Raw genomic sequence first — 120,858 nt, 5'->3', positions numbered from 1 at the left:
GATTCTCTATTGTCAAAGTTACTGGATGTGAAATCAAACTGGAGTTATTGTTTTACCACTCGCCACCATCCAGGTGATTTATTACAACTCTTACCTTGTGTGCTTCCAATTAATTTAGCATGACGTACACATGGACAAAATCTTCCAGCTGCCAGCACTGGAAGGCAGAAGGTGACAATGCATCATTTCAAACATTGTTACCTTTTTCGACTTGGATCCTGTTTTTACGTCACAATCGGTCTAAATGATAGGTTGGGAAAAAATTTGGTCCAGTGGATGATGAGCATTCCCCAGGACTACAAAACAGCTGCAACATTATTCGAAGTTCAGTTGTCTGTGTTAAACAGAACGTGTTTGATGGTTTGCGTTTGCATATTGACGAATCACATGTTAAAAATTGTGCACCACACTAAACACCTAACGTAAGCTTTCACAGGCCACCATTGGAGGAATGGACACACGGACGTTGCAGTTAATTGTCCCACAAAAGGACAAAAACAGTTCCATCAATACACTGCACTCTGCAGGGAACGCTGTTGATGGCCTTGTCACTCAAATAGGAGAAGAAATCCTACACCCAAACACATCGTCCTGCAAAGAAAAACAGCAAACACCTCGTTCTGCGGAGTAAAATTTCATTAGCTGAAGTCATTTTGTTGACCTGGCATCAGTACTCACAAAAGCATTCAGGATAACAGCCGAAACTCTGCTTTTAATTTGATACGGACAATTGCTCTTGGATTGCATTGCAGCAGTTCTGTGATTGCTGCTTAGAGAATGCCTGTTTTTCTTTTTTCCCCAGCTGTCATTGGGTGAGAGGCAGGGTACACCCTGGACAGGTCGCCAGTCCATCACAGGGACACAGAGACAAAAGAGACAAACAACCATGCACACACACACACACAAACTACTAGGGTTCATTTAGAATCCCCAATTGACCTAACATGCATGTTTTTAGACGGTGGAAGGAAGCCGAGTACCCAGAGAGAACATGCAAACTCCACAATAAAGGCCCCAGACGGGATTCGAACCAGGAACTCTCTTGCTGTGAGGTGATGCTGCTAACCACCACATCACTGTGCAGCCCCTCTTCACAAATCAAAGTTTAAAATATCTATCATAGCTATATTAATCTAAATGTTACTCTAAATTTTGAATGGAGACATGAGCAGAGTTAGAATTAATGCACTTAAATACTTTCAAAGGCTATTTGGGAGAGCTAAAGTTAGACCTAAGCAACCACCAAATGACACTAACAACCCACAGAAATCAATGAAACCTCTTGAATAAATGACACGTTTCTAAAGTAACAAATTGTATTTTGAGAGATAATTGAATATTGCATTTTAGCCTGCGTGGGTATAAATATTTTCTTAGGAATTTCCATCAGTATCCATGTAGAAAACAGAGGGAAGACACTGAAGTAAGTGAACACACATGCTTCACGTGAACAGAGATCAATCTGATTATATTTTTAGTCAGAAGATGTATGAGCTCCCTTCTTAATTCTCCTTTATGCTCATCTGTCACAGGGCTTGTCTTTCTACCAATTTATTAAAAAGAGATTCTCCTTAATTCTACCTCCTGGGACTAAAACTGCATGCTGCAGCTGTTAGCACAGCCAGATTTCCACAGTGCATTACTAAAGGTTAAGGAGGAAAAAATGCAGACAGGGCTCAGCCTACTGGAACCGCTCATTTAACACGCCTTACACCACCTAATATGCTTGAATAAACACAGAGTTTTGATCACGATGCTTCTGGTCAGGTTCAAAGTACTGTTAACTTGATCAGACTACAATAGTTAATTACAAGAAGACTAATTTCCATAGATGAACTCAATACAGCATATGGATATCTTATTGATATCTATAACATTTAAGATAAATGTAAAAAATGTTCATTTATCTGGCAACAAACAACAGTCTACCTGTAAAAGGCTAATGAGTCGAGACATTGTCTGCTTATTCATAAAATCTAAGAATGCAGGCTTTAGTTCATCACAGTTTGCTGACTTTCAGGCATATTCTTTGTGTGAATACGGCTTCAGGTTCTAAACAAAGATCCCCTTTCAACTTCAGGGGTGGTCCTTTGCAATCTATTACATGAGGTGTTCCCTGACTTACCACTCAGACCAGCCTGAAAGCAGAATCCAAGAAGTCAAGCCAGTTTTTCAGATTCTTTTTAACCACTTATTGGCCACATAATTAAGTTAGGAGTAAGTCATCATTTTAGTCCCGTCTGTCCACATTTTACATCTGTGATTTTACCCTTTGATCTCCCTCAGCTTTCAGGCATCTTTCCCAGATGCCTGACCTTTTGCTAACCTGTACCAAAGCAGCCATATGAGTTCATTTCTTAGAGGTCAACATGATACTGGAATCAAAACGATATCAAACAGTTTCTTTTTTACAGACTCACACAGACACAGATGTACTGTAAACTCACATACTAAGCAAAATCAAAGAGAAGTACATTAAAAAACAAGCTTTGGTTCATAGGGGATATTTGTCTATACTTTCATTACCCCCTACCCGAACCAGGGTTTGAATCCCATTCCCACTTATCTTACCTCTTTTATTTCTCCCCCTACCCGAACCAGGGTTTGTATCCCCACCCCGCTGTGACTGGTGTGCAGTTGGTGAGAGGCTGAGGTAGCTTGTGGCTGTAAAAAGATGGTTGTTGTGGTGTGAGGAGCAGATCTATATAGGGAGTATAGGGAATTACTCACTGAGTCTGGTCCTTTATTTATTTATTTATTTTTTCGTTAGCACAAGTTTCTTGTGTTTACCTTGAATAGGGATGGCTCAGGTAATCCTGAAACATCCCATAGTTAAGCTGCTATAGGCCTAGACTGCTGGGGGGCCTCATCTGTCACACCTTTCCTCACTTTACTCTCTTTATGTATATGTGATATTATTGTGGTCATTAACTCGTGTTTCCCTGTTCCAACAGATATCCTTTGAATGGTGTTACAGTGCCGCTGCCGCCGTGAATTATGAATTATGATTATTATTAATTAATTGAATTCCAATTGGCTTGAATTGGACTTACTATCTAAGTGCCTTGAGATGACATTTGTTGTATTTGGCGCTATATAAATAAAAATGAATTGAATTGAATTGAATTGTCCACCCTCATTAGGAGGCACACATATCTCATTAGAAACTGTTCTACCCTTTTTTTCTGCACTAGTAGATAGCTAAATGCTTGGTCCACATGGCGATCGAGAAGTTGCCAATGTGTCTGTGAAATCTTCTTCAGTTGTTATTGGAAGAGACCACCTGGTGAGACTGAGATATATAAATTTTAGTGTGCTCACTCTGGACCAGGAACAGTTCCATCTCAGGAGGAGGTCAAGTCTTCTGAGCACGAAGGCACATTATTGTATTATAATACTCTAGTCTTTGAGTACAATCCAGTTTCTCTTTGCTTCTTTCTCATCGCTTCATCTCTGACATCCTGAAACAGCAGCCAAAAAGGATTTGCTAAGTGCTGACTCAGCAAAGCAAGCGACAAGGCAGCCAGATTTTGACAGAAAAACTTCTCCACTCTCATGACTAAATCCAAGAGGAATAATATTATTGAATCAAAATCCAGTGGGCTTAATTGGCAAGACGTACAATACAGAAAGAGAGGAAGCAGCTTCAGATGAGCATGGAAAGAGAAAATGCAATGCGAAGAAATAACTTCCAAACAACTTTGAACAGGATATCTGGGTTATAAAGCTTTTAAGTTTTCAAAGAAGGCTCCTTGAGCATCATTGATTCATATACTTGTAAAATCCTCCATAAACTGCTGAAATTATTGTTCGCTTCATGAATACGAGGCTCATGGGTCTACAGTTTGTTTCCTTGTGTGAAACACATATGGCAGTGAGAGGAGCTTTTGAATTTAAAAAAAAAAAAAAAGAAGAAATAATTTCCATGTGGATTTGTCAAACCTGAATCAATCCAGCATGAACCCAAATGACCGCAGGCCTGCAGAGATTTATCACCCTCTGCTGCCTTAAGGATGTCCACGAGCCTTTAGACTCACTGGAACACAGACTGACTGTTACATAACTGCAAAGAATTTAACAGACAGTCACACCCTCTTACTAAAGCAATCTTTTCCTCTCTTTTCTTCAGAGCACAGCCTTTCTCAGAGAGATTCTCATAAATTTACTGTGCACACCTTTACTTTTGATGATGTGCTTCTGTCCGCCTGCTTGTTTTTTGCGGCAGCTGTAATGAATCAATCACCCAAAGGCCGAGGTATCAAAGTCCCGCCGCCTCAGACCCACTGACATGTCTAGCTTCTGGCACTCAGAGCCTGGTGGAGCACTCAAACTCAGGCACAGACCCAAACGGGTGCCCTGAATTTAGCTCCAACACCCTCTCTGCCAGGAACAATGGACAACGAACCCTGGAAAGTTTTACCTTCCTAATACGCTTTTCCAGTCCAAATAGCACAATGGTGGCTTGTGTGGAGCAAACAGCACAGGCAGTTCACATTAAGGAACAATATAGGGCAGCTTTGGAGGGCAGAGAGCCAAGAAAATTGATGACAAAGCTAAAACTATTGGGAACACAGAGATTTCACTGAAGAAGTTCACCTCCATTTAGGAGGGAGTCAGATGACAAGCATTCATAGCTCCAAGCAAAAAGAGGCTAACTTTGGCTTAGTTTTACGTTGTTATTTTGAATGTTCCTACGCATTTCTCTTAGCAACCAAGCAAATATGCTTCACATTTATGAAAAAAGTGTTTCAGGAGAAAAAGCAATATCTAGTGTACGTGTTGGGGGATGCGCCACCAACACGATGCCTGAGGAAGCAAATAAAGCCACATGCGAGTCTCATTGCACACTTGTGTGTACTCACGGAGAAACCAAATTACAAATTAAACGTGTGTGTGTTTGAAGATCACTCAACATAAACTGGGAGATGCGGAGGGACAAAGGAGGACAGATTTTCATAAGACAGGCATGTGCCCTATATTTTCCGCTCTTCCCTTCCAGAGGTTAAAGAAACTACATCCTGTGCGACCCAAATCTTTTTTTACGAGTTTCAGAAAAACGTTTTGGCACACCCCAGCTTTTAAAGAGCAAAACTAGGCCACATTCAGACAAGCCATCATCTTGTTAGTTTGGAGACTTATGTTTTGGTTTTTTTAAGGCTGGAAACTTCTCACATTATAAACTCCTAAAGTTTGTTTGCTTAAGTTTACAGCATCTGAAGTCATTCGTTTTACCTTAGTCGTAAATCTGTCATTTTAATAACAAATTCCAAAAAACCTCCGACTCAGATTTAGCTAACGTCTATGTAACATCGAAGTTGAGCTACGTCAACATGAAACTCTTCGGGGATGCATTTGTCATTTAAATTGAAATAGTTTTAGGGTTTACATTTCCTACTAAGCTACTTCACTCTCTGAGCCAATTTGAACTACGCACAGAACTCGCTGTAGTTTAGCCACCATATGCATTATTAGGATACCCTCAGAAAACCTGCTAAAATCCATCTTCCTTAACTAAGTGGTTAGTCCTAATCACTGAAAGAGAGAGGCATGAACCAGCTGGAGGCAGTTTGTGTGGATAGTCAACATGGCCTTCATATTATGTTAAATGTAATGTTTACTGAATATTTACAATAAACTACAAGATGTGTAGGAAGATTAATAACTGCAACTATTGACAGTCGTTTTCTCTTCACTTGATCAGTTGAATGCAGTTGAATGCTTAAGTATGAACCATAGCAAAAAATCTTAGGCAACACTGCCCTCTTTTGGCAATATGGTATAAAAGAAAGTAAAGCACTAAGTGAAGCTTTGGCATTTCATGTCCTCCAGACACAATTGCACACAGCTTGTCAATTTGAGTTGAATCACTGAACAAGAATGCATTCTCTCAGTGAGTGCTAGTTTTATTTTGATTGGATCGAGGCCAGATTCTTCGAGCTTTAGCAAATCTTTTTTCCTTTAACTGCTAATGGCCATCCGTTGGTACTGTAGGACATGAAAGCTAAGAATCACAGAGACAACTCTGATTTTTCAGCCATTAAAACCCATTAATAGTCGGAGTTAAATATCGATTATCTTGGGACAATGCAATGTTGTGAAGGGAAACCATGGGTCCCTGCGCTGAAGTAGAAGGTAGTTTAACCAAAAAAAAAAAAATAAATAAATCTCCTGCGACATGGCTGTAGCCTCCCAAAAGCAGGACGATGCACTCTGCCAGACTGCTACAGCTGCTTTGGAACGGCTTGATAAATTTGACCAAGTACCAAAGGCGTTGGCCTGGCCTCTGAAGTTCGCAGATCCAAATACGAACAGACATCCCCAGGATGTGCTGCCATGATCAACCCACAGGACCCAAACAAATGACCTGCTGCATATCTCTGAGTCGTATAACACATGACATCCCCAGAGGTTGTATGTTCGTGCCCCAATCTGTCGGAGAGCTTTCGTCAACACGTGGGAGGCCTGCAACATATTAGGAAGGTGCTTTGAGAGGGTGTGGCTGTTCAGTGTTTCACCCAGGCATGAGGTTTTATTGGAGAAGTTTTCTATTTTCTTTCTATAATACAGCTTTCCAACAGCAGCTTGGAGTTTCAGTTGCTAAGAGGAGCAAAACAACAGAAGATCAAGCTTAAACAATCATTTTATTATATTACATCAAAAACATGTACTGCAATGACAATATCTGATTCTAGTGTAATTTAATCAGACAGCTCACTGAATATACACTCCAACTATGGCACCCATAGATTGGGTGTGGATGAGGAAAAAAACAGCTTTGTTTTAAAGGTGGCCATTTCTTGTGCGCTTTGACTGAAGTCTGGTGGTTGGGAGCAGACCTGAGATTAAAAAGCATTTGCAAATAACTTCCATCTGCTTCAACCTGTGCAATTATGTCCTCCCCAAACAATATAATATGCATCACAAAGAGAAGTGTTTTTAACAACAGTTTAATCAGCTTTTTGTTTTTTTAAAAACACGACCATCTGAAGGTTTGAGCTTTAAATATTATTTAACCAAAAATTATTTGCAACCACCATTTGATCCAGGTCATGACAAAAGGTGCTATAGAGGATATTTGATAATCAGCTTCTACTTTTTGGCAGTCTGAAGACGCTCGCTCACATTCTCCCAGTTGACTACACTCCAGATAGCCTTAACATAGTCAGGCCGCACATTTTTGTACTGAAGATAGTAAGCATGCTCCCATACGTCAATGCCAAGAAGGGGGATGAGACCTTAGAGACAAAAACAAACAAACAAAAAAAAAAAAGCATAGTGAAGAAAATTATAAGGGACCAAAATAGGAGGGTCGGACTCCATCTTTACTTCAAAGCCGTTTTAAACTGACCTGTTGTACCCTGTAGAGGATCCTGGTTAGCACAAGCAGCAATGCGAAGTCTTCCATTCTCCTTGTCGTAACCCAGCCAACCCCAGCCTGAACCCTGCACTGCCACTGTGGCAGCAGACATCTTCTCCTTCATCTTCTGAAAGGAGCCAAAGTCCCGTTTAATGGCCTCCATTAGCTCCCCTACAAAATGTCAAACGGGAGGGTGTTACTTCAGTGCAATGGTAGCCATCAACAGCAATCAAATCAATCTCTGGTAAAAGAACTTGCACAATCTAGTGCACAAAGAGAAAAAAAAAATTCATCCAAATGTTCTTTAATTCATTGAGATCTACAGGCAAGGCCACCCACAGCAATCAAGTTGCACCATGTTGTCATTTGAGACAGTGGGTGGTTTTCTACCACTAGGTGACAGTAAGATCAAAACAATCCTGAGGTATGCAGCCCCTAAGATCCCAGCAGCTCTCCAAGTTATTGGATAAAAACCGTCAAGACATCAGGTCCAGGCCTCCTGACACAGCTTCTACCCTCTTGGTGCAGTTTAGGTAAATATCCACTAGTTTTAGCCTAGGTGTAACAAATGCATTCAGTGTAGAAAAAAATAAAACAAAAGATATTTTTAAACATCCAATCAACAGTCAAGCCTCGAGTGTTTCTGCCCCACCTTGTGGCTCGCCTCCACTGCTTGGAGAGAGGTTTGTCCAGAAGATGGTGTGGTTAATGTGGCCTCCCCCATTAAACTTCAGAGCAGGCTGGAGGGCAACCTGCGCAGTCACATCTCCTAAAACACAAGTCAGATGCACCCAGGCACATCACTGTTTGAGGAACATAAGGACTACAGAGAAACATTCAGAGCGAGAAAACATTTCTTTTCCAGTAAAAGATGCTAAATAAGTACAAAACTTAATGCAGGCAAATGTCAAGGATTACAGAGTTTGCATCAATAACTGCAAATAAAATGGCTGACTACGTCATTCAACTGAAAGTTTGTACCCTTTGCAAGTGCCTCCTGGTATTTCTCCTCTGTAACGTTAAGGTTGTTGACATATGTGGCATGATGCTTGCTGTGATGAAGCTGCATTATCTCTGCACTAACGTGGGGCTCCAGGGCACCATAGTCGTATGTCAGGTCAGGAAGCGTGTGCTTCTGCCGTGATGCAGCTACCTGATTTATGGCTTGGCTGAGGTTTGCTGCACACCTAAGAAGAGACAAACACAAAACCGTCAGGTATATAAAGCAGATGACATGCAACTGAATAAAAAACAACCCTTGGCAGTTAGATTTTAGCATAGCAGCCAGTGACAGGAGTTTTAAACTGAACTGCAGGAGATTGGAAGATGAAAATTTATCAGTTTAAGTTACAACAGGCTGAGTAGCTCTGAGCAAATGACCTGCTAACCTTAATTTCTGGTGCTCATCCAGGATTTTCGTAGCTGTTACACTGTGTGGACAGGCATTAGCTCAATGGGCTAGTAGTAATAGCTATGAATTGTTTAAAGAGTGCCCAAATTTTACAGTATTAAGTTGACAGCTTCATGCGCAGACCTGTAAAATAGGTCACATATGTCATAAAACAAATCGCCTCTTTTGCTGTGCCATAAGCTAACCCAACTGAGATGCTATACTAAGTTAGCATCCTGCCTTGCTAACTGTTAGCTCTAGATAAACAGCAGTTTCAAGTTCATGTCTGTCCGCTGTTTGGAGCAATCTGCTCTCCTCTGTCTTTGTGCACCTCTAAACAGATTATATCCTGGTGGAAATAAGCTGACATGCGTCTTACCTGCGTATTTGACCAACTCTGCAAAGCATGTTTCTGACAGTTCTTAGTGTGTGGACAGGACAAGGCAGACACGCTGGTTAGTAACTGCCCTTGAAATGTTCAATTTCAAGTTGACGGAGCAGTCGACTGTACCATTACCAGCTGATAGGGGTGTTCTCGAGGGGATGCAGGACTTAAATAAGCCTCAGCGGAGGTTAATCTAAATAATGACGACACCTGGAACCACTACTCATTAAAATTAACAATGGTAGATAAATGATACATGCTACAAAAACAGTATTATCATAATATGTGGAATTTTAACGTTTCACACTTTTTTTATTTTACCCTTCTTTAACATTTTTCTGTGCAACTTTTCCAGGGCCTTACTTAATATCATGTGAGCTGTGATGGGAGTTTGCATATTGTAGTTTTATATATTCTGTGCTCAAATTACGACATATTCACTTATTATGCTGTTAGATTAGAATTCCTAATCGAGCCAAATAAACTAAAAAGAAATACAACATTAGAAGCATGGAAATATGGAAGCAATTAGATTTGGAAAAAAATTGTACAAATAATCTTGATTTCTGAAAAACAAAAATAAAAAGATAATCATAAAAATAATAATTTCTACACTCCACAATAACAAAAGTTAAAAGCACGGAGTCACGTGGATTTTTCCTTCATGATGTCAGAGGCAACGCCAGAGATCGTCTATTATAATGCAAATTAGTCACTCTGGATAACCTACAAGTAATTTGTAACCACACACGAGGCTAAAAACTTGCAACTAGTGGTTTTCATAATGGATCAACCTCCCCGTTCCTTTCTGAGTCAATTAGTTTTATGTATTGCTATTGAAAGTATCAAAACAAGAAGCATATTTTTCTTCTGAGGGGTCCACAGACTGTGGAACACTTTAAAACAGGCCTGAAAACCTTTCTTTTTACCCAATGTTTTTAATGATCTCACTTTAAATGCTCTATCCTGTATTTATTTCGTTTTAGCATTTAAAGGACTCACTACTTTTATTTGTGTATTTTATTTGCATTTTACTGTCCCTGCTTTACAACCTAATATTTGTCTTTTATCCCACTGTGGCACTTTGAGATTTTATTGTAAATGTAAAGTGCGTTATAAATAAAATTTATTATTATTATCATTATTATTATTATTATGGCCCAAGAGGATGCCTTCCAAACTTCTGGTTTTATCCAACCAGCCCTGCAAAAGGAACTCTATCCCTTTTTATTCACCCATCCATCCATTAGTCCAATTAGTCCCATCTGTCACTTGCCGATTGGGCGTAAGGCAGGGTACACTCCAATTAACCTAACATGCTTGTTTTTGGACGATGGGAAGAAGCCAATGGACCCCTAGAGAACCCACCCTAACCCACTCATGCACAGAAAAACATGCTAACTCCACACAGAAGGGCCCAAGCTGGAAGAGTGCCAACCACCACGCCACGTTGCAGACTTCTTTATTTATTTATTTTTATTTTGTTGATTAGTTATATGTTTATTGATTCATTTACTTAGTTATTTACAGCCAGCTTTTTGAAAGCTAAGGGCCACAGCCAGTCAGTTTTGTTAGAAAATATATGTGCATAACACATTTATACTTGTTCTTTTTTTCTTTTATTGATAAATTCAATAACTGAAGCCTTGAGATGTATTAACGTGTGTTAACTACAATCGTTATTATTTTTCCTGAGTTGTAGCCGCACTTTAGGATCCGAAAATACACATGAAGTGAGAAGTCTTCCTTCACTTCCCGATCTCTGATATTACTCCGCAGCAACTCGAGTGCAGAGCAGCAGTAGTTCATCCAGAGCCATTTCTGCCCTCGGCAAGGAAGATGAGAGTGACTGCGCCGAAGCAAGACAGCAGCTTATAAATCCTCACTATATTTTAACCTATTTGTTATATTCCGTCTCACTAAGAATCTGTGAAGCTGAGAGGTTCTCGAAACATCGAAAGAAACGGGCCTGGTGAGTGTTTCGATGACATTAGGCCTGGTAACAGCGGCCAAGAGCCCGCTAGTTTCAGGAAAAGGAGCGCAAGGGAGGGAGTCATTTCCTTCACCGCCATTTTGTGATAACAAGGAGACGAAATAGAGCCAAGAATTACACGCTGTCTGGCCCAACATTAAAAAGATGTTTTAGCTTAACACTATAGGTCCATGAATTAAAGCCTTTGCGCGGGGATGCTAAATGTTATTAGCAGTAGTGAGTTAACCTTGGTTAGCTTCTTTGCCGTTCCTCGCTGTCCACCGCCGTAGGCTGCAACACCAACCAACATTAGGCTCCGCAGCTCTTAATAACAGCTTTTATCAACTTTGACACGGTGGGCCATTGACTCGGTTGACCCCTTAGTTTACGTTGTTGCCACACACCCTCAGCCTCATTTGTTTGTCGGTAACCATGTCATATTTAGCAGCTTATCAGTTAGTCATACATGGCATGCATTACTGCGTGCGGACAGCCAACGCGGTACAGATGAAAAGACGATGCAGCACACTGCACTAAGCTGCATTTACTGATGTTTTTCTGTCATGTATTTCCTTTTAGAGTTCACAATGACCAACGAGGAACCTCTGCCCAAGAAGGTCAGTGTCTGTTCCAGTAAAAGCTATTTATACGATCATTTCTTTAATTAGCTTCTTTACTGATAACGGGATTCTCCATCTAACCAGTACTTGGCTTTCTTTTCACACAGGTTCGCCTCAGTGAATCTGACATGAAGACCTTGACTAGAGAAGAGTTGTGCACAAGGTAAATAGCTCCTCACTTGCTGATTATTGCTGACATTGTGTGTTATCTGTTTAAGATGAGCTGCTACAACGTGTTCTGCTCTTCTCAGGTGGAAGCAGCATGAAGCATATGTCCAGATCCTGGAGGCAAAATATGCAGAGCTGTGTTGTAAGTACATTGAGTCGCATACATGTAGCATCGCAGATGCAAGTTAGCGCAATATTGAGCAGATTATTTCAGTACTTTCAGCTGCCTGTGACATATGATTTTCTTTTGACACATTTGTTTCTCTTCCATTCTTGGGCGTCTTAGCCAATGATGTTCCAGGACTGAAGGAGTCGGAGGAAAAGCTCAAGCAGCAGCAGCAGGAGTCTGCGCGCCGGGAGAACATCTTGGTCATGCGACTAGCCACAAAGGAGCAGGAAATGCAGGAGTGCACGGTGTGTATCTATTCCTCCTCATTTACTAATGCTTTTGAGATGATTTTTCGCAGTTTTTCTTTGTCCCAACCTGAGCGCTTGAAGTAGTCCTCTGCTTAGCTTTGTAATGCTTTAAACACGATCATTGTTGCTAAGGGAACCCTTTACAGGATGATGGAGCTATTTCCTCCATAGTTACAGACGCTCTTTAGTGAATAATTCTTTATGAAGGAATAATAACAGTTCATTTTTACAGTTAAATCTATACCGACTCGTGATGGGTTGATCTGTCTGGTAAACAGTTAAATGAGTGAATACATCTCCAGTGCAGGCAGCCTAATTGGTGTTATTTTATTCTATTGACGATCACAACTGGTAAATTTGCTTGTTGAAACACACAAACTTCAAATAAGCCTCGTATCATCAACTTAATACTATAAATTTGGCATGAAATCCAATAACGGCAAACATTTGTGTGTGAAATCAGTGTTCCTCTTGTTATCTGTTAGCAGACACTAAAATCGCTTTACCTTGTATTTATTTGGGGTAAAAAATGTAGGCTAAAGGTGAGTTGTGTGGAGGAAGGGCATCCTTTGCTCTGATCATACTGACAGCTCAGTGGATCAGACAGTAGCTTTATGGAAGTACACGCCGTTCTTAAAGAGCAGCAGACCTCCAAACATACGGCCAGGTGAAGGTCGGGGTGGTTTTAAACTTTTGATTTAAACTTTTAAACTGTAATTGGAACTTTAAAGAAACCAAACTGCCTTTTTAAAAGCAAAGACACATTTGGTGTCTTTTGGTCTCTTATGTAATGTTTTCTTATCAAGTCTACTCGCCTGAGGTCAGTATAACACTGGGTTTGGCGGGTGACTTTGATCTGTTTAGAAACTGCTTACGAGTGAGGTGTTTGTTGTGGTAATCGTCTCAAAATTAAGATTTAAGCACTGCTCAAAACTGACTTGAATAGTTTGAAATGACAATTAGAAATCACTTCAGCCTTTTATTTAGTAAATCACATTAGATGGTTTTAAATCCCTACTGTGTTGGAATATGATTACAGATTTTTAGAGAAAATTCTTGGCTATGGGGTCAAACTTTATGATTTGAACCCCCAAAATGCTTATTTTTTCCTGTCACTAACACTTATTTGGTTATATCCTACAGACCCAGATTCAGTACCTCAAGCAAGTCCAGCAGCCGAGCGTGGCCCAACTGCGGTCGTCCATGGTGGATCCAGCCATCAACTTGTTTTTCCTCAAAATGAAGGCTGAACTGGAACAGACTAAAGACAAACTGGAGCAGGCCCAAAATGAACTGAGTGCCTGGAAATTTACACCTGATAGGTAAAGACAATCAAAATAACTCCCCCCTCAAAAAAAGTCAAGACTTCCTCACGCCCCCCACCCTCACTCTCACTGCAGGCATGCAGGAACAATGGTGGGGGGGAAGGCTGACAAATGCTGTACTCACCACGAGACTCAGACTTTACAGAAAGCCAGTCACTGCAAAACAAAACTGCTTTTGTACTCTTGTACAGTGCCAGCTACATATCACATAACCTAAAGAGAAAAGACAGTATGGTCAGGTGACACTTGTGTTTCAGCTCTCCCCTCGTATCCCCTCACCGTCCAAGGGCCTGAAGGAGTCCGGACTGTTCTGAAGAGGTGGTCACTCACTTCCCGCCATGGATATGCCCTCCCCGCCCCCGCAGCTCAAACCAGACAGTTCACATATTAAATAGGGGGTTATGGGGAAGGTTGTGTCAGGCAGGGAGCATCCCGAGCCTAAAACCTCTATTGAACATTCTAAAGACAATTCCCATACTTGCTTTATCAAGACATTTAACTGTGGCTCACACCACACAAATACCTGGTAGTCTTCTTAAGAAATGTAAAGACTCTTTGGAAAGTCTAGACACATTAACATGAGGAAAGTTTCTAGGATTTTAAAAGTAAGACTTTTGGGGGAGGAGCCACTAGAAATGACATTTAAGACTGTGAGCGGAGCCAGATCCTCGGTCCACAAAAGGACAATGGTTCAGGCATGAGGGTCCATTCGCCTGTGTCGTTGAACATGGGCCTACACACGGTAGAGTGTATTTACATGTCTTATTCTGTGAATTGTTTCTTTATATTGGCATTTAATTTGATCTCTCTTGTTTCTCTGAAACACTTACTGCAGTGTGAACCAAGATGCACGATTGGCCTCCGTTATTCACTTTTGTGGAACTGTTTACACACATTAACCTTCACTTGATTTTGCTGATACTGAAACACACTGCCGTAGGTGTACTGATGCCTGTTATGAAGTTGTGAATGCAAATGTCCTTAACAAGTCATGTCATGAGTTGATGAGGGTGTATTTACTGTATTCTGTGTATTTCTGTGATTGACCAAACAATCTCTCCCGCAGCCTAAAAGCTTAAACACTAAGACTTTTCTTTCCCACCTGTGTGGCCCAGATATTTAGCTGCTGTTGAAACATATAATGAATCAGCCCTGGAGTTTGTTTTGTTTTTCCCAGATTTATACTCTCTCACGCCTTAGTGGCACAGGGAGATTTTTAGGGGGCAGTAAATTAAGGAGGGCTTAAAGAACATTTTATCCCAGCACTGAAGTAGTTATTGGTTAAAATAACTGGTATCACTGGAGAAATGCAGCAAAGGCTATTAACCTATTTATATAAAAGCATTATTTATTACATTTTAATGACAATGATTCAACACATTCTTGATCATCACTTTAAAGACTGTTTGTTTTGTTAGCTGCAGTTGCTGCCACAATGTGTATTATTTCAGTGTTCTCTAAACGGGTGCCTTCCAAAGGCATTTACAAACAAAACGGATGGCGGTTAAATATGGTTTTAATAATGATTATGTCACTCGTTTGCAATCTTGGCTTCTTGGTGAGGGCTTTTTGAAAGCATAGCCACACCAACTGGAAATGTTACATCACAAGTGGGCCTGACTGTTGCACTATCTGACATTTTGTAAAGTTGAGCAAGCAGCATCTTGAGCAGTTTGTACTATTAAAACACTTGCTCTCTATGTACTTAGTGAGGACTACAAAAAAAAAAAAACTCTGTGCCTGGCCCTCCAGTGCATATTTAGGTCTCTTGTGTTTTCATCAGAATATTTCTCTGCTCTGTGAAAGTTTTCTACACAACCAGTGATGTTATCGTTACACAGGTGTTTTAGATTGACATTTTGGTAGCAACAGAAATGCTTCTGTTATGTTTTTACAATGTTCCCTTTGTCTTCCATGTGTGACATGGTAAATTAAGTCGGAGCAAGATGGTGAATGCATTGCTTCTATAGAAATGTTTGTCAAGTGTTTCAGCCAGAATGAGGACAGCAGTTCTTATTTAAACTCGTAGTTTTAACATTTTAATCGTGTAAAGAAAAAAATATATATATTTCTGTACCTACGATCATTTACAGGAAATGATTTACATGTTTGTGGAGGACAGGTCTGTCGGAGTTCTGGTCACATTTGCCTTGAGCGGAAGCCGATCAGATTGAATGAAATTCAAATAGTCATTTGGTAACGACCAGGTGGAAGAGTTTCTGTTGGCCCCCTCCAGAAGGATGGGTAGTGGGTCGGGCAACAGGAACAGGTCAATAGCATCTCTCTGCCTGTTGCGTTTGTCTCTTGGTTCGCTGTGTGATGTGAGACTCGTTTCCTTTACAGCCAAACAGGGAAGAAACTGATGGCCAAATGTCGAATGCTGATTCAGGAAAACCAGGAGCTGGGACGGCAGCTGTCCCAGGGACGCATCGCCCAGCTGGAGGCTGAGCTGGCCCTGCAAAAGAAGTACAGTGAAGAGCTCAAGAGCAGTCAGGATGGTGAGAGCACGAGAAGCATCTACACCTGCATGCCAACGTTGTTCTTGTTAGATTCCTAGTTCATTTTTAACTCTTTCCTGTATTCTGGGATTCTCGCCCCCAGAGCTGAATGACTTCATCATCCAGCTTGACGAGGAGGTTGAGGGGATGCAGAGCACCATCCTTGTTTTGCAGCAGCAGTTGAAAGACTCCCGTCAGCAGCTCTCTCAGTCCCAAGGAGCCTTGGCTGGAGCGGGACCCAGCAGGACTTCACCGAGTGCTTCTCACTCGTCTGCTGAACCATCCACTCTGCCCGAGCAGGCCGGTGCTCCCTCTGAACCAATGGGTAAAGACTACGGGAGGGTCGCCAACGGTCCAAGCAACGGAAACTCGTCCCAAAGGAGCGAGACCACCACACCCAGCCTATACAGGGAGGTCAGCAGCACTGAGGAAGATTTTCCAATGTCCCCCATGGTCTCCAGTCCCGGTGAAGCTGAGACAAAACTCTCCAATCACTCAGAGGAGGCGCCAGGAAGTCAGACTGCTTCTGGGAGAGCTGGAGGACCTGCGGGTTTCGGGAGCCAGCTGAGTGCAGGGTATGAGAGCGTGGACTCTCCAACCGGCAGCGAGACATCATTAACTCAGCATTCGAATGACACAGACTCCACCACCGATCCCCACGAGGACAAGGCTGCCCTGGTGACCAAGGGCACCAGGACTGCAGGGTCACGGCATGCTCAGAACGGCCTGGACTCCAGCACGAGTGAAGGGGCAGTTTTGTAATGTACTTAGACATGTTCTGTTTTTTCCTTTTTCGTTTTTTTATATACAATTTACAAATGGCAACAAATGCATAGTCTGTAACACAGCACCGCTGTCCAAGAAGTTTTGTTTTCACTCTTGTCCCCTTGCCTATCGTGATGCCTTTGTCACATTTGTGTTGCTTAATGGGGACGTAACAGGAAAGGGTTAATGTTAGATTTGAATTGTGTGGATGTATGATTTAAAACTAGTACCTTTCACTTTGTTGCTTATTTGAGCACGTCTACGCTGTTTGTTTGAGCTCTTGACACTTAAATCGGACATCTGGTGTTGTAACTCATTGTCAAGTCAGTAAGATCACAGAATTATAGTTGCTTCACAATATTCGAGGAGGTCATTTTTTTTAGATGTTGGCCTGTGGGTTTTTCTTCTTTCTTTTTTTTTAAAAGTACAATTCTTATTTTTCATTGGCAAAAGAAAAATCTGTTTGAAATATTCTGCTGAAATGTGAATAGTTCATAATGCGACATTCATATTATTCTGACTCCAGCCCTTTTCATGTACTGACCAAATACCAATAAAGATTTTTAATACTATAGAACGAAATCCATTATTCCTGGTCATCAGCAACTTAATTTTTAAACTCACTTTGTTCAAGCATAATCTGCTGGCTGAGAAAAACAAAATAGTGCAAATGTGTCTTAGTTTCAATGATTAGAAAAGGAATATTTGCAAGTTAACCGTTTTAAATCTCAAGATAAAATATACCTTTGAATGTTGATGGGAATAGACTATAAATTGGACATTTGAGTACACAAAATAACAGGTAAATGTAAAGTATTAAATCTCAAGCAGCATAAATGCATTTTTTTGATCTTCCACATTGAAATAGTGTAGTAAAAAAAATTAAGATTTTGACAAATGAGAACTATACAATTTTACTAATAATATGTTAAAGAGGATTAGATCACGTTCTCCATGCATGTGTGTGTGTGTCCCCACCTTTATAATAAGATAAGATGTACGTCATCCTCCCAAACACAGGGTGGCGCTGATGCTCCCACCACGTACACTTGTATAAATACCATCCCAGCGTTCATACAGTGTCAACAGAGCAGTGTGTGACAGCCAGGAACAGCACCGTGAAGCCGGGACTTCATCTCCAACCTTCCGTCGATCAAGATGAACACCGAACCAGTTGTCATCGTTTCTGCCGCACGGACTCCAATTGGTAAATATGCCTGAGGTTCCCATAATTATCCACTGAAAGAGGTTTTTTTCACCTTACTACAGCAGTTTTGCAGCGTTGTAGCTTGCCGCTGCTGCTTTCAATTTGGCTGTGGAAGAAATTACATATCTCTGTAATGATACAAATGTGCACCATACACATGTTTATAGTAACACTGATACTTTTACTGATGAATTTGTCGTTTTTAATTAGGTTAAGTGGCCATGCCCTTCAGTTAAACATGCAGAATTCTCGCGGAGCTGTGATTGGTTCGCTCCTGTGTCCGGTGCACTCTCTGGCCACCGATTGGCTGATGGTTAATAGTGCCACGGAGCACGAGCCTGATTTGATTTGCTACAACATGTCCTGTATGACTGGATCCAGAGCCTTATAAAAAGCCTCTTTTTACACCGCTCTGACTGGATCTAATTGGCCGTGTTTCGTTTACGATTTTTATATGGGCCCTCGTTTTCTCCATTAAAAAAAGTCATGTAAGTAATTTGATAGCACAGTGACAAGTAAAAAAATTCGATGTTGATAGAAACATTACAACCACTAACATAATAAAACAGAGGAACATTGATCATAATGATTACCTAACACATTTCAGTTCAAAACAGGGTTAGAATAGTTAACATTTACACTCCGATGTTCTCACCCACATGTTTTGTGTGAGTTTTTTTAGAATATATATTTCTTATTTTTACAAACATCTAATCTGTTTAAAAGACTATTATCAAAAGTGAAAAAAACAGCAGATCTCTTTTGTTGTATCATTTATATACAATTTATAGAATTTAACAAATGCCTTTAGGCAGCATGATGTACGAAACATTTACACTTTAGTGTCAGTTCTTAGTTTGTCAGCACTAAAACCAACAGCAACATTGAACATTATTCTCTCTTTGAGTTCACTCTTGCAGGCTGTGTTGGCCTGAAAAAAGTGTGCACATCATGTAAAACTGGTAACGGTTTCAAATGGCCACAACTCCTCTGATTATACTGTAGTAACTTACCAATTATTACACAGGGTCCTTGAACGGTGCTCTGTCCACGGTGCCTCTGCATGACCTGAGTTCAGCAGTGATCAAGGACGTTCTGAAGCGGGCTGGGGTGAAGCCAGAGGAGGTCTCTGAGGTTATCATGGGGCATGTCCTAACAGCAGGTAAAAGGTTGCAAAATCTCCAAGAGGCTCTGTATTAATGTGACACAGTAACCGCTTAATCTGTACTCTCTTAAAGCGATACTCCGGAGTCAGGGCCGGCCCAAGCCTTTATGGGGCCTTAAGCAGAATTTCATTTGGGGCCCCCCTACCATCACCTCAGCTCCAGATGCCTCATTATTCCATAGGCTACACTGTTCTGTGTGTAACGGACCCACAATCATTAGCATTATTTGTAATCATCTTACACTATAGGCAAGGCAAGGCAAGGCAATTTTATTTATAGAGCACAATTCATACACAGGGCAATTCAAAGTGCTTTACAGCTACATAAAATCACAAGAAGGCAATAAAACCATTAAAAAGGAATAAAAAAAATAAAAGAAAGAAATTTAAAACCCATTAAAATAATCATTAAGTAATTAAAAAGTGAAGAGTGCAGATAAAATACTTTCAGGTGTCAAATGCACAGCTAAATAGAACTGTTTTCAGCCTGGATTTAAACATTGTCAGAGTTGAGGCCTGTCTCACATCTTCTGGAAGACTGTTCCAGATTTTAGGGGCATAAAACTGAAACGCAGCCTCACCTTGTTTAGTCCTGACTCTGGGCACCAGCAGGAGACCCCTCCCTGAGGTTCTCAGAGCCCGAGTCGGTTCATATGGCTCTAACATGTCAGAGATGTACTTTGGCGCTTGACCGTGAAGAGAGTTGTACACAAGCAGAGCTGTTTTAAAGTCTATTCTCTGAGCGACAGGAAGCCAGTGCAGAGACCTGAGCACTGGACTAATATGGTCGTATTTCCTGGTTCTAGTCAGGACTCGAGCAGCAGCGTTCTGGATGTACTGCAGCTGTCTTATAGCCCGTTTAGAGAGCCCAGTGAGCAGGCCGTTACAGTAGTCTAACCTGCTGGAGACAAACGCATGGATCAGTCTCTCTAAGTCTGGTTTAGACACTATTCCTTTGATTCTGGCAATGTTTTTTAGATGGTAAAAAGCTGCTGATGTTACAGATTTAATGTGGCTGTTAAAGTTCAGGTCTGAGTCCAATATTACCCCGAGATTTCTAACTTGATAGTTAGGTTTTAGAGAGAGAGTCTCAAGGTGACTGATAACACTTTCTCTTTGTTTCTGTGGGCCACAGACAATGATTTCAGTTTTGTCTGAGTTTAGCTGGAGGAAATTGTTTTGCATCCACACACTGATCTGTTCGATGCAGCGACACAGTGTATCTACAGGCCCGTGTTCTCCTGCCGTCAGTGACACGTAGATCTGAGTGTCATCTGCATAATTGTGGTAGGACACATTATAGCTGCGTATTAGCTGGCCTAGTGGAAGCATGTACAGATTGAACAATACGGGTCCCAGGATTGACCCCTGGGGAACCCCACAGGTCATAGCCATTTGGTCTGAGACACAGTTACCAATTTCAACAAAATATTTCCTGTCCTCCAGATAGGACTTGAACCAGTTTAAAGCACGACCAGAGATTCCCACCCAGTCTTCTAACCTCTGTAATAAGATCGCATGGTCAACTGTGTCAAAGGCAGCACTCAGGTCCAGCAGAACTAAGACTGTGACTCTACTTGCATCTGTGTTCAGGCGGATGTCATTTGTCACCTTGATCAGAGCTGTCTCAGTGCTGTGGTGGGGCCTAAAGCCTGATTGGAAAGTATCAAAAGCATTGTTAGACAGGAGAAAGTCACTAAGCTGTTGGTATACAACTTTTTCTAGGACTTTGCCTAAGAATGGCAGGTTTGATATGGGCCGGTAGTTGTTCAGTACTGTGGCATCAAGATTGCTCTTCTTTAGAAGGGGCTTAATGACAGCAGTTTTTAAGGCCTTTGGAAATGTTCCAGTCTGGAGTGAGATGTTGACTAGATGAGCAAGTTGTGGTAACAAACTGCTCAGCACAGACTTTAGGAATCTAGTGGGCAACTCATCAAGGCAGCACGTTGATGAACTCAGACTGCAGATGGTCTCTTCGACTGTTTTGTCAGTAACAGGTGTGAAATGTGTCAGCTCTAGGTGTCTAGCTGGCTGCAGAGTAGTTATTTGTGTTGTGGAAATTATTGCATTTTTAATGCCTTGAACTTTGTCATTAAAGAATATTGCAAACTCATTACACTTGGATGTAGAAATGAGTTCTAAAGGCAGTGAAACTGGAGGGTTTGTTAATCTGTTCACTGTAGCAAACAGGACACGAGAGTTGTTACTGCAGTTTTTGATGATTTCAGAAAAATAACTCTCCCTTGTTCTACGCAAAGTCTGGTTGAACACACATAGCTTTTCTTTGTAAGTCTCATAATGAACCTGGAGCTTTGACTTGCACCATTTCCGTTCGGCTCTCCGGCACTCCCTTTTCTGTGCCCTGACCGACTCTTCTTTCTTCCATGGCGCCCTTTGCCTACTTTTAACCATTCTAACCTTGACAGGAGCAATGGTATCCAAAACATTTAAGAGACTTGATGTGTAAGAGTTCAACAGATCATCAACATCAGAACACAGGGTGTTCTCAAACCTAATCATTTCCATAAACTGTGTCCCTGTTCTGTCATTTATGAGTCTTCCCCGAACAACTGCAGACCCAGTTGGTGTTTTGGGTAAAGTAGATAGGTCGAAGAAAACACAGAAATGATCAGATAAAGCAACATCAACGACATTCACGTTGGAAATAACAACACCCCTTGAAATGAGCACATCTAGAGTCTGCCCTCTGTTGTGGGTGGGCTCAGTCACATGCTGAGTTAGACCAAACATTTCAAGGACAGCAGTGAGCTCTTTAGCTTCCTTGTTATGCGCTACGTCCACATGCACATTCAAGTCCCCTGTTATGACTAAACAGTCAAAAGCAGTGCACACAATTGAAAGTAGTTCAGTAAAATCATCAATAAAACAATTCTGTGGTTGTTTATAAATGGTGATATAAAGTATGGAAGATTGTTTTATCTCCATTTTGAATGACACATACTCAAATGATGAAAAAAACCCAAATGACAACTTGTGGGTGGGTATATTGTCCCTGAACATGGCACAAACACCCCCACCCCTCTGGTTTTCTTGTGTTTCAGACACAAAATTGAAGTGAGGTGGACTAGACTCAATCAGGACTGCATTTGCTGTGTTTTTGTCGAGCCACGTCTCAGTTAAAAACATAAAATCAAGATTGTGAGAGGAAATAAAACTATTAATTAAGAATGATTTGTTACTTAAAGATCTGACATTGAGTACTGCGTGTTTGAGATTAGTTATAGTTGAACTGGATGCTGTGTTCTTGCAAGGGATATGGTTAAGATTTCTCTGATTGGACAGTCTGATTGTCCCTCTCTTCACTCCATCCTTGGACCTCTGGTTGAGATGGTGTTTACCAACACAGAGGCCCTTAGTGTCCTAGACAACAGCATTGACGCTGTTGGAAATGACAGCTGTGGGCACCGGTGGTGGGGGCCAAGCTGGGGGGGCTTTGGTCGATGGAGTAGGCTGGGGAGGGAGAGGAGCTCGATGCTTCTTTGAGGATAGAATTCTTGATCTTGCCATGTTTGGCGTGAGAGGAACCATTTTAATCCCCAATTTCACCAAGCTTTCAAGGTGATCAGGAAATCTCCTGGGTGACGGTGGAGAAGAGAACGATGGTGAAACATCTCTGGAGGGTGTAGATGCAGCAGGTGGGTCCCCGGCCTGTGGTGAGGCCCGTGGTGAAGGCGATGGTGGAGCTGCTGAATCCTGTGTTCGGGATGCTGGAGGTGCTGCTGTGGCTGAATCCTTTGCTGGGTCCTTGGGTGGCGAGGCAGGAGCTCTTCTCTGGCTCGTCTTCTCTCTCTGCGGCAGCACAGGTCCTGGTCCTGGTCCTGGTCCTGGTCCTGGCCCTGGCCCCTTCTGATGCCTCAGAGCATGGAGAAGATTATCCGTCAGTCGTCTCACTCCACCTCTGTTCAGGTGTGGGCCTTTTCTTTGAAAGAGATCATCTCTTTGCCAGAAAAGATTAAAGTTCTCGATGAAATGAGGTCCTCTGGACTCACAGACTTTGGACAGCCATGTGTTCAACTGAAGCAGCCGGCTGAATTTGTTGATCCTCCTGTCGATGTTTGGGAGAGGTCCACTTATGAATATTGGTATTGTCACTTTATCAAGACTCTCAAACAGTTTCTCAAAGTCTTTTTTTAAGATTTCAGACTGATTCTCTCTGATGTCCACTGCACCCACGTGCACAATCAGCTGTTTCACCCCTTGGTGTTTTGCCAGTACCTCTGGTAGTAATCTTGTGATGTCAGAGACAGTGGCACTTGGATAGCTGCATGTAACCATTCTGTTTATGTTTATATTAGATACGGCTCCGTCTCCAAGCACAAGAGTATCTTTGACCTTGACACTCGGCACAGTTTCTCTGTCCATCTGCTTCTTTGTACCGTCTCTCTGTCTGTTACACTCAGTCACATTTGGCTCTGACAGTGGTAAAAATCTGTTTGTTAACTTTATTCCGGGTGATGTTACATATTCTCTGTTGATACCAACAGTTTGACGATTCTTCGGCTTTGCACCAAGTCCATCATTCGTGCCTTTACAGAGTCTTGGAAAAGACACAGTATCATTTAGCTTTAAGTTGGAGGTAGCAGTTTTTTCACCCTTTCCTTTGGAAGTAAATGTGGACTTCTTACCACTGGATTCCATTGGGAGCGTTTCATGAAGTCCCATTTCAGTTTCTAAGGCAAAAATCCTTACTTGTAGCGCCCAAATTTCTTGTTGATATATCCGACAGCTTTCACAGGGCATGTTGAAAGGATTGTAGTCGCTGGCTCGTCAGATAAGATGTAAAAAGAATAAAAATGATTTTAAAAAGTCTTGGTTCACTTAAAAGAAAAAGAATAAAATTATATCCAAGACTTGTGGAAAGAAGTAAAATGATTTAAAAGCAAATAAAGCGATAAGCAGCAGGAGGAAGCAGAGACACGTCTGCACTCTTCAGAAGCAGGAAGCACACTTGGTGTCATTCTTGTTTTTAACCTTAAAGGGATAGCAAACTCATAAATATGGTTTAATTAACTTCCACATAAAGAGTGATGTATAAGTATGGCTCATTAATTTAACTATTTGAAAGTAACATCAGCAGGCTGGAGACTGCATTTATCGCAAACACGTTAAATAGTTTCATTTCTTTCAGATGTGCAATGGTGTGCAAAATGTTCAAAATACAAAATAGAATCAAATGACATTCACATTATCTTACAGAAAAATAAAGTTGTAATCACAATTAAATACTTAAATAATAAATACAATACTTAAATAATTTCGCCCAACGGTGGCAGCAGCCAACAGGAGGCATAAATTAACCTAGTATTAGTATTTTGTCCAAATTATTATTATTATTTTTTCTGGTGTAATACAATTTCATTTAAATTATTCAATGTTATTTTAATTTCATGTATATATTTACTTTTTTATCACAACGTCTCGGTGCTCTCTGGGGCCCCCTGGTGGCGTGGGGGCCCTAAGCGACCGCATAGTTGGCATATGCCTTGGGCCGGCTCTGTCCGGAGTAGATTCAACCTGGGGTCATTTGAACCGTGATATCCAGCCAAGTAGCCCACCCGCAGTTTTTTCGATATTGGCTGAACATCAGCTGAGTTACTGAGTTATCCCGAATAGCTTCGTACAAGGGTTAATGGATCCTGGCACTATCTCCAAAATTACCACACTAAAATCACATGCCATGACACCAAACTTCTACAGTAGTACAAATATGGTCTGTACTCACAAAACGATGCATTTGGAAGTTTGAAAATAGTCCAGGAGTTTATTATTATCAACACAAGCCTAATAGCTTTTCTGCTGCTAAAGCTGCGTCGACGTCACTTCTGGGAGCTGGGAGCTTCAAAGTAAGATGAGGGTTGATCTACTACTGTAGAGACAACAAAGCAAGGCTGCTCAATTTCTCCATTGATAAAATAATTTCACAACTCTACAACATAAAAATTCATAAAAAAAAACATGTAGAATATAGCATATACTTTGTTGTCTACAGTAGTAGATCAACCCTCATCTTACTTTGAAGCTCCCAGCTCCCAGAAGTGACGTCGACGCAGCTTTAGCAGCAGAAAAGCTATCAGGCTTGTGTTGATAATAATAAACTCCTGGACTATTTTCAAACTTCCAAATGCATCGTTTTGTGAGTACAGACCATATTTGTACTACTGTAGAAGTTTGGTGTCATGGCATGTGATTTTAGTGTGGTAATTTTGGAGATAGTGCCAGGATCCATTAACCCTTGTACGAAGCTATTCGGGATAACTCAGTAACTCAGCTGATGTTCAGCCAAGATCGAAAAAACTGCGGGTGGGCTACTTGGCTGGATATCACGGTTCAAATGACCCCAGGTTGAATCTACTCCGGAGTATCGCTTTAAAGCAATGCTATGTAACATCCATCCATCCATTATCTATACCGCTGAATCCGTCGGTCGGGTCGCGGGGGGGCTGGAGCCTATCCCAGCAGTCAATGGGCGAGAGGCAGGGTACACCCTGGACAGGCCGGCTATGTAACATTTCTACCTTAAAATAACAGCTTGAAAAAAAATTGTGCGGCTAGAATGTGTTTTAATATTACGATTGGCCTGTCTCCTATGCCCTTCGGGGGTCTGAGTTGGAAAAACTGTGCTATGTAACTTTGCTGGACCGGCCCGGGAGCTGAGCGGAAGTACTTCGACTTGCTTTCTGGCACACCTACCGCAAAAACAAATGGACTCCTCTCACGCTCCCAGGTATAAGGCTAAGCTAGCGCAACATTGTCAGTACGATAATCATGGAAGAGGCACCGAAGAAACAGAAGAAGACGTTGACTGATGAAGCAAGGAAGAGAAAGAGAGAGCCCGACAAAGCAAGAGACCGGACTAGAGTTGCTCTGGGAAAACACTGTAGGGGGAGCTCCATAATGGGCTTTTTGAGAAGTTGCATTGTATTGCTTTAAGACTATTTAATCTCCTGTAACCATATAGCTTCTTGCGTTACATTTTTTCCTTTTCTCTCTGTTAGGTCAAGGACAGAACCCGGCACGACAGGCCAGTGTAGGGGCGGGTATCCCCTACCCTGTCCCTGCGTGGAGCTGCCAGATGGTGTGTGGCTCTGGGCTTAAAGCTGTGTGTCTGGGAGCTCAGTCGATCCAGGTCGGGGAGTCTACTGTAGTAGTGGCAGGGGGCATGGAGAGCATGAGCAGGGTAGGTAGAGAAGCACTGAGTGACAACTTGAATTTGGGGAAGGATCAGATTGAAGTCTTAATAAGTTTCCTTTGTGTCTACTCAGGCTCCTCACATAGTGCAAATGAGAGCAGGAGTGAAGATGGGCGATGTCTCCCTGCAGGACTCCATGGTGACCGACGGCCTAACGGATGCCTTCCATGGCTACCACATGGGAATCACAGGTCTGAATCTGTAGGAGTTTGACAACGTAGGCCTTGTTGTGCGTTCCGGCGTATCAGCCATTATGTCTTTTTGTAATCAATACTTTATCAGCTGAGAACGTGGCGAAACAGTGGGGCATCAGTCGAGAGGAGCAGGACCAGTTTGCTGTCAAGTCTCAGAACAAAACAGAGGCCGCACAAAAAGCGGGATATTTCAATCAGGAGATTGTCCCCATCCTGGTGCCATCTAGAAAAGGTAAGGACCTCTTTATGGTAGTTTGCCACTCTGTCTGCAAATGATCTCACGTTTCTCTGTGCTGCAGGTCCAGTGGAGGTGAAGCTTGACGAGTTTCCTCGACACGGCAGCAATATGGACAGCATGTCCAAACTCAGACCTTGCTTCATCAAGAACAGCAGTGGCACCGTCACCGCTGGAAACGCATCAGGTTCAAGAGTTGCTTATGCTCCCTATAAAACATGTCATACACCGAGATGGTTTATTATCTATTATAGATTAGGGTTTTTATTTTCCGTGGTGTTTTACCTGCGCAGTCAATATCTTACCTTCAGTTTCCTGATGGGTGAGATGAAGCTAAAAGCTACTCAGAAGGTGGCCAATTCAATTCTTAAAAATTTCATTATGGTTTGAGCTAGAGCTATACTGTGGATTTTTATACCACGTCACCTTAGCATCAGACAGTTATTTTCCTTGTCACTACACTCTCTTAACTGCAGCACATCTGTTTAGCAACATGGTCCGCTGTCCATTCCAGTCCAGGTTGAAACGTTGATTCTTGATACGCTGGCCTGGTTGGTGTATTTGCTTATTTCCTATGAGATGCGGCTTAAAAATTCACAGAACTGTGTTCACTTCAACAGCTGTGTTGTTTAACATGGCAAAAATGTCCTCTTCTGGTGGAACCATTCTGAATAACTGGAGCTCACCCACCAGAAAACCATCTGATTTCCCCAATCTGAGAACGCTTTGACTGCAGTCTGCTGCAAGGGAGACACGGAGTACTTATAAATACACAACCCAACTTTAAAAAAAAAAAAAAAGTCCCTTTTGAGAAGTTTTTTAATTTTTTTTTACAGGTGTTAATGATGGAGCAGCAGCAACTGTCCTAATGAGCCAATCAGAGGCTGCGAGGCGAGGGCTCAAACCCATGGCAAAAATCGTATCGTCGGCTCAAGCTGGCCTTGACCCATCTGTCATGGGAACTGGGCCGATACCAGCTATCAGGAAAGCGGTGAGAAGTCAGCAGTGGTTAGATATGACATGTGAAAACACTTTTCTTTGTTTGTTTTATTTTAAAAATTGTTTTTCCAAGTGTCTTTTACTGTCATAGGTTGAGAAAGCAGGCTGGCAGCTGGACCAGGTGGATTTATTTGAGATCAACGAAGCGTTTGCTGCTCAGTCAGTTGCTGTGGTCAAAGAGCTCGGCCTAAATGAAGAGAAGGTAATTTAAGTCTCGAGTTTTGTCACAAGTCTTAGAAAGGCATCATGGCCGTCATACTGCCACTAACGTCAAAAAAAAAAAAAATCTAATTTCTTTTTTGTGTATACCATTTAGTAATAGTGTGTTTTGCATAAATAACTATAATAAAAAGCTTATATGTACAATTTTGTATTTTTCACCTTGAGAAAAATTCTCATGACATGCTGTTTCCTCAGGTGAATGTGAGCGGTGGTGCCATTTCTCTGGGCCATCCAATTGGCATGTCTGGCTGCAGGGTGCTGGTGACCTTGGTCCATGCTCTCCACAGGACCGGAGGACGCAAGGGAGTTGCGTCCCTCTGCATTGGAGGAGGGATGGGTATCGCCATGTGTGTGGAGAGGGCTTGAGACGAATACTTCATGCTACTCAACAGATTGCAATTGATCTAATCTTTTTTTCTCGACAAATAAGGGATAATGAAATCTAATGTTTACACGGAAAAGTAATATATGAAAGGGAAGATTTTCCTTGCTTATTCTCGTCTGTTCTTAATGCTTCAAAGTATTACGTTGTGATCTTACCCAGAGACAGCCATGCTCACTGTGAACTTCGTTTAAATTCCTCAGGTTTTAGCTGTAGAAGTGACTTGAAGCTAGATCTTAAATGTCTCAGTGCAAATGATCTAAATCTTCTGTATATTTGCAGCCTATTGAAAGGAGTAACTTAATTCTCATGCTGGTAATAGATGTGCTAAATTGGCACAATAATGCAGGCGGTAACTGTTGGCAAGACATTTAAAGACTGCTTCCTGTCATCAATTCCTCTGAAAAAGGTAAAACCCTAACAGACTACCTTTTCTTAGTGCACGTTTAAGGAATGTTTTGGAGGACACGCTACCGTCTTGCATCATTTTTAACGGTCATTTGATGATTGTTCTAAAAAAATAAGATTAAACTGAAACATTCCAGTCTTGTCTCATGGAATAAATGAAACTTCTGTAACAGAAGCTGTGCAGACATCCTTGGATCACCTGCAAGTGCCATAATAATTAATAAACTTGCCTTCTGTAATCTAGTGCTTCCTGAACACCATGTTCACATTGTTCCTGTTCCTGTAATCCAACAATCTGACATTTTATTAAAGCATTAGGAGCCACTGAGTCATAACTTTTTTTTTTTTAAACATGCAGATAACAATGACAGCGAGACGGTTTAACAAATCAGTCATTTGCACCCATTGGAGCTTTATTATGTGTCACATACAGTTTCTCTGGAACAGGGAGTGAGTGGGAGAACAGTAAACAGGCAAAGTGTACAGCCTACACTAGAGCAACAGCCATGAAGAGCTTGTCGTGTTATAAATACAGACATTGAACCTATTAGAACCAACCAGCCTTTCAACCCTCCAGAGAACCAGAAGACACAGCATCCCTGTACGATTGCCCGCCCTCTTTCGGTTCTGGGAACAGTTTGATCAGGTCGTCAATGCGGAGGATGGTGATCGCAGCCTCAGTGGCAAACTTCAGACTTTTTGTCTTAACCATGGTAGGCTCGTAAACACCAGCCTGACGGTTGTCTCTGGGTTTGCCATTCACCAAATCCAGACCAATCCTACAGGAGAAAAATGTTTTATCCAGCGTCAAACAATTTCCTGAGCAAAAGATTAACAAAACATACAGTATTTTACTTCCTCAACCCAAGTTGCCATGTACTTATGACTTGAGAAATATATAACTGGACCATTCAGGGTCGTGACTAATTCACGGTGAAACTCACCACTTGAGATTCTTGCGTTCAGGGTTGACCTGAGCCTCATTGTGGAAGGCCCGCAGCTTGGCCACCAGGTCAGTGGAGTCCTGTGCTGCATTCACAGCCAACGTCTTGGGGATGACGAGAAGAGACCGAGCAAACTCAGCAATGGCCAGCTGCTCCCTGGAACCCTGAGAAGTTACAAGGTGTTAAATACAAGAGTTTAATTTCAGAAGGGAAAGACCAACGAGTGAAACCCTGACATTCTCTCAGTTAAAACTCACCATGCTGGTAGCATAGTTCTCCAGGTAAATGGACAAAGCTGCCTCCACAGCACCTCCTCCAGGCACTATAGACTTTGACTCGAGTACCCTCTTGACTACACAGAGAGCATCATGCAGAGAGCGCTCCATCTCATCACACATGAAGTCGTTAGCTCCACGCAGAACGATGGAGGCTGATGTCCGAGCTTTGGTGCTGAGGGGATGAAAAGTTTGATGCTTTAGCAACAAACCAATAGTCTGACATCTGTTAACAACCACTTTAAATCCCATTTATTGTACTATATGAGCCTAAATATAAAATGGTTCAAATATGACCACTCTTCAACTCTTCAAAAACAAGGAAACGAAAGGCGGCACTGAAACTTGTCCTGTACAGAAAGTGGGATTAATTTTAAAGATAGTGAGCCTGAATCATAATTACAGACAGTAGCATCAGACAGGTCATGAAATTAACAACATATCTACAAACTCAGGTGTTAAAAAATAAATAAATAAACACTTAAGAAGCTGCACTTACTAGAATTTGCTGTGCTGACATAACTTTGACTGATTAGCACCGCTTTATATCAAAAGTAATAGCAGCAAGCAGAAAAATGACTTAAATAGTTGCAGTTCTTACTTCTTGACAAGGATGAGCTCGTCATCACAGATACGATCTTGCACAACCTCCTCTGCCTGGCCGAGCATAGTGGCCTCAAATGATTCCTCTCCTTCCAGATTGGTGAGAGAGGGGCAGATGGTGGCTGAAAAGGGACAAAAAGGACGTGTAAAATACTCTGAACTTACAAGCTTTACCGTGACATTGAAACATGTCCAAAGACGTCTAAACTCAAAAGCTTATAAGCACAAGCTGCAGCATATTTCCTTCTTACCCCCTGTTGCCTTGGCAATTCGTTTGAGATCCCTCTTCAGAACTCTTCTTACTGCCATGGCTCCAGCCTCCACAAAGTACTTCAGACACATGTCATCAATGCCACCAGTGGTCAGTATAACATTTGCTCCTGCTGCCAAAATCTTCTGGATCCTCTCTTTGGTGATGTCAGATTCCCTGAACCAAACAAACAAAATCTACATAATTTCACTTCTTCTCTCATATACAGCATCAGAAATTAAACCAAGCGATTCAAAGCAGTGCAACTGCAGCCACTAACAGGTTGGAGGCTCAGCTAAAGCAACAACCAGTATTATACAATCAGTCACCACATTACAAACTATACCTGCTGGTATGCTTACAAATTATAAACGTCTTCATATACTGCAAATACAAAAAGTGTGTCCAGCTCACAACAGTGATCATGCAGCACAGAGAAGCTGCTGCCTTCATATGTGGAGCTGCTTACGTTTTGTCCCACGCGTATCACTGTGTGAACTATTGGTTGAGAGCCACAGCAAATTTAAATGGGATGATTCCTCTATGTGTGCATGTGAGTGAGCAGGACAGAGAAATATCCCCTAACCCACCTTTGTCTGATCTGGTCAAGCTTCTCTGGGTCGTTAATGATGACTTGGACTCCCATCTTCATTTTGGTCTTCTGCAGGCTGAAGTCCAGGCAAGCAATCTTAGGATTTACGACACGTTTCACCATTCCTTTGGATCAAACAATGTATATTCATCACCGGAAAGACTCGCCGGGCAACAAAAAACAGACATCACATTATGAGACCGATAGGTTTTACAATTTATCTCAAGTGATTATTCTATTGTCTGGCCAGAAGAAATGCCACAGTTTACACAATACTGCGACTATGCTCCTTTCAAAGCCAGTTTACTGTCTCCCACGCGTATCACTGCATACACCATCAAACAAGACATAGCAGCAAATTTAAATGGGAGTTTCATCCGCAGCACCTGGATAATGTAGTAGTGAAAATCCAACACACCTTGTGAACCCACTGTGCAGTTTAATGCATATCCGTTGACCAAGAAACTCTCCTTCTGGCTGCGGCCGTGGGCTTTCAGCACGTTCACTGAACTAATGGGATATTTGGCCACTCCTCTGCCATCCACAAATTTCACAGCCATGGTTGCATCCACCACCATGTTAGCAAAGAATTCTGCATCACTGAAGACTTAGGGGTCAAGGCAGATAAATGCAAGAGAACGACTTTGGCGCAGACACAAAATGTAGTTACTACCAAGAAAAGCATGTCTGCGAAATCAGTCACATTTTCAGGATACACTCCAATGATTTTTGAAGACATGGAGGTCATGGCTGCATTGATTAGACACTCTCTGCCCAGCTCATCTGTCCCGATAGTCAGATTCTCATTAATGTAGCGCACTGCTTCTCTAAGAGAGGAAAAACAAAACATTAAGGACCATCAGAAAAATTAAAGATCATCATTATGATATTTCAATAACACATTCTCGTTGTTAGGCAAGTCTTACTTGCAAGCCAGACGATACCCACTGATGACTGACGTGGGGTGAATCTTCTGCTTTACCAGCTCATCTGCACTCTTCAGCAACTCTGCAGCAAGAATTACCTTAAAGATGGAAAGTATAAAAAACAATATGGGACCAATTTCATTTTCCAAACCACTATTCTAAGTTTTGACTTGTGTTCTGTATCATCATTTTATTAGGAGTGACAGAAATGAGACTGCTTCACCCCTTCAGACAATGATGAACAGTCACTCTTTCCTGTTAGCATAGCCACACATCCGTAATTAAAGGCAGATGCATGGTACTAAAACAGGATATTTATCAATTTATTTAGGCGGAGAAATGACCGAATACAGCCCCTCCCCCTAGTAGCTACAGACAGCAGCTACTCACCACAGATGTGGTCCCATCCCCGACCTCCTTGTCCTGCAGTTCAGCCAGTTCACACAGGACCTTGGCAGCTGGGTGCTCCACTTCCAGCAGCTTCAGGATGGTTGCTCCATCGTTGGTGATGGTCACGTCCTGCATAAACAATCCCGGAAAGACAGATGAGTACCAAGTTAATCCAACTGAAATGAGCAGTCTATATAAAGTAGGTAGGTATCAATATGGCGACAACAGTGTCATCAATTAAATGAATGACGTAATTTTGTCAGTTTGCCTAACATGCATCAATGCACTGCACCAATTACATCAACCCCGACAAAGCTTTCCAACAAGACATTGGGCATTAAATAATTGTTGTGCTGAATTCCATCTCATAACAATGCTTCCGTTTAGTCTTCTGTGATAAGTACAGCGGGCAATTTTCATAGTGGCACACTTCTGCCATAATATATATATATATATATATATATATATATATATATATATATATATATATATTTTAAATCAAAGTTGTTCTTAAAGTCACAAATTGTGTTAAACAATCAATGATAAGCAAATAATACCAAGATAATCACAACTATTTTTTTTAGCTCTTGAGTTAGTTAAGATTACGGGTAATAATTATCGTTAGATTAATTTTTTTTTTTTTTTTTAAAGAAGAAAATATTGACATATATCGTATATCAGTTAGCTTAGCCTTATTAGGTATAACTCCGTATGTGACACGGACCCCAATGTCGTCCACCAACATCTTGTCGAGGCCAAGGGGTCCGAGGGAGCTCTTAACGATGTTGGCGATGGATGAAGCGGCCATGACTGTAAAGACAAAAAAAAAAAAAAAGGCTATAATCGTATCTGTACAATATATAGCTTGTACATGATTGACATATCCCTGAAACAGCATCTCAGTGCATCTCACATGGACTCATTTTATTCAGCAGGGCGCAAAATCAGCTAGCCACACCTTCAGACCATGACAGTGTTTTTCTTCCCCATTACCCTAAAGCCCATCATTCATTGAAATGTAAGTGGAGGGGCCTGCATTGGTATTACATAGCAAAAATGTAAGCCTCTGTCATTTAATTTATCACTGCGCCTTGAAGATGCAGACAGCAGAGACTGAGCAAATTCTAAGTCTAAACTTAGTTAGCATTAGCACGCATCACACGTGTGTTACATGTAGACGCGCTATCCATGTTCATTTGGCTCGTAATAAATGCTCACAAACTTGAACTCACGCTCAAAGTTAAGCAACAAAAAGACTCACCATTTTGAGTGCGAACCGATTCGCCAGTTGTTCTCTGGCCGAGCACATTTAACGGACCGTCTAACATCGACATTTTGGACTACTGCACAACCAAGAAGAAAGGAAGCACCGCGGTGGCTTGTGGGTAAACCGGTACTAAGCAGAAGCTTCGAGAAGAAAAATTCAGTAAAAATTCAAGATTTCACAGTATGACAGCTTTCACTTATGTTGTAGATATCGAATCCAAATTTGCACCAAAGTTACACGTCAAAATAGTTACATTGTTAAATTAGAAAGGATGTTTTGCCTGGTTAATTTTCATAAACTTCATTTCCCAGCATTCCCAAATCCTACACCGCCCATAATTCTTCTTCTTTGTTCTTGATACAAACTTTGCATCTACTTTGTTCAGTATGCGCTTATTACGCCCTCTGTTGATGATACTTAAATTCGCAAAGTTCCTGAACCACAGTGCGAAGAGCGATTTCTACGATAAAGTCTCTGTCAGTTAGTCAATGTTTTGTTTTGCCCAATGTATGAGTGGTATTGCTCTATTTGATCATGCAGTAGTCAGTAGTCATCATCATTGCTCCTATTTGATCATGTTTTCATTTGTAACATGAAAATAATGCAGTGTTTTTTCAGAAGATTATTTTGTTTACTGAGATTTTGAAAGACAGTACGAGAGGCTGTTGTAAATTAAACTACCAGAACATAGGTAAGCTTCAGGCAGCAAAAGGTTTGGTTTAATTGTAATTTTAAAGGCGTATATTTTGATTGACAGTCATTCAAAAGTATTCAGATCAGTGATTTATCATTTAAAAACACATTTGTCTCTTTTACTTTATTCAAAAATCAAGTACAATGAAAACATTTTTGAAATATCTGAATTTCAAGTCGCCCATTTGGCTCTTAGCAATTTTGATGCTTACATTTAATAATTTTCCAATGTTTTATTTGATTCATTTGATCAATTCAACCTTTATGTAACCATGTAAGTCGGTTGAGAACCAATTCTCATTTGCAATGATAATCTGGCCAAAAGGCAGCAGCAAAAGGCAAATTATACAAACAGCAATCAGAACAAAAAAACCCACTTTCATAAAAGAGACTGAACAATACTTGAAACCTCATGCTTGTCTTTAAAAGCAAAAGAGTCTGCATGGTCTGCTCCTACTAATATCTGCTTTACAAATTTCCCAGTTTGGAACTGTTCTTTGTTGTTGTCTAGAAGTCCTTTAGTTTTGCTTCAGGGAATTTTCCGTTTCTCTTACTGCAAAAGGCTTCCGGTGTTGTCGGATTATTGGACTGTCATTCATGAAGTACCCTCTTGTGGTGTGTCCACAGATATTAAATGATGTTTTGATGAGGGGACTGTGTGAGCCCCAATGAAGCCCTCACCCCGCTCCTCTTGATGACAACTGATGGCGGCTGTCTGAAAAACCGAAGTCTGCATGGAAGTGCTAAAAACAGCAGTTCTTTGAATGGTCTCTTGAGGCTGTCTTCTTCTGCATCATTGCCCACTGACTGCTAAATTAAAAAAAAAATCTAATTCCCAAAAGTGAACATGTTTACATTCTCCTACAAAATGGTTTTGGTCTTCATAGCTAATATATCCCTCAATAAAACTGTAACATTTGATAGTATTGGCTGCTATGAATGACAGTTGAGTTACCTAGTAGATGTGTATGGTGGACACAGGATGCTGATGAGATCTGTGCTATGCATGTCACTTCTGGCTATAAAGTTCAAGATGCTGACAGCCAAATACTTTACACATGGCAGCATAAACTGGATATCTTCTAAAACTCTTTGGCAGAGAGAGCTATTTGCTTTACATCCAGCTGTTAATACAGCAGCAGCATAAGAGCCAGTGATACGAAACTGAACAAACTGATAAAGAAAGCTCGCTCGGTGCTGATGACTACTCTGGATCTGTTGAAGCGGATTATGGAAAGAAGAATATTGCACAAGTTGCTAGAATAATGGAAGAGGAAGTGTGTTTGTTTGCATGTTCTTCCCGTGTATGCGTGGGTTCTCTCCGGGTACGCCGGCTGACACTGTCCAAAAACATGCATGTCAGGTTAATTGGTGTCTCTAAAATTGTCCTTAGGAGTGAGTGTGTGTGGTTGTTTGTCCATCCATTTTCTATGGATGGATGGATGGAAGTGTGTTCAGTCAGAGGGTACCTCAGCTTCACTAGCCAAAACATACAAGTCAACCAAAAGAAATGGGAATGTCATTCCTGCCCACAGCAACAATACAGCACAAGGATTTTTTTTAAAGGACTAATGACTAGTATTTTGTCTTTATTTTTTATTATTATACTGAATCAATATAAAATCCCCTTTCAGGGAGTGATAAATTATCATTAAATTCAATAAAAATGAAAATAAAACACACTTTCATCTTTCCTTTATCAGCTCTGGTGTTTAATTGAAGCAAACATTTCTTGTACCGGATGTCCACATCCCTGATTTAAGGGCCGCTGTCCTGCAAGCTTTGGATGTTTCCCTTCTTCAACACACCCGATTCAAATCAATGCATCATTTGCGGGCTTGCACAGAAGTAACAATCTTTTGAAGAGATCCATTTCATCTGAATCAGGTGTGTTGAAGCAGGGAGACATCTAAAACCTGCAGGACAGCAGCCCTCGAGGACCGGATGTGGACATCCCTGGCTCAAGTGATCCTGTGCCAGCCTCCTCTTTCTCCAATCATAGCTTTGAGTTCACTCAATCTTCCTGAAGTGCTTTTGCAGTCGCACAAGGATTTTTAACTCTTTTTTTTCTTGCAATCCAATGGGCAGCTCTGCTGAAAAGGTTTCTTGGTCTTCAAACTCTGAAACTTTATCTAAATCCCCATAACTGTGTTTCTGTAAAAAAAAATCATGAACGAAGGAAACGGCAACGTAAAAACAGCTTTACAGTCTTTTCCTGCTGTGCGAACGTCATATTTATACTCAATTTGTTTAATCTTGTACACCTCTCATAGATCTGTTTAATGGCTTATTCACTTTACTATCAAAAGTAACATACTTTTGACCAGGATTCCCACCCCTTTTGCATGCGATTGCAGCTGATTATACTAATTTCTACTTGGGTGACATTTTCAGTGTTTCAGACTTTGGTATTCACAATAATCCGAAGTCTCAATATACAGCTTTTTACAAATCTAAAAGCACACTGATGAATACTCATCGACTGAAGCTCTGTAGTATGTCTGTAGAGTGAGATTTGAAATAATTGATGAGCACAAAAACAGAAAGGGGAGATGAATCTGAATTTATTACCTCCAATACATCATTTTGTTGAGCAATGACTACAAGCCAGTTAAAAAAATACAGTACACTTAACTTACAAGTCAAAGCATTATAAAGCATGTATGGCATATCTATGGCATACAAGAATAACTCTCCTAAAATGTACATCTTTACAACGTGTTTACAAATAGGATGCAAAAATGAAAGAAAAGTGCAAAAAAAGAGTCAACGAAGACTGACAAATGATCCCCACCAGTGAAACAAAACTGTACAAAAAAAAAAAAAAAAAAAAAAAAAAACATACTTCATATTCCTATCTTGGGTTTGATGCAATTCTCCAAATGTGAGCAGTCAACCACGGTGTGCTTTTTTTTCCACGTGTTTTTGTGAGTCATTATTTAAGCATTAAGCAGTACGCGTCAGAAAAACTAGCGTTTTTCGATAACATTCACAGTATTTGATTCCAATTTTTCCGTGAGTCCCCAAATCATTACACGGCCACCGTTTAATAAATACGTTTGACTTTCATTCACAACCAGTCTGTGGCTCGGAGTAATAGTGACAAGGCAGTAACGTGGAGTTGCTTCCAAATAAATAACTCACGTGCAGTGATTTTTTCTTCTTAAATAATCGAGTGTGTGGCAACCGATTCCTGATTTGCTTCGAGGGGAAGAAAACTAATGTGAACCCTAATAAAATGTTGGCTATGTCCATGTGACTCATTGTGTGAGTGAGGATGTGAAATCAGTAGTGTGATAGCGTCCGATGACGTAAACAAGTTAAAACATTTGAGTGAAGAAAAAGAAAAGTTCACCAAATACAGTACTGCAGTCTTTTAAGTAACTCTCCTAGATGCTCTGCGTTGTGGTCCCTCTTAAAAACAAATGTCGAAGTTAGCATCATTTAAAAAAAAAAAAAGAAAAACAAAACAAAAACACGTCATCTACTTGTTGAGATGAATGTTCTGCCCACAGACTACCGCATTCAAAATAAATAAGGACTCCTATCATGTCTTACAGATTTATCTAAAATATCAGCGTATTGTCTTTTTAAAGGACGACACCCTACCGGTGACAAAGGTGATGGAAGAGTGACGCATCAACTTCAACTAGACTTACAAGTCTATGCCTAGTTATATTTAACTTATAGGATCTCAGAATAGCCAAAATATTTTCTGTATTGTTGCAACATGTTTGTTAAAAGCTCCTAAAGGTAACAAAACAAGCCTGAGCAGCACATCTGAAGTTTGCAGATTTTGAGCTGGAGGTTTGTAAAGCTGCTTGTTCACAATGTGTAAGCGCGGTTAAAAACACAAGCCACGACTGTGGTTCGCTCCTCTATCCAGGTTAATATTTAACGAGAGATGAGCTACTACTGACACAGAGTTTAAAATCTGCTGAAGAGCAATTACCAAATGCGGGACGCTTATGCGCCCGTGTGAGGCGCTGAGCACAGGGAACACTGTAATTCAACCGGTGACAGATATCCTGAAGGCTCACACATATAGCAATTTTAGAATTAAAAAAAAACCTTGAATTTTAAAATCCTTTCAGTCACACTGAATACCAACTTTGCTTTGACAAAATCTCGCTAACTCTCCCATCAGTTCTCTGGAAGTGCTAAGGAAGCCCACATGCAGGTATTGATGTGGCATTTTGACCATTAACAGTAACGTCTAATGTTTTCTTCGAAGCCCCGTAACATCAAGTTTTGTCCCTACAAACATGACTACAAATATGGCTGCAATCAAAGAACTGCTTAGATAGATGTGTTATATTTGTATAATATTTATTTTCTGAGTTGTGATGTAGATTTAGGGCATTCAAGGCAAAGCAGCAGTGTCCCCGTTCTTGCTGTATGATAATGCGTTTGGCTTTTTGTTGTCGTGCAGCATCATGCAAAGCTGCTGGAGCTCAGACACTGAAACTTCTCCCTCAGAGACTGCACGATGTTGGGTTGGTTCTGTTGCGGCTCGCTCCACAGGTACTTTTCCAGATGCTCGCGGTCCAGAGGCCTCACCTGGTTGCAGGAGTGGACCGGGGTGCACGGAAGACTCTGAGACTGAACAAGGCCCCGATTCTGACCAGAAACCGCTGCCGTGCTGCCGCCTCCCTGCACCAACCTGTCCCGCTCCGTTTCGCTCTCATCCTCCGAGCGGATCTCTACGTAGTCGTCATCGTCTTCGCCATTGTCCTTAAAGTTTGCCAGATAGTTCTGCGTGGCAGTGAGAAAGCTCAGAGCAGAAGCCCGATTCAGGACCACCACCTGCTGCCCATCGTGTAACGTGAGGTCTGAGTGTCCCAGGGTCGACCACTCTGGGAGGCTGCTTTGCCGACCGGCACGGCCCAGACTGGGGCCGCGAAGTCTGTCTGTGGTTTGATCCACATTGGGTCCGTTACATTTAAGTCCAGACTGGTGATGTTTGTCGTGCTGCTGGCTGCCCAAAGAACTGCCTGACTGACAGTGACTGGGTGGGGAAGACTTTGATGAGGGCGAAGACGCATTAAAGGAAGGATGCCTCTTAATGGAACTGTACACGTGCTCTTCTTCCTCCTCACTCGGTGCCGATATGCACGAGCTCCACCTTTGTGACGTGGGAGCTGTTGGAGAGGAGGGGATGGTCTTAAGAGAAGGAATGGAGCAAGCGGTGGTAAGCTTGCGCTGAGGGTTGGAGGTGGTTTGAGAATTCATCCCCTCACAGGATGAGGACATGAAGTTCGCCAGCTCTCCATTGCTGTAGGTGGAGTGGAGCCAGTCCTCTTCCAGGGAGGTCTCGGGCATGGATGGAGAAGACGGCAGCCCTGGGTGGCTGTGATGTGGGGTAGAAGAAATCTGACCGGCAGGACCAGGAGAATCCTTAAACATCACCTGGTCGTAGAGATGGGAGTACTCGGCTATCCGTGCACCTGTGGAGGAAACGCAGAGGACGTAAGAAGGAATGTAAGTATGGCACGTTTGCATTTCTCAGGATCACTCAAAACCACCTGGAGGAAACCAAAAGGAATTTAAACAGACAACGAGAAAACAGAGATGAAAGTATTTCTCAAAACATAAAAGGAAAAAAAATTAAATTTTCTCCAGATTTTTCCGTAATTTTAAAACATGAGACAAGACAAAACAGCAAAACGGAGAACTCTATATTTCACCTTTGTTAGGGAAAGGATTTTCTAATTAGTTTGTGAAAAAAGTTTTGTTGCACTTTTCCATTTTTCCATTTTCTTGGGTTCTTGGATTTTTGTTCTTCTTATCATTTTATTATAGTATGTTTTACCGAACTTTGTGTTTTGCAGCAAAACACACCAGTTTTCTCAAAAAACAGTTGCATTTTCTGCTTTGGTGATGCATTTTATAATTCAAACTGTTTTCTAAGGTTTTTAAAAACAAATTTATTTCAACCCCATTGTTATACGTCTTTGTGTGTTGTGTTCACAAAACAACATCATGCAGCGTCTTGTGTGGCGTGCAAAAACTGAAGAGCAACTTTTCAAATGCGATGATTTGCTTTTGTCTTTATCATCTATGACAGTAAGTTTTTAGAATTTTAGTGCATGAAATAAATGTACTCAAAACAACACTTTTTTTGTAGTCAGTAAATCAAAGCATAAACATCAGTTTCAGCAGCAATGAAAATAGCTATTATGTCCAGCTACCCTCATTTTTTGAGAAGTTCCAGCCTGAATACTGACACAGATACTGACCTCATTATAGGCCACATGTGACCTAGCCTAGTTTCTTTGGTAATAAACTTATAAGAGATGTGTATTAATAGATACTGGGAAGAGACTTTGTCACATCTGCCATTAACAGGAGAGAAATGTGTTGTGTTACCTATGGCTGCACCTCCTTGTTTCTTCTCCTCTAAGATGGCAGCGAGGTCTTTCTGCTTTTTCTCAGTTCTGGACCGACTACACGGGTCTCCAGGGTCCATGCTCCTCATGCGCAGTAGCTGGTTGGCTTTCTTTATCTTCTGGCTATACTGTCGTGCCATCAGGAACACACGGTTCTTGCTTTTGTCCATCAGGTCGAGGGGAAAGTCCACAGACTCCCCCAGCAGCAGAGAGGAGGATGCCAGCGGTGAGTCTAGACCTGCTAGCTCCCCTGGAAACAAGCTATGGAGGTCCTTGATTGTGTTTTCTCTCGGAGAGGTGCTTCGCTGCGGAAGCTCAACAAGGTCATCGTCTTCTAGGCGGAAGCTGCCGCTGCTGAGACGAGCCAGTCTGTTGCGGATATTCTTCACTGTGCCTGGTTGAGGCTCTGGGGTGTCAGGGAGGGGGCGTGATGCGGGAGCAGGGCTGTGGTTGTCTTCTTCAGGGATGCCTTCGCTTTGAAGGTCAGGTAGGCTGATAACTGGGATGGTGAAAGATGGTGTGGAGGTGACAGGTGGATGTTTAGGCTGATGTGCTGAGGGACTCTTGGCTGGGGGGCTGGTTGCTTGAGGACCAACAACAGGAAGACTCTTTGTAGGGCTGTTTTTGACAGATGGAGCCTTCTTAGGCGACTCACTGGCGCTCACGGGGAATGCAGCAGGAAGTCGATCCGCTTTTTTCTCATTGTTCTTGATGTAGTTTTCTAAATCGTTCCAGATCTCATCTACCTTCTCAGACATCTTGTCTCCCTTCTGTGAGCGCTGGAAAGAGGTTTCCAAAGCAGAGTAAGAGGAATGACCTGGCTCAGAGGAACACGAGACAGAACGGGAGACCCCTGAACCTTCACCCTCTCTGATGTGGAGGCTCTCCTCTGAAACAAACCCTCCGAGACTTTGAGTCAGGTCTTGCTCCGAGCTCAGCAGACGCTCCCTCTCTTGTTTTGTTTTACTGCCTTTATTCACTTCCTTGGGCTCTGTCGATGGTGGCTCCCTAAAACAGATGGTGTCATAGATATTCTCCTCCACTATCTTGAGCTCACAAGTCCCGTTCGGCTTCACCTCCTGTGTGGAGGACCGGTTGCTCTCTGACGAACCGTCTGGCTCGATCAACGACTCTGTGACTTCTGGTGTACTTTGTGCTCTTGCTGCCTGTCCCTGGGAACCCTGTGCATTTGTGTGCGTCTCTTTCTGCGTCTGGCTTTCATTGAGGCCTTTTCTGATTAAGCCCATGTTCCTCAGGTCCTCATAGCTGATATTATCGTATACATTTTCAATATCATCTATTGTCAGCTGCTCTGCTGAAGAGGACCCAGATATGTCATTGCTGGATGATTCAGTGTGAATCACTTCCAAATTGCTGCGGTCGGCCTGGTCAGCTTCAGGGCTCTCTCGAGCCTCGGTAGCCTTCTCTCCTGCACTGCTTGCCCTCCGCAGGACTCTGCTACCGTCGGGTGGAGGCTCAACCTGCACTGTGGGGACCTGTTCAACATGCCAGCTGCAGGGCCGAGCTGTCCTGGGCGATGAAGTAGCGTCTGACCTCTCTGAGGGCACCTCTGGCTCTGGCGCACTTTGCTCTGTGGGAACAAACATCTGGTAGATGTCCTCATCCTCGTCGTCAGGCTGCATCGTCCTCTGACGGGTGGGGAACATGGCTCTGCGAGCCCGGTGGTCTGCCCAGATATTCTGCACAGAATGGTCACTTTCGGTGACTATTACAGAGGGAATGGGGGAGTCTGGAGGTTCCTCTGTCACGCGAGGTGTTCTGAGGAGTGGCGGATGATGACTTCCTTCCCTTACTAAGGTTTCTCTGGCTTTCTAAGTTAAAAGACAGCAGAAATGATTAATTTTGCATGTGGTTGAGACAGTCCAGATAGTTGACTACATTCCTGAATGACCAAAGTCCAGCTATGAATTAGTACCATACCTGCAGGTCTGAGGCACTCATGTTGAACGTTTTCCACTGTTCTATGCTGTCAACAGATGCTTGAGGGTTCAGCTTCTTTCTGCTGCTTTTGCCAGGAACTCGCAGCCTCTTTGCACTTCCCTAAATACAGTTTTTCAGATCAACGATATGTTCGAAGAACAAGTTGATCACAGAAATATATTCGCAATATTTCATGCTGTGTGCATTTTCAAAGGTATGATTCTAAGACCAGCATAAACTCACCAGACCACTGTCATCCTCATCATCAGCATCCCGCTGATGCGGCTCCTCCCCTTCCTCCCTGTCACTGTGGTCATAGTGATCTCCGGGATCCAGGGACTCCTGTGATTGGTTGATAAGGCTGCGGCTGCGGCCTATAGTGCCCAGAGCCAGCTGGGACACCGGAGAGAGCAGGCTAGCACCAAGACTCGTTCGCTGGGGAGGAGAAGAAGCAGCGAGTTTTGGGGTAAATAAAATGAGTGTTTGTGATTGTGCTGAAACTGTTCATCATCTTTGGGTACGACTCACTTTTTCACCGTCAGAGTTGGCAGCATTCTGCTTTGCAGTCTTCAGTAATTTGCTGAGGGGTTCTGGGAAATTGGAAAGGTACATTTGCAAATGAGCAGTGTAATAATAACATAGATGTTTTTTTTAACTCCTCCTCATCTAGTCTTAAATAAACACAAAGTTGAGCTGATGTTTGGCTCAGATTCAGTAAATTTCTCACCTTTTCTGCGTCCTCTGCGGGGACTGGGGCCTTCCCTGGTTTGAGGGGAGTCCTTCTTGTCACCGTCAGGACTGTAGTGAAACCCAGGATGATCTGGGAAAACAACAGAATTGCACAACATTATTAATAATTAAACATTGTTTAATCTGGCGACACATGGATAGAAGGAGGATCGAATAACAAAAAATAAATTGAACTAAATGAACTAAACTCATCAACTCCATATAAATGTAATACAAATTGGCACTTACGTATAGCATCCATCTCCAAAATGGCTTGTTTGGCCTGGAATTCAATAAAATAATTGTGAGTTTAGAAGGTGAGAATTTAGATCTAGATTAGAAAACATTTTGACACTAGGTGGCGCCACACTACAGTCTTGATAAGTTCAAGTTGAACTTTTAACAAGCAGCCAGTGGTGGAGAGCAACACAGTATATTAACTTACATCTACTGCACTGAAGAACAGTTTTGAGGCACCTGTACTGACTTTGAATATTCCCATTTATTATTCCACTCTACTACATTTCAGAGGGAGATATTGTAGTTTGTACACCACTGCATTTACTGACTTGCTGTCTACTCTGTGATTGTCAGCTGAGGACAGTAATCTTTAGTTTCTACTCGCACAAGGCTGAAGGCAAATGGGGAGTAAAAAAAGTGACAGTTGTGGCAGAATTACTGAACATGACTGGAAGAATTCAAAGACAGAAAAAGGAAGTATTTTAAGTGGAGTGACATTTCCAACACCTCCCACTGAAAGTCTGTGATGAGCTCCTCATACCTTGGCAGGAATTTTTGCAGGATGGTTTTCAAGTATGAGTCTTTTGAGGTGTAAGATCCACATGCGCTTGTCTTGCTGCGATTTGGCCTGGGGTTAGAGCACAAAACATCACAGAGAGGATTATGTCATACAGGCACTTTAAATGCAGCTCAGAGGATTGGGATAAATCCTTCAAATTATGGCCTCCCTACATCACACACATTAGATTTTCTTTTTCGGTGCATGCCCAAAACATGGTGGTTAGGTAACAACAATGACTGCCTTTAGCTTTTAAATGTTCAACATGTCTGAGCAGCTCAGAGAGATGAGCCTCAACTAGCTACAAAACAATGAGGCACCTGCAAATAATCATCACACTTTCTGACTCTTGCACAATGCAACTAGTAACAACAGAACATTTTCAAACATATAATTATGTTTAAAAAGTGTTTGACGTCATGCTGTGATGTGACTTTTTAAGCAGTGTTGCTATACCTGGACAGTGTGCTGGAGTTTGGGATTCTTGTAATGAAAGACACTGAAACTCAGCGGTTCTTTAGGAATAACCTCCACCAGCATCAGGTTGCAGCACTACAACAGACAAATAAGTTGCATTGAAAAACGCTGTAAGAACAGAAACATTTAAATACTCGGCATCTCTTTCGGGCATGTTGTGCTTCAATTAGCATGACTAACCAGGATGTGAGCCTTGTATGTGTAGGTTTCTTCTCGTTTTTTGGTAACTAGCAGGAGCTTGTCAAACAGGAAGAGGGTTCTTTCATTTTTGGCACGCTGCAGGCGAAACGTTCCTTCAAGAACCAACTCTCCGTAGCCGATCAGATCAGGGCCCTTCCAGTTGGTCAGCAGGCTCTGGATTTCCTGCAGTGAGCAGAGTTACAGAGTGAGGGGAGTTAGATAACCTTGTTTGTTTTGACACAAAACAGGAAAAACAATTATGCAATTGCTATGGAAATCTAGAGATTTCTAGTTTGCGTCAGAAAAACACCCTTTTGACCTGCTGCTGTACATCAAAATGAAATGGAACTAATCCATTCCTTCACAAAACAAACAAAAAAAAAATTCAGATGAAGCTGAATTTAAGAGAAATAGTGAGTGGAACAACTGAGAGTAATGACATGTGATTTCAACAATTTAAAACTGTTAAAACAGGAATGTAGATTTTTTTTTTTTAAAAAAGGGGGAGAAAACAGACTAGATATTACAATTAAAAAAATAAAGGCCAATTTTAAAAAGCACACTGGTAAGTACAGAAAAAATATATATAATCAAGGCAATAAAATAACAAAAAGTGAGATTTTCTTTTGTGTCAATACTTTGTCTCTAGACTATTAGAGTAAATGCTTCCACACATCCCTCCATTCGTCTGCCCATCCTGTCTCCCAGCAGATAAAAGAGGCAACCTTCCCTTTTATGTGTCTTCTTAATGCAAGGCCATCATTAGCCTGTGGAAAATCCAGTGACTTGCGTAATATGTGGGGAAGATTAGGGCCTTGGCTGATCCAAACGCAACAGAGTTCACATAACTACTCTGCAGAACAATAAAACAATTGGCTCCTCGAAAAGCTTGAAACTGCAGTGTCTGTTTTAGTTAATGAGAGACTTGGAAAGCGTGTGTGAGAGCGCTTGCTGTACCTGCAGCCTAACAGAATGCTCGTGTTTCCTCTTCATGTCGTTTATGTGCCAGGCCACTCGCTGCATGGTGTCTATGGCTTCCTGCACAACTTCATAGGTCTCTGTGTCCTTCTCCATGTGGTTGGCTATCTCCTGCACAGCAACACATGCAAACCACTTCTGTTATCATTTGCACAAAATCTAAACACACACACACACACACACAAGCATGCATACGAACATATTGTTTTTGTATTTTAAAAAAAAATATATACAGTATATATGTATGTTTGCTCTTACACTAATGCAAGAATATACAACATGGACATGCGCAGGAACATTCATACTGAGCGCCATATGTCCCGACATTTGGCTCCTCCAACAGAGCAGAGGATGAAGCTGAGTGTACTCTACATGTGTCTTTGCACCAATATAGATAAAATCATTACCATGCACTTACAAACGTGTGCCTGCACTTATACATTCCTGTGAGTGAAGGGCAATCTCTATGCATGTCAGCGTGAGTGTATTTGCAAGACGGCAGGCAGAGAGTCGTACGTGTAACAGGAGGTGGTACTTGAGGATTCGCTGCACTGGCTTGAGCAGGTAGGAGCCCAAGGGCAGGGAGTGCCTCAGAGATTCCTGGCGCTCGCGGAAAAACTTGGCCAACGCCTTGTTCCTCATGCATTCTGTGAGCACAGCCACTGACCTGTGGAGACAAAACCCAGCAAATAAGATGTTAGGGATGTGTCATAAATCATAATTTGACAGCAAAGAAATGGGAAAGTTGTTATGCATCCTCTGAGTTACAGTACTAAAAGGGCAAAAAATTCACCTCTAATGAAAAAAAAAACAAATTACATAGTAGGCACCAAGAGATTTCTCCACTCAATTTATACCAAAGTCTCCCTGATCTAGCATTTCTGAGATTGTAGCTGGGGTTCTGCAGATTCAAAGCAGGAATCCTCAGGATTAGTCCGGCAGGCCCATTTTACTCGTGACATGTTTTGTAACAAAAAAACACCTCTTCAGGTCTTGTTAACAAGGTTATAAACTTGATGTTCAGCAGATGATTTTGATATTTAAATGAAATGATACAGATAATAATATCTAAGTCATAATGTTGCAATTTTCACCTTGTGAAACTATGCAATGACTGCTCAGACTGTGGCTCCAGTATTGTGTTATATCATAAAACACCTTTCACAAACACAGAATTGAATCTAATTCATAGTGTTCCGCTGCTACTTGATTCCGTATTACAAACTTAGACAACAGAAAGTTTGTAAAACATATTATGACAACAAAGGTGTTGGTCATCAAGCCAAATATCAGACTCAGACGTCAGTGTCCAACTGCATGATAGACCGATTGATGCTGCATTTCTAGCTGAGCCAATGCTAAATAAATTTTGCAACACATTATAGTAAAACAGTAGCACTTTACAAGCTTGTATGAGGCAGATCTATTGCTCAGTGAAGCTCGTTTGCTGTCTGACCTACTGAAGAATAAAGAGCTTTTTCACCAGCTATGGAGGCTGCATGTGTATCTGCACAGTGGAAAAAGACAGAAAAAGACAGTTGTGAACTTGTTTCATTCTTCTACGTCTTGTGTGTGTGTCTGTGTGTGCACATGTGCATGTCTGGATCTCTAAATTCCAGTGTGGCTTCACACAGGCCTCACATTGTTCTGGAGGAAACCCGACCTCAGAGCTCAGTATGACCATGATGCATCTACAGCCTCTGTGAGTGTGCGTTTATTTGCAATCGTCTCCTTGTGTGTGTGTCGTGTGTGACCTCTGTGGGGGTCACCAGCTGTGGTGTGGATGTGGGAGAAGGCCTATCGCAAACAGCTGATGAGAGCCCCGGCACACCCACACAATCAGCATTCAATTAGTCATCATTAGGATGTAAAAATTGTGCTGCTTTTCTCATCGAACAATGAAGAGGAAAATAGTTGCCCAAGGAGAAGGTGTGTTAGGCAGGTGCAGGACATCTCAGCATGAAGAAAAGCCTCACGTTTCAGCTGGATTTAATCATGCACAATGTACACACGGACACAAAAAATACCCCCCGCATTATTCTACACAGGTGCCCCATGGCACCCCAGCACTCGCACAAAGCAGAATAAAACATTTACAGTGTTAGGCATGATAAGGTGACAACTTTAATACCCCATCTGTCAGCATGAAAGCTGGAGGGATAAAAGAATGGAGGAAAAAAAACTGGAACAAGAAGCATGAGGGGAGGAAGAGAGACCCTGAGGCACAACTGACGGTAGACATTTGGACTCCTGCTGAGGAGAGCTCCATAGAGCATGTCAGCTCGTCAGGAAGGGAAAAAAAGGTAATGCACAATGAAGCCATGTGAGACGCTGGGAAGACGGCAGGTTGAGGTGAGATCGGGTTGGGATAACAGTTGTACAGTAGGCTGCTGAACAGAATAATCAGTGATCCAGACATAAACACCCGCAGTGGCTTTCTTACCGTGGGTAGTTGGTGCAGTACTGGGTATAAATGTGGAACTCTTCGCTCTGCAAAAACACAACGAAAACCAATTAGTTAATGCAGTTACGCAACAGGAAACAGGACCACAATGACTGAAGAGTGATGTGGAGTTTGATTCATTGCATTGCTCTGAGCTACATGGTAAATATGTTCTACTGAAAATAAGGAAAATGTTAACACAGTTATTGAGCAAGTATGATCATTTTCTTCAGTTGCAGTTCATGGTAAGCATATTTGATTCAGTGTTAACCCAAATCTTGATTAAATTTAGTCATTTTTACCTGATGACACTAGTCAATATATTTGACTCTGCACCAAAGCAGTGGACCGACTGACAAAATGCTTTTGACAGTTAGATCTGGATATTTTGGACACTGACCCAATCGGTACCAAAACATATTAAAGTTACAATTGTATAATAAATACAGTCTTAAAGTGCAGACTCTCCAGCTTTATTTGGGGTACCGCCTTCCAAATTGGAAGATTGCTTCGGGAATTCCAGTTCTTTATTTCCCCTCTTCCCTCAGGGAGCAAATGTTTGTGAAATCATTAACATAACCATAAATATAATGATATTTTTGTCATGACACCTTTGCCTTCGCCAATATTTGCATTAAATTTGAAACCCGTGGACATCGCCACAAAGATGGCTTTCCTTCTTTGTGAGGCTGTCCAAATCTGTACAGCAGCTTCTGCATTTAGTCGTGTCTTCCATTGCGTGAAATGTGGCTCAATCGAGTCGAGATCGGGTGTTTGGATCAGCTATTAAAGAGTCTTCCAGATCTTTATCTTCAAAAATTCCTGTTTTGCTTGCACAGCGTGTTTTTGGATCGTCATTCATCTGTAACAAGTTACTGTTCATCGCTGTACACTTCAGAATCCATCTGGTTTCTTTTGTCTTCTGTCACATCACCCATAAATTTTCGTGACATGGCGCCATCGGACGCTGAGCAAGCCCTGGCTTGATGTCATCACACTGCCTTCAAAGTATCTTACTTAATATGTTTTATAATTCGTATCATGGGCCGTGCAAAACACTCTTCATTATCTATTTATCTTTTGACAGTGTCCAATCTGACCTTCATAATCTTAAGGCTTTTGAATGGTTTGCACCGAGTAAACTCTTCTCTTCAGGGTGAACATGCATAACAATATCCTTTGTTATGTTTGTCACCTGTTTCTTCATGTGCGTTCGTATCTGGCACTATGATGCCAGGTGTGTTATCTAACAGACATGATAAGAGAGAAGTAAAAGAGAATAAATCTTACTGGGTTCAGTGTCAGCCAACCTCTGCTGATGAACCCACACACGCTGAAAGCTCAACTTTGAACCTTGCTGTGGGCTGCATGAGTACACATGCCACATACCGTTGGAAATCTGAGATTCATGTGGTTCAATTGATGCCTTTTCTGACCGTTACCCATACAATCAGTGCCAACGACACGGCAGGTCTGAACAGCCTCTTTGACTAAATACTGTGGGTTCACAGCAACAGCTTGTAAATTAAAATGCCTGCTTAAATCAGAGTGTTCATCTGCCTAAATGATGAAGAAATAACAAATAAACTTCTATGTTTCATCAGTGGCAGCTTTCCATTTAGATTTTTGATGGGTTTTGGTTCTGTCTAATTAAACCAACAATTGGTAATGGCCCATTAAAATGTACTTAGACGTCCGTCTCACAGCAGCCACAGTGAACATGAGTTCTGCATTACTCTTTGTTATGATCTTGTCTGGTATGCAGTTTATTTGGAGGCTGATTCGAGAGGTCAGCTGCATTTCCTCACAACAACAATGTTTCTATGACAAAATCTAACACAGGTTTATGTTGAAATACACAACCAAGAGTCTACTAATAGATTTTTGTATCATTGGAGGTAGTTTGAAAACAGGGAACCACTGGAACAGTTAGGCTCTTAGGTTTTTAAACTTGCATGCCTTGTATCAAATTGGCCAAAACTTCTGATGCCATACTCTCCAAGATTTAGCTACATAATATTGTCTCATGTATCACTGGTTTTACTGTATCTGCAGTTACTGCTCATGTCAGCTTTGATGACTGACTGCTTATTTCATGTTTACTGTTCTATGCAGTCTGAGCCCACAGACAAGGCATCCACTCTCCACAGCTCTCTGATCCTAATTGAACCTCATCCCCACAGCTTATGATTAGCTGAGCTGTAGCCTTTAATTCTGCGTTTATCTCTACAGCCCTGAGCGCATGGATTAAACATCCCCTCATTCCTCATTGCCGCCCCTTTAACTGAGACATTTTCCCACCTTGCATACCTCTCTGAGCATTAAAGGCAGCATGACTTATCAAAAGGTGGAATTAACCTCTTTGGTCTCATCCTCATATCAGTCCAGATTTCTGCAACACATTTTTTTTAATCCTCTCTTCATTGTTCTTTCATGGATATTTTCCTCTAGTCATCCCTGCTCTCTCCCTTCAAGCTTTCCTCTCTGTGCTTTCTTGGAGGCCTCAAGATGAACCCCTTGCTGTTGCATAACGTGAGAGTCTAATTGAACTCTATTTGTGTTCATAAACGGTAGGGGGGGGGATTTGGGGTGGTGGGATGCAGGATGCAGACAGCTTTCAGGAAGCGACATCATAAACATGCAAGACAAATGACTGAGGTCTGTCCTAGTACATGCACAGTACACATACAAACATACAGAGCAAATGGACCTTCAGAAAAACCCAGAGTAAATGTACAGAATGCACGTATAGAATGTGTAAATGTTTGGTTTTATCAAATTAAATATAACGTACAATGTGCCCCAAATAAACCTCATACAAACAATGTATCTCACTGAAACATACTAACGAACACACAAGCACACAAATACACAGACTCTCATGAATTGTTAGCCTGAGGTGCTCCATGGGAACCTTCCTAAATTGAAGAGCAGAGCTCTCCTCCTCCTCCTCATCGTCTCCAGCAGTCTGCCGCCACAGACCAAGCCTAAACACTACCAGATGTGCCACCATCGATTTCTGATGACACACAGCCTTAATACACACTCCTAATATTCCTCTGCACCGAAAACACAAACACAAGACCACAAAGAACAAAACTGGATCTTTGGGATACAGATTTTGCAGAGCATGCATGTGTGTGCACACTCGCATGTCTACACACACTCTCTTTGAATCTGACCAGGAAACCAACAGACCTTGAAATAACTCACATCTATAATACACTGTCTTTTAGAAATATATACAAGTTGTGCTAAATCATATAATCATCATATCCAGATTCTGCGAGTTTTTAACTCTGAGCAGCTGCTATACATAAAAAATATCCTCCTCTAGGAGACCAAGATGGAAATTATATGGAAAAATCTCTACTCGTTGAAGCTATGGCCACTAATCACGACAGAGGGAAACAAAAAAAAAGTTCAAGCTGGATCAGAGCCATCAGTTTAATAACAAAGTAATAAAGCAACAGGCATTGCTGGTACACGATTTGTCGAGACTGGACCGGTCACGATGAGTCAGCAGGTAAGTACTAAATGTAGTAAATCATAAGGAGGAAAGAACAAAAAGTTTTAGCTCTTAGTGTAATTGCACTCTGTGCTTCAGTCAGCATGTAGCAACTCATAAAACACTTTAAAGGCTTATTCCAAGCACAGTGCAGTAAGGATATAGGCAAACAGAGGAGAACATGAGGATAAATAGCCAATTATCTCCGAGGCAGAGATTAACAACTAGACTTGTCTCTTCTTCAGACACTAGTGCTAGATTGTTATTATTGCCTGCTGAGACTAGAGGGGTATTAGAATTGAGTATGTGTGTGCACATTTCACAGCAGATTGAAAATGAGAGGTTTTGTGGTGGTCAGGTTCTTAGCAACCAGGACTCATGTTAAGTAAAACAAAGGTTAGCATCCTGTTACCAAGTGTCAGCCTATGAAATCAGAATCCACACACAAAAACTTCCTTTTCTATCTTAGTGTTAATGTCATTGAGAAACTGCACTGCCCTGCCTTATACCATCACCCTAACAGCTGGATTTCTAATCCCAACTTTAGTCTAAACCTAACTTTAAATCAATTCTAACCCTTGCTGTAAAACAATAAGTTTTGATCCTCAGAAATCCCCTCAACCATGTAGGTCCAACCATTTGTGCCCATAATACCTGCTGCATCTAGATGCTGGTGTGTCCCCAGAGCAAACCATTCACTGACAAACCTATAAGAGTCTTAAGACAGACATTTAAAATATCAGTTTCTAACGCGGAGGTAGCAAGATGATGTCCAGAAAATAAGTAGAATTTGAATATGATCAGTGAATGCATATTTTAGTCATTGACTGCATTTTTTTTTAAAAATGACCAAACCCTCCCAATCTGAAGAAAAGAAGCCAATGAGAAAGTAACTTGTACACATTAGCCAGCAGGAACCATATCCTGTGGTTGCAAAAAGAAATCTTATTGTGTAGAAGGCTTTAGGAAAAGGACAAATTCTCACTTGGTCTGTTTCCTCTATACAGTTTCCTAATGAGTTTATGGTGTTTGAAATTAATTTATTAAATGATGGTCCCCTCTCGAGTAAAAGAGACGATAGCATAGTGTATGACAGTTAAGACTGACAAGCTTCTGTCCTGCTTATGTGAAAAGGTTTCAAGATTCCAACTCAGATCCTCTGCTGGTTTTTACCATTTAGTTTCAGAATAACAAAATGGCGGCTGAGAAATTAAGATCAGATTTATTTGTCATGCACATATATATACATACACGAAATTTATCCTCCGCTTTTAACCCATCCAGGTTGGCACCTGTTGAACTCACACATGCACATGGTCACACTCATAGAGACAGATGCCATACACTGGAGCGGTGGGCGCCCAATCACAGTGCCCAGGGTGCCTTGCTCAAGGGCACCTCAGCCATGACAAGGAGGTGGACTGACACCCCTCCAGCTGTCAGTTTCACCAATCTTTTTGAGTGGCGAGAGTGCGAATCGAACCGCCAACCTTCCGGTTACTGGACGACCCACTCTAACCCACTCAGGACGGCCACTCCATGGCCAAATATTTCTATAATTTAAAGTACTTATTGGACTTTTTAGGGAACTAAAGCATTTAAAAAGGATTGTCAAAACAATATCTATGTCAGACACTCTCACACATTAAATGTATTTTATTTATTTATGCCAGAACTTTGGCTTTTCTGTTTGTTTCTGTTTTTTTAACATTGTGTTTTTCAATGTCAGGAATTCCCTTTTTTTTTTTTTATATTTTTTGGGGCTTTTTATGCCTTTAATGGACAGGACAGTTGGAGAGAGAGAGGAACAGGGGGCAGAGAGAGGGGGAAGACATGCAGCAAAGGGCCGTCCGGTGCGGGACTTGAACCGGGGCCAGCTGCAGCGAGGACTGTAGCCTCTGCACATGGGGCGCCTGCTTAACCCACTACGCCACCGACCACCCCAGGAATTCACTTTTAATATAAGATTTTCAGCCAACAAGAGCAAAAAGTGTCATGCTAGTGTTCCATAATCTGCAGAGGAAGATTACCGAGTTAAAAAGACAAAAACAGAAATACTTCAAATGGACATCTGCAGTAAGAGTAGAGTCACACAGGAGAGAGGTTATCATAAGACGGAATCTCAAGATGGGACCGCTGGATGAAAACCTTGGTGTTCCCTGTTAAAGTACCATGCTGTCGAAGTGAAAGAGTTCCTGTTTTAATGAATCTGTGACTGAAAACTTCCAATACTTATCACTCAGCAGTCAGGACAGACTAATACTGTAAATGGAGGGGTCTGCATCTGTTTGATGCGCTGTGACAAAGACTGGATTTAGGAAAACATGTACATTTAGCTAAAGCCATCAGCTTTTAAGAGTGTGGTGTTTTTCATATGGTGAGACTTTCTCTCAGCTGGCTTCGACCCAATCAGACCCCCGGCTTTAAATGATCTATAGTGCACTGCAGAGAACCAGCAAACAGCCCATGGTGAAAAGCAGGTTCAATAAACAGTGCAAAAACACAAAACATCACCAAAAACCCTTTTCCCCCCATGTGACCTCTTTCACTTTAATATTTCTTTTAACATTAATTAGCTGCTTACAAGATGTCAGTGCACTTGTTTGCTTATGAATCTCTGTTAATTATGCAACAGCAATGTGGGCTGCCATAAAACCAGTCTGTCTCAACAACAGCTGCTTTATTTAGGGAGTCTATGACGCTGACTGTGACCTTTTTTTTTGGACGTGGTAAGACAGTTGCTCTGTGGTTTCGGGTGTAATTGCAGTACGGGTAGGACGGGAATGTAAAGTGTTTAGGAGGAAGTGCTGGAATGCAACACATTATCATGAGACATGATCACACGCAATTATTTTGTGGGTATAGACGAACGAAGAGCGGGAGAGGAATCGCATCCGACACACAGACATAACTACCAGTGATACTTAAAGTTGCTGAGCACAGTTTTGCTTGATGAAGCACTACTATTATCTCTCTACTGGGAATGTGACGGTGCTTAAAATTTTTTGAGATTTGCTGCTCCTACCTTCATTTCTGTTGCACATGAAACTTACTTCATTCTCACTATCCAAATAAAAAAAAAAAAAAGCTACCATTCTCCAGAAACGTTCAGTGTCTTCTGAATTGAGGAGGCCATCTTTCTAATAGTATCACTTTTATCATTTTGTTTATCTCTTGTATGCCTTTGTGTCTGAGTGCATGAGTCCAAAGCAGCTGTATGGACAGGTTTCAACAAGCAGAAGAAGAAGGTGCATGAAGGAATTACTCAGAACCTTTGCTGAAACCAATATAACAATACAAAGGTACTCAATTAGCAAGTAAAACGTTATTAGAAATCCTACAGATCCTAACAGAATTAAGTACAGAAAGGGAGGGGGGGGGGGGGGGGGGTTAAGTGAAGGAAAGACAAAACCATCCTTACCTTGGACACAAAGCATTCTGCAATGGCCACAGGGTCTGCATTGCACTTCTCAAGATCATGAAGAAGGTTCCTGAAACAGAGGTTACAGAAATAAGTTATTTGATGTATGAAATATGCTCACATATTTGAAGGATTTTCACATACATGTGTAACTTCTTTCTGCCATTTCCTGGTTAGGTGAATATGACTTACTCTTCCAAACAATTGCTGTGCATTTCAGGACTAAGAGTCACCCTGAGCACAAAAATGAGGTCTTAAGTCACCTGCTGCTGCACAAAATTAGAAACTTCCATGAATTCAAACAGCCAGCTCCCATGTTTAGCTGTATGTGCAGGTTTGAATACACACTGTGGAAGTTATTGTTTCATGGCTGCAGCATGAGGTCATGGTGACCGCTTTAAACTGCTTTCATGCTTCCTTTTACCAGCCAGTTTGTCTGTGCGCAGCAGCTGAGAAATGAATAGGTTGGAGAAGAATGTCTGCAGACCACCACAGATGATGCTTAACTCACAAGCACACAGGTTTTAGCCGTGTTTGGGACGTGACAAACGCACACACCTGACTCCTGCAACAAAGCCTTAACCGGAAATAAACAGGTGGCTCAGCCCAGTTTCACTGTTAGCTGGACATTGTGGAGCCAGAGGGAGACGAGAGTCTGTCGGTGTAGTTTAGTGCAACAGAAACATTGTTCATTGCTGAATCACATTGTCAGCCAAAACCGGGTTTCTATTCATTTGTGCATCTGAAGGAAGTTTTAAAGCTGAGGGGTAAAAAGACTATAACTTTTACAGACTTGCGTAATGCCTGGGATGTGTTAATTATTGGTTATTTTTGATCGAGTCTAATATTAAAAGGGTTGCAGTGGAACACACAGAATCTCGTTCCAAATGCTATAATTCATTAAACTCGCTTTAGAGAGAATCCACATAATGAACAGCAGCATGCAGGATCTCTCTTACACTTGCTTGGTAATGTGTGAAACTGAACCAGTATTTATGGATTCGTGAGCAACATGACCAAGAACACTTTGGTAAAGTATTGTCTGAGTCACTGCATCCCACCTTTAGAAGCTTGAATATTCACCCCTCATTTCAAGTGGCATTCCTCTCCCATTCAGACATCTGCCTATTACACTCTTCAAGTTGTATTTTACTGAAGGAAATAAGAACCTAAACGCAACCTAAACGCAACCTAAACGCTGAAGAAAAGAGTCTGACACTATTTTGCAGGGGCAGCATTCCTGTATACTAGGTTTACCTTTGGAATAGTATAACAAAATACAGAATACTTTTTTCCCCCCCATACACCAGGATGTTAAGGCAGTCCAACCAGGACGTTCTTCTGAATCTGGCTATTCAAGCAGCAGTCCTTTAGCTAAACTAGGTAAATTGAAATTAAAATGCCTAACAAAGTAACAATCATAACTGACCAAAAATCCAGGAATCAACTGAGACATGTCGTTTCATGACAAAATACTCTTGTCTCATGTCAAGTCATAGGCAAGACAGATCTCACAGCTCTCACTTTTGTGAACCAATTTTGACTCGAGGTCGTCTCGGCTCTCCAGAGTGCACACCTGTGTGTGCGTGAGTGTGTATGCTGTACCTGTTGAAGTGGTAGATGTCCCGGATGTTTCCGAACAGCGAACCTTTATCCTCAGAGCTCAAGGCCAGTCGTGACTGGTTGCTGATACACTCCAAGTAATCCTGCAGAAACAAAGATGGAGGATGACCAAGTTAGAGGGGATATAAACAGAAAAGCTGACATCTTAAAAAAGCAACTGCCTTGACACACATATGAAAGGCCATTGCATTACACTCATTTTACCGTAGCAGCTTTCAAACTCTACACTTTACACCGTTTTGCACAGAAAGAATCTCTTTCAAAAGAGTTACAACAACCGAGAGTAGGATATTCTATCAAAAACTCCACCTGTTAAGCAAAAAGATTCTTGCGGCTCATCAACAAAGTGACGACTCGATGAGCCACATTTGTGATAAGTGTATAGTTCTGCCAATTCAAATGAGGTTAAATTCCCACTTTAATTAGTAGTGAAGGGGTAAATATTAATTTGTGGTTTAACCATTCATTTCTTGTAAACCTCTCAGCTTGTTCCTCCAAGCACACCAACTTATTGATGTAGAATTTGTCATCGTCAGATTAAAGTGTGAGAAAACCAACAGCCAAAACAAGCCTTGGACAGCGATTTAAATGCTCTATTAGCCCTTTTTAAAAACCGGATAGCCTGTTTTGTGTAAATATCTTGATGAGGAGATAACGCAAGCCATTGTGCTTGTAAAGTAATCCTTCAATAGTCAAACGGTTGCTGGGAAACACAGGTTTAACATGAGTCTGTGTTGCAAAGCGGGTACATGTCTGCTCAGGTGCTCAACTCTGTGGGTCTTATCACTGCCTCCATCGCTGCCGTTAGTGATGAGTGCTGATAGGACGGTGACTAAACACCAGCCTCGGGCCTCCCTCCGCCCTGCAGGAAGAAAGTGAGAGGTGGAGAGCCAGAGACAGGTGAACCAGCAGCTGGAGGAAACAGTAGGGGATTGTGTTTGTTTTTTTCTCTGCAAGTAGCATTTGGATTTGTTTTGCATTTTTCTTGTACGTTACTCTGCAAATGAGCAGAAAAAGGAGCTCAGCCGATTGACTCATTTAATAAAAGATTGCCAAATCCAAACATTTTATAGTTCAAGCATCTTCTATGTGGGTATGTGTTGCTGTTGAACACCTCTTCTTTCTTCTTTCAGTCATAACTGCAAGGCCAGAGAAGCTGGAGCTGCTAAATGTGAAATCCTATGTTTAAATGGTGTCCGCATAAGAGACTGTCCGTCACATGTGGAGGGGCTGCCTGTATAAATGGTGCATCTTCTCTGTCGCAAACACCTGTGTTTATGCCTTGCAGGAGCCACCTCATTCCTCACAGTACATTTACAGAATCGGAAGATCCTCCCCCAATAGCAGAGACAGAAAGAAATTTCTGGGTCAGTGAAGGAGAGAGGACACAAGGAAGAATAAGTCAGCATGAGGACAAGCACAAACGCCTCTAGATTTTGGACTGATGGCTGGTCAAAACAAAATACTTCATTCACTAAATCAGCAAACGGATCACTAATAAAAAATCCGTCCTCGTGTCTCACTACTGCTAGTCTAAGTCTTGTGATATTGGTAAAATGATGGTGTGTAGTCACAGTCTCTCTGCTCCCTTCAATTAAGTGTCTCCTGCTTGTCTGTTTCACTCAGATGAGTTAAGCTCTGATTGTATCGGTTCTCCCAACCTCAGTCTATCCCTGAAATACAATTACACAGTAAGAACACAAACACACTGCTGATTCAAATGTTGAGCCGTGCACACGTATGGGATATGTGTTCAGAAGGAGAAAGTGCTCCGATGGCAGGACAGACCACAGCCAACAACTGGGCCCTGAAGATGTTACAACAACAGGCTGCCCTCGACATGCACAAACACACCCAGTGATTATTTCATCACGTTCTTTATAGATACAAAGGACAGAGAAAGAGGTAGACTGCGCCTATTCGCTCTCTTCAGTCCAATGACTGTATTTCCAGTCTGCTGCTTCAGTTTCTGTTCCCGGAAACATTTTATTCATCCATTAACACTGTTTTTTAGAACAGCTAAGACCGACCAACAGCCTGTTAAACTGTGCTTTTTTAGATGTACTGAGGCGATGCTGACAAAAATGATTTGCTGCCAATCTTCAGCTGCAGAGCATGAGTTTCAGAGACTCAATATGAGACATCCCATCAATGTTGATTTTCATAGGAGCAGATCAATTCCTCCTATTTAATTTTCTTCTGTTAAATCCAGCAAGACAGGGGCTAAAGGCACAAAATGTTATAGAGTTCAAATGGCCCCAAATTTTGGTCCAGAGGTTTGAGGTACAAATAGAAACAATTTAAAACCTGCTTTCGGACAAGTTGGTGGTTATGTTGGGGGTTGGGTGGGGGAGTGGGGGGTGGAGGGACATCAGTGGGTCATGTTCAGAATTTGTTGACTATTGGCAGTAATATGTAAGTTGAGGCTTTATTAGCCACAGGGTCAGAGATCTGACCTGGTCTGACCTGTTCACTCACCACACAGCCTCAGGGAGCTCAACAATAGTGTTCAGATCAGCACACACGAAGGTTCACTCCCTCTTAAGCATCAGACATGTACAAACTTGAAACTTTCATGTGTTAACCATTAGCGTCCTCGAGCAATCTTTTCCCAAACACCAGACATAACCTTGCAGTAGGAAGCTATTACTCCAGACAATGCAGAGTGTAAACAACCACGTCTATGTGATTCAGTATTTCCACAGGCCAAGTGATGTTCCCAGATTATTTCCAAATTCCTGCTCAACTTCAAATAGCCCGGTCATGCGTTCCAGATCTAAGACTGGAAAAGAGGAGAAGAGAAGAGAAAGCAAGATCAGAGCCATCTCTTTAATGTTGTTTGTGGATGATGGATCGAGCTCATTACACACACACACTGGTTGAGTCAAGGAAGGCTGGTCATGCAGACGCAACAGCCCCACCCCCCAAAAACACGCAGAAACATACACCGGCCTAAAGAGCTCAGTGTATTGCAAGTTAAGAAAATACATTAACAAAATTGAAATAGCAAAAATAGCAAATTGACAAAAGTCAAGCAAACTGTCAGTGCAGTAGTTAGAAAAAAAGCCTAACAACAGTACTGCTGACAGATGAAACACAGGTGAGCCCAGGGGAGTCCGGGTAAATATTTGTGTTGAGGCTGTCACACCCTCTACTCTTGCAGGAACCAGCCTGGGCAGAGGGATTACTAAAGCAGGCGTTGGAGGACAGCTCATGTAGGACAGTGCTGCTACTAAATAGGTTGATGCCGTGCATTTGCTGTAGTTTTCTCTTCGCTATGGCCTAACTGTCAAGTTAAAAGCCCTATTCATAGATACAATCAGCGCAATCTATCTCTGACACACTGACTGAAACAGTCATTACAAGAGTGAAGAAAAACACAATGCATGTCTTTTCTAAAGTGCTGGTGAAGAATTTGCTGTCCTGCCATGTAAGTGTTGCCCTCCAGGGACTGGGTGGTCTGATCTACTAATGGCAATAGGTGGTCTGCAGAGCAGAGGCAGTAACGGGTTATTAAGAGCAGCTCCTAAGCTCTGTTCAATGTTTTCTTAGCCTACTTTGGACATTGTTATCTCAGAGCTAAATCCCTCTTCCTACTTTCCTCTATCCATCCCATTTCCTCACCTCTGTGTCCTGACGGAGGGAGGCCAAGGAGGAACATCAATCAGGAGTGGAAACCCAAAACCGCATAACAAAAACAATGCTTCTTCTTCTTCTTCATCACATATTCTAAAAATATTCATTTCCTTCTCTTTTCTACTGCTGTTCTTTAAATGGACGTTTTTTTAACCCAAATAACTACAAGAAAAGTACGGCTAAGAAGGAGGATGTAGGAAAATCAAGGCAAAGCTCCAACACCACATCCAAATACAATAATTCCCACTCAAACATTTGATCATTTCTCATTACTGCCGTATCAAATTAAACTGTGGGATGCATAGGTAGAACACAAAGCACGTGTTCATCTAATTATGGCACAACTGATTATAAATTTCACAGAGAAGAAGTGAAAGAAACTGAGAGAGGGGAGATAGAGAAGAGAGCAAGCTTTGATGCAAACCACTACACCCAGTCCCTCACAAAGCCACTCAAGCACTCACTGGAGGCAATGTATATCTTTGCAGTTCAAAGCCAACATCACACACAAGCGCATTTGCTTGAGTGTGTATGTATACAGCGAGTGTGTGTGTGCCTGTGCATGCAATACAAAAGGCACTGGTGTCGAGTAACTCGACCAAATCTCTCCTGCAAGCGCAGTTGACCTTATTGTATTAAAGGTTCCCAGCGGGTAAGAAGTAGTTCACGTCACATGTGAGAGGAAAAACCACACAAAACCCAAAGGATGTGTGTTATTTTGTGATTTAGAACGGTTTCCCCCCCTTAAAAGACCAAGGCCAGGCAGTCCATGGACAGACACACCTTTAATGACAATTTGAGGTCAGCTAGGAATTGTTTCACTCAAATGTTTTTTCTTTTTCCGTCTCTGTGAAAAATTGGATTTCTGAAAGGGGAAACTACATAGCCCAATTTCAGCTTCCGTCTCTCTTTACTGAATTAAACAGTGGCTCCCAGCCTGGGGTCATGAGATTATTAAGAGTGAAGGATTCTCTGAAAAAATGCATACATTTTTTGTTAAAAGGCAACGATCAGTGGTCATAGGAAACCAGTAACAAGCAGAGTTGCTCAGTACATACACTAAAGTGTTGTATTTAAGTTCAAACGTTCTTGTACTTCACTTTAATACCGCCTATTCCACTTCTATCTTCATCATTTACCATTTCAGGGGGAATAGTATACGTTTTACTGCACTAAATTTAACCCAACGTTTTGATAAGCTTGGTCTCTACCTTCTGTTGGTGACTTGGTGTCTTTAGTTGGCTGTGTGTCCCTGACATTTTGAAACCTTGAGCATGCTAGTGCTTATGAATGAGCTATAGGCATAAGTCTATGATGTTCGTCTCCAGTCAGCATTTTGTACGATCAATCAATGCTGTGGCATAAGGTTCTCTAGTGGTGCAGAACTATTGAGGGACTTTGCTGTAAGAATTGGAAAAGATGAGACACTCCTGAACCTGAACATTTCTTCTTTCATCTCTGTTCCGGTGGAGATATTTGCCCTTTTTTCCTTCACAGCGACATCTATGATTTAGGATAACACTGCACTGATTTAAGCACATACAGTACAGACCAAAAATTTGGACACACCTTCTCATTCAATGAGTTTTCTTTCTTTTCATGACTATTGACATTGTAGATTCACACTGATGGCATCAAAACTATGAATTAACACATGTGAAAATATGTACTTAACAAAAAAGTGTAAAACAACTGAAAATATGTCTTATATTCTAGTTTCTTCAAAGTAGCCACCTTTTGCTGTGATTACTGCTTTGCACACACTCTGCAGTAATGATGGCCACTCGTTTTTCTTTACTTAGCTGCTTTTTTCTTGCCATAATACAAATTCTAACAGTCTATTCAGTAGGACTATCAACTGTGTATCCACCTGACTTCTGCACAACACAACTGATGGTCCCAACCCCATTTATAAGGCAAGAAAACCCACTTATTAAACCTGACAGGGCACACCTGTAAAGTGAAAACCGTTTCAGGTGACTACCTCTTGAAGCTCATCAAGAGAATGCCAAGAGTGTGCGAAGCAGTAATCAAAGCAAAAGGTGGCTACTTTGAAGAACCTAGAATATAAGACATATTTTCAGTTGTTTCACACTTTTTTGTTAAGTATATAATTCCACATGTGTTAATTCATAGTTTTGATGCCTTCAGTGTGAATCTACAATCTTCATAGTCATGAAAATAAAGGAAACTCTTTGAATGAGAAGGTGTGTCCAAACTTTTGGTCTGTACTGTATACAAAACGTTTAGGCCTTGTGTTGACATCAAATACTTTTTTAGATCAAGATTCCCAATATCAATTCTAATGAGCTGAGAAAAAATACAACACATGCTTCACAACCAATCTGGATAAGGCCTTTTGATCCAATATTGCCATAATGTTTCAGTCAAAGGTGGATAAGACTAGTTTTTACTTTTGAATGTACATTTTTGTAGATGACCTCACAGTTGGAGCTCACAGGGCATGCATTTCAACTCCTCATACTGTATCTTGATGTTCCGCCAAAAGTGCAAATGTGTCTTTGAGGTCCTGCTGACACATCCGCTCCTGATTTCTTACACATGTTGTGCTCAGTCATGAAGTTATACAATATTTGGGATCTTTGTTCCTTACCTCTACGATGCTGCGCAGGTCCTGAACATAGGTTCTCTCTGTGTCCAGTATCTCCTGCACCACCCGGTCCACATATGTCTTGGGTCCTTGCACCTGGCTCGTCCTCTCTGGTCCTTCTGGTCCTTCTGGGCTCAGCTCAGGCTCCGAATGTTCTGTTGCGGTCTGTCTGCTGCCCTGTCTGCCTTCTCCGACATTTTTGTCATCTTCCTCTCCACATCCCAGCTGCCTGGCAGGAACCAGCTCCAACCGAATTGCCCCCGAGTCGCGGTCCGAGGTGACCGTGTTACAGTGAGGGGCAGTGACAAGAGTGGAGCGGCTGCCCAGTGAGCAGTGACTGTCCCGGGAGGAGGCGGAAGAGGAGGTGGAGCTGTAGCTGATCGGCCTTTCAGCGCTGTCGGGAGAGGAGTCCATGCTGATGGCAGAGCAGTAGCGTGAGGAGGCGTGGTGGAAGGCCGGGTTGCGGAGACAGCGTGCTGGGATGTCAATGGAGCTCAGGGCCGAGCCAGAGTCCGGAACTTCAGGGAGAGGGGGTAACACATCAGGCAGGTAGCTGTAATCGCCTAGAGAGAATAAAAGAGAGGAGGAGATTCTCATTAATTCATTTTATTTTAAAGCCTGCTGTGCTCATAAACATAAACACACTAAGTTCCGCATTTATAACCATGAAACCTTTAGCTTGGAAGACTGCAGTAGGCTCCGTGGAGTCCAGCAACAAAAAAAGTCCAAATGGCTGAAATTTGGCTGCATTGCATTTGGCAAAAACAGTGTGAAAAAATGTGGAGGGCCTGACATAACTTTGATTAAGTAAACTTAATGTTTACTTTGGAAGCACTGAGATGATAAGCAAAATTATTTTTAAAAAAAAAAAGATTTTTATTCATCAAGAGAACCTTGCACCTTGCAATTGTGCAATCTGGGCATACGTTACGAAACCTAGAATATTCTGCTCCCAAGTCTTGATGGATTGTGTAGCCTCCAGTTTCTCTTCCACCATCGTTATCTTAGCTTGTGCTATAAAAAGAACAGCATGAAATCCGGCAGAGATTGTGATGGGATTGTTGTCAAATCAGGTCAGTTTTGTCGAGACAAAATAAACAATGAAAATCTCACAGCGCTAACCTCATAAAACACCTTCTATTCCTAAATGCTTGAACAGAGACAAAAAAGAAAATCTTCATAAGTCAGGAGTCCGTCAGTCAGGACAGACAGACAGGCAACAAAGAGGTACCAGAAATCAGAAACAGACCACAACAGCAGTTACACAGTTATTATTGGGTAATATATATAACTTTATTATGTCAGCCAATAAGCTTCATGCAAGGTCTAAAATCAAATTACAAAACTCTCAAGATAATATCTTACAATTTATTGATGCAAAAAAAGTCCCATGCAGAGACTCTGACATTTGAAATAAAGTCCCACATTTTGCAGGCACCAAGCTTGAACACTAAAAAGACTCCCTGTATGTTACTGCAAACACTCACAATACCACTTTCATATTCTTACAGTGTCCGTCTGTTTAGCATCCCGATTCCTGGCATTCCTGCTGACCAAGGTCTGACTGACCAACCGCCATATGAGAGCAACTTGCTCTAACAGATTTGTCCTCAGTTCTACCCAGAGGGTTTTCCTCACAAAATGCATCGCTCCGTGCGAAAAAAAAAACTTTTTAAGTATACTTTATTTGTGTAAATGGTAAAAGTGTGTTTGTGTGTGTGGACGGTTCCACTTCAATGCAAATAGGCAGTTAAATGAAAAGAGATCAGTGCAAAGCTGAAAGCGCTCCACTCCGAGTTATGAATGAAAGCCCTATTTGCATGGACGACAGACAAGTTTGTGAGCACCAACAGTAGTCTCTTTGGCGTCCAGCCGGTGTCAAACTGCCTCACAACCTTGTCTCACGCAGAAATCCATTAAGATATGATTACCCGCCTTCAAGGTCCCTCAGTCAGGCCAGCCTAAATGAAACCACACATGCAGCGTATCAAACAGAAGCCTTCCAAGTTTCAATCAACATTTTCCAAGGTCTGCTTCACAGAGAGGCTTTGATCGGAACAGCAGAGAGCAAACAGACAGCGATGAAGCACGGGAAGAACAACAACAGACAGCCTCATACCAGCTCAGTGGGAGTTTGACACCAGTCTTTATCATCAAAGCTAGATGCACTGGTGAACCGGCAGCTTCCATGTTGTGGCAACACTGATATCCAGTAGCCAATAGAACACCGAGACTCTCTCGCTGTCAGCAGCAGCAACAGCTCGCTCCAAACCTGTCTCACTTCAAAGCCTCAGAGATCATAGGTTCAGGTTAGAAAAAACATGAAACGTGAAACTGAGAACAAGCTCAAAGAATCCAGGTACAAACCCACTCTATCCCCTTTCAAATTGGCACCTTGGAGATCTTTTTGCTGCGGCAACACCTCTTTTGAGAGCTGGCACTAGTTAAACTGGTCTGTGATAAGATGATCACAGGTTAGATTCTGGCGACTTCTACTGCACCAACACCACATTAAGAAACTGAGCCTTCACTTCAGTCCAGATTTTGTTGCTGCCCAAGACAAAAAGAACAAGCTGAAAGCACAACTTGTCTCAAATAATCTTCCACTCCATCATTGCCCACATCTCAGCTTTTTAAAAATGTGCTGCTCATATTAAATCAAAAAAGTTTACTGACCTGCAAATCATTACTTTTTGTTTTTGCTTTTTATTACTTTACACAGCACACCAAATTTTTCAGAATCAAGGATGTACCGTTTGAGGAGAGGCTCAAATGTTCACTAAATTGTTCTGTCTGCTGTTTGGTACTGAAAAAAAGAGAAGTACAAACTGTTTACAAGGTCTGTCAAGTTACACGATTATTTGATCAATTTCTTCTGTGAAATGAATCATTGGAGAAGCTTTATGTCCCAGAATCAGCTATAACACTGATGGCCATTTCAATCTGGTCACCCTCCACAATACAATGTTTGGAAACGGAGCCGATTCCCTATTGCATTGCTCTTCATAAGGAAATAAGTGTTTTGCAATCATGTCTAAAAAAAAACAGTGAAGGGAGAGTCTGGAGCACTGCATCACATCTTTCTCTAGTTTGGATTTTGCTTCACTGATGCCAAGAAAAGCAGGAAGTACATGAAGTTTCCAAAAACTGAAGTGGCATGAAACTTTATTTTCCTCAGACCAGTTTGGAACCGATTCATTGTGCGTGCACTGCCAGATCTGACCCACTTTTCAACAACTAAAGATCAGAAAGGATAAATAAAATAGCCAGCAAAAACAACACACACACACCAACAATCTTGGCTTTTGGATAAGCAACATGCTGCTTTCGAATACACAATGGACAAAAGGCTGTATACATTACACACTATGACATTAATAGGTAACTGACCATTTTCTTTGGCCTTTGACAAATCTTCCTTATCACAATAGTTAACAGTGTGTGCGCATATTTCACACAAAATGCATTATGTTTATCACTCAAAAGATAAGACTAACCAAGCTAATTACTTAATGGTCCTCACACCAGCTATTGCAGCTAGTTAGAGGAGGGCAGAATGTACACACATGCAACATACACACACACACACACACACACACACACGCACACACACACACACACATACAGGGAGAGCAAACAAAAAACCCAAACATCAGAGAGATTGCCCCATCTTGTGTTTGCCCAGCCCCTCCTTCCCACCTTCTAGCTTCATGTTTGGGGCACACCCTGTCCGTTTCCTGGGTGAACTGACTCTTTTCTCTCGCTTTCACACACACTAAATCAGACAGAAAGCAAAGATGACCAAGCTTTAGTTACCTCCTGTCCAGATTATGTTCAACTCGATCCTTGTAAATGATCTCTAATTATGGTCCTGAGCATGCTGGCTGGGACTGTTTCTCCTGTGTGCATGTGCATGTCTGCGTTTGTGTCTGCGCGTGCACACGAGGATTAGTATAGTGTGTGAGGCCTGCGTTTCCTGCCAGAGGAGCGAGAGAGTGAATATAGCAAGTGTCTGAGCAACCTGGTCTCAATCTCTGGCTTTCATTGAACTTGAACAGACAAAGAGCAGCGATTTATTATATTCAACATCAGGCCCAGCTGGACGGCAAACAGTCACAAGCAGGAGAAACAAGAGGGAAGACGGCGCAGAAAATAAATAAAACACAAAGCAAGTGTATTTACTTTGAATATTTCTAAAGGTTGAAATGGATTAACACATACAGTACCATGAAAAAAAAATATTGAGCCAACCCTCATTTCTTTATAAATTACCAAAAAAAAACAGGAAATAGGCGCAGTGATTTATGGAAACACATGCAAACATAAATGAAAGCACAATATATGAGGCAGAAACAGAGTTTGTACAATTCTGAAAGCCATTTTAAAAGTTAATATTTCATATGAGCACCTCTATTCTTCAACACCTGAACCGTCTTAAACAAGCTTTCTTATAGCTTTTTTTTAAAGCAGTTTTCAGGAATAGTTCTCCAGGCTTTTGAAGGACATTCCACATCTCTTCTTTGGATATTGGCTGCCATTTTGTTCCATTCTCAAGATGATCCCACACTGCTTCAGTAATTTTGAGGTCCGGGCTCTGGGGAGGATTCATCCCTCCATAAGACCTGTTGCCACTGATTTTTAGTCCACTTCTTGCGACTTGGCATTGCTCAGCCTTTTCTCCCCGTTTCCCTTCCTTAAAAATGGCTTCAGCCTCCCTTCCACAAAGACCATTTGTCATGAGGCCAACAGTAGATGAATCAGCTGAAGGGTCAGATGCATCTTTTAGGTTTAGTGTCTTGGTTGTATTTTTTTCACTTTCAGATCCTGTTCATTTTGCTGTAGATATCTTTTATGCCTGCTACTTCTTTTTAAAGACACACTTTAAAATAATTTACATATAATTGTACATTTATCAAAGTGTTTCATCTTTGGGAACTTTTACAGATGCAACTAAAGAAATGTGAACAAATAATGTGCCTTTGTGACAGGCTGCTAGTCATAAAGTGCCTAAAGATATTATTTTAAATGGCCTTTTTCATGGGTTCTCTGTTATATTTAGACAAAAAAAGTGATTCATCACTTGAGTTAGGTACCTTTTTTATGCTTGAATGATTCAAAGGTCAGCGTTAAGTGGTTTAAAAAAAACACTTTAAAGAAAACTTAAGAGAGGAGGGGTCGCTCAAGACTTTTGTAGAATGTGTATTTATTACAGGTATTTAGGGAAAAAAAACTAATCTTAAAGTACTGCCAAAGACAGCCTCATCACAATAAGCTGCAGTAATATGAAACAACATTTAGATACAAATTAACACAAAACAGAGTGAAATTGTTCAGATTGGTTGAGGTTGAACAAAAAAAGGCTTAAATAGCCAACCTCAGACCTTGGATATTTACTTTTGCGCCTTTACTTGCATCAGGTAATGCACCTGAAGAGATCGAGTTGCAGTTGTAACTGAAGATTTTTCTAACTCTACAGGGCAATACTATTAATCAAAACTCTAAAACATGCATATAATTTCAAAAATTTGTCTCCTCAGACCAAATAATCTTTTCCATACATCCGTTTTAATTTGACCAACCATGTAATCTACAGCTGCCACTACAACACCCACAGAGAAACAGTGCACTGACATGTAGCTGCTGCAACAGAAGCTCCGTGATCTCCCTCCACTGATGCAAGTCAGTCTGACAAGCCTCACTTCCAGCCCAGCCAGGTTTAATGACTCATGCTAAACTTAACTGGTGCACTTTGGTCACACAGTTTATGGTCACCTGAAGCACTCTTTGTTGTGGAGTGGTCAGCAAACAGCTGTAAGCACCGCTGTGTCTTCACAGCCTTGATGAGCCTCACAAGTAGCTCAAACAGCCCTGAGAGGGCTTTGTAACAGACATATGAACATCTCATGTAGCCGTTTAAACTATAAAACAAACTATCTCGTCAAAACATTACGTCATATGCAGATGTTTTACACAGAGCAATAGTAAAGCTATTTCCCAGTGCTTATTTTAACCCGAGTGGTTTCCCTAATTACTGGGTTTGAACAGGACAGCTTAACTGACAATTTGTACTATGGTGGTTCCAGCGACAAAGATTTTGCACAACATCCAGGGAGTATCCCTCAGTAATAAAACACAGTGATGGAATATCAAAGAGGTTATTTCATCCTGAATAGACAGGAACTTTTCAAACCAAGTGGAAAATACCCACTTGGTTTGGCTACATCTTCAGACTCAAGCAAGATATATTGAAGTTAAGACTTTTCAGAGAGAACATTCGTATGAAACTGTTCGACAAATGCAGATGCTCTCATGTAAGCCCTGCATAAAAAGTAGCTGTTCCTTTATGAGTAATTAGTGTGTACACTGCAAGCAAACCAAAAACAGCGTAAAAAAAAAGAACAACCGTAGAGGAACGACAATTTACTGACAATCTCAGCAAAGCCTTTCAGAGATGGAAAGAAAATTGTGATCACCTTCAAGCCAGATTCCAAACTTGCTGATCCTCTCTTGGACCAAAAAGCTGCATCAGTTTTTCTAGTGTTTAGCTACATAAAACGTAATGACCATGTATTGGATTCTAGACAAGCCCTTGGATCAAGCTCTTGACGCATTAAGGCTGGAAAGTCAATGCAAACCCCAGAATAGCGTGCTGGGTAAAGCCCAGAAAAGTGAAGAGAGCTGTGGGAGGAGGGCACTATGTTCAAAGTCTGACTTATGAAAATGTTCTAGATTTGCTTACTGTTGTTTTAGTGAAATTCTTCAAAGTCAAAGCGTGGTTCTGAAAATGGTTGCAGTCTGAACAATTTTTTTCAGAAAATGACTTGTATTAATGTAAAAATATATTCAAGGAAGCAGAGAACAGAGGTGTGAGAAGGAGGTTCTCATTTAGGTCTTTCCCTTATCAAACAAATGCCAATACATTTTTTAATTTTGCAAATCAAAATTTTTTTACAAGAACTACAGCTAGCCACTCCACAACCCTCAAAGCCACCACATTATTTACATGATACACTCATTTCATGGCAAAAGCCAAAAAGACATTAGTATGACAATTTACAGCTTGAAATCAGTGGGAATATGAACACATCTCTTTCCACCCTCATTCTATCTGGCTTCCTCTTCCTCACACACAATCCTTCATTATTACAAGTTACATAAAATTCCTCCAGTCATCTTGTTTCCGACCATTTACTTTTCTCCCTTCCTGTCATTCTTCTCTTCCCTCCTTGCATTTTAAACTGAAATTCAGAATCCGTTTGGCACGTAATGAGGCAACTTTGCCAACTTTGCTACATGAGCTCCACAGGACATTCCTATGGTCTCAGACCATGCCTCTCCCAGCATATACTTTTCTGTGTAAAAATACACATTTGCCAGCCTGTATACATCATACGGCTACACACCACCATAGCTCACTTTTACATTGAAAGCCTTTCATTTCCCATTTTGAGTATGTCCAACAGCTGTTCAGGATCATTTGTTTTTAGTAGGATACATAAAACCAGAGTTTTAAACCATTTGATTTGCATTAATTGTTGCGTAAAAAGCAAAATGCTCTGGACTCCTTTCCACAAATTTCTACAATATTGACTTTTGCCTAATAGAAAGTTAAATAAATAGGATGATTCACAAAGAAAATACTAATTTGCAGCAATAGTAATAGTCTCTGCTGCCTTGTTTGAGAAGCGAACAGATTTAATCTTAATCAAAACATGTTAAAGAAGCTTAAACATTCAACTGGAAAGAACTGAAATTTAGGGAGACAGCAATAGAGGCTTTCAACCAGAGAAGAGTAAGTGCACAAGGCAAGACTTGACCCCACACTTCACACAGCTCATATATCATTAAATCAGAATCGTTTGTATGTGTGTGTTCTTGTTTATACGGCAGCAGGCCTACCAGATGGCAACTGGATTCGAGGCCATGCAGCCCATGCTGCATGCTTGCTGCCAACTATACACCAAAGCGCTCTGCAAATGTAACTGAATCCAAGGGATGTTTTGATGTGAGAAACCAAGACAGAAGAGAGAGCATTCTGTGAGTCGCAACCCAGTTGTCTTTGTCTTCACTTTGGCAGAGTCTTTAAGCAAAGGGACATGAGTGACTGCGAGAGAGTGAGGAATGAGGAGGAGATGTCTCAGAGGAATGAAAGTAGGAAGAAAAGATGAGAAGCAAGGTCAAAGGTTAACCACCACCCACTCCCTTGATTTTTCCATTTCCCACTCACTACGTCTCATTTCGAATTCTACATTGTGTAATGCTTTACCCCTGAAGACTGCAGTCTCAAAGCAATCCATTCCAGTTCTTTGTGGACAAACTTTTTCCTGCAAACTGAGACAAAGAAAGAACACCATTTCTCTCACTCCGTTTCCAATCTTCCACCATATTCACATATGGTCAATCCCCATTACTGATAGAGATATAGGCTTGATCTCAACTGACGCTAAGGACCTTAAAGTGTCGCTCTGGATTTCACACTGAAGCCATACAAATGTAGGGAGCAGAAGCAGAAGAAGAGAGGGGGCAGAGGTTGGAGACAGACAGAGGCGAAGGGTAGGATTGGAACATGGGGCAGGCTTTCCACTGAACTTACCACTGCACCAACAAAGAGCTGCAAGGGGCCAAGGCATATGTTATAATCCAGACATTTCAAAGGATGGATGGAGTGAAACAAGAGGAGTAAGAAGAGAAAACAGGCGTTCCCCTCTGTAATGTGTTGAAATAGAGGAGGCTGCACTTGCTCAAACAATCTCCTAAAAGTATTTTAAATGTGTTAACACACCTCTTCGCTGGTAAAATGTGATGTTTAAACTTTATGTGTGACTTAACAGACTCCAGGCTTTCATGGCCCCACAATGCATTGCTAAAGTAAACACACACGCACACACACTCGCACACAGCTGGCGAGATAATTAACAATAAATGGTTTCTTTTAAATGATAAAGCAGAACCTCTTAAATGATTACCCAGCAACCAAACATTTCCACATTTTATTTCATGTGTACAGGTTAACACATCTCATCTACAGATTATGTTTACGAGAGTTAAAGCAGTCTGTGGTCGAGGGTCTTCCTTTGTTATTGACACTGTGGACATCGGTGAGGAATGCGCAGGGTACTTTTAGCTGACAGCGCCCGTGCGTAGCTGTGGGAAAAGCATCCAGCCACAAGCCGTCCCTATTTTCAGACACACACAGTTTCACACTCACCCTTGGGACACCCATGCGACCCTTGCTGAACACACCCTCGCCCTTCCTCTGAGTGTGACATGCTATTCCTCATTCTCTGACCTGACTGGATTCCAGCCCAGAGAGAGAGAGAGAAAAAGAAACTCACTGCAACTAACTCAGTCACTTTCTGCAAAAGACCACTGTCCCACATATCCTTTAGCTCCACAAACCCACATCTGTGTACTTTTATTTCCCTCAATGTCCTCTAAGCAGCCTACCCCACCTTCAGCCCACCAATCTGCTGGAGAGCTACAGTTCTTTGCACCTATGCGTTCAGGATAGGAAGCTGATGCCCTCGTTCCCAGAGGACTGGACAAGCAGGGTGGAAGGAGGAGGATGGAGGAGCCCATTGTGTCCTGCACCTCTAAACCAAAGAGTTTGCGCTAAAAAGTAATTATTCCCCCTCCTCTCTTCTCCGCTCTATCCCCATTTGAAGCCACCCCCTAGCTGCTGCCCTCAAGGCTCTAATTTGGGTCACAGGCTACAGAATGGCATCTCAACACTCAGTCAAACCAACAACCAGCACGAGGAAAGGGACATATGAGTTGAGAGATAGCAAGAGTTAGAAAACAATTAAAAAGTTGTCATGGACTGTGTACTTAAAAAAAAAATTGATATTGTAGATTTGATTATCCCTACACCTGCCGACAAAGCAAGAATTTATGCCCAATGGGAGAGTAAACAAAGAGCAGAGGCTGTGTGCAACATCTTCTCTGCGTCACAAGGAATTTAACTGCCAGAAAGCAAATTTACACCGGTCAACACAAGGGGTGAGAAAACAAGAAAGACGCTGTTCATACAACAGCTCTGCCCCAAGACGAACCCTGCAGAGACACTTCACACGGCACTGTCAGCTGAGGAAAAATATCACACACACCACACAAAAGAGGCAACAAGATAAATAACCAAACCATCACAGACTAGCATGCAGGTCTTGCGTTTCTCTCCGATGTTTGACAAGTGGCCACTTGAAAGGCAACATTTAGACCATTATGCATATTTTAATCAAACAGAAATCAAAAAGTCAAATATTATTTCAATGATTATGGTTTATACCCCTATGAAGAGATCTGCAGACATACATCCTAGACCTACCACATCAAGCGATCACTTCACCTGGAGGAAAACTTGGGTCTGTAATTTGGACTTGCCGGGAAATGCTGTTGAACATTTGAAAGAGAACTTAACTTAAAACAGCTCCTGCTTACCGGTAGGCATTGCGGCTTGGCCCTGCTTCAACAGAAATGTGAGCAAAAGAGTTTTTTTAAAGTGACAACAAGCAGGTTCGTCAAAGTGAAACAGGACTTCCAGAGAGGGTTACATTTCCAGAGTATTCCAAACTGTAGTCCTGGCAAAGCCTGGAAAAAAAAATCTTCAGATTTCCCAAATTCTCCCAGTCATTGTGAATCCTCTCTCCAGTGAGCTAATGTGCAGTCCGCTGCTCCACAACACACACAGAAGCGCACACTCTGAGGCTGTGTTTTCTACTGAACACACTCCTCTGGCTCTTTTCTTTTCCTCACTTCAATTTACTGAAGATCTCCTCCGTCTGCTTCTCTTTCTGAATGCTACTCTCCCTCCCTCTCAGCTACATCCACTGTGTGCATGTGTGTTTAGAAGTGTCCATGTGTGTGTTTGCACGAGTGTGTGTGTGTGTGTGTGTGTGTGTGTGTGTGTGTGTGTGTGTGTGTGTCAAAGTGAATGGCCTCTGCTCTCTCCCTGCTGGGTATTCCCCTCCCCCTGACTCCTCCTCCTGCTCTCCCACAGCAAATTACAAGGAGCCGGCAATTCCACATTAAGTGCCTCTACTCCTTTTTCTTCTCCTTATTTCTTATTTATTTCGTCTTTATCTTTCCCCAACTTTATTTCTCCCTCCTTTTTACTTTTCCACCTAAAAATCCAACTTCAGCTTGCCCCTTTTTTGCTTAACGCCTTTTGTGCGGGTGCGTCTCCTGCACGCTCAGCAGGCAGCTGAACTGCTGCTGTCCGCGCACAGCACCAGAGATCACACACACAGACGCACACTTTACGAGAAGCAGAGGGGGTTATGGCTGATCAATAGGCCGCGGGCCGACTCAGACAAAAGCTCCTCGTTTGCTGCGAGACATGCACCGCTCATTGTGACGCAGATTAAAGAAAGGCTGGACAGAGTGAGCACAAAACATGCCAGAAGTGGAAGAATGGGAGAAAAAGGGGTGCCACTTTTTTTCAACCAGAGAAAATGTGAAAATATGACAGTGGTTCCCAGACTTTTGGGGTCATGATATCTTACAGTGCAGCCATGCCAACATGCAATTTTCTATATATCGATGACAACCGAGTTTAAGTACAGGTTGTTTTCCAGTTTCACTTTTGTTTCCATTGACAAAACCTATCAAGTCCAGTTTTTCTTTTGTCTTTGTCCATTATCCATTAAAAAAAAAAAAAAGACCTCTGTTGACCATCGGGGTTCATTTGTGGTTAGTTTGACAATAAAATCTTCCGAGAAAGACTGCATAACAGATAAGAGGTTTTGGGTGCTTTGGATTTGCGCAGGATCTAAAGACAAACTGCTGTGGAAAGGCTTACTGTAGGATTTTTGTGGGAGCTTCATTCATCCAAAGAGATTAAAGCAAAGGTAAAAGCTTTTGCCATTTTGACTGATACCATTTGTCTCCTTAACTCGTCTCCGATGAGCTCTCCAATTTTCACTTTATTGCAATTTTCTATCATTAGAAAATCCTATCAATGTCGTCTTAAAACAAGCTGCCAAACAAGAACTCTCTCTGATTAAAAGACGGCTTAAATTTAGCAAAGTTATGAATCTGAAATATTTGTAAAGGGACTAAAGCTGGAATTATGAAAAGTGAAATGGGACTGGGTGTTACGTTACAATATTCCACCCTGCCACAGTTTTGGGCTGTGTAACTTTTAAATAGGAAAAAACTAACAAACCAGAATCCCCCAAATGAACTTATTTACCATCCTTGCAACATACACGTCAGTCTCAAGTAAACAGATGTTAGAACATTTAATACAGGAGTGTTAATTCTCACACACAGCATGTGAGATTCACACACTCTCACACCACATGTCCATATTCTCATTACGGAATTGCTGCTGTAAAACGGCAACAAAAAACAAACAAAATTCGCTCATTTTAAGAAGTCAAACTGTTAAATTAGCTAAATAAAACAACAAAAATCTCTCTAAACTCGGTAGTTTTTCTTCAAGTTATTCAACCAGTTTGTCTCCTGTTAACTGTACATTATTAAATCCAAATACTTTTATAATTGTTGGATAGATGCAATGCTTAGTTTACATCGTATCCATTGCTACCTTTCTGTTTTCTGCCCCTTTTTCCTTACATTGTGCTTGTGAATGTGTGTTTTTTTTTTTAACATTTCAAAGTGAAAGACAACTAAAAAATGATCTCAAATGCCAATTTCATCTTATGTCAACAGAAATCTAATCTGTTGGGTTTATTCGTATGCACCAGTTGCATATGTGCACATGACTGTGACCAATTAGCTCAAACGATCCACAATATGTGAGCAAAAGTTTGAGATATTTCTGGCAAAATAAACAACTTTGCTGAACTTTGAGGGATCATATTGTCTTGGTGGAGAAACACTGCTCTGAGGTGTACGGTCTGTGTTTGACTTCACAAAGCACTCATAATTCAGGACAAGCCATGTGTCAGGTCAGGTTAACACATGTGAGACAATGAACCTTCAGTCGCTCGCTGTAAAGCAAATGTGTCAACTATTTGTTGTCCTTTTTTTAAATAAAAAAAAGACAAGGACTGGTCCCAGCAGCAGGGGGTCCCGCTAACACCCCCCTTCTCTTAACCAAAGCAATAATAAAGACCCCCTGGACTACCCTCACTAACACACACAAACAGAGCAGACCCCAAGAAGCATGACCCCTCTCTCTAATGGTTTGAGGGTCCATTGACCCACGAAGCCCCTAAAGCTCCACTATGAATCCTTACTGTTTACCTGGCATTCCCCCCTCTGCCACCTTCCACCCCTAACGCACGCACACACACACACACACACACTTTTTAAGAGGCCTTCCTTAATGAGCACCTCCAGCTTAACAAACATAAAGAGTGAGCTTCTAAACTCCTCAGTTCAGCCAAGCAAAACCTGCTGATGACATAAACTTACAGCGGCAGGCCGCCTTATCTGATGCCCTCTGTGTGCTCCCACAGCCTCAACCCCACTCTCTGCATCAGACCACAAGAGAAACAATACTACACCTCTTTTACTGGCGTGACAGTATGAGCTGCAATACAGTTCAGTATGGCTGAGCATATTGAAGAAAAAAAAAGTCTAAGATTTATTGATGTTTTAGTTTAATCATTTCAGCCAGCAAAAGAAAACTTAGGACTGTAATAATTATTTCCATTACTGATTATTTGTAGTCTTAGAAAAATCTCAGTCATTAATATTTCAACATATTCGATTTACATTAATATCAAATCGATAAAACCACCAAATCTTTCACATTTGTGAATTTGTTAAATGTTTCTTCTTGTTAAATGAAATGAGATCATTTTAGACAGATTGTACATACTGATTAGTCACTTAGAAGGTGAAATCTTGATTCTCTTCCTTGTTTAAAGTCAGATGTGTCCAGTAAGCATGAGGCCACAGCCAGGAGAATCTTTAAAGCATCTTTAGCGTGCAAAAACAAGCTCCAAAGAAAGTTGGAATACTTCATTTCTAACCGAATCTTTAAAACTCCTGTCATGCATCCAAAGTAAGAACTATTGGTTTGAGATGGTGGAACATGGTGCAGTAGTGGTCACTATGACAACTGTGAGGCATTCGTCTCCATGTTCGAGTGGTGGTGAGGGAGCGAAAAAAAAGGCAGGAAAAGGAGGAAGAAAATGCGTATCGTCAATAAACCAAACTCCTTTCTTCGTAAGACTTGGGCAGCGCAAACACTGAAGGAGAGCACAGTTTTCAGACAACCTCTTCAATTTTCTGTGGTGTACACACACAACTGTTTGTTTTCCAACAGCATTGTAAACTCTGCACTTAAAAAAAACAAAAGCAGCAGAATTTTATTTTGTTATTTCAAATTACAAAATAATTTAGTGTGTGTCCGCGCGAGTGTAATCATATTAAAAACTATTCCCAAACAATTGGGCAATGTCCTGAAATGAGGGGCTCTGCAGGTCAAAAAAAGAGGTGGGGAACTAACTTAATGGATGATACTGCAGCAGGCAGTGTGTGCGAGTGCATGTTGGAGTGTGTGTGTGTGTGTGTGTGTGTGTGTGTGTGTGTGTGTGTGTGTGTGTGTGTGAAATCACGTTCGATCTCCAGCTCAAACAGCCTGACAGCTTATTCATTTTCTCAGCTGTCCACCGCTTAAAGTGAAAAGTGTTTCTGTGGTAACATGGAAGAGTGAAGTGAGAACATTGAGAGAAATGGACCCAAAGTGTGAGGGAGACTGTGACTAATTACAGCAGTTTGTGGGTGGAGGGCTCATTCATATACAGTTTCCACCTCCCTGTGTCACACTGTCTGTCTTTGTCATTGTTGAGCTGGATCATCTTCAGACACACACACAAACACACACACTCCTTCTTCATCCTAACACAGATACACTTAAGGCGTTTTTTTCTCACTGCCTGAGATCTTCATTAACCACTTAAAAGACACTTGTCCTTTTCTCCTCTTAAGCAGCCTCGAGGTTGAAAAATCATTCCTCACTCTCTGACAACAGGCCATCATTCTGTATCCAACAAAGTAAACAAAGGCACCGTCCACACCTTCTGAAACAACACACGGAGGCGCAATCTCCTCCGACGCTGCCAGGCAAGATCCTTTGTCAACGCTTTTCCAAAATGGTTGCAAATAACAGCATAGAAATGCTTTAGTTGTTTTAGGAGCCAAAGCTGCGACTAAGGTTTGGTTAGGCTACAAAAAGATTATGGCCTTTATCACGGCGGTTAAAGTATTAACCACATGAGAACAATAATCATGATTGAAAAAAGATAAATATTGACTCAAGGGTGGATATGAAGGAAATGAACAGTTGTATCTTGTGTGTCCAATGTCTTGTGCTCTTTATATAAACATGAAATGAATTCTTTCAGCAGTCCTCCTGCTGGAGGCCTGTTCTGCTTGAATGTACTGTAAATAAATGTTATTTTGAGGGACTTGCTCAAGATGCTGTTTGCTCATCTTTGCGAGACAGCCCCTCCATATCTTTATTTAATCAATAGAATGTTTGCACATGAGTCAAATTCAAACTTCCTCCCAATGCAATGGTAGCTACTCAAAATTTGATTACCCACATAAAGTTGGGAGCCAGTTTCGTGTTCAAAGTGACACAGGCCTAAATTCTGCTGATGTCATTTGCAGTTAGCACTGATGCTGTGATTGCAAAAAGCAGACATTTACGGCTCAGTGTTTTGGGATTTAAAGCACCTCATTGGGAGTTTTGGCCACTCCATCAACTTATGTCGAGTGGGGCAAAAGATTAATAGCATTGTTTTCAATATAATACAGTTTGGTCAAATACCACCCACTATAATGTCAATAACATGCATGAAGTAGGATTATTACCTTTCAGACGTCAAAACTGAAAACTGTTTAAGCCTCGTGAAAAAGGAGAAGGTGTTGGACTGGATTGTTCTGACTTAATAGGTGTTCCTTATTAAGTGCTCTATGTTTTCTTTTTCTTCCTGACCAAAGTAATGGGAGAATATGTAAGATTTTACAAGAAGAAGATCAAATTAACTCTCATCTGTAAGTATTAAGTTACAGCAAGCAGATGGTTAGTCTTAGTTAGTCTTAGTACAAACGCTTTTAAGAACTTGCCTCAGTGGTGTACTTTAAGACCCTTTGGGTCGATTGTCATCAAAGGACAACTTTAAAATTTCAAGTTAATATTTATCAGCTTGTGAAGCCAAATCAGTCTTATCGATCTCATCTTGCTGTTTTTCAGCTAAGGGGCAAACTAGTTGTGTATAGGTAAAACTTTTCTTTACTGGACCTTTGAAAAAATTCTTAATAGTCAACTCCATCTTCAGCTAGTGACTGCAACTGACATCCTGCATAACACAAGTTGTACAAAATTTGAAGCAAATCTGAAATATTGGTATAACTCAAAGGAACAGAAACATATCAAACAGTTAAATTTTTGGGAGATCATATGCCAGACAAGCCAGGCTTGATTAAAACTAATCAACATCCTGTAATAAATGGCTGAAACTACAAATATGTCATTTGGTATAAGGACAGTTCATAACGACAGCGATACACAACTTTTTAATTGAAAACAACCACAAGGAAGTTGGCATAATTACTGCTACTACATCAATTATTTCAGATCTAGAAAATGTTTCCTCATTGAAAGAAGAGCAAATAAAGACACCAACAGACCATCCACGCAAACAATTTAGCTTGTGTAGCTTATTCATAGGATTATTCACGGTGCGTTTACTTATTGTTCCATCTCTGAAAGTTATCCGGATGCTTGTGTGCCTCTATTTTCTTAGAATAGTAAGGCAAGTGTGTTCCTTTGGACTTTACTTTTGATATATTTGCTTCTGCGTCATCAGTCTGTGTTTTTGCAATTTATGCAAAGGAGCGAAAGAGAAAAAATTAGTTCCGAGGACAAAAATGGAAAACCAGCCCTTTTTTTTAGTCCTTTATCTCCCCCATTTCGGTTACAAAGATAAAAATTTAACTTCCTGAACATACACAAATCGCCAATACCAATTGGTTTGTTTATCCAATTGTCTATTGCAGACTAATAACCAAAGTGCATGCCTTTTTCCCAGTTTCCCAAATGAAAAAGTGCATCACACCACCTGATTGCAGAATGCTGGTGAATGTAGAATATAGTGCAGCACCTGTTGCAACTAAACCTGCCTGTCTTAGCCAACAGGAGGGTCTATGAAAAATGAGCAGATCTCTGGCTAATAAGAACTAACATCAATCCCTTTATTTTTGCAATTAGATTGCCATTTTCATAAAGTGGTCAAGTTTAATTTACAATCCTGATTAATTTGTTATACAGATTTTCACCCTTTCCTACTTTTCGCAGCTTCCACGTTTCTGGACGGTATTCCCTCTGGCTGCAGCAGTACACTTGCAGTGCCAGAACAAGTCCAGGAATTTCCAGCTCTTACAGGCCAAAAAAAAATCTGACTGAGGCACCAGTTAGAGCTTATGTAAGAGCAGGACTCTCTCAGAATTGGGGAGAGGATCAAGGAAAACAGGGAGCGTCTTCGCCATTCCAGCAGACTAAACAACAACAGCGACACAGAAATAACTGCAACTGCTGCATCGTCAACAACAACAACAACGTGATCAGCGACAGCCGCAGCTAATGACAGAGAAGGGTGGAACCGTGGCTAAAGCAGAACCCAGGAAAAAGAATTTACGATAGGAGATAGTTTGTCAACAGATGGTATCAACAGAGGCAGATAAATGACATGAAGTCAAACACCAGGATGAGAAAAAAAACTGGTGGAACACTGGAATATTATTTTCTGTAAATTAATATCATTTGGCTGTCGGGGGTAAACACTGATATTTCTTTATGCGTCGACGATGTCCACCTTCCTTCTTTAAACCAAAACTAATTTTTTTACAATTAGCTTATGTTCTTATTGTGTTCATGGCTGCAATATGTGTGTGTCAGTACCTATTGTGTGTTTAGTGTGTACAATAGCATGTGTGACGGATATATGGAGGAAGCTGTGTTTGGCCTCAGATTAAAATGCAGGACGGGGGTCCCATTTCAGGAAAAAAGACCAGACGGAGGGACTTTTCCCCCATTAGGGAAACATATGACGTATATTCAAATAATATATGCAGCACTAACAACAAGTTAAATAGGAACACTTGTGTTCTCAATCACTTATTTGCAAATCTGCTTTTGTATTAGCAAACACAGGATAGCAAACATTTCTAACACAATCAAATCTCTGTGTTGACGACTTACTGGTTGAAAAATGAAGTATGGTCCACCTTCATGCTAAAGACACAAATGTGTCTGTCCCACATCGTCTCTAAATCTGTGTGCCTCAGAAGATGGATGCTCCAGTTAGAACTCCTTAAACGAGGACACACCACAAAGGAGAACACACACGTACGTGTACTCAAACCAAACACTGCAGGTAAGAGGATGGTGATGACTTTACACTAAAATATGAATACATTTTAGGTATCACATGAAAGATATGTTTGATATTTTATCCTTTTCAACAAAAAACATCGGGAGTGAAAACAATGACTTTTCCGTTCTCTGAAATAATTAAAAAAAAAAACATATTCTAAGCGCTTCTAAACTGGGTTAAAGTTAAAGTTAGATCAAAAGATGTTACAAAACAAACATCACGTTGAGCATCCTCTCAGATAGACACAGGTGAAACTATTATTATTGTCACATCCACCATTCAACCCAAACAGTCACACAGTATGAAAGGTAGTGGTCAGAAACTACAGCAGCCTGCCATGCTGTCTAATTAGACAAGTAGGCAAAGGTGCCATTAGAGTCCTGCTAAATTGAAACTTTGGTTTGTGTAATTGGTGGCCAGACTGGGTTTGGTGGGACCAGCCTCTGCAATTGTGATTAAATAAAGACCTGGCTTTTTTAAAAGGAGAAAAAAAAAAAAAAGAGAGAGAAAAACTTGGAATGTCTGGGCATGTTCTGAGAGCAGATACACTGAGATACAATCACATTTAGAGTATTTCGCGTGTCCTGTGTCCTGTTACATTACAGTTTCACACAAAGACAACCTGTCACTCACCTCAGAGAGACCATTCCCACGATTAGCCTTTCCTCAACTGCTCGTATCCAAGTATCCTTTCACAGGTTAGATCCATGTCCAAGCATTTGAAAAGTTTCAGAAATGCTGAATGACTTTCAGAGGTAGTTACAGCCAGTGTCAAGGCAGTACGGTCCGCGTTCCTCACCTCTACAGTATGAGGTCAGTTCAGAGAAAAAGAGAGACACTAAGAGAAAGCAAGGGGGGAACAGATGGAAGCAAAACGCAACGAAACTGACTGCCCACTGGGAGGGGAGGGGGAGAGACCGGGAGCGAAGAGCTCGCACATCCAAGCAGCCCACTTCCTGACCAATTACTGCTGCAAGACTAGTCTCTCTCCCCCTTTCCAAACGGTCAGTCTTTCTTCACTCCCTCACTTTGCGGTGCGGGATCGTCACAAGAACTGGAGGGATGCCAGCACTGCAGGCGACAGAAGTGACACTGGAAAAAGCAAGAGGAGCCGTCACTGAAACTGTGATATCACGCCTACAGAATGAATGGAAGACGAGCAAACTGCGATCAAGAGTTGATGTGAAGTAACAGGGATCAGCATGAGAGTGTGGTGACCAAAAAAAAAAAAGAGACAAGCCGAGGGGAAGGAGAAAAGGAAAAAAGAGGGCAACACAAGGATGAGCTGTCTTGTCTAACCCTGAAAATACACCAACAAGTAGGTCACGTTGCATGCAGCAGCAGTTCAGAGCCTCTTTCTCTCCATCCAAGTTCTAGTTCAATAACAGAGTTTCTGGAGTGCAAGAGGTAGACTTTAGGAGAAAAGTCTAAGTTACCCCCAAAAAGAAACTAAAAAGAGATTTGTTGATGGCTTTGGAACTCAAAGTACAACCTGCTGTGAACCAATATGAGTACAAACAGCAAATGTCCAATCTCGTGGTGATTGTGTGTGTGTGTGTGAGTCATTTGGTCATTGTTCTGCATCCTAACTGAGCAGGATGGAGGAAAGTCCCTTCTCCAGGAGCCAGTGGCTGTTGTTCCTGCCTCCTGGTAGCAAGGCTTCCTGGGATTGATAAAGCAACTCTGAGCCTCGTCAGCACACACACTTTTTCACTCCCACGTTTTCTCCAGTCTGAGGATTTTCCAGGCAAAACAAAACTGCAGGTGATTCTGCAGCAATCGCAGATGGTGGCAAATACTGGCCTTTGATAAGCAGCCAACTAACACACTTAACTCTTATGACCTAAATCTTTTTTTTTTTTAAATATATGACTTATGAGCAATGACAATAGTGTGCAATGACTTTTCATAGAGAGGGTTTTAACAGCAGCTGCCTGTGACTTGGTAAAGTGACCCCACAAACAGCACTGATACGGGTCAGCAACTGGCTGTTATTATGCTAACCTAGGAAACCCATGAAACTGTGCCAAGCCTTTGTAACAGAACACCACACCTTGCACTTTAAAACATTCAGAGACAATGACAGATCACTGCATTGTGTCTGAGGAAAAACAAACCAACAACCTGCTGCCAAATGCTCGTTCTCATCCACTTGGATGACAAAATGGAGTTCGCCGGAGGAGTGAAGTAACACATAAAACCCAGAAAGGAAGATGTAAAACTAGTATTAGTGTTCTTTGTTGTGATTCTGATTTATGGATATGGGTAATTTGTTTCCCATTCAAAAGAATAATCATGAAAAGAAGACCTGAAATGTTAAGCAGATAATAGACAAATAAAAGAATTAGCAGAAAAATTAGATGATCACTTCATAATTTAGCTTTTACAGTACTTTGGGAGAAAAAGTCTCATCACATTTCAACATTTTCTGAAACTTTATGGTTCACTCTATGTCTAACAGAGCAAAAATGTGGAAGAACAATCAGCAATGAAAATCAAAACTACCCGAACTCTCACAAAATGCTTAGAAACAAAGTCTGCACTGATGTCATCGGCTAAATCTAACGGAGTCATTATTGAAAGGAAACCAGTCATATCCCCTATTTCAAATAAATAACAGGGTCTGTCCATGAAAAGCCAAAACGCCTAACAAAATAGCTTTCATTGTCATAGAAAATGTTAAATTATTTTTGACTCGTGGACACTCGGGATCGTTCACTTGTTGACAGGTTGTTTTCTACAACAGGGATATAAAAGATTGCAGAGAAAATACTGAAACAACAGGAAGGACCCGCACCTTCCCCTCCCATTTCCCGCCTCTTGTCAGTGGCTTGTTTACAAGTGAGAGTCAAACAGGATTTGACATTTGTTCTGCAGGTGAATCATACTCATGTGATGGCTTCGTCACTCCAGCGTCACCAAAAATGTTCTCAATATTCCCTCCTCAGAAGAAATGTTAATGAGTAAACCTATTGACTTGTTTGTTAGTCATCTTTGACATCATGATACCTTGTTGTGTATGTACCATTTAATAGCTCCTTCTTCAAAAGGAGGTACCCTCCCAGCACACGACGAACCGTCACTGACGCAACAGTACGTGACGACTACAAACAGTGGCCCCCACTATTACAAAGAAAATGGTGTAAAAATGTTGCCATGCCACATTTGCCATGTAAACATCAGCTCTTAATGTTAGCCTTAAAAAAGAAAAAGGAAATAAAACTAGCAAAACTAAACTAGTCCATTTTTAGACCAATAATGTGGTCCAGGTTTCATTGAACTTCTATACCAGGGGGAATGAAATAATTGGATGAATTACATGAAATATTCACAAAGGGAAATTATCAACTGAAAAGGATTGCATAACAGCTCACAAAAAGCTCAAAACTACTCAATATGACTACAAAGACTCACCACACGGGCAGACCAAAAAAAACAAAACACAAAGAGTCAAAACAAGCCCACAATGAGACAAAAAAAAGACAACCATGACGCTCAAAATGAACACAAAAGGAAATAAAATAAGTTCCACTAAGAGACTCAAAATGGCCACTTTGCATGAGTTAGAAACTGATTAATACTTTTGGACATACTTATTTGTTCAAGTGTTACTTTAATCTTAGAAACTAATATTTGGCTTAAGTGTACTTGGTGTGCGTGTGTGTATGAGATCAAATAAAATCAGAATTAGCACTCCATAAACACCTACAGATTGAGCTAAATGAAGGGGTTCATCTAATTCCAGCTATCTCTGTGGGGTGGCCTAAAGTCCATGATATTGGAAAACCCCTGGTATGAAGTATGTATAAGTGACTTATTTTACAAGTAATAACCACTTTGAATTAGCAGCTCTGAACGACAAACATAATCATATCAAAGCACTATTTCCAGGTGTGGTTTCATAACTTTTAAGAGATCCAAGCATAAACCTCTTAGGGACATCTTAGTGGGTGCGTGTGTTTGGAATTAAGATTAAAACAGAGAAGAGGCGGCACCTCAGCCGCTTTGTCTGAAGCAGGAGCCGACGCACATGATTGTTGGGACTAAGGTAAAGCAGCAGAGAATGAAAGCGTCTGCATTTGATGGGGAATTGTTGAAGTGTGTACGGGTGACACACTGCGTACAGCTGTGTGAGTGCATGCCTGCATGCGTACTTATGTGGGTTTGAGCAGGATAAAGAGCCAGGAGTGCGTGTTGGCAGGTTCCCTTTGACCTGTGGAGGATTTGTTTTCCCTCATATTCATTTTGGGCTAATACTCTGCCTTTCCCAGGCCAGTGTAAACCCAGGAAGCAGAGCCCTCCTCACCTCTCTTAGGGAACCTAAGATGTCATTCCACACAAAAGGAGCCATGAAAGCCGTCCAACTCAAGCAGGGGCCATTATTTACAGTACCAAAAGAAAATCGCTCTCCTCCCAAACACCAACTCCCCTCATAGCATCAGCAGTCTGTCTCATTCTAATGCTTCCCCATTTTGTTCCTTCCTTCATCTTCCTTTTAGACTTGTTTTCTCTGCCCTCACATCCCCTCCATCATGTCTCTCCTCTTTCAACCCCCCACGCCCCTAAAAATAATAAAGTAAACTGTAGGTTTTGTAACCAGTAAGCCAAAGATTAGGTGTAAGTCCCAAAGTCAGGCTTTGCCAATCTTCAATGAGCCATTGAAAACATGAAGAGAGATCTAGGCTGATTACATAAGTACCTCTAAGAGGAGAAACTCTAAACCTCCAAACTTAGTTAAAAACAAACATAAGCCTTTTACCACATCTCTGCATTTGTACTCTCGGGTACCTAAAAGTGAGTATGAAACTAAAAGATGGAGCCTATTAGAATAATCACAAACTTAAAAGTATCTGTTCTCTATGTATGCAGGTGTTGGACGCATCAGATTTGCTTCATTCTATACCAAAGCAAATATTAGATTCCCTGTATTTTGCACCACACTTTTTGATTTCTTGACAAAATGTATTAGTCACAAGAGAAACAGCTGATAACGTGAACTCAAGCCCTGATAAACTCCCATTGGGCTATCTTCACACAGTCTCCTTTAGTATCATCTACAAAGATATGTTCTGTTCATGAGTAAAAAGATAATAATGATATTCAGTTTGTATATTTGCATTGCTCCTGCTTGTTGATTGGATTCTGCTGTCTGAAGAGTAAACTGTGGTCACGTTGATGGCTTAGGGTTACTGCTGGTTGTGCCGACAGAAAGAAATATGAGGTCACGTGTTACTGTAATAATATCTAGACACCAATGCTACAAACATGCCACACAGTCCAACAAAATAACATCTTCAAAGGGCTGTGGAGCTAGAAGAAGTTCTTACCCTTACTGTAAGTACAGATGTTAGTGACATGTTAAACGAGACCCAGATGTGATCAAGAGGAAGATGGGCCCCATAAATGCTGCAGCACCCGCCGACCTCCTGACACAGCACTTTCTACACCCTGAGGAAATGAAGAGGAAGATAATGTGCAAAGCAGCTACGGTTTACAGCTTAAAATATGTTTGAGGTAAACAGATGTGAGGGCTTGAAACATTTCAACTCTGGTAAATGAGACAAATCTGGAGAACTTTATGATCTGTTTTTCTGCATTTAAACAGTAGAGAGGACACATTTGATGAGGAGGGACTGAACTAATTTGAGTGTGTTAGTGGTTTCCTAATATGTCAAAGAACCTAAGTGTCTGCAGAAAGTGAACACTTTATTTACCATGTTTCAGCTCTCAGAACTTCATCAGTCAAGCTGAGGTCAGTATTAATGATTGACAGTAGACCCCGTCACATGTTAGTTGAGCCTTATCATCATACAAACATTACTAAAAAATTAATTAAAAAAAATAACGAACACAGACCGGTGCAGCGCTGCTTGTGCTTAACCAACAAGCCAGCGTTGCAGAACTAGCTGAGTGATGACAGCATCGTTGGTTAGAGCAGCAAGTTCCATGATGCTGGCTTGCCCTAACACAGCCCCCTTCCCCCTTGTTACCACCTCCTTTGCAGCTCAAAGGTATATCAGCATTGGATCAACTTTGACCCCCCCACCCCCCACTGATAAACAATGATTAGACTAAGGCACAGTCCTAATTCGCTTCCATGGCCCTTCTATTTTATCCTATCCCTCAGTTTTTCATTCTTGCAGGTTGGGAAGGTGCTTTGTTTCTTTTAGGGATCAAGGAGTAGTGGTCAACTAGCCATACAATTCCCCCAAATTACCAGCAATCATCCAGCCATCCATTTTCTATACTCGCTTAATCCAACTCAGGGTTGCAGGGGGGCTGGAGCCTATCTCTGCTGTCACTGGGCGAGGGTCAGGGTACACCCTGGACAGGTCAGTGCATCACAGGGCCACACAAAGACAAACAAGACAAACAACCAAGCTGGAATACCCAGAGAGAACCCCCGCAAAAATTGGGGAGAACATGCAAACTCCACACAGAAAGGCCCCAGCTGGGATTAAGGCCAGGAACCCTCTTGTTACCAGCAATCATGAAAAGATAAAGGGAATATTGCATCTTCAAAAGAGAAGAGTGTTTGATTACAATAAATTCAATTAATAGAATTAAAAGGTGTAACTGATAACACCAGCAGCACGTCTAATAGGAGAACAGCAAGAGAAAAGTAGCTATTACACTGTAATACAGTATGTAGAATCGGGAAGACGTTATCCTGACGTCAAAATAAGCTGCTAAAACTGAGTTAAACAAGTGTTCACCATCTGCTGTAAGAGGTGAAGCTGATATGTTTGTGCTGCATTAAAAAGGGGAAACACAAGGATTCAAGCCCAAGCTGAAGAACACACATTTTCTTCGCTGTAACTCTACCTTTAATTATCTCCAACCCTCTGTTGTTATCTGCCTTTAGGTTCACTGCAGTGTTGGCCACCTGTATCGTGTTTCCGTAAAGTGTGCTGCTGATATAGGCCATCAGTGACTTCAATGACAACACGCAGCCACCCGAGCCCAGGCCAGAGCCCAAACCTGCAAAACAGACAAGTGCGCACGCACACACGTCCCCATGGAGCCGTAACAGAACTCAGGATCTAGGACACCAGAGATGGATGTAAAGAGAGAGATATGAGAAAATGAAAAAAAAAACAACTCTAAACTGAATTCATCTTAACAAGAAATAATTTGTACATCGTAATTTTCATAATTTACCAGCTTTTTTAAGTACTGATCGAACAGTAATACCCTGCACAACTGATTATTTTAAGTATTGATTAATCTTCTGTCTGTAATCAGTCTGAGTTCGCAGGTAGAGGATACTGTGCAAGCATAAAGCAAAGACTTTCCCCAAGAAGACTAGGGGTCGTGTTCAGCGCAGGACATTTAAATGTTCCTGTTTTCAGTAGTTTTATATTGTTGTCTTATTTGTTTTGATGAATTATTTTCCGAGTTACCATGGTGATGTGTCACACCAACGGTAACAACACCACTAACGTTTTTTTCTTGGTTCAGTTTAGCATCATATTTTGTAAAAGCAAGTAACCTTCTACATTTTACTGAGCCGTGATTCAGAGTATAAAACAAGAGACTCCTACTCATCACTGCATTCCATTATACAAAACCATCATATTCTTGCTCCCGTTTTCACACCATCAGGATATCATACCTGTCCATGCATAATGAATAGTTTCGCATGCCTTGGAAAAGATTTTTTAAGAACCAATCAGAGCAAAAAGGGCCCATCAGGAGGAAGGATTTAAAGAGATAGGAGGTAAAACAGGGCTTTTCCAAAAGAAGGTGACAAGAGGTGTGACAGTGATGTAAATCTCAATGACACAAGTCTCCTTTGTTATACTGCCAAAATATAAATTAATGAATTAATCAATTTAAAATTTTATTTAAAAAAAAAAAAAAAAAAAAAAATCAGTAAAGCCATAAATTGAGAAAGCTTGATTTTATGTAGCCTGATTAGTCAACCATAAACTCTCTGTACTGTTACGTAGAACGGCATGGTGGAAAAAAAAAAAAAAAGCTTACTAAAAAGGTACAGTAGTACTGACAAAGAGGCTCTGTGAGCAACAGCGGCAGAAAAGGTAGAATGTGAATGTGTATGAGAAGTGAGTTGAGCCACAGTATGACACCAGTCTATAAGTGGCCTGGATACAAGAGAGCCAAGGAGAGAGCTGGATGGAGGAGGGTCATATATTTTTAGCATTCATCCCCAAGCACACTTATCACCGAGATGTGATTTAGAGACGGACTTCTAACTGAGATTCCCAAGTCATTAAGAGCTGCATGTACAGTAGGGGTCTATGAGAGACCTTTGACGATAAACAGAGATGGAAATTCTAAAAACCTTAGAGTTCCAATATTCTACAAAAAAAAAAAAAAAAAAAAAAAGTGACGAGATCAAAGTGTAAAATACTGGAGTGCTGGGAATTTACAACGGTTTGATAGTTAAGCAAACACCGCCTGCAGAGCGTTCAATACAGTAACTTCCTGAAGTACAATTCATTCACATCAAACAGGATCACTCTCACATACATACATACATACATACATACATGCCCCCCCCCCCAAAAAAAAACACACACACACACACACACACACACACACCCTCATGAACTCCACTCAAGCAGACGTAAGAGGCTATTTATACTCCACTTCCTTTTATTTACCCAGTTCATTGTTCAGACCACATCTGCTGAGGGCCAAGGGCACAATGGCTGGTCCACATATGTAGCTGACCACACACCCTCATATGCATGCACGCACACGCACACACACACACACACACACACACACACACACACACACACACCACAAGCATGCAGTACACAGAGTGTTAGGTAGCAATCAGACATAAGGAAGCATTCAGAAATATCTTTTGTTCCGCATCTGACTGACAAAATCCTCAAACTGATGCCACCTGTTACACAGACTGACATTCTTCCACTCTCATTCATGCTTATACCCACCCCCCCAAACAAGCTCTCACTAACTCACTCACCCAAACATTTATTAATACACATACGCCTACACACAAACCGTAACAGATGCATGTGTGAGTTCAACTGGCACAGTTGGACATTCAGATAATGGTGGAGATGACAGCTCATTACAGTATCAGTCTGTTTCATGCCGGCTTTAATATAACAGGAAGTCAGAGGCTTTAAGAGCCCACTGGACAGCTCATAACCTTCATGGCCAAAAGGCAGTTGGCTCATAGAGGCTGCTTAAGATTCAAGCTGCAACCGCACACGCACGATCCTGAATAGACACAAAGAAAGTTTCTCAATGCTGTAGGGTTTAGTTGATGACTGATACAGAGGCTCCGAAACAAAATACATGGCTGTTTCACAGTTTTTATGTTTCAGACTCACCTTCAAATGAACTGAAATCATCCAGTTCCTTATCAGTCTACACACAACTCTCAATATTTCCAAAGCAATAACAATTTAAAATTTGATCTATTAAAAACAAAAGACCAAAATTTCCCAATGGTATAAATATCCGTGCCAATCAGTAAACACCAGTTAAAGAAAGAAAAAACTCTGGCAGCAATGCTTGTGAATTATCCAAATAGCTTGACATGTCTTTCCTCTCTAAGTTTCTTGCTTTCCGCTTGGCCAAAAAAACCAAATAAAATGAAAAATGAAAATTAAGCTCAATCAGTTTGGATGGGGAGTCCGTGCACGGCAATTTTCAAGTCTCTCCAGGCTTAACGTCCAGACTCGGGCTGAGTCTCTTCAGGACTTTTAACAGCATTTTCCCAAAGCTACTCTTGTGTTTTCTTGATGGGTTGCTTCAGGTCATTCGCAGCAAATTCCCAAAACTGTCACGAGACTTTTAATTAGGAGTATCTTCTGTCTGGCAGAACTACAGTAAAGACATTAGTGTTATCATGCTGCACTGAAGGTTTTCCTTTTGTAAGGTACTCCACTATGAATGAGAAGCAGATTACCTTTTTTCGAGTGAGGAGAACCATACAAAGCAACAGTGACTATTGTTTTGACCTTTTAGTGACCTTTTATTACCTGTATTACCAAATTTGTCCCTGATGTCCAAGTTTGGATGGTTTCAAACCATTTTACAATGATGGGGATCCCTGTGCTCTTTAGTGTCCGATCTGTTCCATGAAGACACAAGCCTCACAGATGTTTTATTATTTTACCCATTGTTAGCAAAAATGGTGAGACCTTGTACTGACAGGAGGGTGTCTTCTGGTTAACTCCAAAAGGCACCAGCGGATTTCAGTTGTAGATACACTGGAGGGAAAACTGATGGACGGCACCAGAGCTCTTCTGCAAGACTTAATGCAAAAAAATGACATTTCCATCTTTCAGTTTCAGTAAATGACAGAAAGTTCTGTGAAGAATCAGTTTAGTCCTACAACTTTGGGATGTTTGCTAAGCTGAGTGTGAAACATTAAACATTGAAACATTTTTATAGGCACAATACAGCAAGTCTTTGCAAATTGTTGATGAACTTAGATTCCTGTAATTCTAAAATCTTTGCAGACCGGTGAGACATTTCCTTTGGGGATCTGAGCAGTCCAAAATGACCTCTACAGGGTAAACAGCCCAGATCGTTATCTTCACAACTCAGCATGCCACAAGGGCAAAGTGATGGGACAGAGCGGGGGTACAGGAAATCAGTATGGTTTCATTTTCAAAGCACTGACCAACCATCCTACCACAGACATCTGTAAATGAGATACAGATACAAGGCAATACATAGTAAAAGCCCTTCAATCTGCAGTGCTTCACACCTTCTATGGCATTACTTAAAACAGACAGCAAATGTATCTTCACTTACCGGCTTTTTCTAAAATACTTTCCCAAAAGTAAGATACGTGAAATAATTACACAAAAAAGAAACAAAGTGTGAACATTTCATACAAGAAATAACATGTATATATATTAACGCCACCAAAATGTGCCACAAGCCATCTGACGTGACAGAACAACCCCAAAGCATAACCTCAATATATGCATGCACACAAATGCCCCCCGGGGCTCTCTCTATTGGACAACATTCATGCTGAGAGGCAGTTCTAAACACTCATCCTCTGTTTTCATGAGGGGGCTGTACTTGTTTGGCTGGCACTGCAGGAATAGAAGCTGCTCCTGATTTTATTCTCCAGCTACATATTTTCTTCTCTGTAAAGGAAAACAGTCGCCTGTCAACACTGAAAATAAATGTTGTTTATTTCCTGTCCTTGACTGTCGATTTTTTTCCGGCCCATTTGGAAGCAACATAAAATATGTTGGACTCCGGTGTCGATAGGACATGTGATATATGGTTATTTTTCGTTGCCAAGCAAAACCATAAATATGGCATCATCCCTCTCTTTCCGCCTATACAGCTGCAGGTGTTAGTGTTTGTCGTTTCCATCGGTGCCAGAAAAATCAGGGCAGGGTAATGAAAAGAGGAGAAAATATTGAGAAACACACACTTTATATTGTTGAAAAAATATCAGAGGACATTTTTTCCACTGTTGTTAAATGTACAGCACTAAAGCAGTGAGTACTTAAAAATATTAACAGGTGTTAATAGTGTTTGGAGTGCTGAGAGCCAAAACTAACAACTTGAAACCATCTTAAAGCTCATTTAGAAACCAAATGTCCGACAGCCTTCAGTAATCCTCTGCTTATCTGGGCGCCCTCATTGCTACATCCCAGCATTCAGCAAGCCGGACCCATGCCTCTCCAGATTTGGGGGGGTGTGGGGGGTTCCCTGCCAAATGCAGCACTACAATAAAACAAAGCCATCATGATGGGCCAGCGGGGTGGGGCGGGTGAGCATGCAGGGGTGCGGGGTGGGAGGGAGGGAAGGCGGAAAGTGAGAGGAACAGCTGCTGAGTGGGAAAGTTGGATGGAGGGGGAGCACGGGAGAAAAAGAAATCCTGCGTAAGGGTGTGGGGGGTGGCGCTTCGCTCTTTTCTCCGTCAGTGAAATAAATTACTTTTATGTTTGCAGCCCATTCAGGCTATCGGTGGCGTGAGCTCCCTCCCAAACGCCACTCTTGGCCCACCCTCTGGCCTCTTTAGATGTACACAAATTGACAAGCGCACAAAGACACGGCTAATAGCTACATTGTACACTACTCAATACTTGACCAGGGAGGAAAGTCCAGGATGGCCAAGTTACGGTGATCTGTGCATACACTGATTAACAGCATTAAGCCTGAAGTTCTTCTTTGCAGATTTACATCAGTCTGTGAAGAATTCTAATCACAGTCAACATGTTACTCTGTGGTTCAACTTGCTTCGTGTTGACACGTACGCTAAAGACGGGTATGGAGATGAAAACTAGAAGCTTCTTATTAAGAGCTGGAGGTGGACCTTTGGTACCATGAGGTGTACATGACAAACTTCTACAAGTCAGACTTAACTGTTTTACAATAAATAAAAAATGTGATTTCAGGAGCTTCTCACCAAAAGGTACCGAATTGGAATTTTGACCACTGGTTCCATGAAGCAATGTAGCCGTAACCAGACCCCCATTCTTGTTTGTTGCCTGCTATAAACAATGGTTGACAGCAATGCTCTGCAAATGGTGCAATGCTTCAGAACTGCCAGCTACAAAACATGTCTGGTATGATGAGAGAAATGCTGTAGAGAAGTCTTCAACGAATGGGTATGTTGGAATTTTTCCTTTCATGCCAGTGAAAGGAAAAACGAAAACATTTCTTTTTTTTAAAAATTGGCCATGTTTATTCTCTGGAGGTGGATGTGGCTAATCTCGTGTTTTGTCATTTGAGCTAAATATTTTCTCCATCACAACTGACTGGCAAAAGACATTTATGGACCAATGTAAATAAATAAATAACCCTCAAGTAAGAGTGTAAACATGACCGTGGACTGTTGTGCTTGTAATGGAATGTAAACACAATGAAAAAGATCTGAAAGCAGTTCAAGTGGCTTCATTTCACAATACAGGCATGTGGCAATGAGATGTTTAGATTTTCGATGCGTGCTTTTGGGAATGGGCTTGACAACTTGGCAACCAACTAAAATGAAAAATTGGAGCTTTCCAACATGTTGCTAACATCGTGAGAGGGTCTATTTGAACCCAACCGTGAGCTTTTTCTAAAACCAACCAGCTAGTTTTATTCCCTAAACATGACCAAATAGCATCCGAAAACAAAAGAAAACTGACACAGAGAACAAAAGTCTAGAAAATTAGCATTACCACACCGGAAAACTAATCTATACCTAAAAGTAATACAAAAAACAAAAAAACATAATGTTGGCAGATGTGGCATAAACCCCAGTTACCTGGCTGGAAGTCCAGTATTTTCCTTTTACTGCTACGTCTTCTTCTTCTGTTGCTTCTTAAGGACAGAATTTGACTATTATGTCTGGAAAGAGAAAGAAACGTGCCAGTCAGACAAAGGGGATCTATGCTAGTAATTTGAATGGGGACCAAAACATTTTTTTTTTTTTTTTTTGGTATTTCACAATTCTTATAGCTGTTACTAAGAAAATAATAGGTTTGTGCTGTGGATATACATAACCGTTCCACAGTTTAATGTCGTGTTGTAAGCTTGGTGCTCCCTTGCAAGATTGCTCCTGTACATATTCTATTTACACAGTGATCCAATTCACAAGTGACACTTAAACTAATCTCACAATAAATACCATTTACATCTCAACGTTAAGGACTCTTCTTTTACTTATCTGATCATCAAAACGGATACATTTCTTCAGCTGTTTACGACAGCAGACACACGTCAGCGCTCAAGGGCAATTCTCAGGAGTAGGTTACCTCATAAATTTATAGCATTATGATTATTGTTTTATTGCTCAATATATTAACAAATGTAACAGCGTAACCCAATTCAACAGCCATCGTAAATTTTGCAAAGCCTTTGAAAGCCTGTTGTTGGTTACCTGACCGTTTCTAAGACACAAACCAATGAGGAAGCTTACAAATATGTGGTTAAGGTGCACTTTGGACACCCTTCTTGACACAGACAGTTGGTTTGACCTATAGGTCACAGGCCTGATGTTTCAACTTGTACGGCCCTTATGACTTTCAAATGCAGCTTCTTACGTCACCCAGTACACAGGGACAAATTAACACAAGTTAACAGATCAGAAGATGCCAATTTGGACCCGAGGCCTAAAACAACATTTATCTGAGAGACTTTGCTCGAAGAAGGCAACATGGTCTACGTTGGTTTTTAGCAACTGCTCTTATCCCATTTAATTCTTCTTCTTTTGCTCTCTGCCTCTCTCTCACATGGCAGCACGTTTCACATGTACATTGAAATGAATGGATGCCAGAAATAGTGCAGGGTATGTGGAGAGACTGCAGACATAACAAAATCAGAGATGAAAGAAGCCAGCCATATAGAAGGGACCTTGGGGAGTACACTGGTGAGAAGGGGGGGAGGCACTGAGGGCAACAATAGCACACATTCACATTCTGGTTCAACCATAAATTTTCTGCTGGCCTCATTATTTTGCAGATGTAAGTCGATCACAATGCAGAGTTAAAATTCTCATTTGATATTCAAATGAACAATAAACAGTGCTGTGAAAATGAAAAACTCACACAGGCTAAAGCCAGCAAGTTGTGACTAGATTATTTGTATCATGAAGGACTCCATAAACAACAGATGGGTGATGAAGTGTTGGATGAAGTGGATTCATACCAGCTTGGAAACTCAAAACTGTTAACATTGTGTAGAACAACTTAGTAGCTAAAGCTGCATTTGACCTAAGTCAGAATTCTCTTATCTGCCAGTCATACACTAATCTGACTGATTTCAGGATCATTTTCTTCATTTCTTTGCATGAACTTCCGATCTGAGATCAATAAAAACACCTTGCATAATGTATTACAACCTACTGGGAAATGCATCTAAAGTGGCATTTCATGCGTTACATGCCAACTTGCTATTGCTTTTGCAAGCCAGTTCAACAAAGTTTAATCTACCCCCAAACCCTCCCTTGTTCACTTGCATAGTTTTATCTTCAGTCATCAGACTTTAATCTTTTTTTATTCACACTTGATGACATTCCAGATTCGAGGTAAACCACTGACTGACTTGCTTTCTGCTCAGAGAACATCAGGGGGATTCACAAAAAGTGTGATGTCCGAGCACAATCTTAAAAGAAGACTCAATGACAGCCTCCTTGTCCTCACACTGTACACTAGCCGATTCCCACTGTCAATTGTGCATGTTAGGAACTTATTTCAGTCTACAACTTCAGAGTCCATCAAACTGATAAACTTAGCAAGGAATCTGCCCGACTGCCATAAAAATGTCTCTGGTTGTCAAGGGACAGACTTTGGGTATGGCGACTTTGTGACCCCTGACCCATCCGGGCATTCTCCCTCTTCTCTGTCTCCCTCAGTAGGCAACATCCGATGGATCATGGCAGGGCTTTTTCCACGAATGAACATGATTCAGTGTGAAAACAAAAACCCCATGAGGGTTTGTTCTCAATCTATGAAGCATGGGAACTCGACTTTATGCTGCTCTACAAAACAAGGAGAACAATTTTGGCAGTGTTGCCGTTTTAGTTGGGAAAGTTAGATCAGCAATGTTGGTCGTGAAATAAGTCGGTGACAAATCTGTGGTTAAATACAGTAGTTGGATATTCAGTGTATGTAAGGCAGCTTTGTTATTTAAAAATGCAAAATTCACCTTCTTTTGCAAAACTTTCTCCAATTTTTTCCAAGCTGTTAGCCTTCCTCTTTATTTATTTATTTTTTTCATTTCCAATGAGGCTTGCTATCTCACTCTGCCTACAATCCATAGAAAAGGAGAAAGAGCATCACAGCATTATGACTTCTGCTGTTAGATGCTGTCTAATACACCCCAAAAGTGGGGTAATTGACAATTTTTTTGTTCTTTAATCGACCATAAAACATACATACTGCTACACTTTTTATTTCATGAAATGTTAAAATGAAGTATAGTCGAGCTGAAATCATAGCCGCACCTTACACAATACAAGTCCACACATACTTGTGTATGTGGAAGTTTTCCATCCCCCCCATCAAATTCTTAAAGAGCACACAGCATCTTTTGTTAAAGGGGAACTCCGGGGCATTTGAAGCGCGTTTCCATTGCTAGAGGTTTTTAAAACATCACAACAATACATGCCCAGTAATATTGTTGTAATGTTTTAAATACTTGAACGCAGTTTTTCTAGAGAATATAATTGTTTTGTATATGGGATTATCGTCCATCGACTCTTTTGGGCTTTCACATGCGCGAGCCTACAACCAGCCGGTGAGTTACATGCTGTTTATAAAGTTGTTTTGTAACGTCCCCATGCCAGTAATGTGAGAACCATGCATATGGTTTTGATGGTAAGGCTTGTGACTTTATTGTCGGATGGTTTATAAAGTGGTGTGACGTTTCTGCTGTGTGCAAGTTGTTGTTTTACGTGGAAGGGTTAGCAGTTGCCCCTTAGCCACCACGTATTAGCCTCGCATGACACGCTGTGCGAACAGCGCGATCTCCACACAGGGAGCGCAGATTTGCACCTGTCTGTGTCCTACTATCAGTATTTGACAACCTCTAGCAATGGAAACGCGCTTCAAATGCCCCGGAGTTCCCCCTTAAGGAATCAGAATTGATTAAATGGTACTGCTGTAATTACCACAATTTAATGAGTGCATGAATTGGACCTTGAACCACCAACAGGGTGAAGGCAGTGCACACATAACCACATGTTAACGAACAAAGTGCTCCTTGGCAGATATGCGTGTTGTCTTATCAAAAGCAGTTAACTCCCAACACACTGAGTGAAGGCTGCTTAGTTGAGCAGCAAAAGACACATGGCACCACATTCAGACCCTGATAACGTTTATAGACCCTTAGCTAGAAATGATAGGTCAATAAGTGAGTGTGTCAACAGAGCTCCATTTCCATATATAGACTCCTCTATTAGAATTCCCCTCATACAACCTGGAATTAACATTCAGAGGAGAAGTATTTCAGTCTCAACCTGCCCCTGACCTCCAACCCTTTAGTCTCTAGTTTACCCAGACACACTAGACCTTCGGAAAAGCCTCTGTAAACTCTGAATGCTGTACCTACCAAGAGAAGATGTCATCAACTGAGCTCTTGAAACGAAAACTACCAAAGTGATCCATAACATTTCTCTCTGGTCCACAAATGTGAACAAACAAGTGATGCTTTAGCAGTGGCGTATCCAGAACATTTTTACTAGGGTGGCCTAGATGTGGCACAAAAATAGTCTGAGGTGGCCATGGAATCACGGAATTATACACACCTCACACACGTGTGTATGTATATATATATACATACAGACACAGAGAGAGAGAGAGAGAGAGAGAGAGAGAGAGAGAGAGAGAGAGAGAGAGAGAGAGAGAAGGGTAGTAACTCCTGGGTATTTGGCAAAGAAAAATGTCTGCACGCAAAACAGTAGGCAGCGTTTTGACATTGTGAGTATTCAAGCCATGGGTGCTGTTTATACCACTCGCCTTTGAAGGACCTCTTCCTGTCTCCTTGCATGGTTCGTGGGAAAATGCTGAGATGAGGCTGTGTAGGACCTGCTGCTCTTGACTGTGAAATGTCTGTAAAATATAAAGAATCATAAGTCAGTTTTTACAAGGTTTTATTTAAAATGACAATTTGCAAAGTGAATATGTGATCCATGTTTCAATGTTGCTTAAAATAGAGGGAAATCATAATTCTGTGTGAACTAAAAAGATAAAATGTCACAACATACCGTGAGGTCCAGGTGGAGCAGCATGTACAACAAGCTCTCGGTCATCAGTGTCACCTATTGACATGCTAGTACCTGAAGCAGTGAAAACAATAACCATTACATACATAGACTGAATGTGGACAGATCAGTGTCACATATTGTCTTGAGATTTTCTATGTTTAGGTCTGGCGTTTTCTATGTATTCACATAAATGAAAGAAAAATGTCTGCACACTTAAGTTAAATCCTTGTTGTGTTATTTTAATTCGCCAAGCTTTCAGTCTGCTGACCTTGTTCAATACATTTCACAGTTTTTGTTTATGTTTGGCACCTTTTAATCGAGAGTGCGGTGTAATCCGGTTAAATGCTATATATTCACATATAAATATCATAAACAATTTTCGTAAAATAACTCAGTATGAGAGAGTACACAACAACTTTAAGTAACATGTTCATGAATGATATCTGAACCTGACATACCATGCTTAGTAGGTGGAGTTCCAGACAATACTGGTTCACAGTCAGTCTCCTCCTCCTCCAAGTGTGGCTGGTCAACTGTGGGAATACAAGGATGGTTTAAAATAACAGACAGACACGTGCTCACACACATACATACAAATCTTACTCATCTTCTTCTGTCTTAACATTTGTCAGCTTTTTAAATTGTGTGTAGTAGTAGTACTTCAGACAGATGTAACTGTAATTCAAACTTTCCATACATAACCTACCATCTTGTATTGAGGGAGTGGACTGCTCATCATCACCATCACTAGGCTGCTGCCTTGTGTGGGCTGCTGGTAGAAGCTGTCGCTGACTCTGACTCTTTTCTTCTTTTTAGAAAGAAGCTCTGAATATCTTTTCCTCTCTTCATATTCTCTTAATATCCCTGGATGAAATGTAATTCAATCACTCAATAATGCAACCAGTCAATCAATGAACTCACTGCTAGCCTACTGCTGTCTGTATCCTACTCATGAAAGTACCTAACTTTCAAGAAACGTATGCTGCTCCTGTCCTGAACGGTTTCATATTCAATTTATCCTGTTAGCAACAACAAAAAAGAAACTGACTAACTGGTTTGCAGGCTGCGGTTTTAGCTAAAACGTGTGCCCTCCTCTCGTCTTGTGCCCTCGTCTTTTAGCTGTTCCTCTTACATAAAGTTTGCTGAATAAAGTTCCCCTACACACTCAGAGCAAATTACGACATAAATCATTATATTACCATACCTTATTGTATGAATCCGATAAATCCAGTTAATGGATGCGGTCTCTCTGATCCTGTTTCGCGGGAGCTGCAGGTGACAGGCAGTGTTCATCTCGCGTTGGCTCTACTGAGCAGGGTTGCCAGATGTTGAACGAAATAAGTCATAGCCGCCCAGACCTGCATGGTCACTCGAAAAACTGATCAAAAATCAGCTCTCTGCAGCATCAGTCCGACCATTATTGTGTTAGTTCAAAATGTAAAACTGACCCTAGATCCGTCAGCCAGCCATCACCATTGACTGACAGCGTTTCTCTTGTTTGTTGTGTTGACGAACGAACTTGATCAATTACCTATCAGATCTATTAGGTAGGAACTTTTTTTTATGTATTTTCTTTTTTCCCCTTTGTTGTTTTTTTTTTGTTTTTGTTTTTTTGGTTGTTGTTTTCCCCTGTCTTGTGGACAAGCGCTGTCCACCTTGTGTGTGATGTGTGTGTGATATGTGCAAACTGTAAAAAAAAAAATAAAAAAAAAAATAAAAAAAAAAATAAAAAATAAAATAAAATTACCTATCAGATCTAGGGTGGCCATCGGGGTGACCAATGACATTTCAGTGGTGGCCCTGGCCACCCTTGGCCACCACCTAAAATCGCCATTGTGCTTTAGTGCACGATGAATCATAAACACCACAAGGGTTTAGGATTCATTCTTTGGAGACCATGAATGTCTGTACACAATCTATTTGCGATCCATGCCATAGATTTTGAGATATTTTCCGGGACAATAGAGGACAAAATGACAGACCACCATTGCTATTCCTTGGATTCTTCTGACATGCAACAACAGCATTATGCAGGGAATCCCACAGAAAGACAAGACATCTATGCAAGCGTTATTCCATTCAGTGCATTCCAACACAATGAAAAGCAAACCATGTGAGTGTAGTAAGCAATGCCTGCCCCTCTACTACATTACTGGTAATCTTTCCAGCTTTAGTTCAACCAGGTAGTTATTAAAACTATTTTTCCACAACACATCAAAGTGAAAAAAGTACTACTATTCATACCAAATGTTATACAATAGGCCAGACACTCTCACTCTCTCTCTCCTTGTCTTAAACCTTGTAATTAGGTAGAATGTGTTTTTACAGCTGATCTCTAATCTAAAGACTCAAGCAGACACAAGTATGTAAATCATATCCTATAGATTTGTGTCCATAAATGTCTTGCCCCGCTGAACAAATTTAGTGAACCATCTGTGTTATCAAATGTACAGAATGTGTTGTGACATACCGTGCGTTAGTTAAAATAAGCTCACGCATTCTTCATTTGAGATCTGAAATACTTCCATTAAGTGTGCCAGGTATAGTCCATCTGATTTTTGACAATTTAAGATATTTAACTATGGCTGGCCAGATAAAACCATTGATTCAACTATTCGATGTATTTAGGGTAGTTCTTACATGTGTTATGTTGACTTGCAGTCAACAATAACATCAAAGACATAATGACATATTAAAGCACAGGAAGGGATGCAGACAAACATGAATTTTCCAAAAGAATGACCCAAACAGGAGGACGATTGTAGAAGAGCTTAACTGGCTTGAGGATACCGGATGGAAGGAAACTTTTGTTGGTGAATAAATAGTGAGCTGAAAGTTGCACTGCTAATATTGTAACCATGGAAATTCCTCTTATTGCATCTCAAAAGTAGGATGGCTGTCTTCCTGTCCAAAAGGTCACCTCAGGATACCAATGCTTGACCTCTTTTATTCTAGTGATCGAGTGTGTTCGTGTTTGTATGCACAGTCAAGTCTCTACCTGGTACAGATTAGGTCAAGGTTTTCTTTATGGGTTATGTCTGTATTTAGCTCTAAATAAGGAAGGAAGTTGGGTCACTTTTTATGTCAAGAACAAGTCTTAACAGAGGACAGTGTCTTTTTTCTTTTACGTCTAGAGAATCTTTCATCCTCTAATCTCAAGTGTGCACGGAACCATTTTTCTGCAGGTGTTGCATGTAATCACCTAATTGTTGCACCAGAATGCACTACTATAAACACTGCATTCATACTTCCACAATATGAAAAGAAAGGCAGCAGCGTTGTGCGAAACCCGAAAATCAAGCCACCCAGACCAAGAGATGAAAAAAATGGTAGATAAAAAAAAAAAGGCTTTTGAAAAGGAAGTTCCTTCAGCAGCTTGTCTCGAAGGCCAGAAATATCCCAGCTCAGAAATATCCCAGCTGAGTACAAAGCAGGTCCCTGCATGTCCCACTGCTGCTGCAGTATGGTCCACGGAAACATGGGCTGGACATAAAGATACACAAGCAACCACATGCGCACACATACACACCTGAGGCCAACAGGAAACACATGTTGATATCCATCAGCCTTTTGTGCTTTGACATGCACACACATAGACATATGCACACAAAATGACAGACCATTTGGAAATTATAACAGGAAGCAGTGGTCAGAGCAGTGCAAGCTCATCCATCATCAAGGCAACAGGACGACACTTTTAAAACACACAAGCATGCACAGAGATAATCAGAACCTCCATAACTAAACCAACATGTGCGCGTAACCAAAAACTTTTAGTTTTTAGTTTCTGGTAACAATCTGAAACAACATGATGCTAAATCACTGTGTGACCTTTTCTTTATACTGACATTTCTATCTGTGCCAGGCAGCACACTGTGTGTCTGCCACCCAGCTTTGCATGTGAAAGGCCATGCTTTGCATGTCAGCCCAGGCCAACAGAATTGTTTGCATCTTCACTCACGGCAGGTAGAGTCAAAATTACAGGTATTGTTTCTTTTCGGAAAGTGAGTGTGCTACCCATATTTAAACATCTTTGGATTAAAAATGCTTGAAAGGAGGGTGTTGCTAAAGCTCCACCAATATTTCTCTAGAAATTCTCAGTTACCAACATTCCTTGTAAGTCTCAGCTCAATGGGATCATTTTTGTATGTGCAGCCTGTGTGTATCTACGAAGAAGCTAAATTTAAAGCTGCTTGTTAGCACAGCTTACTTCCTTTTCCTGTATGGCAAAAAAGAAAGGTCACTCAGCTGTGCAGCTGAAGCCCCTGTTGTCTGCATGAGACAAATGTAGGTGTTGATGGAAGCTGGAAGCCTCTCGTGGCATTTCTACTCGTCTCGCTAGCATTCATATCTTCATATGTTTACAACTTTAGGAATACCTATGCAGAAAGCCATCGGTTCTTTTAATTTGGCACGATCTCTTCACCAAAACATAAACAACTCAAGTCCTCTAAGTGTTGAGTGATTGAAGTATATCTTTTGCATCATCTTTTTCTTTGCCTTTTCCTCCCAGCCTCCTTTGCTCCCTCCTGTTTTGTCGAGTCCTTCACGCCTCAGCTCCTGCATGTGACCTCCCAGCGGGGAAGGCTGACAGCAGCAGGTGAAAGATCATGACCCCCCCTAAACACAAAGACTCTCTACCCTACTCCTAAGCTCAGGCCTAAAGCAGAAATAAGAAAACAAAACAGCACTGACAATTAAGCAGAAAATATTTCAAAGTACTAACGAAGGTGTCTTTGGTTGAATATGGAGTTTCATTGAATCCATGGCTGCTAGATCATGAAATAAAAGCTATTTTCTTCTTCTCTCTAAATATAAAAATAACTATTTATGACTTTTTTTTTCTTTTTAGCAACTCCGTTCCGTTGTTTTAGTATTAGTTTCCCAAAATGTACTGTAACTGCTCCACTCGTCCAAAACACTCCACATGCAGTATGTGCCACAGTTGGGTTTCTTCCGCCTGCAGAGTGTTTGAACTACACATGCTATCTGGATCTCCTTCGGGCAGAACAGAGATAAAAGTGCTGGTGGAAATAAGGAAGGCAGGTATATTATCATCACACACAGGCACACACATTCAAACATAACTGTTTCTCCAAAAAAACAATCATCAGAAAGCACATTACGACCACACACCTGTAAATATAGCGGATTGGGATTTAAGCTCATCTTCAGGAAAGAGAAACGTGATACAGCGTGGGACCAAATGCATCCCACGGAGCCTTCCAGTCTGGACTTTGAACGGTAAAAACATCCATGGGCAGATACAGATGGTAGGTGGCTCTGACAGGTGCAGCTCAAAAATTTGACCCGCACTTTGGTTTTGTTTCTATGTGACAAAAGACGTGGACAGCCAATCTACCCAAAGCTGTTTGAGGCAAACCTTCTCCTATTTCTACACCTAGCCAGCAAGTGCTAACATGGACAGAAACGCTTTTAGAACATTTAAAGATTGGAAGAAAAAAAAAAAAAAAGTCGTAAAAACTAAATTACATACAGCACCAGACATTCATAAAAGAGGAGGTAAAATGTTCACCAGGTTCCTCCTTCTGGTTCAGTTTGTGTTTGTTCAGCTGTAATTCACTGGGATGAAACCTCTGGGCACATGTGCGAAGTTTCATTGGTATCCATTCAGCAGTTGTTATGATATTTCAATCTGACTGATTTTCCATCCTAGAGCTGCGCTTTGAAAAAGCCCCTACAGCCACAGCTATATAATTCGGGGAACAAAATGTCATCCGAAGCCAAACGGAAGACAGTAAATCACCGGGACCGAACTACTGACAGCACATGAGAGGAAAGGGTCTGTCCTGGGTTTAACATTACATGGCGGCACTTTGGGGAGCGAAGGCGGTAAGGTCATCAAATCTCACATTACATTCTCACGAGATTTAGAATAGAACAAACGGCACCTGTCATCGCTCACTGCGAGGAAGGGTCAACAAACTCGGCTTCATTCAGACTCGGTTGCTTTTATCATGTCAGTATTAACTGTAACACACATTACAGTGTAAAGAGATTCTTTCAGCATCAGTTGAAAGTAGTTGAAAAATGTCACATTATTTGGATTGCATTTTTAAATTGCACTAATGTGGTCTACGTGAAAACATGATTTCGAGGATTAAATGTTTTTAAATGCTATTAAATGTTTGGAGAGCTTGAAATGTAAAAATGCAACATCAGCGACCCGGTAATGTTGCAGACTTTAAGATGTGTTAGGTTGTCCGAATGGGGGTAAAAAAAAAAAAAAAAACATTCAATACACTAAAAAAACCATTGCTATGAAGGGCAATGGGACTACCTGTGACACGCGTTGTCAGTTTTTATTCTAAACTAACCGGCTGCAGCTTCATAAAGTGCACATACGCAACAGATGTATCAGTCTTCTCCTGAAACTCTTGGCAACTGATTGGGGGGGGGGGGGGGGAAGATGTATGAAATATGTCGAACAACCTCTTTAAATATATCATTATCCAACGCAGTTCATGGCAAGAGGGCGTTGTCAATCACAGATAAACAAAGTTACATGTGATCTGAGTGGATGTTCAGCAGTCATCACTGCGTAGGCAGTCTAATGTTATTCAGTGTGAAAGCAGTTTTCCTTCATGAGCAGCCTGAAAACGGTCCAATTTTTCTCTTCTTTTTTTGTTTAAGAACTGAAACTACCTTTTCTTGTATTCATACATAGACATTTCTTCTGTAAGCTGATCTTCCTGTTATATAAGATCCATTTTCAAGTGTCACAGTTAATCATATCTCATCACTGATCCACATTACAGAGCTTGGAGACTCTCTTGCCAAACATACACCATCTCTTCATAAAGAATGAGAGTCACTGCCCCAGAACTGCTCATGCAACCTGTCCAACCATCAATCTCTCCACTGCCTTCCATCCTCATGCATCTGTCAGCTTTACCTCAGCCATACCGGGCTCTACCTGCCCTGCACACCTGTTTCTGGGATCAGATAACACGGGACCCGTGTTACTACGTTGCCTTCGGGCAGTTCACAACGCACTCCACTCCTGCTCAGGATGTCCATTTTAACAGCTTCCACTCACAGCATTTCTTTGAAGACATCTCTGCAGAGAGCACGTGGACATATCTCCGGCTCCCTGCGACCGTTACAGACAAGTCGTTCTTCATGGAGAGCGTCCAAAAAGTCCTCCTTGACACTCTGAACTTCACCGGAGTGCCCGCGCCCAGTTGGCAGCTTTGACAACATTACGTCAACGTTTGCTCAGCGATAAATATATTGACGTTACGCATGTCCCTTGCGTGGCGTCACTCACCTGTTTAGAAATGATATTCCACAATTTTACTTTCACATTACTACTACAAATATTATTATGCATTCCAAGGTACGAAATTATTATTTTTTTTTTTTAATGTTTTTTTTTCAATTCCAAATATTTTCGCTCTTACTTGCTCTTTGCTCTTTGGGCAGTGGCGGCACATGAAGCATTAAGATAGAAATGAAAACTAAAACCACAAGATAGCATAGGATTGAATCACTGGTGAATTAGTTTGGTTGAAACAAGAAAGAAAATAAACTAACCCATCCACAGATATATTTATAAAAAAGACCTACATGGATTTCACAGTGCTTCTAAAAACAAACTTTTTCTTTAATTTTTTTTCCCCGCCCATTTAAAAAAAAAAACAACACACATAATGTTATAAGATACACCTGTGTGTTCAAGTCTTTGCACTGAGCCTCCAGCAAGCTGTTTTATCCTCTCAGCTTTACAGTTTCTCTCAGGCTGGAAAACACTACTTTGCTCTAGGTGAACTCGACAACCTGTGTGGAATTCAAAAGTCCCCAAAGTTAATTGTAGGATTTACAGATAGTAACATGAGGTCACATTCTTCTGCTTTATAACAGGTCTCAAGTTTTACCTTGTGGGAAACAGTGTGTGTAATCTACTGCTTTGCTGTTCATTATTATTCACGGCATTTCAAAATACAAGCTAAATAGATTAGAGAGACATACAGTTAGTTGTTTTTTTTTCTTAAAAGGAGAATACTGTTTTGTTTGTATCACTGATGTCTTCCAATTCCCAAATGCAACTTCAGACTGAAATATGTACGAAGCTTAAAATAAAAGAAGAAGCCAATCATTGAAGCAGTTTAATAATCACAGAGCAGAGCAACTTACAGATTGAAAATCAATCACTGAGTAGTTTGTTTTGTTGATCAATCTGAACTTAATATATTTCCTCTTTGGATCCTGTATTCTGGGCTGCACGGAGGTGTGGTGGTTAGCACCGTCACCTCACAGCAAGAGGGTTCCTGGTTTGACTCCCAGCTGGGGCCTTTCTGTGTGGAGTTTGCATGTTCTCCCTGTGTATGTGTGGGTTCTCTCTGCGTACTCTGGCTTCTTCCCACCGCCCAAAAACATGCATGTCAGGTTCATTGGTGTCTAAATTGTCCCTAGGAGTGAGTGTGGATGGTTGTTGAGTCTCCGTGTGGCCCTGTGATGGACTGGCGGCCGGTCCAGGGTTTACCCTGCCTGTCGCCCAGTGACAGCTGGGATAGGCTCCAGCCCCCTGAGTGGGTATACAAAATGAATGGATAATGTACTCTGCTTAAGGTTTCTGGAAGCTAATAAAACAGCTGATGCAAGCTTACTCCTATACAACTTTAATTTTAACAGCTCTTTTTTTATATATTGAAAATTGTGTGCTCACTCAGCTTCTTTTTGCATAATAGCCCACAAGCAAGTTAGTTCAGTGCCAATTAATATCTTTAAATGCCATTCAACTCCTTGTACAACACTTTTTTCTTTCTTTGATGTTGAACAATAAATCATTCATGTAATGTCCCATATTAGATTTAAAGTGTTTTTTTCTGTATTAATAGTCTATCATTAGTGCACAGAGTGAAGGGTTACTATGTGTCTATGATGACTGAATGGATACTGGGTCAGAGTGAGGGACCCATGGGTATGGAGCTGCCTCTATTCCACACCTACAATAGCTTTTCAGGTATAATACTTCATTTTAACCTTTTTTCCATGAGAAAGGATTATACAATGTGAATATTAGTGAGAGTTTGAAGCTTGTGTTTTCCTTAGTCAACCATATTCCTTTGCCAGGAGCATATTTTCTTTGTCAACAAAAGTAATCCTTCCTTCAAATCTTGTTTTAAAGGTCTCACGCTTTCTATCATCTGGTGAGTAATACCTTGTGTCCTGATGAGCTCACAGCCTGAATGATAATCCCACAGGGGATAGGCTTAACCTCAGAGCCTATCCCCGCAGTATATTATCATCTTTCTCGTAGCAAGATGACTTCACTGTCAACCGAAACCACACAAATCCTGAGAGTGATAAGGATTTGCCCTCAGGTAGCCGCTGAATAGACAAATAACAGCAAACAGGCCAGCCTGATAACTGCTTGGTGACCGGCGGAATATATGCACTGTGTATAACTTTAAAAAGTGTGCAGGCCTAAATTTGGTTAAGTTTAAAGATTCCTACTTGATTTTATTGATTTTTTTATCAACACCTCTTTTGAGTACCCTTGTTATTATATCATATCTGTAAGCAACGTCTGATGAGAGTTTTTTTGTCTCCTCAGAAAGCACAGAGGTGTCATGTGACACTGCAACACAAGGAAATGATATGCTGCTCTAAACAGGCATTTATTGCAAATGACTGAGTCTGTGGGACACACAAAATGACTTCCTGCCCTGCAGATAAAGATTTCCTGCATTTAACAATGTCTGATTGCGTGCATACACGAGTCGCTGTGTTCTGTTTTGCTTTCACATCACTTTCAGCCCCAGTCATCTATTTGTACTTGCTGTACTCTTTTTTCTAGTTTTAATTGAACAGTTTGTTGTTTGCATATCAGAACGTTTGGGTGATGTATTACATCCTAGTTGCTTTTTGCTGCAATCATACTGACAAAATAACAAACCACAATTATTACCTGCTGTGGGTCTCACCTCGGACGAGGAAATAGTTAAGATTAGTTTGGACATGCTGAAGTAAACATTATATGATCATACATGCGTTGCTCATACAATGTTCCACTGGTGTATTTTTCAAATTTTCCTCCCAGCTGATTATCTTCACCATGTTGGACTAGCTATCAGGATTTAAGTTTGCCGTTTTACAGGTGATAAATTGTTTCCTCTTGAAAAAAAGAAATGTACCGAATAAACTTTTCGTTAATCCTGTCTACAAAAGTACTCAACTGCTACTTTTAGCTTAGAATAACATGGCATATTGTTTTTCATTATTGAATTGATTAATATGTTTATCAGTTGAAGAGAGATAAGTGAAACACTAAGGTAAAAGTCACTGAAAGTAACCTTAAACAATCAATTTTGTTTCTAAACTGGTGTTAAAATTAGGCAGATGGGCGATTAAGTTCATCAAGATTAACACCAGGGGGAACGGTTGCAGATACAAGATGTGACGGACTGGCAATCTGTCCAGGGTGTACCCTGCCTCTCGCCCAATGACAGCTGGGATAGGCTCCAGCCCCCCCACGACCCTGAGCTGGATTAAGCGGGTATAGAAAACTGATGGATGGATGGACTATACTGGAGACAAATATGCAGAAACACAAGTGACGTCTTTTAAAATGAACCAATCAAGGATCCACTCTTAAATTGATACTGTTTTTTTTTCAAAATTTTTGCACAGTTTCAGCTAGTATGGGACTACGCCAGCTTTTGTAATGCTGTATATAGTGATGTGGTTGAGGGCAAACTTATCTCTGCTAGACTGCAGGGGAGACGTGGTGGGGACTGCTGTTGATCTGAGTCATGCAGTTGGAGATAAATGATGTCTGGTGTTTATAGTGTCAAAGGCCAATATGATAGATGAGATGCCAAAAATAGGCTCAGGGATTTGGTTCTGCCACAGACAGAGGCTGTAAATGAAAGAGAGATGAGGGCAGCCACAACAAAACCCGTTAAGCATTTGATTGAGCCTGTGCATGGTAGTTATGTTTGATGACACATGCATACAGTGTAGGTTCTGAAAGACTTTTCATCAGAAATGCAGACAAAACACTGCAGGAAAAACAAAGGTTCACTTGCTTAGAGATGCTTTGGACTCCCCTTTAGGACAGCTTAGCTTTAGTTTTACATTTCCCAGACAGTTTGGCCCAAGGGCCAAGCTCTACACACTGTTTTTTCCTCATTTGCATGCAGGTACAAGCCATGGTTGCATGTAAACGTTCACAGATTAGGGAAAGCTTATCTCTACCATCAGCTGTGAAATACTGGGAGCCCCACTGCACTGCTTTCAGTCCAGAGTGACAACTGTGAGACAGAGAGAAAGCCTTTGTGACGCGAGAGACAAAAAAAGTTGCAGTTTGTCAGGCCTAATGGATATTAGCACATGAACTCATGAAGAAAGCAGGAAACGCCACAGGAAATGCCAAAGAGGGTGTGTAATGCCATCTATGATGACTACCCATGTGGCACCCAAATTAGAGATGCTAATATGGGAAAACAGCGGGAACTTTTGTGCTTTTCGCACACAAGTGGAATGTTAAATATACACATAAACCTGGGATGCTTCAGAAAAAAAGATTGCTTCTAGAAGACATCAGAGTGTTTGAGAATTCCAGACAATAAAGTGTTACCGGTTATATGATGTACTGAGATGACAAACTACATATAAACTGATCTGGTTTTCAGCCTTGAATTGATTTTTTAAGCACCGATTACTTATTTTGTCAATGTATTATTAGAATGTCACATCTCTAAGAAAGATTGTATTGATCTAGCTTCTCAAATTATAAATGTACAAGAATAAACAAGTGAAGCTTCTGATTTTTATGTTGTGTTTTTACTTATTTCTTGGTAATTCTTGGTAAAAAGCTCACCGTACTATTGTCCAAGTCAGAACCACAGACATGTCCAAGAGAATTATTATAGACAAAGAAATCCCCTGTGTTGGGGCGGTCACAGTCTTTTTTCAGTACATGATTATTGTGGCCAAAAGCACTCACGATACTGATATGAATCCAATATCAATAGAAAACTTGAAAAAAATGACAAATTAATCTTTTTTTGAGTTTTTTTATTTTTTTTTTGTTTCCATTTATGGCCATCAAATTACACGCAAAATCAGAGGTGAGGAATTTAAATAATTGTACACAATACAATCTGCAATGAAAAACGTTTTGGTTTTATCAACTGAGAGAAAATCTTGCTTCACAACAGAATATTGTTTTTTTTATTCTGTTAATATCGTGGTATACAATACGATAATCACAATATGCAGGTATTGATGATTATCATCTGTACCAGTATATCATGACACCACTATCCTGTATCCAAAGTTACTTTAATCGAGATCCTCAGTGTTCCTTTCTTTTTATTACATTATTATATTTTTTTTATTTTTTGGCACTTTTGCCTTTATTTAAAGTGAGAGTGACAGAAAGAGAGCGGTGTAAGCATGCAGGAACAACATATAAGAATAAATTCACTTAGATGTAAATTTGGTGGGTAGAGCTGTGTAAGAGCTAATGATTCATAAAGTTATTTCTATATCTCCCAGATGCTTGGACACAGAGTCTCCCCCATATATATTTACACTCAGCGAAACAGAGACAGACAGAATGTAAAAGAGAGATTATCTAATCAGCACAGGAAGAAACTACTGTGGGTCTGTCATCACCACCTTCAGGCCCTAACAAAACGCTCAGGAAACACTCTCAGTCTGCGCTTTATTTTTCTACTGAGTTCCCCAATTTACAACTCTATTCTTTGTAGCACACTTACTGTGAAATGCTTAGAATAGTGAGACTGTGCTCCACACCAAGTAGTCAAGAGGTGCCAGCATAACAAATGCACGCCGTGAAAGAAAGAGTGTCACACATGAAGAGATGGACCAGATAATATCTAGAACGTGCTTTAAGTCTTCTACGGTCGGTTTTCCATGTAAAATTAGAAACGTATTGACCACAGGTGTTGTGTAACCAGTACTGAAAAAGGATTGGTGAAAAGACTCCGGGAGCACAGACACACCTGCAGGCACACAATCCATCACAGTCTGACCTTCAAAAGAGAACTTTTTGACAGATCGCTGTCGGTTCACAGGAGGAAATTAGATAATGTGTGCCTGGAGTCTCTTCTTTTCTTCTATTTTTAACATTTTTCATTATATCACCAACCAACGCCAACTTATCCGTGTTTGATGTCAAATAGATAAAAGACTAAACTAGAACATGTATTTTGTTTTCATGACAACCAGTTTCAGGTGATGTATTTCAAGTGATGTACTTTAGTTGGAAACTTATTTGTGGCCACACATGTTTCATGTGGAAAGGGACCGTTCTTCCATTAAGCAGGAAAGGAAAACTGAAGGAAATTTATAATATGAGGTATATACCATATGTTTTCCCAAAGCTACTCAAACCAGGTAGTCCTAAACCTTACCAGGTCAAATTCTTGCCAAACAGCAATGTGAGCTCGCCAAAGTTTCTCAAAATGATTTGAGGCTGTGCTTCAATATGCAAAAAGCATTGTGTCCATGTACAAAAGTATATAAGAGCATAAAAGAAAATGCGCTCCAATATTTCCAACAGTTGAATAAACCACTGTGCGACTGTGTTGTTAATTTCCCACCTTTCCCACAGGACATAATAAACACCCAACACATAGAGAGGTATTAATGTGCTACAGTAACCCCTCACTTTGCTTCAAACTGAATTGAAACTTTTTACATCGTTGACAAAAGATCAAATTATTACAGCTTCATTAACTGCACCTTGTACGGATATATACCCGTTGTATAAACAGGAAGCTCCACTCTACCAAAAAGATTAAGTGTGTCATCCAACATGTCGGCCTGCTCATAACTGTGGTCACGATAGTTCTCGTTCTTGTACTGTAACACACCATTTTAAGACTCCAGTAGCACAAATTACAGATACAGAGCATGTAAAATCCTTTTCACTTGGTCATGTAACATGTCATTAGGACAAAATCATGTTTATTTGCAGCTCTTGCAGTCATGAGATATAATGTATATAAAAAGCTGAGCTAAGCTTCAGGTAAACATTTATGGAATCTGCCAGAAAAGCAGAGAGGGGCATTGATGAAGCATTTATTTATCACTTAACAGGGACATCCTTAAGCCGGGTACCATTTTTTAGAATTCTTTTCCATGTAAGCTTGAATAAGTAATGTAGAAGACCTGCTGTGCTTCATATTTTTTTTCCAGCCACCAACCTCATATGACCTGCAAGTTAATTTCTCAGAAGCTGGATTCGGTCGTCCCTGCAAACCTTGACTTTACATCCATCCTTCATAATCTTTCTTCATCCTTCTCTTTCCTGTCATGTCCCCAATGTTGTGGATGTGTTGCACATAAGTCAAAAGAGATCACCTCTGTCCACCCACTTAACCTCAACGCACACACACGCGCACACTCTTGCTGTCAGAACCATCGGAGCAGCAGGAAGACGGGAGGCGGGGGGGGTGCTTGAAGTGAATCTGTTTTCTTCATTAGCCACAACCTTTAGAGAGTGATCAATGCAAGTCTAGGTCAACAATCCTCAAGAGCCTCTGGCTCACCTCAGACAAACTTCTGGTCTCATCTGCCACAAAGAGAGCTGTGTTTACACCTTTATTATTTTGGCACTGTGAAAACGAGAGCGGGTGTGAAACCTCTCCATGTGAAGATTTGTTGATGGAGTGAAAAATTCATTTATCCTGCTGGCGTGACAAGTGCAGTGAACCTGCACTGTTAGAGGAAAAAGCTACGGAAAAGTTTAATTGATTCAAGAGCCATAATACAGCAGAGCAAAGAACTTAAAGCGGGACTTAAAGGGGTCAATTCCAACGTGATCTTACAACAGACTGTAATATACACACACTGGTTTTGAGAGAAGATGTTGCTCGTGAATATTTTTTGTTTGTTTTTTTTTTAAACTAAGAACCACGAACGTATCATGTTATGTGATAGACTCTGTAATGATGAACACAAGACATAACATCTCTATATGAGTCTGTTAAGTGAGACAGAAAGTGTTTGCTTTTAAAAGAGAAGCACAAATTTATTGGCCTAATATTGGTATCTTCTGATATTCAGTTTGTTTACTGCAACTGGTCAGTCTCCAAAAATGTTCACATCAACCAATGACAGTTGTCAATTTTGTCTTGTTGTGTCCTGATTGGGTTGTATTGATATTGCTCTGAAATAGATTTATTTGCATTTAATGCATGTATCTATGTATATAAACATCTATAGAGAGATAGAAATATACACAAACAAACTTCCTTGTTTCAAAATCAAAGTCCAAACTAGATTGAGTTGCATTTGGACAATGAAATAATTCTATACAATCCATAAAAGGAGATCGGGAAGCTTCTGGTACCAGAGACCGTCCCCATCTGCAGACTGTGGATATTCATATCTAAACAGAAGATTAACAAATACATGCTGAGTTCAGCTCACTGTAGAGTAAGATCGCTGATATTATGTGAGCCAAGAGTCATGATGAACCAAATTATTCTCCCATTTGGCCACCCAAAATAGACTCTTTCTTTATTGCTTTAATTGATTTATAAAGATTTCTATATCCTGATCCATTGTCAGAAATTAGTTTTTGTTTTTTTTTAAGTTTTAAAAACTGTTATATTTGAGTGATGTTATATTTTAATGTTGAAATTATAGTCCAAGGCACAGAATTGCATTTGTGGCCATATGTGAAAGCTCACAACCTCCTTTAGTGCATTGCCATCAGACTGGACAGGCTCCCCAGATAAAAGTTCTTGTTGGAAAATTGTTAAAGGACCTGTAGGATGTCACCAGTAGGCTCCCGTCCATTCGCCTCTTTACTTTATAGATAGCGGACAGATGGAACTAGGCTGACGCCATGCTAAAGTTAGCTGCGCAATTAGTTCACACACTAATTAGCTGTGAGAGGAGCAGAGGCACACCAGATTTCCCCGGTGTCCAAAACCCGTTTCCCAGCCTGAATTAAGTAAATGAGGTCCTGGCAGAGACAGCAGAATCTATCCAAAAGTTTAAAAAAAAAACTAGAAAAACATAGTATCTCTTAGCATACCAAAGCATTTATCAGAACAAACCATCAGAGTTTGGTTTATTTATGAGAGTAGAGAATGGGAACTTTACTTCTCTTGTGTGGTAAGAGCAAATATTTTATGGTAACTTCATCTCTTTTTTCTCCTGTGGTTCCCAACATGCATATTGAGACGCCAAAAAGGGGGTTACAAGAAAAATATTAGTCATAGACATAGACATTTAGCTCACTGATTCATGCAACTGATGACAACATGGATCAGTCACTGAATGCAATACACACTGCTTACAGTCTTGTACGGGTATGAATTGTAGCCAGTGAATTACAGATGTGGGATTCAGGTGTCCTCTTGCCTTCTTTGGTCAACTGAAATGTGGTTTCACTTTTGGACTGCCAGTTCCTGCAAAAGCCACTTTCCCATGTTCTTGTATTTGTTATTACTAAAAGCCAAACGGAGGACGTTTTTGGAAAGAATGATGTCTGATGAGCTCTCCCACAATATGTGGCTCTCTGTGCAAGAACAGGAGGGCGAGTGCACACTAAGGTGAAACTGCAAGCCCAAGAATCTGGAAGGAATATAAAACAATTTAAGCTCTGTTAAGGGAGTGCAGTTCTGGCAAGCGGCTCACATCAGGTGCAGCGGGGATCCAACAATGGAGCACTCTGGGTTGGTGAGCAGATCAATGTCTGATGTATCACTTATCATGGGCAGGCCCAAACGGTTCACTCGACACACACTCTGGACACATTAGACATTCATAATGGGCACAAGTCATGAGAAGGTCAACTTGATGCATTCCGATCTCCAGTTGGACGAACATTCTCCTGCCTATTCTCCACGGCCTTTGATTAGGATCAGCACTCCTTGCTCTGATTTTCTCTGGCACGGTCCACTGATCAGGTCGCACAATGAGAGATTGTTTAATAGGTTGTATTTACGGCGAAGCATCCAAGTAACACAACCAGTACTATACCAGTAAAATTAGTCACTTTACTTTCTTTCAGCAGCTGCCAAGAAGAGAATTCTGTCAATCACACATTTTCCACAATCGGGATCTGTTCTGGCTGTAAATATTTAAAGTCCCCCCACGCAGAGGACTTTTAGTAAGAATCTGTTTTTTGAGACAAACTCAGATAAGACATGTTGCGGTGGTGAGGAAATTCTCTGGTGTAAAATGAAAGCGGGGGAGGTCTGATTGGAACATTAGCTATTCATGCACTTGTAATCCCTTGGAGGGACTGGATCGGGAATCCCACCCATTTACCAGAAAAAGGCAATGTCTCAAGGAAACTGATACAGATATGAAGGGGCTGGGTGGAGCTCTACTAAGCTGTTTTTCCTGCAATTTGTTTTTTTTTGTGTGTCAGATCTACCATTGCCACATTAGCATAATCTCAGATAGAATTAACTCTTTCCTTTAAAGAGATTTAGCTAGCATCCCTTTCCAGAGTAAAAATACAGGATATTTCTCATTTTGGTCTGTCAGCAGGACAAGAAACAGTATGGAACAGGAATACATGTAAGGAATATAGGCAGATATGTGTTGTCCTTGTTTTTTTTTTTTGTTCTGATGACTTAAAAAATGATGGGACAGTGTGATTAAGTGGCAAACAGGGTAGCAAAGGCAGTTCATCTATTCTGTCTTATCTGCTTTTGTTTCTCTGCTCATTTTCAGTAATACTACTATTATTTAGCCTTTTTACACATCCAGGAACTATAAACCAAAACTAGCATCTATTTGAAGTCAGATTTCAAGAAACCTCACAAATTGACTCTTTTTTTTTTTTTATGCTCCATTATTGTCCTCTAATTCCTGAGGTAAATATTTGCTGCTTTAGATACTTAATGTTGATCAACAGCTCGGTAAGAACTCTTTCTTTCGCCAGTAATGTATTTGCTTATCAACCCACTCTATGTTGTAGATAATCAGCTGTACTGTGAATGCAACTGTGTGTTTTACACCAGAGTGCACACCTCAAAATTCAGAACATGAAGAGCTTCCAGATTTGCATAATATAGAAGAAGATAAGATAAGAATAAAAATCAGCCATGTTTTGGTCTCAGTGGACCAGCGATAGACAAATCCTTGCTTAGCCAGATGGACCAAACCTGCAGAGGTATAAAAGCTTCATGCTCTTGTGACAGCATCAATATTCTGTTTTATCTTCACATAGAAAATAGTCGTTCGCAACTCTATTAAGATTTAAAATGTTGTATTTTGGAATTTCACAGTGACTGCAGCCAAAACAGAGTTTCAGACAGACAACGTGCTGAATTATACAGCAATGACAACATTGTGTTTTTTCTACTTTAAAACATCTTACCCACTTCAACACTCCCAAATATAAGAGCCTATAAACCATCATGATACAGACTCCTTAAAGTCAGCAACTAAAAAAAAGCATAAACAAGCTAAGAGGTGACAAAGTATTGTGGCTGTATACTGTACTCATTTGATCCAGCGTTGGTGTAGAAACTTTGATTTATTCACCTTTTATGTTTGTATGCGGATGGAACGCTAAAATACAAGTTTACATTATCTAATTTTACATTTTCTCCATCTCAGAAAGGCATGCAAGGAAACGTAAACTTGTTTTATTAGTAAAATAATTTGTTGCACCATCTTATAGTCTTTTCCCTCATCAGAAGTAATTACTAATATATCTGTGTTGTCCCATCTGAGAGCTTTGCACATCCACCAACATATGTCATGGAAAATGTCCCTTATGAAATTTTCCCCCTTTAACTGCATGCTGATGCCAGTTATTCCGCACAGGACCATCACTATGGACAGATTATATCCGTAACTTCATGTTTTAAGTATCAACAACCACCCTAGCCTCCACCCCCACCCAACACCAGAAGGAGAGCGGCCCCTACACGCCCAGGATAGTCCAAAAATAGTTCTGCAGGCAAGCCCCTGGTCTCTAAAGGGTCTCGAGGACTGAGGCAGAATGAGATGAGCCATCGGCCCATACAATCCCCTTCTTTCAGTGACACTGAGCTTTTTCATGGTTGCATTTCTAGTTTTAATCATCCACCAGAAACACTATCATGGACTTTCTCTCCTGTCACGAGCAGTCATGGTTGTAGTCTGAAAACATTCTCAGAAGAAAAACTACATGTCTGAGAGGACACTGTATGTAACAAAGAGAGAAAGGGGTAATGACACAGACAGGGACAAGGACAATGAAAAAAATATATATTTTCAAGTAACTCAAACTAAGAACACTTGTCACTCATTCACTTTTTCTCCTCACAGAACTCCCTTCTAAACACTGCTCTCTAACATTAAACAGCATAAACCACATGCAAATTCCAGACCCTGTGAACTGATACATTTATTCACTATATAATAAAGGGTTCAATTACGGTCATGTAGTTGAAAGGGTCAGGCAGTTGTTGCAAGTGTGTTTCACTTAAGCCCCTGAGAGTGAATCTTTTTTTGGGGCTGCAACAATACCCTCTTTCTCCTCTCTGCCTCATGCTTGATTGGCCGTTCTGAATGAGACCGAGAGCTAAATAATCCATATCCCTGAACCCCCACGCAGCACTCACATGCATAGACACACTCATGAATCCGCAGGTTGGCACTTAAATGGTCACACGTGTTGACGCTTATAAAACAGACTAGTAACCTGTTGTAGAATTTACAATTCAAGGGTATTGGAAAAAAATTTAATTTTATACGATATTCACATTCTCATAGACAAGCAAACAAAGCACGCATATGGAGTAACTGCAGCAGGTAATGCAGTTTATATAAGTGAAAGCACTCTGACAAGATTCTGAGGAAAAATAAGAAAAGTTAGGAGTTATTAGGCTGCCCCCATGTGGATACATTTATGAAATGCACACACGTCATGTGAAAAAATATGCTCCAGAGCTGGTTTTACTTTCCAAACTTGTAACTTTTTAAACTGAAACACGAACCACAATGTGACTTTTACATTACTATCTATCTATCTATCTATCTATCTATCTATCTATCTATCTATCTATCTATCTATCTATCTATCTATCTATCTATCTATCTATCTATCTATCTATCTATCTATCTATCTATCTATCTATATATATATATATCTATCTATCTATAGATAGATATATATATATATATATATACATATAAAGTGTAAAACCATGTTCAGCAATTAATGCTTCTCTGTTTAATAGCTGATAATCTGCATTCAGGGGACAGTGAGTGTATATATTGTGGTGAGGTGGGCAGACCCATTGAACCGTGTAAAGGGTCCGTGCCCCAAACGCTCCAGATTATCTTCAGTCCTGCGTGTTGAAACACCCTGGATGCTCACAGTAAACAAGTAAGAGTTCAAAGACTTTTTCTGTTTGTGTGGAAGTATATCAGCTATCATTTTCTTGTATGATAGAACATGCATTTCTACAACGCATTTTCCCTATCACCACTACTACTTTATTTTAGAGCTGATACTAACTGAAGTTATACATAACAGATCGTGTGTGGATTTCGTTTTTGCATTTTCTAACTTTATGTCTAATTTAATTAAGGTTTATCCTGTTAAGGTACAAATATGTAAATGTCAGGGATCAGAGGTTTTTCATGGGTTTTTTCAGTATTAAAGCTACTTTTGCCCTTGTTGTAAACATACAACAAATTAGACATTGTATACTAGAATATTCACTATCGTTATACTGTCACAAAAGTTTTAAAAAAAATACGAAAAGGTTTGTATTTTTATATTATAAGAAAATAATTACTGCATCTTATTCATTTAAGTCTTTTCCTTTGAGGCTTGCGTGTAGTAGTTCAAATAAATGAATTATTCCTTATGTCTGTTCTGATGTCGCTAATGTTTACAGTGCTGAATTTGGCACCACTCTTAGAATAGGGAGACCTCCCTTGACATTGGCCTCTTCAGAGCAAGTTGTTTTGTTTTGATAAGACATTTGGGGCAGTGAGGTCTACATGTTGACTCCTTATCTTTACGGCCATTTAAAGGGTACACTTCACAACACGTGGACTTTTGTTATCGCTGCAATGTTTTTCTCTTATTTTACCATTTCATTCAACAAAATAAAAGATCATTATTAAACATATATTGGACTGAACTACTACAAATAAGCCATCAAATATGTTGGTTGATTGGAAGTTTAATTGTATGAATTCTATCATTACATGTATGAAATGTTTGTTGTTTAAAGTCATAGTTATCAGAAATAGTAATATCAGAAA

At 41.0% G+C, this 120,858-nt stretch overlaps 5 protein-coding genes and 1 non-coding gene across 7 annotated transcripts; 2 read left to right on the top strand and 4 right to left on the bottom strand.

The window, feature by feature from the left end:
• Positions 1-6,622: 6,622 nt before the first annotated feature.
• On the bottom strand, positions 6,623-9,238 carry sod2 (superoxide dismutase 2, mitochondrial). The gene is made up of 5 exons (XM_075459351.1): positions 9,127-9,238; positions 8,339-8,544; positions 8,010-8,126; positions 7,349-7,528; positions 6,623-7,235 (listed from the first exon to the last, which is right to left on the bottom strand). The coding sequence occupies exons 1-5, from the start codon at positions 9,153-9,155 to the stop codon at positions 7,090-7,092; spliced, it is 678 nt and encodes a 225-aa protein (XP_075315466.1). The 5' UTR covers positions 9,156-9,238; the 3' UTR covers positions 6,623-7,089.
• A 1,670-nt stretch (positions 9,239-10,908) lies between these two features.
• Positions 10,909-17,468, top strand: wtap (WT1 associated protein). Its single transcript, XM_075459177.1, has 8 exons — positions 10,909-11,104; positions 11,684-11,721; positions 11,832-11,887; positions 11,976-12,034; positions 12,179-12,306; positions 13,453-13,631; positions 15,978-16,132; positions 16,236-17,468. The coding sequence occupies exons 2-8, from the start codon at positions 11,692-11,694 to the stop codon at positions 16,892-16,894; spliced, it is 1,266 nt and encodes a 421-aa protein (XP_075315292.1). The 5' UTR covers positions 10,909-11,104; positions 11,684-11,691; the 3' UTR covers positions 16,895-17,468.
• A 496-nt stretch (positions 17,469-17,964) lies between these two features.
• Positions 17,965-29,243, top strand: acat2 (acetyl-CoA acetyltransferase 2). The gene is made up of 9 exons (XM_075458463.1): positions 17,965-18,104; positions 19,132-19,266; positions 26,286-26,467; positions 26,553-26,670; positions 26,762-26,905; positions 26,973-27,095; positions 27,745-27,899; positions 27,999-28,109; positions 28,325-29,243. The coding sequence occupies exons 1-9, from the start codon at positions 18,056-18,058 to the stop codon at positions 28,493-28,495; spliced, it is 1,188 nt and encodes a 395-aa protein (XP_075314578.1). The 5' UTR covers positions 17,965-18,055; the 3' UTR covers positions 28,496-29,243.
• A 55-nt stretch (positions 29,244-29,298) lies between these two features.
• tcp1 (t-complex 1) lies at positions 29,299-34,275 on the bottom strand. The gene is made up of 12 exons (XM_075458462.1): positions 34,161-34,275; positions 33,624-33,709; positions 32,900-33,028; positions 32,510-32,607; positions 32,300-32,410; positions 32,002-32,183; positions 31,582-31,708; positions 30,993-31,168; positions 30,740-30,863; positions 30,121-30,313; positions 29,864-30,027; positions 29,299-29,698 (listed from the first exon to the last, which is right to left on the bottom strand). Exons 1-12 carry the CDS (start codon positions 34,231-34,233, stop codon positions 29,485-29,487), a joined length of 1,677 nt encoding a protein of 558 aa, XP_075314577.1. The 5' UTR covers positions 34,234-34,275; the 3' UTR covers positions 29,299-29,484.
• Positions 32,681-32,823, bottom strand: LOC142375728 (small nucleolar RNA SNORA29). The gene has a single exon (XR_012769039.1). It is a non-coding gene; the product is annotated as a small nucleolar RNA SNORA29 (small nucleolar RNA).
• Positions 34,276-39,171: 4,896 nt separating the features above from the next.
• Positions 39,172-82,804, bottom strand: LOC142374887 (pleckstrin homology domain-containing family G member 1). Of its 2 annotated transcripts, none has more exons than XM_075458754.1 (17): positions 82,584-82,804; positions 63,598-64,157; positions 57,330-57,430; positions 55,725-55,794; positions 48,796-48,842; positions 46,869-47,019; positions 46,332-46,463; positions 45,375-45,557; positions 45,174-45,269; positions 44,700-44,786; positions 44,168-44,201; positions 43,917-44,009; positions 43,718-43,779; positions 43,433-43,624; positions 43,190-43,309; positions 41,229-43,080; positions 39,172-40,306 (listed from the first exon to the last, which is right to left on the bottom strand). In XM_075458754.1, exons 2-17 carry the CDS (start codon positions 64,006-64,008, stop codon positions 39,294-39,296), a joined length of 4,644 nt encoding a protein of 1,547 aa, XP_075314869.1. In that variant the 5' UTR covers positions 64,009-64,157; positions 82,584-82,804; the 3' UTR covers positions 39,172-39,293. The 2 variants fall into 2 exon arrangements, with proteins under 2 accessions (XP_075314869.1, XP_075314868.1); XM_075458753.1 differs by lacking the exon at positions 82,584-82,804 and adding an exon at positions 74,032-74,492.
• Between the last annotated feature and the right edge of the window lie 38,054 nt (positions 82,805-120,858).

The sequence above is a fragment of the Odontesthes bonariensis genome, chromosome 24 (assembly GCF_027942865.1).
Source record: "Odontesthes bonariensis isolate fOdoBon6 chromosome 24, fOdoBon6.hap1, whole genome shotgun sequence".
Taxonomy (NCBI): Eukaryota; Metazoa; Chordata; class Actinopteri; order Atheriniformes; family Atherinopsidae; genus Odontesthes; species Odontesthes bonariensis.
This window is presented reverse-complemented; position numbering and strand designations above follow the sequence as displayed.

Bases quoted from the DNA above. Each gene is read 5' to 3' on its own strand.
- wtap (XM_075459177.1), top strand. From the start codon at position 11,692: ATGACCAACGAGGAACCTCTGCCCAAGAAG. The intron at 11,722-11,831 runs GTCAGTGTCTGT...CTTTTCACACAG, and splicing joins AGGAACCTCTGCCCAAGAAG to GTTCGCCTCAGTGAATCTGA. The intron at 12,035-12,178 runs GTAAGTACATTG...TGGGCGTCTTAG, and splicing joins AAAATATGCAGAGCTGTGTT to CCAATGATGTTCCAGGACTG.
- acat2 (XM_075458463.1), top strand. From the start codon at position 18,056: ATGAACACCGAACCAGTTGTCATCGTTTCTGCCGCACGGACTCCAATT. The intron at 19,267-26,285 runs GTAAAAGGTTGC...TCTCTCTGTTAG, and splicing joins GGGGCATGTCCTAACAGCAG to GTCAAGGACAGAACCCGGCA. The intron at 26,468-26,552 runs GTAGGTAGAGAA...GTGTCTACTCAG, and splicing joins GCATGGAGAGCATGAGCAGG to GCTCCTCACATAGTGCAAAT.
- tcp1 (XM_075458462.1), bottom strand. From the start codon at position 34,233: ATGTCGATGTTAGACGGTCCGTTAAATGTGCTCGGCCAGAGAACAACT. The intron at 33,710-34,160 runs GTGAGTCTTTTT...TTGTCTTTACAG, and splicing joins ATCGGTTCGCACTCAAAATG to TCATGGCCGCTTCATCCATC. The intron at 29,699-29,863 runs GTGAGTTTCACC...TTTCTCCTGTAG, and splicing joins GAACGCAAGAATCTCAAGTG to GATTGGTCTGGATTTGGTGA.
- sod2 (XM_075459351.1), bottom strand. From the start codon at position 9,155: ATGCTTTGCAGAGTTGGTCAAATACGCAG. The intron at 8,545-9,126 runs GTAAGACGCATG...GTCTCTTCTTAG, and splicing joins AGAGTTGGTCAAATACGCAG to GTGTGCAGCAAACCTCAGCC. The intron at 7,236-7,348 runs GTCAGTTTAAAA...TTTGTCTCTAAG, and splicing joins TCCTCTACAGGGTACAACAG to GTCTCATCCCCCTTCTTGGC.
- LOC142374887 (XM_075458753.1), bottom strand. The intron at 44,787-45,173 runs GTATAGCAACAC...CTCTAACCCCAG, and splicing joins AACTCCAGCACACTGTCCAG to GCCAAATCGCAGCAAGACAA. The intron at 40,307-41,228 runs GTAACACAACAC...TTTCCTCCACAG, and splicing joins ACAAGGAGGTGCAGCCATAG to GTGCACGGATAGCCGAGTAC.